The sequence below is a fragment of the Apodemus sylvaticus genome, chromosome 10 (assembly GCF_947179515.1).
Source record: "Apodemus sylvaticus chromosome 10, mApoSyl1.1, whole genome shotgun sequence".
Taxonomy (NCBI): domain Eukaryota; kingdom Metazoa; phylum Chordata; class Mammalia; order Rodentia; family Muridae; genus Apodemus; species Apodemus sylvaticus.
The window spans coordinates 45,165,885-45,301,600 of NC_067481.1; the positions used below are offsets into that span (position 1 = coordinate 45,165,885).

The 135,716-nt window shown below is 48.1% G+C and overlaps 9 protein-coding genes and 2 pseudogenes across 13 annotated transcripts; 6 read left to right on the top strand and 5 right to left on the bottom strand.

Annotated features, from left to right (window-relative positions):
* Nucleotides 1-204: 204 nt before the first annotated feature.
* Nucleotides 205-355, top strand: LOC127695661 (uncharacterized; annotated as a pseudogene).
* A 10,291-nt stretch (nucleotides 356-10,646) lies between these two features.
* Nucleotides 10,647-19,345, top strand: Tmem97 (transmembrane protein 97). Its single transcript, XM_052195391.1, has 3 exons — nucleotides 10,647-10,899; nucleotides 17,059-17,203; nucleotides 18,344-19,345. Exons 1-3 carry the CDS (start codon nucleotides 10,774-10,776, stop codon nucleotides 18,601-18,603), a joined length of 531 nt encoding a protein of 176 aa, XP_052051351.1. The 5' UTR covers nucleotides 10,647-10,773; the 3' UTR covers nucleotides 18,604-19,345.
* Nucleotides 19,346-19,439: 94 nt separating this feature from the next.
* Nucleotides 19,440-25,335, bottom strand: Ift20 (intraflagellar transport 20). Of its 2 annotated transcripts, XM_052195392.1 has the most exons (6): nucleotides 25,191-25,335; nucleotides 22,982-23,212; nucleotides 22,709-22,837; nucleotides 21,120-21,205; nucleotides 20,180-20,283; nucleotides 19,440-19,808 (listed from the first exon to the last, which is right to left on the bottom strand). In XM_052195392.1, the coding sequence occupies exons 2-6, from the start codon at nucleotides 23,115-23,117 to the stop codon at nucleotides 19,727-19,729; spliced, it is 537 nt and encodes a 178-aa protein (XP_052051352.1). In that variant the 5' UTR covers nucleotides 23,118-23,212; nucleotides 25,191-25,335; the 3' UTR covers nucleotides 19,440-19,726. The 2 variants fall into 2 exon arrangements, with proteins under 2 accessions (XP_052051352.1, XP_052051353.1); XM_052195393.1 differs by lacking the exon at nucleotides 22,982-23,212.
* A 174-nt stretch (nucleotides 25,336-25,509) lies between these two features.
* On the top strand, nucleotides 25,510-39,405 carry Tnfaip1 (TNF alpha induced protein 1). 2 transcript variants are annotated; one of them, XM_052194643.1, is made up of 8 exons: nucleotides 25,510-25,661; nucleotides 28,589-28,694; nucleotides 31,671-31,990; nucleotides 32,804-32,973; nucleotides 33,371-33,460; nucleotides 33,538-33,590; nucleotides 34,335-34,530; nucleotides 36,645-39,405. In XM_052194643.1, exons 3-8 carry the CDS (start codon nucleotides 31,786-31,788, stop codon nucleotides 36,879-36,881), a joined length of 951 nt encoding a protein of 316 aa, XP_052050603.1. In that variant the 5' UTR covers nucleotides 25,510-25,661; nucleotides 28,589-28,694; nucleotides 31,671-31,785; the 3' UTR covers nucleotides 36,882-39,405. The 2 variants fall into 2 exon arrangements, with proteins under 2 accessions (XP_052050603.1, XP_052050604.1); XM_052194644.1 differs by having other exon boundaries at nucleotides 28,593-28,694.
* Nucleotides 39,406-39,552: 147 nt separating this feature from the next.
* On the bottom strand, nucleotides 39,553-50,049 carry Poldip2 (DNA polymerase delta interacting protein 2). Its single transcript, XM_052194642.1, has 11 exons — nucleotides 49,813-50,049; nucleotides 48,343-48,424; nucleotides 47,147-47,244; nucleotides 45,244-45,340; nucleotides 45,009-45,084; nucleotides 44,691-44,798; nucleotides 44,414-44,550; nucleotides 43,409-43,435; nucleotides 43,092-43,217; nucleotides 41,020-41,099; nucleotides 39,553-40,487 (listed from the first exon to the last, which is right to left on the bottom strand). The coding sequence occupies exons 1-11, from the start codon at nucleotides 49,971-49,973 to the stop codon at nucleotides 40,373-40,375; spliced, it is 1,107 nt and encodes a 368-aa protein (XP_052050602.1). The 5' UTR covers nucleotides 49,974-50,049; the 3' UTR covers nucleotides 39,553-40,372.
* Nucleotides 50,050-50,123: 74 nt separating this feature from the next.
* On the top strand, nucleotides 50,124-55,368 carry Tmem199 (transmembrane protein 199). Of its 2 annotated transcripts, XM_052196934.1 has the most exons (6): nucleotides 50,129-50,394; nucleotides 51,743-51,816; nucleotides 52,430-52,519; nucleotides 53,584-53,626; nucleotides 53,835-53,947; nucleotides 54,610-55,368. In XM_052196934.1, exons 1-6 carry the CDS (start codon nucleotides 50,184-50,186, stop codon nucleotides 54,703-54,705), a joined length of 627 nt encoding a protein of 208 aa, XP_052052894.1. In that variant the 5' UTR covers nucleotides 50,129-50,183; the 3' UTR covers nucleotides 54,706-55,368. The 2 variants fall into 2 exon arrangements, with proteins under 2 accessions (XP_052052895.1, XP_052052894.1); XM_052196935.1 differs by lacking the exon at nucleotides 53,835-53,947 and having other exon boundaries at nucleotides 50,124-50,394.
* A 2,735-nt stretch (nucleotides 55,369-58,103) lies between these two features.
* Sebox (SEBOX homeobox) lies at nucleotides 58,104-58,975 on the bottom strand. 2 transcript variants are annotated; one of them, XM_052197524.1, is made up of 3 exons: nucleotides 58,948-58,975; nucleotides 58,625-58,785; nucleotides 58,104-58,487 (listed from the first exon to the last, which is right to left on the bottom strand). In XM_052197524.1, exons 1-3 carry the CDS (start codon nucleotides 58,973-58,975, stop codon nucleotides 58,104-58,106), a joined length of 573 nt encoding a protein of 190 aa, XP_052053484.1. The 2 variants fall into 2 exon arrangements, with proteins under 2 accessions (XP_052053484.1, XP_052053483.1); XM_052197523.1 differs by having other exon boundaries at nucleotides 58,625-58,772; nucleotides 58,929-58,975.
* A 949-nt stretch (nucleotides 58,976-59,924) lies between these two features.
* Nucleotides 59,925-62,871, bottom strand: Vtn (vitronectin). The gene is made up of 8 exons (XM_052195198.1): nucleotides 62,735-62,871; nucleotides 62,528-62,647; nucleotides 62,108-62,449; nucleotides 61,891-62,030; nucleotides 61,577-61,733; nucleotides 61,298-61,450; nucleotides 60,313-60,663; nucleotides 59,925-60,107 (listed from the first exon to the last, which is right to left on the bottom strand). Exons 1-8 carry the CDS (start codon nucleotides 62,796-62,798, stop codon nucleotides 59,998-60,000), a joined length of 1,437 nt encoding a protein of 478 aa, XP_052051158.1. The 5' UTR covers nucleotides 62,799-62,871; the 3' UTR covers nucleotides 59,925-59,997.
* Nucleotides 62,872-64,345: 1,474 nt separating this feature from the next.
* Sarm1 (sterile alpha and TIR motif containing 1) lies at nucleotides 64,346-90,300 on the top strand. Its single transcript, XM_052195710.1, has 9 exons — nucleotides 64,346-65,090; nucleotides 72,201-72,819; nucleotides 73,810-74,022; nucleotides 74,293-74,384; nucleotides 74,488-74,723; nucleotides 78,262-78,364; nucleotides 78,432-78,621; nucleotides 87,186-87,307; nucleotides 87,680-90,300. The coding sequence occupies exons 1-9, from the start codon at nucleotides 64,621-64,623 to the stop codon at nucleotides 87,807-87,809; spliced, it is 2,175 nt and encodes a 724-aa protein (XP_052051670.1). The 5' UTR covers nucleotides 64,346-64,620; the 3' UTR covers nucleotides 87,810-90,300.
* Nucleotides 65,690-71,550, top strand: LOC127693411 (60S ribosomal protein L35a-like; annotated as a pseudogene).
* Slc46a1 (solute carrier family 46 member 1) lies at nucleotides 90,292-96,724 on the bottom strand. The gene is made up of 5 exons (XM_052195711.1): nucleotides 96,417-96,724; nucleotides 95,218-96,070; nucleotides 93,269-93,352; nucleotides 91,320-91,476; nucleotides 90,292-90,815 (listed from the first exon to the last, which is right to left on the bottom strand). Exons 1-5 carry the CDS (start codon nucleotides 96,642-96,644, stop codon nucleotides 90,758-90,760), a joined length of 1,380 nt encoding a protein of 459 aa, XP_052051671.1. The 5' UTR covers nucleotides 96,645-96,724; the 3' UTR covers nucleotides 90,292-90,757.
* Between the last annotated feature and the right edge of the window lie 38,992 nt (nucleotides 96,725-135,716).

Genomic DNA, 135,716 nt, shown 5'->3' on the forward strand with positions numbered 1-135,716 from the left:
TCCTCAGTTCAATCCCCAGCACCCACATGGCAGCTACAACCATCTGTAACTAGTCCAATGGGATCCCATGCCATTCTCTGGTGTGCAGACATGCATGCAGACAAAACACTCATATACATGTATAAGTGAATAAGCAAATCTCTAAAAAAAAAAAAATTAAGAAGGAGAGAAGGCAGAGCCAGCTGTCATGGAAAAGTCAGATTTATATAATCAGTTTGTTTCCTCGGGTTTAGATACCTGTTAAACATTTGGAAAACTATCAGCCTTATGTATAGTGGCTACAAATAGCAGCCTCCTTGGCTGTGTACACAGCCTGTTCCCTACATGGGTTACCTAAGAGACCCTGGAGACAATTTGCTGGTGGCTGTTCATGTCTGATCTCAGTGTTGTCCCCAGTCTAGGCTCGACAGGTATGTGGGTGCCTTTGGGAAGCCCCAGGGCAGTGGCCAGCTCATCATGTATATTCACACCAAACTACAGAGTGAGGAACATGTGGTGAAACCCTGTATGTAGCCAAATCCAAGTCCCTTCACCACTAGAAGATCCAGATCATAAAGAAGTGGGCTTGCCCATGTTTAATGCAGATGATTTTAAAGACACAGTAACTAATGGCTATGGAATGAAATATATTCCCAGTTGTGGTTCCCTGGATAAGTGGCAGTTCCTCCACTCCTGAAAGCTTCACCCTGCTGTCCAAAACCCTCTAAGTCATGTTCAGTAATAAATCCCACATGTGAGTGTGTGTTTGTGTGTGCATGTGTGTGTGTGTGTGTGCATATGTGTGTGTGATGGTCTTTTGTAAGGTAATGTGAGTGGTCTGCTCCTATTCCATCCCATCAGGAGGCACAAACAGCTTGTCTTATTTGGAGGGATAAGTTGTTCGTATGATTATGTGTTCAGCATTGCATTGATTGCCAGAGGTCTGCACTCTACTAGGCCCCGCCTCTTCTTCCCTTGTAGTAACTAACCTATGGAGAAGTTTGTTTGGGCTTTTCTGAGACAGTGGCTCCTGTGTCCAGGCTGGACCTGAACTTGCTATGTAATGGAATCTGTCTTTGAAATCGTGATCTTCCTGCCTCCACCTCCCAAGCATTAGGATTACAGAGCTGGGTTGGATGTGGTGATGCATACAGTGTCCCGAGGGTCTCTGGTACCCACTGCACATGCTCTCTGATGGAGTCCGAGAGCCCCACTGATCCATGGATAAAGATACAATAAGAAGGCAGTGTGATGCTGTGTCTACTTAGATTTAGCAGAACATAAAGAAATAAAGAAAAAAATTGAGATCACGTCTTACATGGCATACAGTGGCATATAATAGTCTTTGCCAAATGATTTGCTACTAGTTGGGAAATAATTAATGTCTTTCATTCTGCAGACTTTTTTCTAAGACTGTAGCAAATCCAGACACAGTGAGAGTCACCACGATTTCTGCAGGGGAAACCTCCCATAGCAGGAGTTTATGGGCTGCAACCATGCAGCTAGTCTGGACTGGTACGCCCCCTAGTGGCAAAGTGTGGGCAAGTATCTAAATAAACTGAGAGAATGGGACTAGATGTGGCCAATTCCAGGCCAAGGCCTCAGAACTGGGATATGACACCTCTGTGCTCTCCTTTCTCTTACCTCATGACCACCTGGATTTGGCCAAGAAGAGCGCATGGCTACCATAGGCGAAGTTGACTGCTGTTTTGAGCATGCTTGATATTAGAACTTGGCCATGTTTACTCACTGGCCGGTCTGTGGCTGCATTCACACAGGACAGAAGAGTAGCTTAGATAGAGGCTTCCAGCAAAGCCTGAACTGCTTATATTCTGGATGTTTACAGAAGTTAATGGGGACAGTGGTGTGCCCACCACCAAGCCTGACAATCTGAGTTGGAGTCCCAAGGTCCACTGGGTGGAAGAAAGCATTCACCTCCACACACGCACACACAAAGTGAATATATATAATGTGGGTGTGGTGATGCAGACAGCATCCTGAGGGTCTCCAGTACCCACTCTCTGATGTACATGCTCTCTGATGGGGTCCGAGAGCCCCACTGATCCATCGGTAAAGATATAATAAGAAGGCAGTGTGATGCTGTGTCTGTTTAGATTTAGCAGAACAATAGAACTAGACTCACCCTTAAGGCCCCTGGGCTCCCAACCATATTTCTTGGATAACTCTACAGTAATCAGAATGTGTTTCTTCCTGTGGAGCAGGCCTTAAATCTAATCAGCAAGTAGCTGGTTACCCCAGGGCATAAATGACACTCTTGTATCCGTTGACATATCTTGACACACTGGTCATTATTGTAACTCACAGAGCTCAGGGCTGAGTAAGAGTGTTAATGGCTACCCACCTTCACTGCCGCGAGGCCTGCCTATCACCTAGTAATGTGGCGGCTAGCCAATAAGGAGGACGCATCCTGGTCAGTGCCAGCTTGATTTCCCCACATCTGTGGCCAAGCATGTAGTGTCTTCTGCAGTCGTCTTACCATCACGTTCTGATAGGCTGCCAAGAACAGTGGGAAATGCCTATATTGTTTGGGGGAGGCCTCAGGACACCCCTGAAGGTATACCTCAAGGGAGGGCACCACACACCTGGGTCACATTGGTCTTCCAAGTTTCCCTGTCGTTTCATAAACAACTCTTGACAGTTGTTCATTCAGATCAGGACCGACATGAACTGCATACATTCCACTCTGTGGAAATGACCCCTGGCAGTGGGCTTTTTGTTTGGCAACCTATGGCTTTTTATCCCCTGTGTAAACTCCAATTAAACTCTTTTATGATGATGTGATATTGTTGGTTTGGTTTTTTGTGGGGTTTTTGTTTTGGTTTTTTTTTTTGTTTTGGTTTTTGGGCGTTTTTGTTTGTTTGTTTGTTTGTTTGTTTTGCTTTGCTTTTTGTTTTTGAGATAGAGTCTCACTCTGTAGCTCTGGCTGGCCTGGAACTCACTAAGTAAACCAGGTTGGTCTCACAGATATCTGCCTGCCTTTGCCTCCCAAGTGGTGGGATTAAAAGCATATGGTACCATGCCATGTTTAATATATGTGTTTATATATTTAAGAAGCTTATAAAATAGTAGGCCTCCGTGTGTCTTTTTCAAACATCCTTAGTGCTAGTTATGTCTCTTCCAATCTCCTCCTCTGCACTACCTTCCCAGTTCCCTCCCCAATGAAACTCTCCCTCCATTATTCTCCCCAACCCACATGTCACCTTTAATCTCAGAGACCACTGAGTGATGTGACTGAAATACTGAAGGAGCCAGAGGTAGGTGTGAATGCACACACACAAACACACTCCACACAGCACAAATTAGAACCAGTGAGCTATAAAAAAGGGGGGAAGTAGGGAGAGAGCAGGGCAGACTGATTGTAAAGGCCGGCCCCTAAGCTTACCTCCTCCACCACACTTGAAGATGCCTAGCCAGGAGGGGGTAGCACACCATGGAGGCAGAGGCAAATGGATCTCTGTGAGTTCAAGCCCAAGCTAGTCTACAGAGCAAGTTCCAGGACAGCCAGGACTACACAGAGAAACCCTTTCTCAACCCCACCCCCTACCCCCCAATAAGAAAGAAGATGCCTAATGCTGGAAACACATCTTTAATCCAAGCACTCAGAAGGCAGCAGGTTCCCTGTGAGTTCAAGGCCACCCTGGTCTACACACCGAGTTTCAGGGCAGCCAGAGCTACACAGTGAGACCCAGCTTCAAAAAAGAGGAAAGTAAACTGCGTTAGAGAGTGGAGCTCAGTGGTGAAGTGCTTGTCTGACGGGTCAGAGGCCTCGTCTGCCTCCCCAGTGCTGGGGCTGCTGGGACTTGGATTTAAAGTATACACAACCAGGCCCTGGCTAATGCAACTTTCAAAACCTAATCCAGGAGAGCTAAGAACAAAATGGTGTTGTCGTTCATGATTAGCCACTGCAGAGCCTGGCAAAACCCTGCAGCTCCAAAGAGTTCTAAGTCTCCCTGCTTTCCCGGAGCCAAATCCCCAGCACTGACATGATCCTAGCATCGGTTTGATGGCAGTCCTTTGGTGGTGGTAAATGCCCGCCTCATGGTTTTATTCTGAAGTATGAATCTGTCTGTTGGTGTGAACCACAATAGTGTCCAGATCTCACCATCTCCTAAAGCACCAGAAGCTCTTGAATCAAATCTCATCTTACACCTGCATTCCTTCTCAGTGACACTAGGGGACAGTCTGCATGTGGCAGGAGGAACTTTACTTTTCACTCAGCAAGATGTCCAAGACACAGCCTGGTTTTAAGGAACCTAAGGTAGAGTGAAAATATGCGCAGGGACATGTTCAGTGTGGAAAGGGACAAGCTCTCAGCCAAAGTGTCATAGATGGTCACAGGTGCCACCAAAGAGAGGCAAAGCAAAGGTGGCCGTCAACTACGCAGGCTGGGTGTGGTAAGGAGGGTGGTGTGGGTTGAGTGGTGAGCAAAGGGACGGTCTGTGCAGGTGCTGTCCATGAGCAAAACAGCCAACCCAGCCAGAGCCTCCTCCAACCTCTGACACCTAGGGTACTTGTAATGCCGGAATTCCCTTTCTACCATCAGGGATACTGGTGAGCTAACTGTGTTTGTCTCACAAATAAATTCCACTCCCCTTTTTTTAAAGGGAGAGTTTCATGTAGTTCAGAGCGGTCTTGAACCTGCCAAGTAGCCAAGTGTGTGTATGCCCTTGGATTCCTGGTCTTCCTTCCTCTACCTCTCAAGAGCATGGGCCACCATGCTCAGCCAGCAACTCCTTTTTTTTTTCAGGGATCTTTGTTTCCCGTGCACTTAGTAGAAAGAAGCAGCATTTGCATGTGGTTTCCCCAGGTGTACGGCTCAGAGTCTCGTTTGTTTTTCTACTAGCCTTTGTAAGTCCAGTCACTCGGCCATACACTGACCCGGGTTTTCAGAACGCTAAAGTTGTATTTGTGTTAAGTCCCATGTTAGTGACACAGGGGAGTGATGACATCACTGTGCAGAGTGTGTTTATCACAATCCTTGCTTGGGTCTACTTGAATACACTAACAGATTCCACGCAGCGGGTGAGCTAGGCATTTGGGTCTTTTTGTTTCATTTTTTTAAGGTCCTGATATTCAAATAATTTACAAAAGGCCTTAAGCACAGTCTTTTCCCAGGAAGACTGAAGACACTGAGCTTTGTGTGATGTCTTAGTCAGGGGTTCTGTTTGGAGATGGAAGGGTTTGTTTAGCTTATACTTCCACATTGCTGTTCATCACCAAAGGAAGTCAGGACCAGAACTCAAGCAGGTCAGGAAGCAGGAGCTGCTACAGAGGCCATGGAGGGATGTTCCTTACTGGCTTGCTTCCCCTGGCTTGCTCAGCTTGCTTTCTTTTGGATTTGGTTTTTCGAGACAGGGTTTCTCTATAGCTCTGTATAGTCCGGGAACTCACTCTGTAGACCAGGCTGGCCTCGAACTCAGAAATCTGCCTGCCTCTGCTTCCCAGAGTGCTGGGATTATAGGCATGTGCCACGACCTCCCGGCTCAGCTTGCTTTCTTATAGAACCCAAGACTACCAGCCCAGGGATGGCACCACCCATGAGGGGCCCTCCCCCTTGATCACTAATTGAGAAAATACCTTACAGCTGGATCTCATGGAAGCATTTCCTCAAGGGAGGCTCCTACCTCTGTGATAATTCCAATTTGTTTCAAGTTGACACACAAAACCAGCCAGAACAAGTGATGACTACAAACTAGCTCTCGCCCCTCTCCCCCCCCCCCCCACTTCTCCTTCTCCAGGACCATTTGCACTATAAGATGAAATGACTTCCTTAAATTAATAATTTCAGTTCTGGGGTTGGAGAAGGGGCTTCACCATTGCACAGTGCATACTGCTCTTGAAAGGACCTGAGTTCATTTTCCAGCATCCACACCAGGCAGCTCACAATCACCTGTGCTCCTGTAACCTTAGCTCCTGGACATACATCTAACATTCTCCTTTTACCTTAGTGGGCATTACACACAACACTTGTTTCCTACACACACACACACACAGAGAGAGAGAGAGAAAGAGAGAGAGAGAGAGAGAGAGAGAGAGAGAGAGATTTAATCTAAAAAAAAAGAGTCAAATGTGGTGGCACACGCCTTTAATCCCAGCGCTCTGGAGGCAGAGACAGGTGGCAGTCTAAGGCAGAGGCAGATGTGGTCTACAGAGTGAAGTTCAGACAGCCAGGACTACATAGAAAGACCCTATTTCAAAAAGGAAGTTAAAAATCTAGACAAAAAAAGAACTTCAGATCCACTAAAGGAACTGTAAACTAGACAGCAGCTGTAGAGATTAGATAGAAGGGCCTTAGACTGGAAGCATTTGGCCTTGAAATCTTTATCTACAGATAACAACAGCTAGGTACATTGCTGTTACACCGACAGCTGCACTCTTGCCATGCTCCCTGGGCAGATCCCTGCTAGGGCTCCACACTTCTGAAGTTGAAAGCCAAAGTTAGGGTGGTGATCGAGGTCTGCACCCCATACATTTGCGTGGCACTGCAGCCCCTTAGACCTGAGTGCTGGATGGTACAGTGCGCCAGGTCCTCTTCTGAATATAGCTGGTACAGCTGGCCAGGCTTCCCAGGGCCCTGGTCTGGAGGGGATTACAACCTTTATGAGGAAGGACACTCTTGACCCAGAATGGAGGGAAGGTCTGAACTAAGCACCACTCACACCTTTATTGGGATTCCAAGGCTAGACATTACAATGGCATGGTACTGTACTTTGCCTTGTTACTTTGTGATCTGGACAAATACTGAATCTGTTTTCTAATGAGTTTTGGTCCCTCCTAGGACTTCACATTCTCATGAATGGTTAAAAATGGGAAAGAGGGAAGCCTTTCCCAGAATAGAATTGGAGGCCTGAACTGAGGGTAAGGAGGACAACTTTTCTTTTAAGCCTTACTTCAAACAGACTCCCCTCAGGCAGCTTGTGTTCCTCTGGTACCTGCCTTTTGGTTTTTGTTTGCTTTTAGAGAAATTACTTGCCAGGCAGTGGTGGCGCACACCTTTAATCCCAGCACTTGGGAGACAGAGGCAGATAGATTTCTGAGTTCAAACAAGGCTGGCCTGGTCTACAGGACAGTCAGGACTACACAGAGAAACCTTGTCTTGAAAAACCAAAAGAAAGGGAAAGAAAAGAAAAGAAAAGAAAGAAAGAAAGAAAGAAAGAAAGAAAGAAAGAAAGAAAGAAAGAAAAAACAAAGAAAGAAAGGAAAGTCAATTGTAGAGTACAAGCTGACAGCTTTCTGAAGATCTCCAGTTAGCTCAGCTCTCACAGACCAAAGCTCAGTCTTTTATTTATATATCAATTCAATCATCTGCCCCATGTTCCCTGTTGATTATCCCACCAATCAGCATTTTTTTTACCTTAGTTCCTTAACCCCTCGGAAATGACAGAAAGCACATTTTTCTTAACATTGCAAATTAATTCAGAGATCTGCCTGCCTTTGTGAGCACAGACAATAACCTATCTGGGTTGCATTCAGCTCTGAGATCAGCACAGCTGGGCTTCAATTTGCTTGGTCCCATGCTGACCTTGAACTCAGGAATCTGCCTGCCTTGTATTTTTCTGACAAGCTGGCTCATAGTACAGCTGCCTCTGTTCTTTTAGGTCTCTGAAGCCCCTCATATAATTCATATCACATCCTTATATTTTGCATAGTTGAGAAATTATATATTTTTGAGCTCATGCTTTCAGAGTTCTTTCCCACAGCCTTAGGGCTGTCCTAAAGGTCACAGCATTACCATTTTTGCTAAGGACTTTAGACACACCCTCACTTCCCTCCCCCCCCACTTAGTTGTCTCTAATTATCATGGAATCATTAACCTTGGGAGAGAGCACAGTCCCCAATAATCTTGTCAGGGAGACTATTTCCTCAAAGAGCAACATGAAGTAAAAAGGTTTTTTGTTTGTTTGTTTTGTTTTGTTTTTTGTTTTTGAGACAGGATTTCTCTGAGTAGCCCTGGCTGTCCTGGAACTCACTCAGTAGACCAGGTTGGCCTCGAACTCAGAAATCTGCCTGCCTCTGCCTCCCAAGTGCTGGGATTAAAGGCGTGCACCACCACCGCCTGGCCTAAGTATTTTTTTTTTTTAATACAAACAAGCCTCACACTCAGAAACCATCAATACTTATGGAGGCCACATTCTGCTGTCTCTGCTCCAGGGGCGGGAAACCATGTCACACTGTCCCTTCCTAGGCCATGCAGGACTCAGCAGAGCCAGTCTGATTTACAGAGTTCCAGAACAGCCAGGATTACACAGAGAAACCCTGTCTTGAAAAACTAATGGGGGGAGGGGTGCAGGGCTGGAGAGATGGCTCAGCGGTTAAGAGCACTGGCTGCTCTTCCAGAGGTCCTGAGTTCAATTCCCATCAACCACATGGTGGTTCATAACCATCTGTGATGGATCTGATACCCTCTTCTGATGTGTCTGAAGACAACAATATACTCATATACATAAAATAAATACATCTTTTAAAAAAGGAAAACTGATGAGGGAAAAAATGAAAAAAAAAGGGAGGGGAGGGAAGGGAAGGGGAGGGGAGGGGAGGGGAGGGGAGGGAAGGACTTTGGAATATCTCTTTGGCCACCTAAGAGTGGAACTCTGTTCCCAAATGGCCATCTACTCAGACTTTGCCCCTGTTGCTGTTTCTCTCTCCACCCTGCTCCCTGCCCTTCTCTCCCTCAGAAGTCACCTCAGAAACTGGCACCTGGCTTTGTCTAGGACTTAGCTTCCCCCAGCTGTTTGTTTTCCCACATTCTTTGAAACCAGGTCACCTGCCTCCCCACTCTCCAAGGCCACATCTGAGGTTAAGGCCTGGCTCTGCCCTCACCCACCTTCCTCTGTTGTTTCTTCAGGGCACTGGGTCTCTGTGCCCTGACCACATCTCTAGAAATCCTCCCCCTAGAACACTGCAGCCAGACCTGGAAGGCAGGATATCCCAACACCAGAAATCCTACAGACATCCCACACTCCTGGCCCACTGACATCCTCAGCAGGGCCTAGACCATTTACCTCTCAACTTTCTCTAGTTACCCATGCCTGTAGCCTCATCTGTCCCTGTTGTCCTTGGGTCCCACAGTCTATTACTTCAACCACTTGTCCACTTTCTTCAGCTCACCTTTATCTTCCTGACCACACCCTCCCCAATGCATCCAATATGCTTTCCCTGAGCAGACCCCACACTGGGAGAAACAGCTCAGGAGAGTGGGGCCTCCAGGTCAAGAGCCACCCACCTCAGCAATGCCAACCCCTCTGTCTTAGTGCTGTGGCAGCCACCATTGGGCACACAGACTACCCTGGCTAACCCTAATCTTTGCTTTCCCTTAGCTATACTTCCTTCTCTGTGGGCAGAAACTTCAAACCCATTTAAACATCCTAGTCTCCATTGAAATAGGCACACTGGAGCAAGCAGGATGCCCATGGCTTTAATTTCAGCACTTGGAAGGCAGAGGCAGGGTGGATCTCTGTGAGGTTCTGGCTAGCCTTGTCTGCATTGCCAGTCACAAGGTTACATAGTAAGAGTCTGTCTGAAAAAAACAAATACAAAAGGAAGACATATGGGGTCCATTTCTCCACCTCTTCCTGACTAGTTGTCTACACTCTGGCTCCATTTCCCCACCTCCTGATTCACTGCTCTGCAGCCATAGGACTCCTGACTCATTGGTGCAGGGGGACACCACCCAGTGTTAACTGTGACACAGCTACCCCATTCCTCCCTGTGACCATCATTCTCTTGGTCACCTACTCCCGTGACCCTCATTGATTCTGTAGGACTTCTTAATGCCCTTTGCTCTCTGATCTTCTTCCAATGCCGTCTTACAAATCTAAACCAGGTTCATCCAACTGCCTGCCTGCTCAAGGTCTCTTTTGGTTGGTTGATTCGGTCTGAGACAGGCTCTATGTGTCGCTAGCTTGCCTGTAACTCTATGTAGACCAGGCTGGCTTAGACCTCACAGATTTCTGTCCACACCTGGCCCTTTGGGGCTCTGGTTCAAATGGCACAGGAGATGGAACTCGGGCCTTCTAGAGTGCTAAGCAAGTGCTCAATATTTTGCAGTACCCACGCCCCAATCCTGCTCAGTGTCTACAAGCACAAACTGAATTCCTTTCCCTTGAATATACTTCCTATGTCCCCTATTCTCATAGAATGGCAGCCCTCACTGTCCCAGGCCTAACAGGGTCCATCATATAAAATCGTTATCTAGCCGGGCGGTGGTGGCGCACGCCCGTAATCCCAGCACTCTGGGAGGCAGAGGCAGGCGGATTTCTGAGTTCGAGGCCAGCCTTGTCTACAGAGTGAGTTCCAGGACAGCCAGGGCTACACAGAGAAACCCCGTCTCGAAAAAAACAACAAAAAAATCGTTATTTTTGGGCTGGGCAGTGATTTTGGAGTCAGCAGGAAAGCCCGGCTCGCAGAGCTCCAAAACCGCCACTGCGAGCTCTGGCTTCACTGGCCGCAGACAACGACGCGGAACAGAAACCAGAGAACGAAAGACACAAGGTACAGGAACACCACAGCACGCAGCCCCGCCCACGTGAGCGGCACAGAGCCACGCCCCCTCGCGCGTACTCCCAGCAGCCAATGGAAACAGCTGGCAGGCCATCACTCAAACGGCATATGGGCGGGATCCACTGGCCTCCGCCCACTCGCGAGCCGCTTCTGTTTCCCCCCTCGACCAATGGGCATGGCCTGTATGAGCACAGCGAGGGCGCGGGGCTTCTAACCACGTCGCAGACTTCTAGCGCCGGCGTGTCAGTCGTATCCCAACTGACTGGAGGTAACATGGCGTCCCTGGCAGCCAGGCGCTGCGTCGAGTGGCTATTGGGCCTCTACTTCGTCTCGCACATCCCCATCACGCTGTTCATCGACCTGCAGGCGGTGCTGCCGCCCGAACTCTACCCGCAGGAGGTGAGGCTCAGGGGTCCCCACGTGGCCGTCCTGATTTCTGTTGGCTCCCGGCCTGACTTCGGCCGCAACCGGCTGCCCCAAGCCGTTGACCACCGCTTTGTTCTTTTCAGAGCGGAACTGAGGGTGCAACGCAATGTTAGGACGCATGCTTAGGAGGTCCTGGGTCCAGCCCCGTGTACTCTCCAAACCTTTGCACACCCTTTGCCTGGGTTTGTTTCGCTTCCATGGTTCCACCTACGGCAGGTGGCTGAGGGAAGTTGTCCGGGTGAACCAGTGTCTGTCACTTGTTGGATCTGTTGTGTTTGGATGGACTCTAAAAGTCCAATGTAATCCGAGGGGAGAAAAAAGCCCGCGTAGAATAAAATGACTGAAGGGTTAGCCCCTGATTACTGCTGCGTGGCATTAATACACTCATTCTGGGGCAGGATCTAGCTTGAGCAGTTGAGGAAATGCCGCTTTTTCAAGTCAGTTGTTTGAATTGTTTGAAGATGAGCACTGGAGAGCATTCTTTGACCCGAACTTAAGGGACCGCCCCACTTTATCTGGATCTGTAAACTTCCATAGAATTTCTGCATGCTTCTCCGATCTACTGACTGACTTATCCACCTAAAGATTTGATTTTTACCTCTGAAATGTTCATTAAATTTTTCTTCTTTGCAGGGCAGTTCTTAATCTTACATCCGTAAATTCTCAATGGTGTCTGCAAAATGACATGTGCCTTGTATCCTCTGAGAGGATATGACACTGTCCCAACAAAGTTAGGAGTGGCACCATCAGCAGTGTCACCCCCCTCCCCTTAAGCCTCTATTTGGTTTGTTTGTGGAACCACATAATTGTGAAGACCTTTGATCTACGGGGAAACACTAGGTAGTATGTGGTAAGAGCACTGGTATGTGGAGTTGCTTTCCCAAGAACTGGCTAACTATCTGGGTATGTTGAGGGCCCTACGGATCCTACTTTTTTCTCTTTAAAATAATAATAGTTCATTTGAATACATTGCAAGAGGACCTCAGGCCGGGCTGTAACCTCAGGCCGGGCTGTAAGCGGCATACTACCTGTATGTAGCCACAGCTTTAGATTGTAAACTCAAAGATTGTCGGATTAAGGCTGTGGCTCCTTGGTAAAAACAATTGCCAGCCTGTGTGAGGCCCTGGATTCAAATCCGAGCACCAAAACCAGTATGTATCAAGTCGTGTTGATTTGTTTCACTTCTCTAAAACTGTCACAAATGCAGTGGCTTACTTTACCCCAACTTTATTCTTAGGCTGCTTGGAGGTTAGAAATTTAGAATGGTAGGTCTCAGGCTCAGGGGTAGACTATGAGCCTCGCCTGTTCCAGTTTTGTGGTGGCTGCCAGTGTTCGGTGGCTGGGTTTGCAGAGCAGCGGATCACACTCAGGACCTCAAGCTTGCTATGCACACAGTCTACCCACTGAGCTCGGTCTTCACCTTTCTTTGGTTGTGGCCCTTTCACTGCAATCTCTGCAGGTCACTGTCATATTGCAACTTCATCTGCATTCACATCTCTCTCTCTGCCTTTTATAAGGTCACTTGTAATTCATTAGGCCACCATATAACCCAGGAATCCTCCCCTTGAACATCCTGTGTCCTGTTGAACATGGATTAGGACATGATACCTTTGAATGCTGTCAGTCTGCTGCCACAGAAGGATCTGAAGACTGCAGAGGGGCCATCAAAACTTTGCTCTAGCTCTAGCCATGAAGAAGGGAAGTCACCGTCTCCTTGGGGTTTGGTAGCAGTGGGGATAAAACCCAGGGCTCTGTATACTCAATTGTCTTCAGCCCTTGGTTTTCCTTTGGTATTGTTTTGGGATTTTGGTTTTGTTGTTTGGTTGGGTTTTGTTTTTTGTTTAAAAATTGAATTCACTAGTTGAGCTGTACTGGATTTACAGGCATCATTTGGTTTGAGTGACAGCTTTTTTGACATAGGGCCTAACTACTTTGAAAAGCCTGCCTCTGCTTCCCTGGCAATTCCTGGTTTACTTTTTTTTTTTTAAAGATTTATTTATGTATGTGGTGGAATACACTGTCACTGTCTTCAGACACACCAGAACAGGCATCAGATCCCATTACAGATTGTTGTGAGCCACCATGTGGTTGCTGGGAATTGAACTCAGGACCTTCAGAAGAGCAGTCGGTGCTCTAACCGCTGAGCCATCTCTCCAGCCCCTCTGTTTACCTTCTGATTGCTCGCACCCATCCTTGCGCACCACTTCTGAAACAGCTGACCAGCATCAGACAGACACCACGGACATTTTATTTTTGTTTGTTTTTCAAGATAGTATTTCATTGCATAGCTCTAGCTGTTCTGTAACTCTGTAGACCTGGCTGGTCTCAAACTCACAGAATTCCTGTATCTACCTCCCAAATACTTAAAGCTTATTTCATTATGCCCAATCTCTATTTGATCTGATAGACTTCATTAGCTTCCTGTTAAGTCACTTTTATTCTCCTGTTGTAATTGTCATCTCAGAGTAAACGCTCACTGCCTCCATCTGTTAACCTAGGCCTAGTCCTGGAGGCCTCTAGCCTCTCTGTACACTCTTGTCTAGGACTCGAATGTTTTCAGCCTCTCAAACTTACTGCTGAATAAGCTCACTCCTTCCTGTTTTTTTTTTTTTTTTTTTTTTCTGATCTGTGGCTCAAACTCCTCTCTCAATCAGACTTCTGTCCAGGCCTCTTCTGAATTAATCTGCTTGGCCTCAAGCTAGTACTAGCAATCTGTTGTAATCTAGCTCCTTCTCGTTCTCTGGCTTGGTCTGTCTTCATCTATATCTAGTTCTCTCTGCAACCAGTCTCTCCCGGTAAAACTGCCTTTCTCTTTCCTCTGCTCTATCTCAAATAGCTTCCCTTTCCTCTCCACGAGAGTTGGGCAGATCCTATTCTATCAAATCTTTCTCTGATTTGTCACTTTGCCACTCAGTTAGATACAACTTTCAAACACAGGTGCTTCCTTCAAAAAACTAAATTTACCTTAATTGTTTGGAATGAAATGAAAGGTGAGTTTTAAGAGCATGTCTGTATTCCAGAGGGATTAATTCCAGCCAGAGGGATTCAAGTTGTGTGCTAAGTGCCAAGCTACACCACAAGTAGAAACAGGGTTTTTTTTGTTTGTTTGTTTTTTAATTGTTTTTTGTTTCAGTAAATAACACCACCTCGGGGATCACAGTATGATCAAAAATATCCTACAACAGCTTCCAGGATAGGGATGTAGCATTCATTAGTCATGTGTCTCATGCACATAGCACTAGGCTTCATTACCTCTGTCCCCTTTTGCCTTTTGAAATTTTATTTTGTGTGGGAGTTCATGCCGCAGTGCATGTGTAGAGGTCACAGGACAATTGGTAGATCAGTTCTTCCCTTCTTCCACATTTGTAGGAGTTCTGGCACTGAACTCCAGTTATCGGGTTTGTGATAACCAAGCACTTTACCCACAGAACCATCTTGTTGGCCCTGCCTTTTTAATGCACTGGCCAAAACTATGCGTCTCTGTTGTTGATTATTGAAAGCATAAACCTGCATCCCCTGTTCCCCTCTTGTTTTTGGATGAGGGAGTGATGATTTTGTTGCTTTTCCACAAAGAAAAGAATAGTGTGTGACTTGAGTCCGTCTCAGATTGTCTTGAATGATACCTAAACTTAGAACTGCAAGACCATCTCTGTAAAATAGCAATAGCTGAAGTTTACACCCTCCTCAAAAGATCAATAAATAGCTAAAACTTATTATCTAGGATTTTATTTTCTAAAAATGTAGAAGGTCTCAGCAGTTGGGCTAAGTTTTGCAAGCTAAACCTTTTTGTTGCTGTTGTTTCAACCAAATCACAATTATGAAACAGTTAAAAGACTTGAATTTGAGTTTAAACAGAAAGGAAAGATTTTGTATTATCTCTTGCAGCTGAGTGAACCCATTCTGTTAAAGCAAGAAACAGGTGTGAGCCTGTAGGTCTGCAGTATTCAGTAGCCCATGTCTTCAGAAAGATGATGTGTTCTAGGTCGGAGTGTGTGTAAATGGAAAGTTTTTTCTTTTAAACCTTGGGGTTTGGGACTTAAAAGATAATGAGCAGTTACATGCTTACATTTGGTAGTGTTAAAGTGGAGAATCTTCGGGTCTGGACAAGTAAGCTTCCTTCATCTGTGCTCGCACTGTGCTCTGCAGGCCACGGTTACCTCCCTGCATCTGACCACCATAGGATGGTCGTCAGCACCGCGAGTGGTGCTCTTAGGGGTCTTGCTCAGACCCAGGCCCTTGGCCTCCACCCCGCTGGGGACCTTGTCTTTGTCTTCCACTCTCTCTGTCCAGGCTGTTCTGGCAGCAGATACGCGGAAGACCCCTATGGGCTCTAACTGACTGGGAGTGCGCAGCCAGCTTTGCTGATCTTATTCTGCAGCCTTTCAGCACACGTCTGTGCGGACCTGCAGATAGGACACACACTCAGACGCTGTGTCCAGTGACATTCAGCCACTTCACTCTGCAGTACATCTTCCCAAGCTAGTCACTGTAAAGTGAAACTGTGGTGATACACAGCTCTGTTCCCTGCATCAGGAAGTAGAGGATCAGGAGTTCAAGGCCAGCCTCAGCTAGAGAGACTTGTTCTCAAAATAAAAAATAAAAAAAAATGTATAAATAAAAAACAAAGGAAAAAACAGTCTAACCTGCTAAATTTACGGATGAGGAAGTGGAGTCTCGAGAGGGCTGACAACCTTTACTGTCCCCGCCTTACTGCCCTGAAGAGTGTTGAGGCAGGGGGCTTTGCCAAGAATCAAAGCTGTGTGTGCTGATGCCTGGGACCCCAGCAGCATCTGGATGCTTAAAAGCTCTTAAGAGCTTTGGTTTCACAGCGGCCAGCCTGTCTTTGCTGTTACTTGGTTGGTTTGTTTTGGAGATGGGTCTACAGTATCTCAGACCTGGCCTCCAACTAGGCTTGCCTTGAACTCCCTCCCAGTCCTCCTGCTCCATCTTCCAAGTGCTGGGATTACTATATGCCACCACCCTAACAGCCTTTATCTGTTGATTAAAAATTAACACAAAAAATATCTCTAGATTTTCTATTGTAAGATAAACACAAGGAAGCTGCCTTTACCCACAGTAGCCCAACACTTAGTTGGCTTTGAAGCTGTAAGAGTGCCACCTCCAGGCTATTTTTTGTAATGTTAATTTGTTTTGTTTTTGAAACGTGATTTCATGTAGCCCAGGTTAGCCTTAGACCAAGTATGTAGTTGGGGATGGCCTGGATTCAGGATGCTAAGTTCGACAGGCCCTAGCTTCTGGCTCCTGCAAAGCACAGGGTGGGCACCTGCAGCCTTTGATTGACTGATGGAAGGGTGAGGCTGGAGCTAGGACCAAACTGCTAACTCCAGCCTTGCAATCCTAGATGCAGTGTACTTGTTCCTTTACAAATACCCCAGCCAGTGTTTTAAAAGATAAATGAAAATAAACTTATTTGTAATATTAGGATTAAGATGTCCATCATGTCTCCAGAGGCTGGATTTACTTCCTTCTACTCCCCCCCACCCCCCAAGGAAATACAGCGGGTTTCTGCGTTTGCAGTATCTAGCTTTTGGACCTGGATATGCATTTGTGAAAGGGAAAATGTCAGGATAGGGTTTTAATTTTCTTACCAAAAATCAGTAGAGGACTAGCATCCTGAAAATCTCCTAAGCAGCTGACACTGTAGCTGTACAGTAATATGCCTAGATTTGTGGTATCACAGAGTTAGGAACAGATGTACAGTGGCACTAAGACAGGACTGAAAAGGAAAATGTACTGTGCAGAGAAGGCAACATTTGAATTATGGCTAGTAAGTTTTTTATCAGTGACTATCTAGGCCAATGGTCCTCAGCCTGTGGTGGTAACCCTTTTAGAAGTCTAATGACTTCCACACAGGTTGCCTAAGACGATGGGAAAACAGATATTTACATTATGATTCATAACAGTAGAAAAATTACCATTATGAAGCAGTAACAAAAATACTTTTATGGTTGGAGGTCACCACAGCATGAAGAACTGCAGTAAAGGGAGAGCTAGTGGAGCATGTGGCTCCACTGTACAAGGGACTCTTAGTTGAGGACATTGGTGCGCTGGAGCCACTTGAGCCTGTGCAGGCCGCAAGGCCGTCCTCACTGTGATCCTGTCTCTTTCCAGGTCAGCAAGCTGCTGCGGTGGTACTCTAAGGAGTTCAAAGACCCTCTGATGCAGGAGCCTCCAGTGTGGTTCAAGTCCTTCCTGCTTTGTGAGCTCGTGTTCCAGCTGCCTTTCTTTCCCATTGCAGCGTATGCCTTCTTCAAAGGTTGGTACAGTGTGAATTCCTAGTTTTGCTCAGAAATCTCTTGGAGTGAACCCATGGCTTGAAGGATCTGGTATCCACTAGTATATATGTCACTGGGAAACATTAAACGAGGCTTAGCTGGTCTCCTAAGCTGGACTGTCTCAGTTTTCTAAAAGTCCCTCCTGTGAAACCCGAGGCCAAGGACAAACTTGTTCTCTTTATTGTCCACTACTCACAAATATATTTTCTTCTATCCTTGGCCTTACTTTCCACCTAGGTTGGTATATCGCCTTATAAGCAGGAAGTATCAAGCTAATCCCTGAAGAGCTAAACTTCTCATTTAAAAATTATTCCTGGGGCTGGAGAGATGGCCCAGCAATTAAGAACCCTGGCTGCTCTTCTTGCTTGGTAGTGAGCCTGGCCTCTAATGGCTGGGCCACCTTCCCGGCCCTGCTAACTGCTCTCCTACAGGACCTCAGGTTGGTTCCAGCACCCACGTGGCAACTTGTAACCATTCTAGAACTCCAGTGTAAAGAGATCCAACACCCTCTTCTGGCCTCAGGACATTCCACACTAAATACACGCAGGCAACCCAAACAAAAAAAATGTATGCCTACTTGTCATCATATAATTGGTGACTTTATGAAGTAACCATGCCTGCCCCTGGAAACTGAGCTTACAGAGTGAAAAAGGCTCTCACTTTATCCTGCATGTGAATCACTTTCTTGGGTGCTGGAACAGGGTCCCTTCCACGTGTTTTAGACCAGACTGGCTGAGCTGTTTGCTGCTCTGTTTACTGAGCTAGATGCCAACCCTTACCCTCACTCAACTGGGTCCTGTAAGCTTACCTGTTGATCAGGACAACACCTGCTTTTCTAAACTCTTCCCCCCCCCCCCCCCCCCAGACAGTTTCTCTGTATAGTCCTGAAACTCTGTAGATGAGGCTGGCCTCTAACTCAAATTCTCCTGCCTCTGCCTCCCAAGTGCTGGGATTAAAGGCGTGCACCACCACCGCCCGGCTAACACCTGTTTTTCATGTGTATGTATAGTATGAGTTTCCACTAAGGAGGCAGACAGGCAGGGTGATGAGACAGAGCGTGTCCCAGGCACCCTTGGAGTTGCTTCCTAACCTAATCACCCCTTCCTTTTCCTCTGCTTCAGGAAGCTGCCGATGGATCCGAATCCCTGCAATCATCTATGCAGTTCACACCATAACAACTTTAATTCCAATCCTTTATACATTTCTATTTGAGGATTTCTCTAAAGCTGTCGCTTTCAAGGGACAAAGACCTGAGAGTTTCCGTGAACGAATGACCCTTGTAGGTATCTATGCCCCCTATTTAATAATCCCCCTTATACTCCTCCTGTTCATGCTTCGGAACCCTTACTACAAGTATGAGGAGAAGAGAAAGAAAAAATAAGTGGCAGCCACTAGCCTGTGGGGAGAGCCCACAGCACAGTTGCCTTTTGGACAACACAAGAAAACTGCTCTGAACCTGTTTCAGCAGCATTTCAAACACCATCAGCAGTGCATATGAACAAGATAGTGGCAAGAGACATGCCAGGCCTTTACCTTCCAAGGGCTGAACAGGCCATCAGCAGGTATCTGAGCAGGTTACAGCAAAATGGTGCCAAAACTACCACAGCAGTGCTAAAAAGGACAGATGAGAAGCCGGCTAGCTCCTGACCTAGAATGCATACCCCTAAGTCTTCAACTCGACCATGATAGTCAACAAATGAGCAGTATTTCGCCTCTTTAGCACCTTTTAACATGGGTTCCTGCCCACACCTCCACCTCTGGGAGAAAAATATAGCCTCACATGAGTCCAAGCCAGAAATGGGTTACAGTGGAAGGGAAGGTACCTCCATTTCTATCTTGAACAGATCACTTGGCCTGAGTTATTCTGGTGCTGATTCCAAGAACTGCTCTCATAGGTCCCTACTCTGAAATCTCACACCACTGGGCTCCTTAGTACACAGATTCGTCCTTCTACCTCCAGGGTACCTGGAAGGTCCAGTGTCTGCTGTTGCCCCACTGGCTCTCCTTACAGAAACAAAGACCGGTGGGTGCTAGACAGTGCTGGTTTTGCTCACACGACATCTTGCTGTGTTTATTACTGTCTGACTTCTGTGTGTGGTCCAAATAAAGGTAGCTGCTGACCACTGCCTGGCTCATTGTATAGATGGGGGGGTAGAACAACTCAGTTCTCAGAAGGGCTGGAAATAATGCACACAGCACCACAGAAGAAAGACCAAGTCATCTGCAAATGCTGTTTATTGCTTTTCCTTATGAGCTTTGTGAATTTACTCAAAAAAAAAAAAGTGATTCCAAGTTTACAGAGAGTTTGTTTGTGCTGAGAAGTCAAGAGGTGAGGAGGCCCTGTGCTGCCTGTCACCGGCAGAGCTGTGCACTGCTTACCAGCTGCCCCTTGACACTGCTGTGACATACATCAGTCAGATCACTGGAATGGCACAGAGGTTTGGTTTTTGTTTTTTGGTTGGGGTACTTTTTTGCCTTCCTGCTATAAAACTGAAAATTTCAGTTCATTTCTGAAAAATAAATTGGTCAATAAATTCATTTTGTTCTGCTTCTACTTTACACAAAGCTTCATATTCAACCCGATACCTGAAAAACAAAATTGTTAGAAGCCCTGAAAAGAATGAAATAAAAACACAATTCTTTGAGAGTATAGAGCTTATAGAGTAGACAGCTGAAACCATGAATTGAGAAGGCAGGGCCGGTGTGTCAAATAAGCAAAGCCCTTTAGGGCCACCCGAGGAGAAACCTATCCCTAGGAAGGCATGGGAAGTGGCCTCAGTCCTTGTTAAAAGAATCAGTGCTCACACTACAGGAAGCCATTTGGAATGAACTAAGTTCCCATTTTCTTCTATCAAATTTTAAAGTCTTTAGGACACCCAGTGAGATACCTGGGAAATGGCGAGGAAAGCCGAGGTGGCGGAGAAGGAAAGGAGACTGCAGCGAACACGGCTGCTTACCTTTCTAGCTGCATCTTCTTCTCCGCTATCAGTGCCTGCAGCTGCTGCTGCTGGGCTTCTCTCTGCTTCGCTATGGATTTCAGCAAATTCCGAGCACCAATGGCCTAAGAAACATTACCAAAGAAGGCGTGGTTTTAAACTCACCTAAGTCCTCCAAGAGAGAAAGGACACGGTTTAATGGTTAGTCATGACTAAACCTACTGATCCCAAACAAAGTACCTGGTGGGAAATGGCATGAGCAGTCAGCCTGCGAGTGTATGCAGTGGCCTATTGGGAGGCATCATTTAGTCTTGGGCCTTTTACCAAGTCATCTTTCATGTCTTCATTTTTAAAAGGAGAGTAAAAACCCACCAGCAGTACCATGAAGACCAAAGGGAGCAATGACAAGCGTGTACTGGTGGGGCTGAAAAGATGGCCCAGTGGTTAGAGCACTTGTTGTTCTTGGGGAGGAGCTAGGTTCAGTTCTACAAGCCCTTTAATGGCAGCTTACAGCTCCCTAACTGTTCCAGGGGATCGAATGCCCTCTTCTGCCCTCCAAAGACATGGGCAACGGGCACACAAGGTGGTACACATACATACATGCAGGCTAAAGAGTCACACATATAAATCTAAAAAGCTGGGGACTTTGATAGATGATAGATGGCTCAGTCATTAAAGCACTCTATTTCCAGACGACCTGGGTTCAAGTCCCAACACTCACATGGCAGCTCACAACCTAACATTTCTAGTTCTAGTTCCAGAGGATTTAACCTCTAGATGCTGATGCACACATTATGTGCACAGACAAACCATCATCCACACTGAAATAAAGTCTTTAAAGCATACTGGCATATAAGCTCGCCACATCAACTTGGCAATCGTCTTATGAAATGCCTGTTTGAAAAGCTGAACCCATCCATGTAACAAGCAGGGTTCCGGCCAGGACCAACGCTAGCCTTACCTTCATCTTCTCGTTCTCGGCTTCTTTGGCAAGCTGATCCACAAGCTCAATCAGACCACCCACAATTTTCTGAAACTGGCCGATTTCTTTGAGGAGAGGAACAAACATCCTTGTTAGCATCACTTGGAAGTGGGTTCGGGTTAGGGCCAACTGCCCCCTCTAAACTGTGTTGTGGCAGTTGGATGCAGTCTGATGCTCGCTAACCTAAGCCTCCCGGCACTTGGTCTATGGCAGGTGAGCTACCAGGACTAGACTTTGAACATAGATGAGTGTGGACCCAGCCCTACCTGTCTCAAAAAGGACTCTCAAAACACAAGTAGACTCTAGACTGGCCAGACTCAACTCTGGGTTTCAGTAAACGGTGGTGTGAGAATTCCAGCCTGTAACCACGTCACTTAGGCGCCCATTTCCCATTGGCTTTTCCAATGTTCCTGGTATACTAGAACCCTGTTTTATTTTTTATTTATTTTAATTTTTTTTGGTGTTTTTTTTTGTTTTGGTTTTTGGAATTTTTTGTTTGTTTTGTTCTTTATTTTTCGAGACAGGGTTTCTCTCTATAGCCCTGGCTGTCCTGGAACTCACTCTGTAGACCAGGCTGGCCTCGAACTCAGAAATCCGCCTGCCTCTGCCTCCCAAGTGCTGGGATTACAGGCGTGCGCCACCACCGCTGTGCTTTCGTTTGTTTGTTTTATTTTTTATTTTGGATTTTTTTTTTTCAAGACAGGGTTTCTCTGTATAGCCCTGGCTGTCTGGGAACTCACTCTGTAGACCAGGCTGGCCTCGAACTCAGAAATCCGCCTGCCTCTGCCTCTGCCTCCCAGAGTGCTGGGATTACAGGCGGGCACTACCACCATCCGGCCCTGTTTTATTTTATGAAAATAAGCCCAGAGAAGGCCACAGCATGCAGCAACTGGGAACAGACACTAAGCAACCTGTCATGAAACCATGGCCCAGAAATGTCTTACTTCAGCTGAGTGTATGACACAGCCTGGACCCCAGCATAAGGGTGGCTATGTGAGAAGAGTCACGAGTTTGAGGCCAGCATATACATAATGAGGCATTGTCTTGAAAAAAATGAAAGGAAATTCCCTTGCTCTAGCTAAATCTGAAGATTCCCACTGGTACTGGGTTGCCTTAGCTGCTAGGAAAGGGGGCTTCTTGGAGATCAGTAGCCCAGAGGTCAGCACTGTACTAAGCTGCTCCTAGAGACCTCAGTCACCACCTCTAACTCCAAACAACACATCCTGACACCAAGAAGTAACATCACAGTATATAATTTCATTTCCCATGTCCAAGTTGTAATTCTTTATCATGAATTTTACGATGCTAAAAGAAAAAAACATCACAGCACATCTAAAAACACCTCCACCCTCCCCGAGTCCAAACCATTGCTTGGCACTAAATGTGGGACTCCATGGCAGTCTAAGAGGGCAAGCAGAGAAGGTTGGGTACACGTGGGAGTCCAGAGACCAGGCTCAAACCAGGGAGCAAGCAGCTTCATTCCAGCAGACCCAAGAGCATTAGTCAAGGTCAGATAATGGAACTGCTCAGAGCAGAAGGGCACCGACCGAGTCTCCAACGATACTCACTGTCCACAAAGTCCTTGCACTCCTCCTTGAGCTCTATGGTCTGCTGGGTGACCTCTGGGTCCAACACCCGAAGCTTGTTCAGCTCATCAAAGTGCAGCCCGGCCTCGCCCAAGATGTCCTTGGCCATAGCTGCAGAGAAACCAGCCCCAACCTGAATTTCATCCCAGACACCAAGGTGATCCAGACTCCACCCAGCCCACGCCAATCCCCAGATGCCAACATCAAGCCCTCCTCATACTCCGCATCCCCTCTGCCTCCAGCTCTCAGCCTCACCTGTTTCCCTTCCAGGCTCCCTAGAGAAGGTCTGCTTTGAAGGGGTGATAGTGGCAATCAGGAGGTATGTCATAGGAGCAAGGGTCAGGAAAGAGTACAGTCCAGTTGCTTGGCATAGGCATCGTTCATTCAACATACATTTCTTGAGTGCCTACTACATGCCGACACTGCTAGATGCTGGGCGTAAAGACGAATGCAACATGGTGCCCGCCCTGGAGGAGCACAGTTTAGCTGGAGGAAAACAGACACATGAACCTGCAGGACTATATTGCATTAAGTGATTTTACAGAAATATCACTAAGCAAGAAGAGACAACTGTAGTTCACTTGGGTGCATCTGGCCTAAGCTGCTGGTCATAGCGTCATAAATCCCTGCTTAAGTTCCCAAAAAGGCTTTTCAAACCCATGCCCTGAAATGTCAGAAAAAAGCACAACAACAACAACAACAAAAACTGGATGAGGGGCTGGAGAGATGGCTGAGTGGGTAAGAGCACTGACTGTTCTTCCAAAAGGTCAAGAGTTCAAATCCTAGCACCCACATGGTGGCTCGAAACCATCCGAAAAGAGAAAAGACATCTGATGCTTTCTTCTGGTGTCTGAAGACAGTTACAGTGTACTCACATATAATAAATAAGTAAATCTTAAAAAAAAAAAAACTGGATGAAATTAAAAATTAGAATTAAAAAAGCTAGCGATGGTCAGGCACAACTCTAACCCTAGCAACTCACTGTGTCAGAGGAAGACTGACACGTTTAAGACCAACCTGGGCTGCATACTGAGTTCCAGGCTATCCTGTGCTACACAAGACCTTGTCTCTCTCTCTCTCTCTCTCTCTCTCTCTCTCTCTCTCTCTCTCTCACACACACACACACACACACAGAGGCCTTCTTGTGTTGTTCTAATTGGACAGAGTATTTAAGAGCTCCCAGGGACTAAGTGGACCAGGTACCATGGAAGAGTTCATATGATATGAGTGCAAATGCTTGTTTGACCTTCCACCACCTTCTGAGTTAACATGCATGTATTAGACAGTAAGCAAATAAACACAAACTGTCATCAGAGTATGAGGAACAGCACTCAGTGCTGTCAGGATTCTACAGGAGACCATAACTCAAGTGGGCAGAGAAGTCAACAAAAGCTTTCAGAAAAAACAATCTGAGACCTAAACATGTCCAAACAATCTTCTAAGAGAAGGGAGAGGGACATTCTGGGCACAGGGAAAAGCATATGGGACACAAAGGGTCCTGGAATCAAAACAATAAGAGGGAGCCGTGTAGCTAGGTTGGCAGCTGGCTAGAGCTGGATGGTTAAATGCCCCAGGGATAAACTTGGGTATTTTTTTTTAACGGTAATAGCTAGCAGTGGATTTCGGCAGGGCCTATCGATCAGATTGGGAAAGACCACTGCCTCGGTCAAACGGAGGGACCAGGGAAGAGCAGAACAGAAGCGTACCTTCCAGATTTCTCATTGTGAGCCTAGCATCTCTAAGCAGGCTGCCTGCAGGTTAGTGGCACTCGGGTAATGTTTGCGGAATGAATGAATTCATGTGGAAACAGTAGGCTGTAACAGAAGAAAAGACTTGAAGCTGAACAGGAGGAGTTCAGAAATCAGATGATGGCTAAATTGACAGAATTTAGTAATGCTTAATGCAGCACTTTGGAGAAAAGTGGAGAAAAGAGCCAAACACGATTGCCATCAATCTGGATTGGATCGAGTGTATGGCTGGAAAAGGACAGTTTAAAGAGATGGGTAAGAAAGTAGATGCAGGGAAATGGTATACAGAGAACTATCAGATCCTCCCAGTCCACCCCTAACCCCCCACCACAAATATGTTCCAGAGACCTGGGATTGAGTTTCCTAAGCATGAGGGCTGAGCCTGGCTCTATGCTCCCTGGTTCTCCCAGGCCCGCAGGCACTACAAATAGTTGTAGCTGTGGGGTTTTGGAGAAGGCGTAGACACAGAAAGAACTGGGCAAATGGCGTGGCTGTCTTTACTAACTTATACTCCTGCAATGTCCGAATCTAGATTGCCTGGTGGCATCTAGGGAGCCACGCTCTCGGGCAGAGCCGAGTGTAAACCGGCTCCCTAAAAATTCCGAGGTGGGGAAACCGCCACTTTCGACCCGGGCCTTCCAATCTTCAGCGCCGGGTCGCGTCGGCCTCCTTCCGTCCCAAGTCCTCCAAGTCTCCGACTTTAAATCACGACCTACCTGGCAAGCCGTCTCGGCGGCGCTCTGCGGCCCTGACAACTGTCGGTAGAAGATTCTCTCCAGGAACTGCAACCAGCTGCTGCCACGGATACAAGACCTATAAGCCACACGTCACCCCCGAGACCAGAAGTACTAGCATCCGCCCACTCCGCGGTGCTTGCTGGGAAATAGATGCAACACGAGGTAACGGCCCACTAGGCCCAAAAGCCTTTGCGCGGGGGGCGGGGACTACAACACAGGAAGTAGATAGTTCCTAAACCCGGAAGTAGAAAGAAGTCAAATTTCAGGTTTTCGACCCCACCGCTAGCTCGCGCGCTGTGCATGCTGGGTCTTGTAGTCTGTTTCCCGATCTGCAGGACTAGGCTCTAGAGCTCCTGAGTCGGCCGGCGCAGGATGTGAGCTCACAGCCGAGATTGCAGCTAGCCAGCCGCAGGCCAGAGGCTGCACGGAGTCCGCTTGCCACCGTGGAAGGTGAGAGCCAGACGTGCGGGTGCAGAGGGGAAGGACAGGCTCTGGGCAAAAGGCATGGGACGGAGCGCGGGGATGAAATTAAGGTCTTCTCTTTTGGGGATGGGAGGTACCACGGATCTCAGTTCCTCAGAAAAGGAGGGGTGTGGCGGGAGAGCAGCCTACACTGCCAGAGACATGGGATGTTTCTCCATTTCCACAGGAGATCCTTTGGGTGAAACATAAGCGCTCCTTCCACGATTTCTAACCTTTGTAGCCAAAACCAGCATTCCCACCTTCTCGCCGTACCTCGTGTCCTTCCTTTAGGACCCCAAGTCTTTGAACTACCGCGATCGTTTGCCCTTTGTTCTGCTTGGCTTCTAGGTTCCCCTAGAGACACGTGTATGTTCCCAGCCCCAGAATTACCCCTCTACCACAGGCGAAGTCCAGAGGAAAGAGCACAGAAACTATCAGTGGAAACTTCATCCTCTCAGAAATTTTTTCCTAGGGCGTCACCTGCTATTGGACTCTTGGAACTCATTGGTCTGGGCGGAATGTGGTCTGACGTCATCTAGGACTCAAAGTGGCTGCTTTGTAGGAAAAGAATAGATTAGCTCCGATTTGATTTCCTCAGTTGGCAAGCCTAGTCACTTGAGTTTTTTTGATTTGGTAGAACGTGTTTATGTGCTTCCTTGCTTTTAGGGAAATGGGGATTGGACACAAAGTATGTGAGGAACTTGCTAAAACTTGTTGAGGGGTTGATTTTTCCCCCTTTGCGCTAAGGCAGTCAGCCGCTCACCATTCTAGCATTCTAGTACTAATGTCAGTCTTCCGGAGCTCGTTTCATCCACGATCCAACACTGAAGCAAGTAAAAAGGATATGCTACTTAATATAGCACCAATATAGCATTCCCCTGACAACGCCCCACCCCTGACCATTCCAGGGACATACCGAAATCTCTCAGGGTCAGTTTTAGTTAAACAAGCTGATTTATATTGAATACTTAAAAGAGTGCTACTCTTGTTTGAGCACCAGTGGTCTAGGTTTTACCTGTAAGACATGAGGAATAGCAGGAAACGACTGAGTGTTCCAGTATTTAAAGAGTTGGTTCCATCTTGGTTGTTGTCATTGTTTCTGTCTCCAGCATTGCTTCTGTGGTCTAAGCGTTTGCCATCGTTTGCCTGGGCCACATCTTCCTCCGATCTTCCCATTTCCTCTCATGTACCTTCGAGTCCCACAAAGCATCCAGTTGTCCTTGGAAACTATAAATCAGACCACATCACACTCCCCTGCTAGAAGCCTTCCCAGTTCCCAAAGTCTGTTGCAATTCCCATAAATGCAGCTCTTTCCTGTCGTGTAGTACTCGCTTTCTCTGGCTTTCCATTAGACCATTTTCCCCCTTCCTCTTGTATACCAGCCACCATGTCAGTACTGTCCACAAGACCTGTTCCATTTTAGCAATTTATGTGTGTGGTGATTTTGCCTGTGTGTGTGCCTGGAGCCCACAGTGACCTGAAGAGGGCATCAGAACTCCTACAACTGGAGTTATAGATGGTCGTGAGCCACCATATGAGTGCTAGAAATTGAACCTAGGTCCTGGAAGAACAGCTAGTACTCCTAACTGATGAGCCATCTCTCCAGCCCCATAATACTTGTTTCACTTTTTAACATTTTTGTTTGTACATGTGTGTGCCATGTGCATGCATGCAGTAGCACCCAAAAGAGGGTGTCAGATCCCCTGAAACAGGATACAGGGTATTGTAAGACTATTGATTTGGGTGCTGGGAACCGTATCTGGGTTTACTGCAAGAGGAATACACACATGTGTTTGTTTGTTGTTTTTTTTTAATCAGTTTTGTTTTATTTTTTAAGATTTTATTTATATGAATACACTGTCACTGTCTTCAGATACCAGAAGAGCGCATCAGATCCCATTACATATGGTTGTGAGCCACCATGTGGTTGCTGGGAATTGAACTCAGGACCTCTGAAAGAGCAAGCAGCCAGTGTTCTTAACCACAGAGCCATCTCCAGCCCTACACATGTTTTTTAATCTACCGAGCCATCTCTTCAGCCTCTAAAACTTGTTTAGACAGGAGCTTTGCTTCTTGCTGTCTAGACTATACTTTTCAGACCTTAGCTGAAATGTCATCTTCAATTGGTCTCAAGCCTCAGCTTGATAATTCTCATGCCACTCCTGTATTCTCAGTGACTTCGATCACCTCTATAACTGTCTGCCTCTTAGTTTCCTCATTTATAGTGTGGCTTCTAGTCTGCTTTTGTTTGAGGTAGGGTCTCTCTATGTAGCTTGGAACCTCCACTGCTGGGATTAAAGGCATGGCCACCATGCCCAACTAGTCTGTCTTCTTCCACTGGTACGTGGGGTCCCTGAGGGCAGCACTCTTCTGTACAGTAGGAGCATAATAAATGCTAACTTTATTTATTTTTTAATTATCATTGAGCTGAGGTTATAGTGAGCTCACCTAGCAAGCATGAGATCTTGGATTTGATCCTCAGCACCACATAAAGTAGGCGCATGTGTCAAGTCCCAGCACTCAGGAGATGGAAGCAGGAAGATCGGAAACTCAGTCAGTGTTCTCCTCATATAAGTTGGATATATAAGTTGGATCATATAAGCCTAGGCTACGAGAGACCCTGTCTCCAAACAGAACAAGTCTTAAGAACATTATGGTATTCTTTGAACTCCTTGAAGCAAGAACAGTGTATTGACGTGGTTCCTACTGCTTAATATAACAGGTTCCAAATAGTTTTATTGTTAAGTAAATTAAATGAGGTAAAATATATACCCAGTGCCTATAAAATTCAATGCCACAAAATTAAGCATAAATTGAACTTAGCTATGATACCTTTTCTTTGGGGAATGGATTTTAGTGAGTTTTTTTTTTTTAATTAATTAATTAATTAATCTACTTAATTTTGGTTTTTTAAGACAGGGTGTCTCTGTGGAGCCTGGCTGTCCTGGACTTGCTTTGTAGACCAAGAAGGCTTCAAATTCACAGATACCTGCCTCTGGCTCCCAAGTTCTGGGATTAAAGGTGTGTGTTTTGTTTTTTGTTTTTTGTTTTTTGAATCTTGTGTGTATGGCTGTTTTCCCCACATGTTATCTGTATGCCACATGTGCAGTTCCCATAAAAGACATAATACCTCATCAGATCCCCTGTTTTCCTATGTAACTGGTGTTACAGATGGTTTTGAGCTGCTGTATGGGTCTGGAAATTGAAACCAGGTCCTGTGGAAGAATAGCTGGTGCTCAGAACAGCTGAGGCACCTCTTCAGTATGTGACTTTTTATTACTACTATATTCTTTTTTTGTGTTTTAAAGTCAGAGATCCTGCTATCTGGACCAGGTTGGCTTCTGACTCATTTGGTCTTCTAGGCAGGGCTTAGACCTGAAGTCTCCTGGAGGGCTTGCTGGTATTATAGAGGTACACCACCTAATGATAGTTGGGATTGGTTGATTGGTTGGTTCTTCAGGCAGAGTCACTTGTGTCCCAGGTTGGGCCCAGAGTCTTGGTAGCTGAGGAACTCCTGGTCTTCCTGCCTCCACCAGCCTATGCTTGGGTTATAGGCATGGGCCATCACGTTTAGTTTATATGCTGCTGGGAATCAGATCCGCAACCTCATGCATGCTAGACGAGCATTCTGCCAATTAACATACGACTTTCTTCTTTTTCATTTTAACCTTGTGATGGGGCCTCTGTAGTCCAGACCGCCTCGGCCTTCCAAGTGCTGGATCATACATGTGAGCCGCCATCCTTGGCCTGTTAGTGGTAGTTTGGATTACAGCCAGGAGCAGTGGCATTGCCATTTAACCTCAGCACTCAGGAGGCAGAGGCAGGTGGATTGCTGTGAGTTTGAGATCAGCCTAGTCTATATATGAAGGTCTAGAACAGCCAGTGCAACATCATAGACATACATCTCAAAATCATCATCATCCAATTATCCCTCCATGGCTGTGTGGCATTGACTCTAGGTTTCTTATAAATACCAAAATCTGAGACTGCTCAAGTCCTTTACATTAAGTACTGTCATATTTACATATCATCCATGCATACCGTCCAAATTCCTTCTGTCATCTCTGGCTTAATTTTTTTTTTTTTTTTTATTATCAAGACAGGGTTTCTCTGTGTAGCCCTGGCTGTCCTGGAACTCACTCTGTAGACCCGGCTGGCCTTTAACTCAGAAATCTACCTGCCTCTGCCTCCCGAGTTAAAGGATTAAAGGCATGCACCACCATGCCAGGCTTTCTATTTTTTTTAAAAGACTTTATTTATTATTATAAATAAGTACGCTGTAGCTGTTTTCAGACACACGGGAAGAGGGTGTCAGATCTCATCTGGTTGTGAGCCACCATGTGGTTGCTGGGATTTGAACTCAGGACCTTTGGAAGAGCAGTCAGTGCTCTTAATCGCTGAGCCATCTCTCCAGCTCCTATTACTGAATTTTTTGAGACAGGGTCTCATTATGTAACTGGCTGGCCTGGAGCTCACAGAGGTCTGCCTGCCTCTGCCTCCCTGGTGCTGGGTCTAAAGGTGTGAGCCACCACTCCCTGGTAGGACTCAATGTTTTTTTACATTCAGACTTCTTTCAATCTATAATCTACAGGTTTAAAATTTAGAATATAAATAGCAACAACAAAAACAGAATAAGATCTTGTGTGGGCATTGGTAATTCACACCTTTAATTTCAGTACTCAGGAGGCAGAGGCGGCCAGACCTTTGTGAGTTTGAGGCCAGCCTGGTCCACAGAGTGAGTTCCAGGACAGCCAGGGCTATACAGAGAACCTGTGTCTTGAAAATCCAAAAAAAGAAAAAGAACTGAAAGCAAAGCAAGAGGAAGACCCAACTTTTCCGTTAGCCGTTTCTCAGGTCTCTGAACTTTAGTGTTTCCCTTGATTTTTGAGCTTACTCATTTTTAGCGTCATTGTGTCTGTTCTCCCCATTCTTGGTGGGACAGAAAAAAAAGGGCTCTTGGGGAAAAGCAGCAAAATAGCCATCGCTGTTCTGCCTTGAAAAATGGTGACAATTACAGGAACCTGGGGCAGGGCTGGTACTGAGAAAGGGGAAGGTCAGGAAACCCTGTGGGAGCTCAGGCAGCTCTAGCCAAGCTCCCTGGCTGGCCACCTCTCCAGCCGGCCCTTCCCAGGCTCTCCTAGAACCACAGTCGTTTTCCTTCCTGGATCCTGGCTACCTTTGACTAATGGTAACCTGGATCCTGGAGGGACTACTCCTGAGACAGGAAGTGCATCCTGTCCCCCTAGTTCCTGGGAAACTCCTAGGCTGGCTAGATTCCCAGTTGGTTAGTCTGGAATCCTGGGAATCTTGGGAAAACATTTTCTGTAACCATTCTGGTAGATCCCGGGGAGATCTGTTCAGCTGACCCTTAGCTAGTTCTAAGGGTTTTCCTTGCAGCCGGAAGTGGAGCTGATCCCAGAGGAGCTGGTGAGGTGGCCAGGGAGACTGTTCCCAGAGCTGGCTCCCACTACTGTGAGGACAGCGTGGGGAGCATTCTTGCTGTTGCCCACTGTCCTAGTTTGCATTGGTGTGATAAAACACTGTGACCAAAAGCAGTGTAGGGAGGAAAGAGTTTATTTGCTTAACCTTCCCAGGTCATAGTTCTTTGTTGACGGAAATGGAGTAAAGGATCATAGTGACCGGAGCCTGGGGGTAGGAGCAGAAGCAAGGCTGCTTCCTGGTTTGCCAGAATGCCTGCTTATGCCACCCACGACCACCTTCCCCAGGCGGTGCCCCACCCCCACTCCTCTTTAATTATTTTTAATCAAGGAAATGCTCCCAGAGACTTACTTCCAGACCAGTATGATAGAGTCATTTTGTCAATCAAGGTCTCCTTCCAGGTGACGTTAGCTTGTGTCAAGTTGACCGGAATCTAAACAGTACACGGAGGAAGGGCTTATCTGGGAAGTAAACTGTATCAGAGTTCCTGCTGCTGTCCCTCCTCCCTGTGATCTCTACCCTGCTAACTTCAGTGCTCTCTCTGCCTCTTGCTTACAGGCACTGAGAGTATGAGGCCCTGGCCTCTGCGGGCCACTCACTTCTGACCACTTCCACCACGGCAGAGCCTTCTAAGCCTTCCTCCTGCCGTGTGGTGATCTACCTGCAGCGGGAGATGTCAGGGGACACCTGTCTGTGCCCAGCCTCAGGGGCCAAGCCCAAGATCAGTGGCTTCAAGGGAGGTGGGCTGGGCGACAAGTACGTGCAGCTCAATGTGGGAGGCTCCCTGTACTACACCACAGTGCGGGCCCTCACCCGGCACGACACCATGCTCAAGGCCATGTTCAGTGGGCGGATGGAGGTGCTGACCGACAAAGAAGGTGAGGCATTGCATCCGGGCATGCTGGGTAAGGGAGAGGAAGGGAGCATCTTGAGATGGCTCCAGGCTGGGCTTGAGCCCAATAGATCTAGAATCTTTTCCTCCTTAATTCATACACGTTTAACAGAGCTTCAGATGTCCTTCAGATGCTATATGTTCATTATCATACTCAGGCTGGGTGTGGTTACGTCTGCAGCCCTAGCACTTGGAGGTGGGGACGGGAGGATCAGAAATTTGAGGCCAGCCTCCACTATATAATGAACCTGATGCCAGCTTGGGCTATATGAGACCTTGTCTTAAAAAAAAAAGAAAAAAAAAATCAAATAGAATCTCAAAAAAAAAAAAAAATGGCACGGGCTTGTAATCCCAGCACTGAGGAGGTTGAGACACGACACGTCAATCTCAGATCTGAAGCTAAATTTGGAACAACTGTCTCAGAGCTGACCTATGTATTTATATCCAACTAGGATAAGATTGTCATAAACACAGTAGAACCTGGGCAGAGGGCAAAAGGTAAGGAGAGACTGGTTGTTTCTGTATCACCAGGGTGGCCCTAGTGGTCCCAGCATTAGACATCTAGTCCTCCACAGAGAAGAACTGAAGATAGCAGTTCCCAAACTCAGGATAGGGACAAGCAGCACTGTCCTGAGACCTAGAGTCTCTGAGCCACCCTGGCCTGGCCTCTGGACTCCTCATGTAGCTCCTTCCCTTGCCTCCTGCTGCCTGCCTGCCTGCCTCTCTCAGGTGGCCTTTGCCAGGGCTGGACACAGCTGGAGGCAAACAGTAATCCTGTGGGACCCCTCTAAATCCCTAGGCTGGATCCTCATAGACCGATGTGGAAAGCACTTTGGCACCATCTTGAATTACCTCCGAGATGACACCATCACCCTCCCTCAAAGCCGGCAAGAAATCCAGGAATTGATGGCTGAAGCAAAATATTACCTCATTCAAGGGCTGGTGGCCATGTGCCAGACTGCCCTGCAGGTATGCAAAGTGTCCCCTCGTGGTGTGATGAGGTCGGGATTTGTCCCTCTGGGAACATGAGGCTTGACCCCTGGGAAGCTGTGTTGGAAATGAGGTTGCTGAGTCCAGACCCAGTCAGAACGATGGGGAGCTGCCCAGGCCCAGCAGACTGCCCCTAGGATTCATGCTCGGCCTTATGGGCAGGCTGGGCCTCTAGTTCATGTGCCTGGATAGCAGCTTCGGATTTCTGGCAGCAGGGATCTGCTTCCTGGCTGGCAATATCTAGTACCAAGAACGTCATGAACTGTCTGGCACCTCCTTACCCAGGCAGGGGGTGACTGGCAGAGGCCTGGGGATGTCCCTGGCTAAAGTTGGCTAGCACAGACTCCTCAAGGCAGCTCTCTGCTCTGTCACCCAGGACAAGAAAGACTCCTACCAGCCTGTGTGCAACATCCCTATCATCACGTCCCTGAGGGAGGAGGACAGGCTCATTGAAGCCTCCACTAAGGTACCGGGCACCCTGAGGGTCTGCGCCGGGGACGCCGGGCTCCTGGCGTAAGCCCTCACTCTTTTGTTCCCTCGCAGCCTGTGGTGAAGCTGCTGTACAACAGGAGCAATAACAAGTACTCCTACACCAGGTACGTGGGGCTTTGCGGCCCGGGAAGGGGAAGGGACGGGGGTGGGGGGGTGGGGGGAGGCAGCAGCAGGGGCGGTTAAAGGGCTGAGCACCCGAAGAGGCGCTGTGCAGCCGGCCTGAGGGATCGCACAGGTTCCCAACATACCAACCGTCCTGGGTCTCGGCTTTGAAACCACCTTTGCTAAGAGCAAAGAAGGGAGCTCAGGGTAGACACATTTGGGATTTGTTACGTAGCCTGGTTGGCATATAGATGTTAAAACACAAAACATGCCTGTGTCATATCAAGAGCATGCCAGCAGTTAGATATTGCCAGCCATTATCTGAGTTAAGAAGAATTCTAGGAAGCTATGAGCTGAGTCCTCCTGGCGCCGTGCTTCTCCGTGTGCCTCTATAACAGGCCGTGGTTAGGTAGTCCCAGGTTTCTCCTAGACTCTCCTGGCCCCCCAGTGGACAATGCATCACCCCCTGGCAAAGAAGGAACACTGCCGAAGTAGCAGTGAGGGACCCTTTCTTCCAGGCTGAAGGAGGGTCACTTCTTTCCCTCAGAGCTCTCTGCTGTAGCTGAGGGCCAGCTCCACCGATTTCCCTCACAGGCCCCAGTCTTACAGGTTGCCCTCCACCCCCGTGTCCCTCTGCCTTATCTTCATGCTAACAAGATAGGACCAGGGAACGGAGAGTCTAGCACTTCCCAGCAGGCCCCTCGTGTTGGAACCTCACCCAGGCCTGCTGGGCTTCTGTTTTTCAGCAACTCTGATGATCACCTGCTGAAAAACATTGAACTGTTTGACAAGCTGTCCCTGCGCTTCAATGGTCGCGTGCTCTTCATCAAGGATGTCATTGGTGATGAGATCTGCTGCTGGTCTTTCTATGGCCAGGGTCGTAAGCTGGCAGAGGTGTGCTGCACCTCCATTGTGTATGCCACAGAGAAGAAGCAGACGAAGGTATGTATGGACTTTCCCCTGCCAGGAGACAGATCACACAGACTCCAAGATGGAGCACTGGCACTGCCCCAATATACCGTGCCACAGCAACAGAAGAGTCACATGTACTTTCCAAAATATGGTATGATGGCACCAGGTAGGACAGAATCTGGAAAGAGGTTGGAGGATGGTCAGAAACTGTCAGCAGCTGCTGAGGAAGAGCCCACTGAGCAGCAAGGAACTTTCTGGTGCTGTGGGAGGGCCAGGTCTTTGAACTCAGGTTGCAGTTCTGGTCCCAGTTTTTTCTCTCAGATGTCTGACTTTGGGCGGCCATTTAAACCGCATTGGTCTGTTTCCCTCCTTGCAGACCTGGGAATGAGAGTCTGAGTAGCCAATATGTAGCAAGGCACAACTCAGAAGCAACAGTGTGGTGTACTTCCCACTCAAACATTGCTCTTGCCGCCAGGTGAGCATAGCGGTCCTGGTCAGCTGGCGTCCCGAGCTGATGGAGTGAATCACAGTGCCTGATGAGCCTTTTATGAAATTATTGTAATTTTTTTATATTTTTATTTCATTTAATTCTTTATTTTCGAACTATTTTTGAAACAGGGTCTCTGAAGCTCAGGCTGGAACTTGCTACATAGGCTAGGTTGGCTACAAATACATGGCATTCCTCCTGCCTCAGCCCGCTAGTACTAGGTTTGTAGGCATAGTCCACTATAGTCAATTGTGGGAATTACTTGATGGGGACAGTGTGCATGGACCCAGCTCCTCCCTTTCTGCAGATATCAGCAGGTGTCCTCCCTAGAGTGTGCACTTGGAGACTTGCAGCAGGGGTTTACTGTGGGGAATGCCACGCAGGTTATCTAGAAAGTGATGGGAAATAAAGGGTACAAGTACTGAGACCCGAGAAGCTTAGCCCCAGACTGCTCCACACTCTCCGGAGGGAGCCCCTTATCTCAGGTAGCAAGCTTTGGCAGTGGGTGTAGGGGCAGGAGAGGGGCTGTGGCTGTGGAGTCAGCATCCAGCTCCTGAGCAGCAGCAGAGGTGGCAGGGCCCACTCCCTAAGCCCTCACTCCCCAAACAGGAGGCAGGCCCAGCTGGAGCCATTCTAGGTCAGCAGAGCAGTGCAGCCCTTGGAGCTGCTCCTTTATTCTTTTCTTCATGTAGCAGGGTGCGCTGCCATGGCCTGTGTGTGAGAAGCAGGGCAGCTTCGAGCGTTCTTTCATTTGGGTTCCACCATTTGTGTCCTGGGACCAAACTCAAGCTGTCAGGATTGGTGGCAAGCACCTTTACCCGTTGAGCTAGCCTCTGCTCCTCCACCCCGTGGTTGAGACAGGATTTCACTAGGTGGGCTGGCTTCAAACTCTCCATCCTCCTGACCTCAGCCTCCCAGGTAGCAGGGATTATAGATGGGCATCACCCAGCCTGGCTAAGCAGCTGCTTTCTATTTCTATTTGGTTGTTTACTGTGTTGGGCTAGTCACTGAGCCAAAGAATGTATGTCTTTTTGCTATGTTGATAACTCTTAAGAGGTGTTTGCTCAGGGTGGTGTACCTGGAATCTTTCATTTTTTATTTTTTTTTTTTTTTGTTGTTGTTGTTTTGGATTTTTTTTTTTTCCGAAACAGGGTTTCTCTGTATAGCCCTGGCTGTCCTGGAACTCACTCTGTAGACCAGGCTGGCCTCAAACTCAGAAATCTGCCTGCCTCTGCCTCCCAAGTGCTGGGATTACAGGTGTGCGCTACCACCGCCCAGCGGTGTACCTGTAATCTTAGAAGGCTAAGAAGTGCTTAGAAGGCTAAGGTAGAATTCTGATTCTGGGGCAGCTTGAACTATAAGGAGACCCTGTCTCAAAAGACCAAAACCAAAGAAAGTGTCATATTTTACACATAGAGAAACTGCAGCCCAGAAAGCTCAGACTCCATCTGGCACCCAGCCCATGGAGTTGTTTGTACCTGGACATACCCATGCATTCTAGCCATGAGTTGTGGGATGCTCCAGGGTAGCTGGAGGGGGTGATCTATACTCTCGTGTCCCCTCATGCTTCCCTTGCTAGCCGGACAGCCACCTGACTCCTACATTAGATGTTTCCTCACTAAATGAAACCTCACTCTGTCTTTTCTGTTCATTCCAGGTGGAATTCCCAGAGGCCAGAATCTATGAGGAAACACTCAATGTCCTTCTCTATGAGACCCCTCGAGTCCCAGACAATTCCTTGCTGGAGGCCACAAGCCGGAGCCGCAGCCAGGCTTCCCCCAGTGAAGATGAGGACACCTTTGAACTACGGGACCGAGTCCGTCGCATTCACGTCAAGCGCTATAGCACTTATGACGACCGGCAGCTCGGACATCAGTCTGCTCATCGTGACTAATAAGACCCTTAGGAAATCAGGGCACAAGAAGTCCTGACGGCCACCCTATAGAGCTCCTGCTAGCTGGGAGCCTGCTAAAATTTTAAACAGCCCTGTTTGGGAGGTGAGGGAGCTGGGAGAGGAAAGGCCACTGGCTTGCCTGGCCCCCTCCCCCAGCACCTCCAGATGCCACCCCACTTCCTGCCAACAGGGAGCTACTTCTGCTTAGGGTGAGTGCACTGACTTCCCACCTCCTGCCAGGAAGACTCCCTGGGCTCTTGGCTGAGTGCCATTCTGAAGAGCTTCTTTAGTTCCTCAGCTGAGGCCAACAGGAACAGCTCTGTTCTAGGGGAAAGGAGGCTTCTGGTGCTGTGAGAACCCATTTTGAACAGAAAAGGCAGCCTTTTTTTCCTAAGGTGTTTAAACATTGATATAACTTGGATTTTTGTTTGTTTTTAAATCTAGATGTTAGCATGGTGGCTGTGCCTATAATCCCATCCATGGAGAGGCCGAGGTGGGATAACAAGTTCTAGGCTAGCCTGGACAACATAGCAAGACCCTCAATATAAAATTTTAAAAGGAGGGCTAGTGGCATAGCTCAGTGTTAGAATACTTCTACCTAGCAAGATTAAGGTGCCAGGTTCAATCCACATGCCATGCTCACTAAGTGTCTACGAAGTGACAGGTTTCTAGTCTGAGGGAAAGGCTAGACTAAGCATTCCCCTGCAGAATTCCAGGACCCCACCTAATAGACGCACACACGCACGCGTGCACATGTACACACACAAACACACACACTCATTCCACCCTTTACAAAATCCTAGGACCCATCTTTAAAGCACTTTGTATGTCTATTATTCAGGAGAATCTATTCTGCCTTGACCCAAAGCTTTTTCTGACACTGATCCTCTCTTACAAAATCTGAAGGAAAGGCTGAGACAGGAGGATCACAAGTTTGAGACCAGCCTGTGCTATGTAGTTAAAGTTCCAGGCCAGCTACATAGACTTTGTCTCCAAAAAAAAAAAAAAAAGGTAACTAGACTGACCAGCTTTGGCTTGTCAGCCTGACTAGCCCAAGAATGCCAAGAGGGAAAGGATATTTAAGTTGAAAATGGTTTTAATAGCATCCTGTGGGGAAAGATAGCTCACCCCTACATTGTAGGGTCACATCACAGAATTCTTTGGTTTGAGCCTCATTCTTGGGTATGCTCAGCTCTAAGACATGCTGTCCCCACAAACCATAAAGCTAAAAGCTGTGATGCAGGCCAGAAAGAAGCGGCAGCATAAGGCTATGGAGCTCTCAGCTGAAGCCAGCCAACTCCTGGAGCCCCATGCTGCCAGCAGTGTCCACAGATGGGGTGCAGCCCCTGACACCATGTCTCAGCTTATGTTCTGGCTCTGGGTAGTGGTTCTCCCCAGTGATGAATCTCCACTATGTAGTAACTAGGACAACCTAAGCCTTTGGAAGACTTAAGTCACTGACCATGGAGGTACTAAGATCTAGACCTGGTGTACCCTTCTTTGTTGGGATTGGCTCTCTTAACTGGATTTTTTCCAGAGGAATGTTGTCACTGGAGGGGGCTGTTTGTAAGGAAGTGTGTGGCCATCAGCAGTGCTCAAGAAGGGACACAGAATGTCAGGTGCATCTCTTGACCACTCTTATGATTGCCACATGGGCATACATAACTCACCTCTTAGAAACTACAGGCAGATGCCAAGCCCAGGGTTGGGCTCTCACAAGGATCTGACCTGACACGACAGAGCAGGGGAAATGGGAAATGTGACTTAGTAATCAGGCATGTTGTGTTAATCACAATCTTGAATGTATAAATAGCTCTAAGATGCTTGGGCCAGGCACCTTAGTGATGAGCAGCTACTAGTTCTTCCAGACCTCACTGGAACTGAGATGACAATCCAGCATTTTTGGCCAAATATAGGCTTTGACTCTGAATCTTTCCCACAGACTTTGGAATGTTACAGTGTGAAGCCACCAATCTGTTTTCTCAGCTGTCCCCAAGAAGCCCTTTAATATTCAGATTCCCAGCTCCCTGCTGTGTTTCCAGTTTGCCTCTTTACCTCCACACTCCCTTTAGCCTCTATGTGGTGCTTTGACATCCATATGCTCTGCTGTTCAGTGCTGTCTAGTCGTTGGGCTGAGAAAACACAGCAGCAGGAGTCCCAGGTTGGGCATTCATCTTTGAAAATTCCTCCTCGGTTTAAGGAAAACACTAATACTGAAGCGATGTGGACTTGTGGCTTAGGGGGGGTCTGTGAGATTTCCCAGGCTGTCCTAAAGGCTGTCAGTATGGGTTTTGTGATCACAGGCAGCCCAAGGGATGTAAGAACAGAACATGATGAGGGTCAGACTGGATGCTGCTAACAAACACCAGCCGTGTGCTCTGTTGAGCCTGGGACGTGGGACTGGTTGGCCTTAAGGGTAACACAGGTTCTGGCACGAAAGAATACTACACACCTGCAATCTTGGTTGCTTACCCTAAGTGACAGAAGTAAACACTAACTTCTAATAAAACTGTATTCCACTGCAGTGGTGCTGAGCCATGTTTGCAGTGAGCAGAGCCTGGCGGTTCTGTTCCCTCAGTGGCCTGTGTGCTAGGCAGGTCAAGACTCCTTCCCCTGTGGTCCTACAGACCCACACTCCCCCTGGTGGAAGATTAAGAACAATACTCAGAAGGACTGGAACTGAGATTTAATAATGCAAGAATGAAAGGACCTCTAACAGTGACTACAGTGGTGAAGGAATCCTAAGAACTGGGGCAAAATGCAGCCCAATCCTCTGGCTCCAGCTGACCTGAAAGAAGCTTGGAAGCAGCTTGACTTGGTCACTGACCATAACTTAAGCTGCTTCTTGGCTGAATTCCTGCACTTGTGGTCTGGATGCTTGACAGACTTTGCTCAATGCTCAGAAGCCCACAACTCCAGGAAACCTGACTGGTTTTGCCTCACTCTTCTCCTAGTGAGAGTGAAGCCAGGGGTGCTGGTGGGTTTCCGTATTTTAGTCCAACTCTAACTGCTGGCCTCTTCTACACTGGACAGAGGGTAAAGAGACCAAGAGCCTAGTCCAGTGTTGTCCACTGTTAACCAGTGCCCCAGGAGATGCCCAGCCTCTGAGGAAGACACCCTAGCAGAGCCAGCAGCTCCCTAGAGAAATTTTGCATGAAAAGCAGCTAAGAGTTCCTAAAGGGCCAGCAAGGGGGCCTGAGACCCTGGAGACAAAATGGCCATGGTGGCCAAGTGAGCACTGGTTTATTGACCACACCTCACATTCCAGAAAACATGTGACAACTGAACACAGTTCCCTGACAGCTTTGCTGGAACATGGTGTAGGCAGAGCCTGGGCAGGGGCCAACCTTGGAGGAGTCTTATGTGGGTCTTCCAAGAAAAGTTACAATCTCCTTCCAAAAAAAAGAATTCCACAGTAGGGAGGTTTAAAGTTCTGCAGCAATTATGGTTGAGAGCTGTTGTTCTTAGGGCCAACCTGGACCTCCGCTGGCCTACCAGTGAAGGCCTGAGGGTGGTGTCTTCTCATCTTTATTGCTTTCCAATGAGAAGGGTGGGATCCGGACATCAAAGTGGGAGCCATCAGGTCTCTCAAAACGAAATGTGCCCCTAAAGATTGGAGAAGCTAGTTTAGAGGGAGTAAGGTCTCAACTGAAAGGCCTCTTGAACTGTGTGGCCCCATGTCCTCTGATGGAGCCAGAGCTGGAATTATAATCTAAGCAGAGATCCAAGAACCTCTGACCACACACAAAGAGCACAACCACTTGGATACCTACTACACGAGTTGCCCATGTACTCAAGATTAAGGGCGGACCCTAAGTGCACTAGCAATTCAGCCTCAAGGCTTGGGACCTAAGTCCTTAGGCATGAATTGTAAGGAAGAGACAGCACCACACAGCAATGAATAGCTGCCGTCTGTGCTCATCCCAGGACCCTTGCTGAACTGACCATAAGTTCAGCTTGCTCACACGTTTTTGTTATTTTTGGCAGTAGTTCAGGTTGGCCTAGAACGCCTAACCCTACCTCAGTCTCCCGAGTGCTAGGATTATAGGTGTACAACCACCACAGCCAGCTCCAGCGCTCACCTTTCTAACTGGCAGTTTCTGGGAGTGGAGCAACATATACTCCAGCATACACTCACCACATGTGTCCACTGGAAGCTTGCAGAGAGACATGGCTGCTATACTGAAATGCAGGCTGCTCCTTGGATAACACTGGTTCCTAAAAGAATGCAGGCAAATGGATCAGGCCAAGTCCCAAAAAGATTCTCTGCACCCCGGTGCCACCATATATTGACTACATGCTCCTTTTACACAACCATGATAGCAGACACATCTACAATGACCATCTTTCAGGACTTCCTCCCATATCATGGCCAATGACCTAAGCTTTTATTCTGTCTCTAGGAAAAGGAAATGGGGCACCAAGGGGTAGGTACTAAGCAGACTTTCTTTGAAAACATCTTCCCAACCTTCACTTACACGAACAAGTACCAGACACAACAGCAGGCCCTCTGCCTGCTGATTTTATTCTCTTGGTGACCATGAAGTACTATAGTAACTATTTGTGATCCCTAATTTACCAGTTAGAAACACTGGGTTACATAATTTGCCCAAGCTGGGTGTAAAAGCACACATCTTTGATCCCAGTACTACGAAGGTAAAGGCAGAAGGATGTACAAGCCAGCCTGGTCTACAGAGTACCAGGACAGCCAGGGCTACACAGAGAAACACCGTCTCTAAAAACAAAACAAAATGAAAGTCCAAAATTATAGAATATATAGCTGAAATTTGAAGGCAAGCCCCATTTAGGGTTTTTGTTTTATTCAAAGGATGTGTAGCCCAACCTGGCCTCAGACTTAACAATAGTCATGTCTTAACTTCTAGGGTACTGGATTACAGGTGTGTGCCATACACCCAGCCCAAGCCATGTTTACTTGCCCCTCTACTTTTCCAAGTCTCCGACAATGATGCTGGACGACACTAATATACTTGTGACTTTATCTCTCTAGAGACAGGGTAGTTAGTATAGGCAGGGAACATAAAATCAAGAACCAAGAGATGGCCGGGCGTGGTGGTGCACACCTTTAATTCCAGCACTTAGGAGGCAGAGGCAGGTGGATTTCTGAGTTCTAGGCCAGCCTGATCTACAGAGTGAGTTCCAGAACAGCCAGGGCTACACAGAGAAACCCTGTTTCAAAAAACCAAAAAAAAAAAAAAAAAGAACCAGGAGATGTATGAACGCAAGGAGACATGACATAGTTGGTGCATGATCCAAAGTCAGAGTGCTTTTGTTTGTTATTGGGGAGAGGTGTTTAATAGTGTGTGTGTATGTGTGTGTTCATTCATGCATATACATACAACTTGTCTGATGTATGGAAGTCAGAAGATAATGTCAGGGAGTCAGTGCCTTCTACCATGTGAGTTCCAGGGACCAAATTCAGGTCAACAGGCTTGGCAACGAACAGCACCTTTACCCACGGAGCGATTTTACCAGCCCATAGTTTTGGGGGTTTTTTGTTGTTGTTTTGTTGTTGTTTTAAAAACAACAGGATCTACATGAGATGTAACCAAGGCTGATTTCAAGTATTTTATGTAGCTCAAATATGGCTTTACATTTCTGATCCTTCTGACTCTTATATAAGTTCAAACTTTTAAAAGGCATACCTTCTGGGTATGAAGCAGCTAGAGTACCTAACATGCATAAAGCCCTCAGTTTGACCCCAAATGTTGGAGTAGGGTGGGGAGACATTTTAATAAAGACATGCTACTCAACAGTAAGTACTTGGGCTTTGGAGCTGGAAAGACAGCTAGCAGTTAAGAGTACTTGCTGATTTTGCAGAGGACCAGGTTTCCAGAGGTATGTGTTTCAACACAGAGATTCATGTATCCCAGGCAGTCAAGGATGACCCTAAACTTCCAAAATGCTAAGATTATAGGCACAAAAACCATGCTCAGTTAGTGCAGTGCTGGGGTCAAATTCATGATGCACTCTACCAACTGAGCTGCATCCCCAATTCTTATTCATTAGCTTCATCTGTGAAACAGGTTTCAATCTGCCCCATACAGCTGTTATAAAATTTCAACCACACAGGAACACACACATATACAGGAACACACACTGTCCATACCACAGAGGAAGAAAACATACCCAAAGTTCCCAGGCCTGCTAACAGGACCAGCAACTAGGCCATAGTGACCCAATGATGCTCACCCTGCCCACCACCCCTCGTCCTCGCACTGTTTCCAAGGTCCCTGAGAGACTGAATATCCGCCAGTGCCGCTCCCGGAGCTGTACCACATCACTGTCCAAGTTCTCCAAGCGTATGCAATAGCGCCACTGTGAGGGAGAGAGTTCATGTTTGAGGAAGAATGATCCTTGGGCCAGCCCACCCAGAATTCCAGAGTAAAAACGACAAAGGCTGACATCTACATCTTATCAGTAAGGATGGCTGCATCCACCCTGCCCAAGAGGGAAGCGCTAAGCCTCCGTCCCATCCTCAGACCATTCCTGCCAAGGGAGACACTCACCCAATAGACGTGGGAATTCTGGGCTTCCTGGAGGGAGAAAAGTTTGAGGATGAGACTTAAGTCTGTTCCAATCAACATATTTCAAGTGAAGTATTCCTGGAAGGTGGCAGAGGCTGATTAAGCTGTGAATATCTGGAGCCAATGATGAATGTGATAGAACTATGACCAAGAGCTTCCCCGCATCCTTCCTGCTCTCTTCCCCTCTACAATCCTGTCAAAATCAACAGAGCTGGATGCTAGCAGAAATGCACTACACGGCTCTGTTCTCCACAGAGTCCCTGCCAGCCCTGACCTCCTCACGGTCGCCTGGGCCCCGTCCTCTCAGCCCTCATTGTCGTGCTCTGATGCATGCCGACACCCCGTGTCTGAGTGTTGACAGGCAGGACGTCTACTGTTCATACTTGGATCTGCAGGCCTAGCTTACAGTGAGGCAAGACACAGATCAGTAAACACTCAGCTACTTTGGGTTTTTTGTTTGTTTGTTTTTGTTTGTTTTTAGTTTTTTTGGGTTTAGTTTTTTTGTTCAAGACAGGGTTTCTCTGTCTAGCCTTGGCTGTCCTGGAACTCACTCTGTAGACCAGGCTAGCCTCGAACTCAGAAATCCACCTGCCCCTGCCTCCCAGAGTACTGGGATTACAGGCGTGCGCCACCACCGCCTGGCAACACTCAGCTACTAAATACTAAGTGTGACAATCAATCCACCCTGACTTAGACAAGTATGTATATATTTCTCACAAGAAAGATTCCCTCGATTGGAGGGGAGATGGAGCTGGCCTGAAGGACTACTTCTTGGTCTATGGGTTTCCTGTTCTAAGTCATGGTGCTGGCCATTATCAAGAGCCTACCTTAACCCTACCCTGCACATGCACATGAGCACTTGAAAACAGAAGCACAGAGGAGGGTTTAGGTTTAGATGCACTCCCACCCCCAACCCTTTAGTCCATCGAGGATACTACACTGAATCTGGGGCTATTCTTGCAGGAAGAAGCCCAGGGTAGCACACACCCTCATGCCCATGTAGAAAGGGATGACTGTAACACGGATGTTCTCAGTAGTTTCCCGGTGCACATCAGAGAGCTCTAGCCACGGGTGGTTCTTCTCTTGCCATGCCCGTAGCGTTTCTCGAGCCACAAAAGGAGGTGCTGGAAGAGACAAAGGGTTAGCCCAGATCAGAATCCTAGGTATGCCACTCACTCTCCAGCTGCCCCTCCCAGAAACTCCTTCCTAGTTATTTCTGATACTCTGCTGGAAGAAAGGGTCTTTCCCTTTCCCGAGAGACTACCTTTTGTCTGGTCATAAAGAAGAAATCTTTCAAAGAGCTCATGCTGGATGGGAACCTGATCCGTGGAGGTATAGGGGAGGATGTCTTCATGGCTGACATAGTCCAAGCCTGGCACAGAGAGGCAGAGCTGGTGAGACTCACAGAGCAGAGGAATGAGACTGAGAGGAAATACCTTCTGGCCCTGCCCAAGGTAAGCAACCCTGGCACCACAGTTTTCAGTACCACGATCCCTCCCAGCAAATGACAAGACATCAGATTTCTCTCCCTCAGACACCAGACCCCTGTTCCTCAGGTACCATTTGGATGCCAACTCCTTACCTGGGATAGCATAGAGGGCCCGGCTGTCATCATGGTTAGCCAAGAAGGTCACAGCTTCTGTCTGAGATCTCTGAGACTAAAGCAAAAGGTGATTCAAAGGTTCCTTGACTAACACCCAGTCCTGAGGCCTTAAGGCCCACAGCTGACCCAATCTCTCTGACCCCATTTTGTCCCTAAATGAGTGAAAACCTTACCCATGGGGAGGACCCCAGGTCCAGGCACTTTGCTTACTTACTATATGTGGGCAGTCACGGGCATCAATCAGCACTTGATAATAAGTATGAGTTTTGCCTTTCACCTCCTTAGAGCCATGGCCAGCAGGGTTCTCTGCTCTGTGGGATGAGAAGCAGCCCAAATCACCCCAGAGAAGTACAAGCTGTGCCTGGCTAATTGCCATCTCCTCTCCTAAACGGGCTGGTTCGTGATCTGAAGGAGCTTTGGCTTACGTTGGCCTCTATCAACACACCTCCAGCCAGCCTCTCCCCAGTCAGGACAGACATGGAGCCTCCAGGGCCATGCAGTTACTGCTCTGGCACCTTCTTGAAGAGGGCCAAGACAAAAGAGTCCACTTGTTACCTGAGCCCCAAGGCCACAAGGATCTTACACTTCTTTCACCTCAGGGTTGGCTGTGATTATTTAGGGAACTTCCTTCTTTTAATATACTCCAGTGATGATGTGAGTTTAACAGAAAGATTTCCAACTGGAAATCAAGAAACAAAGAAGCAGGGATGGAAGGAGGGCTTAGTGGTTGAGAACACCAGCTGCTCTCCAGAGGACCTAATCCACAAGAAGTTCACACTGTCTTTAACTCAAGTTCTAAAGAATCTATACCCTCTTCCGACCTCCAGGAGCGCTGCATGAAAGTGGACACGGAGGTGCATGCAGACAGAACACTCATACACATTATATAAAAATAAGATCTTTAGAAAGGGAGAACCAAGAATAGCCTGGTGTGGTCACTCATACCCTCCTCAGCAGTAGGTTGACATAGTCAGAGGCACACAGATCTCATGTGTTTAAGACAACCAAGGCTACATAATAGTATTTAAATAATTCAAAAAGTAAAGGCAGTAAGAATCATAAAGGAGAAGGGGTAGAAAACGGCTGTGTTGAAAGGGCACTGCGGCTCTAACGGAGGACCCTAGCTTGCTTTCGAGCACTCACAAGGCGGCTCACAACCATCTCTAATTAGAGTCTCAGAGGACACAGTGCCCTCTTCTGGATTCCTTGAGCACTGTGCACAGACACATCCAAGCAAAACGTTCCTACACACAAAATAAAAACAAATCTTTTTTTAAAATAAAAGAAGTAAACGAAAGAAAGAAAATAAATCAAGAAAACTGTTCCCTAAGCCGGGCAGTGATGGTGCACACCTTTAATCCCAGCACTTGGGAGGCAGAGGCAGGCAGATTTCTGAGTTCAAGGCCAGGCTGGTCTACAGAGTGAGTTCCAGGACAGCCAGGGCTACACAGAGAAACCCTGTCAGGAAAAAAAACGTTCCCTAAAACATTCTCTGGGGTTTGGATCATAAAAAGGAAGAACAGCAGGGGTCTATAAAAGGAAGGACAGACAGATCCTGCTGAGGCCCAAAGAGATGGACCCCACAGACTTAGAATTAAGCACTTTTGTCTCCATGGGGATGAGTGTCAGAGAAATACTCTGGGATTATTTTATTTTCGTTGGTTGGGTTTTTTTTCCCTATTTGTTTTGTTTTTTGAAACAGGGTCTCTCTACAAAGGCCTGGCTTTTTTGCTGTAGACCAGGCGGTCCTTGAACTCACATAGATCCTCCTGTCTCTGCTTCCCCAGTGCTGGGATTAACAGTGTACAGTACCACACCTGGCTTGGGGTTATTTCTTTCTTTCTTCTTCTTCTTCTTTTTTTTTTTTTTTTGGTTTTTTGAGACAGGGTTTCTCTGTGTAGCCTTGGCTATCCTGGAACTCACTCTGTAGACCAGGCTGGCCTCAAACTCAGATATCCGCTTGTCTCTGCCTCCCAAGTGTTGGGATCAAAGGCGTACGTCACCACTGCCTGGCTGCTTGGGGTTATTTCTAAAGCCCAAATTTGTATCCTAACTGCGTGTGTCTGCCACAAGTCAGGCTACCTAAGGACACCATGAGACAAGACAGGGAAACTTACTTTTCTGGAGCTGCAGAAGCCACATCTCGGTCATATAGTCTGGCCTGCCACGGAAACAGGACGACCCCTCGGTAGCCAAACACACTATGGAGGAATAGCTAGGAGGGAAGAAAGATCTCGGTGAGCCTGCTGTCTAGCAGATCCATCCAGGTGGGCCTGGTAAGGAGCTGCAGCAGTCATCCCAGCTTTGCCCTCAGACTCTACTTAACCCAGACAACTGAAGTATTCTCATGCCTGTTACCAGGCTGACCCCACACACCCTTCAGGTCACCTTTGGCCTCCAGAGAACGTTCCTTGACCTGCCCTCCTTTAGTCCATTGTAAGGCCACTGATTATATTTGTTTTAAGGATTTGTTTTACTTTTAGCTCTGTGGATCTGTAGGATCTTTAGGATCTGTATGTGGGTACAATGCATGTGAGTGCAGAGACCCAAGGAAGTCAGAGGCATTGGATTCCCTGGGTCTGTGTGACTATGGAATCAGTTCTGCCCTCCACCTTTACTTCTAGGCATCCTCAGCAAGTGCCTTTCCCAGGTAAGCCGTATCTCCTTCCTCTTACTGTGTTTTAAGAGTATCACTATACTAGATCTCAAAATTGAAGTGATCCTTCTGTCCCTGCTTCTGGAGTGCTGGGATTCAAGGCTATTATACACGTATCTCCAGAAATCTCATCTTTAACAAGTTTTGTGATTCCAATGCACATGCACTCACACATAAGAATACACACTTTCACAAGCTGTTCTTTGATCTCCATGCCTGGGCATGTGCACATACACACTTGCACACACACCCATTAAAATAAATCAATGTTAAAAAAAATGTTTTTTCCTAATTTGTGATTCTGAGCTGAACATGGTTGCATACACCTGTAGCCTAAGTATTCCATAAGGGAACAAGATTGCAAGTTCAAGGTCAGCATGGGCTAAAGAGTGAGTTCAAGGCTAAACTGAGCGACACAGAAGACCCTTCCTCAAAACAAGCCCAAAATTTATGATCTTGGTCTACCATCAAAATGAAAATGGGTTGAAACTTGGGGCATAGCTCAGCAGACAGCATCTGTCTCTAAGACTGGTGGGTAAGGGGAAGAGGAATGAAAAGCTAGAAATGCCACTGAGGTTCAGTATCCTGACCAATCCAGCTCCATTCAGAAACAGAACAGTCCCTGAAAAATGAGAGCAGACGCAGCGCAATACCTACCTGCCCAGTCTCATATTTCCCATTTTGTTTTGGCACCTCAAACACACCAACTGTCTCCAGCACTTTGCCTTCTGCACGGTTTCTGATCGGGAAGGAAAAGAATAAGCAAGTGAAACCCTAAGAAGACAGCAGTCCTCTGTCAGGAAAAACCAAACAACTGGACAAAGCCCCCTAGCACTGTGCAGGGCCAGGGCAATGGCAGCCAAGGCCCAGGATGCTGCTTTTCCTCCTTCAAGATCCAGCCACAGGCATCTACTTGGTGAAGGTCTCCCAGTCTCCCAGTGTTTTGTGTAACTACTCCAAACTTACTCCTCCTATCTCTACTTAGCAGTTCCAAAGCCGAGCTTGCACATCCTGTTTCAATGCACACTTTCCCTGGCCCTCCGGCTCTCCCACAGCATGTTAACCATCCTTCCAACTCTGCATTTCAGTTACTGGTGTGCATGCCTGAGCCCATGAAGGACTTTGTTCCCTGAGAGAAATGCCTAGTGTGTAAGAGGTGCTCCAAAAGCATTTGTTCTGAGGCAAGCAGTTCTTCCGTCTCCACTCTTACCCACTGCTGCTTGCTGTGTGCTCACTAAGCCTGGCAGTTGCTACTTGGGAAAAATTATTCTGAACCAAACATGGTTCCACACATCGGTAATCCCAGGGCTCTTACAGCTAAGGCAAAAAAAATAACAAGTTCTGGGCAGCCTAGCTACATAGCATGATTCTCCCAATTCTACACATTCACCTGTGCTGAAAACTCTAGCATTTCTAGATTCCCAAAGGTACACTTAGTACTGCAGTGTGTCCACCCTGTGTCTTTTCACATTTACTTGTCTTACATAGGAAATACCTCCCTTAACCACTATCAGGTCATTTCCATCATTTATCCTTTTACATAGGATTAACTTTGCTATCAATCCATCAAAGCACTGTAATGTTATTTTGGAAATGTTAACTTCATAGCCAAATTTTCAATCCTGTCTGGTCCCTACAAGGCTTTGTTTACACCCACCCCCAGCCTTAATCTATTTCCCAAGTCACAAAGGCAAAATCAGTCTCCCCAAGGTCACATGGAAACAGGACCCACAAAGTAGGCACTTAAATCCACTTGTTTCCCACATATAATAGCATATTTCTGAGAACCACTGATCCAAAAGGGCCTGGCAAATCCCTCTAGTTGTATTAAATAGCTGCTCACTACAGGTGTTGGGGACCCCAGCCAGGGAGGCAGGACTCGCATAAGAAGCGTTACTTGTTTTCCCTCGGAGCTGCCCTGCACTGCCAGGGCCCTGGGCAGTACTCCCTTCTTTGCTCTTGGCACAAGTCCCAAGCAGCGCATGTCGGCTCCCTGATCGGGACCCTTTCTCAGGTGGCACTCCGGTTGCCCGAAGAGTCAGGCCTCCTGGCTTCCTTAGTGGCTGGGTAGAAAACGCTCCCTAGATTCTGGGCCCGGCTCCCTGGTCCCCTCTCTCCGTCCCTCACCGGGACGACAGATGCCTTCGTGTCGTCGCTGTGGCCACCGGCGGAAGGGCCCCTGCTCCACCGACCGCACAGAGTGGCCTCGACCCTCGGGTCGTGGCCAGCGACCGAGACCACCAGCGGCTGCCCACTGCTAGGGCCCGTCGGGCCACACAGCCAGCCATGTCCCGCCCGAGCGCCCGCTCGGCTGCTGACACAGGGCCCGACCCGCGGCGGGGCGCCGTCCCGCCCCCGCCCCACACTGCCCCGCGCCTAAGCCCCTCCTCTCGCCCTCGGGCCCGCCCCCCGCGGCCGCGTGGGCTCCTCCAGCTACATCCGGCGCCGGTGGGCGGAAGTCCGAGTTTGGGATCACCTGATCAGATAGTGAGGTAGAAATGGCGTCCTCCTTGCTTGCAGGCGAAAGGCTCGTTCGCGCTTTGGGTCCTGGCGGAGAACTGGAACGAGAGCAGCTCCCCCGGAAGCTGCGTGCCCAGCTCGAGGCTGCTCTGGGAAAGAAACACGCGGGCAGTGCTAACATCACGGACCCCCGGCGCCTGGTTTCCTTCCGTCTGATCCGAGATCTGCATCAGCACCTGAGAGAAAGAAGTGAGAGGTCCCCAATCAAGAGTCTCCGCCTTATTTTCAGATCTAATCCCTTCTGAGTCGTTTTTTTCCCCCTATCACTCTCGAGTGCTTACCGAGTTCTCATTTCTCATTTATCTAGTCCAAAACCGTCTCAAACCCTAGGTTTACCACTTTCATCTTAACTCACGTAAAAATCTTCGTGTGTGACATAACGTATTTGCAGATTTTGTTGAGTCCTCTTTTAGATCCACCTAGGTCCATGTGGCTTTTCAAGAACTCGAGATTCTAGCCCATTACTATCTGCCATATTGATTTTCTCCATTTTGGGGCCATAAATCAGTAGTGAATTTTTCTTGTTTGGGAAAAGTGATTTTTCCTTACATCTCAAATGCAAGGGTAGAAAATATAAGCCCCAATTTAGGGGTGAGGGTAGGGAAACGGTAACCAAAAGAACTATTGAAAGATCTGAACTGAGAGTCGCATCTATCTAGACATTTTAAAGAAGTCATTTCTCCTCTTCAGACCTGTATACTTATCTGTTAAGGTAGGGAAATTGGCACGTAACATGTTTTGCCAGAATTAACATATCCTGGCCAGAAGTACAAAGGTTAGATGATTAACTATTCAGATGTAAGAGAACCTTAGAAAAAGATTCTCTGAGACAGTGTCCTTTTGAGTGTTTAGCATCATAACCCAATCCTGTCTAGGACAAATATGTTATTTTCACAGAAATAACCTACTATTGGTAGGGTAATTAAAAACTGACAGTTAAAGTCACCTGTATGACACTAAAAAATACTTAGGTGGAATTGTTATAGATTTTTCTTAGTTGGAAATTATCTTGAGTAAAATGAAAAATAAATGAATAAACACAAGGAGAGAAAGGAAATAATCACGAGGCTGGGCATGGCACACACCTGAAACCCTAGCATTTGAGGGGCTGAGGCAATGAGATTGTGAGCTTTGGTATAGATGAGGTACATGAGGATTCAAGAGACAACAAGTTGTATCTTTTTGAGCATAAGGTTAGACTGGTTAAATAATGAATTCTGAGCCAGCCTAGTCTACATGATAAACCTGGTCTCAACATATATGTGGCCAGACATTGGTGGCACATACCTTTAATCCCAGCACTTGGCAGGCAGAGGCAGGTGGATTTCTGTGTTTGAGGCCAGCCTGGTCTACAGAGTGAGTTCTAGGACAGCCAGGGCCACACAGAGAGAAACCCTGTCTCGAAAAGCCAGAAAAAAAAAAGTTAGCAGGGGTGGCCATGTTTTATTTGGGTAGAAATTAGGGCTACCCCCTTTTATCATCTTAACTTTCCAGCCTCAGCTACATGGGTAATTATGTGGCATGTTTTTCTTTCCAGATTCCAGGCTATACCTTCATGAACTCCTAGAAGGCAGTGAAGTCTACTACCCGGAGATTGTGAAGCCTCCACGGGTGTGTAAAGGAATAGAGCTGTAAGAGTTGGGTGCAGGTTTTATTCATGAACTTTTAGGTTTAAAAACTTATACTTTAATTATTTGGACTAGCTGAGATGTGGCTCAGTGGAAGAGTACTTGACAAGGCCCTAGCACTGGTAAATACATAAAATTTGGGGGCCAGTGAGATACCTCAATGAGTGGGGACACAAGCATGGGTTCAATGTTCAGGACCCCCACATAGTGGAGGAAAAGGCTAACTTCCAAAGGTTGTCTCTCACCTCCACATATGTACTGCTGCTTGGGTTTATGTGCATGTACAAAGCATTTTAAAAAAAACAAAAACTGTTGGGAATCTAAGATCAGGGAAAGAACCCTTCACTGACAACTTTGGAAAACTGAGCTCCAGTAAACCATTTTCCAAAGCAGTGGAAGCATAATAGGTATGCAGGTGTTCCAGCACCTTTAGGAGTACAGTGTGCTTTGGAACCAATATATATATATCCTGTTGGAATGAATATATATATATATATATGTATGTATGTATATGTATGTGTGTATATATATATATATCCTGTAGCAAGAAATAGGTAAAAGATTATCATTCTTCTTATGTGGCTGTTTTTGTTTAGAATCCAGAGCTAGTTGCCCGGCTAGAGAAGATTAAGATACAGCTAGCCAATGAGGAGTACAAGCGGATCACTCGCAATGTCACTTGTCAGGTAAGGGTCTACTGCTCTGTATATGTTCTAGAATACAGAGTTTTAAAACCCGGCAACACACACCTTTAACCCCAGGACTCCTGATGCAAGGGCAAATGAATCTCTTGAGTTTGGGACCAACCAGAACCTGTCTCAAATAAGAAAAGAAAAATATGGGAATTCGAACCTGGTCTCTACACTGTTCTAGAACTGTAAGACCTGTGCTCTGTGTGAACCAAAAAGAGTCTTCAGTGTATTCATGGAGACTCTGGGCTTAGATGATGACTGATTTTTTTTTTTTTTAAAGGTTGGTTGGTTGGTTGGTTTATTATGTATGCAGTGTTCTGTCTGCATGTATGCCTGCAGGCCAGAAGAGGGCACCAGATCTTATTATAGATGGTTATGAGTCACCATGTGGTTGTTGGGAACTGAACTCAGGACCTCTGGAAGAGCATCCAGTGCTCTTAACCTCTGAGCCATCTCTCCAGACCTGGTAACTAATTAATTCTTTTTGTTGTTGTTGTTGTTTTTGTTTTGCATGAGTTCCAGGACAGCCAGGGTTATACAGAGAAACCCTGTATAGACCAGGCTGGCCTCGAACTCAGAAATTCACCTGCCTCTGCCTTCCAGGGTGCTGGGATTACAGGTGTGCACCACCACCGCCCGGCCTGGTAACTAATTCTTAAATGTCCTAGAAATGGATATGAGCCGTGGAGCTTTTTTCTTTATTCAAGGAAGGGTTTTTGTGGCCCAGGCAGCCTCCCAAATTCTAGGATTGCAGGTGTGCCTATAGCATCTTTTTCCTGACAGGACTTCTTTGGCATGTTTCTGCTGTAACATAGAAAAGTAGGTGGGTCCCAGGAGCCTGGATCCTCCTCTTTATGATCTAAAAGGGATCATACAAGTCCCAGGCTAAGGAACCCTGGAAGGGCAGAGTTAATTTGTTAAAAAATAGAAAGGGCCGAGGCTGGACTGGTAAAAGAGATTTCTAAACTGCTCATTCTGAAATCATCTGTTTTGTTGTTTTGTTTTGTGTTTTGTTTTTGTTGTTGTTGTTCTTATTTATTTACTTACTTTTCCCCCAGGATGCACAGTGTGGAGGAACTCTCAGTGATCTGGGAAAGCAAGGTAGGTACTGAGAGCCCAGGCTACTCAAGCCTCTTCCTGGCTTTGGTCGTGGCTGCCCTTCCTACGGCACTATTATGGGATATCAAGACTAAGCTATTCAGACTTGGTCTCTGAAGAGAACACAGTAGATAGGGGAGGTGACTGTGAGGTAATTAGTCCTCCCTGAGAATGCTGACCTAAATGTTTCTTCTCTGAACTGTTTCCAAAGTGAGGTCAGTGAAGGCTCTGGTCATCACCATCTTCAACTTCATTATCACAGTGGCAGCTGCCTTTGTCTGCACTTACCTAGGAAGCCAGTATATCTTCACAGAAATGGCCTCGGTGAGTAGGCACTAGGCAAGACAAGTGCCCCCTAGTTGGAGCTAATGGGAAAGGGAGGATGTATGTGAAACCACACAGGTTAATCAGTTGGATATATTTATTCAATCAACAAGGGACACATTTAGCTTTCCAGGGGTGGGTAGCAATTCCAAGAGCTACCTTTCCACAACTTTTTTTTTTTTTTCCGTTTTTCGAGACATGGTTTCTCTGTGTAGTCCTGGCTATCCTGGAACTCACTCTGTAGACCAGGCTGGCCTCGAACTCAGAAATCTGCCTGCCTCTACATCCCAGAGTGCTGGGATTAAAGGCAATATTACCTGTACAACTTAAGGCAATAGTTCTCAACCTTCCTAATATTGTGACCCTTTAATAGAGTTCCTCATGTTGTGGTGACCCCCAACCATAAAATTATTTTTGTTGCTACTTAATAGCTGTAATTTTGCTATTACGAATCACAGTGTAAATCTCTATATGCAGGAGATCTGATTTGCAACTGCTGTGAAAGGGTCATTTGACTCTCAAAGGAGTCATGACCCAGAGGTGAGAACTGATGACTTTGGGACTGGTGACTTAAGGAATCTCAGTCCTCATTAGAGGTGCTCACAGTTTGCAAATTTGGGTGCTGACCCACATCCCTTCTCCCTAATTCTTCCCACCTGCAGAGAGTGCTGGCTGCATTGATCGTTGCCTCGGTGGTAGGTCTGGCAGAGCTGTACGTCATGGTAAGGGCAATGGAAGGAGAACTGGGCGAGCTGTAACTGGTGCTTCACCATCAGAGTCTGAAAGAAGTTTGGGGAGCCCCAGGCTGTCCATCGCCCATCACTGACTCCCAGTTAACCCATGATGCCCTTTGTATTCAGCTCCAGTTAGTCAGAGGACCAGGCCAGGTTCTCTGGGGAGCCCTGTCTGCTGTGAATTTCCTTGGGGAGGAATAGAGGAGATACAGACAGTGTTTCTTTAAAACTAAAAGAACTGATCTCAGTAACTTCTGAGTCCAGTGCCCATCTGCCTTTGCTGGTCCATTCTGCAGTCTACTGAGTCTGGTTTTTCTTGTTAGAAGTAAGTAGAATCCAGGCCTGTCCCCCAAATGGACTATACTACCTTGAACTGGCCCAGTAGTCAGAAGACAGGCATCAGTAGAAGAAAATCCAGTTGGTACAGAATGGTGGATGATAGAAACCAGGCAGCTAACTCTTTGTAGAAAAGGAAATTATATCAGGCCATTTACCAGAGGTCAAACATGTCCCGAGAGAAATCAGATGATCAGCTATGGCCCTCATGTTAAATGGAGCCAAAGATGTCTACATTGTCCCATTGTCTTTGTGAGGTTACACTTTTCAGAACTTAGATAAGTTAGAGAATCTGTTTAAGGCACTTGAAAGATGTTATTTATTCAATAAATATTTATCGTGTTCAGTGTATTTATTTTGGGTCCTATAAGAACACAAGCATAATTCTGTGAATTGCTCAATATCTGCCCTTTGTGATGGGTTTTGCTGTATAGCTCTGGCTGACTTCTGTCTCTGCTCCTGGGTCCTAGGATTCAGGAATATGCCGTCATGGCAGGTCTGTTTGTCCTGCTAGCTTGCCTACTGCCTACTGCCTGCCTGCCTCCCTCCCTCCCTGTGTATGTCTGACTATATGTATGTGTACCATATGCATACAGGAACCTGAGGAGATGAGAAGAGAAACTAGAACTTAGCTATTGTGTGGGTGCTAGGAATTGCCCCTCCATCTCTGCAAGAGTTGTAACTGCTCTTAACCACTGAGCCATCACTTCGTCCCCTCAAGCTCTGTTCCTATTGTAGACTTTGTTTCTTAGAAGTGCCCTTATACTCTTTTCTCTCTCCATTTTATAAAATATATTTTACGTCCCGATGTGAATATAAGTACAGGAACACGTGCCAGAGTTTTCACATGGAGATCAGAGGGCATCCTTCAGGAGTCCATTGTTGGAGCAGGTCTCTGGGTTCTGCTGTTGCACTGTATGCTCCAGGGTTCCTTTCCCATTTCTGCTTTGTAGAGGTGCTGACATTGTAGATATGCGCCACCACAGCTAGCTCTGTGTGGATTCTGCTCATCGGGCTGTATGGCCAATGCTTTACCTACTGAGCCCTCTCTCTGTACCGACTGTTTGCCAAGCTTCTCATTAACTAGATCAGTAGACAGTTTGTCAATTGTGTTTTATCAGTTCCTGTTACTCCGGAGACATGTCACATATAGGAAAGTGTAAGTAGCATTTTACAATATTTGTTTGTTTGTTTGTTTGTTTTTGTTTTTTTGGATTTGGTTTTTTTCGAGACAGGGTTTCTCTGTATTGCCCTGGCTGTCCTGAAACTCACTCTGTAGACCAGGCTGGCCTCGAACTCAGAAATCCGCTTGCCTCTGCCTCCCAGAGTGCTGGGATTACAGGCGTGCGCCACCACCGCCCGGCTACAATATTTCTGATAACTAGTACTATTAAAGGTTGGGTCAGAAAGTCTCACTTTAAACATTGTCGGGAGCGGGGTGGGGTGAGGTGGGAGTTGTGGCTCAATGCCCCATGTTCCCTGTATACCAGATTACTTATATATCCTTAAGTATCTGAATTTAAGTTGAAAGCCTTCCAAATGCTAGAGGTTTTGACTCCATCAGAATCTCTTCCAACAGACCTTGAGCAGCCTAGGGTATCGCAGTAAACTTGGGGTCTTTGTTGGGAGGGATTGTCCACTAGATCCCAGGCCCTCCACGCAAGCTAACAAGCTTCTGTGGTATCAAGTTCTTACCAACAGCAGTTTTATGGGCCAGGCCAGGCACTGTGCTAACATCTGGAGAAAGCAAGGGACCTAACTCATGCCTTGTGTGTGTGATTAAACAAAAGCCACACTGCAGGGACCTTTCCATGTACACTGGCAGAGAGAATTAGCTGACCAGTTCACAGCACAGGAACGGGAATTCTCTCAGCCATTTCTCACTCTGCCCTTCTTTATTCAAAGTACTCTACACCCGGGAGGCACATGGCAGGTGGTCAGAGTACAGGAAGTCTGGGCCTTACTAGTTACTCATGAGTTTCTTTATAAAGCAGCAGGAACTAGCATTTAATGGGTTTTAACTGTGTCACCACATAAAGCTCTTACATTTTTTCCCCAAACAGGGAATAAGTCTTCCCATCTTACTTTACAAACAAAATTTCAGGATCCTAGTTACATAGCAGAGCTAGGGTTTGCCTGCAGCAAGGCTGGGCACAGAACCCATGCTTCTCTCTCCAAAGTAAAGCAGCTCCAGAGATGGAGGCAACCAGAATGTCCTGGAGTGCAAGCAAGCTGATGTGTCCCCAGAGCCTGGGAGAGCCCTGAGCTCAACAGAAAGCTGGACATGATTCCAATGCAGCCTGTGACACCTGGCCCTATTTAGGGATTTGGTTGTGGGAGATAAACTTCCCAGGCAAGCAGACAGACCTCAACTCCATTAATTTGTGACCCAGCAATCCAGATTAAAGCAAAGAGTTTTGTTTTATTTGGAGATTTGTTGGTATTACAGATGACAGTGATACCAACCCCTCCCCCTTCCCCAGTTCTGTCAGGTTGTCCCCACAACCCACATCAGAGGGCAGCCAGTCTGATCTTTGGGGAAATTCAATCAACCTAAGACCCAGGCTTCTATTTCTGTGACTTTAATATCACTCTCTCTCTCTTCAAATCCTCAGTTCTGATTAATTTGTCCAGGTGGCAGGAAGTTAGACGGTGGGACCCTGAACGGTGAACATGTGGGTCCCAGCAGTCCAGTACCCTTCCCCTGGCGCATATGTGAGGTCCTGAAGGGCCCTTTTAGACTGGGGCTGCCCCTTTAGAGGAAAGAGACCATTCAACTAGGATAATAGGAGATGGGGGCTCAAACCTGTCAGTATAGGGGGAAAATATGGTCCTTTCCCTGAGAGTACCTCCTGACAAGACAGTGGGCATTGCCCACAAGAGGGTCAGAGTGCCAGGGTGTAGGAGCCGGGCTCCAGTCACTGCACAGGACCTCAGCTAGGCGGGGTGGGGGTGGGGGTCCCTGAGCTAAACGGTTAAGAAGACACTCCCTGGGAAGAAGAGGCAGGGTTCTCTTATGTGTTCTGCCCTAGGAGAGACTGTGGGCTACAAGGCCAAAGCCAAGTCTTACAAGCGCTACACCTAAATCAGGAGTGGCCTACATTGGTGACGATGGCTGAGGAATAGATCAGGTCAGACAGATTGCCCAGGGAAGTCTGAGGAACAGTTTGCTCTAAAGAAGAGTGAACCCCTGAAGCCCCGCTTGTCCCCCGTGGGGCTGCAGCTTTAGCCCCTGGCCAGCTCTGCCCTGGACCCAATGTGGGGACTAGGCAGGAGCTCTGTGCTGGGCATGCTGAAGTCTGCTGAGCTGAATTAGTAAGGTGTAGAGGATGGCTTGGTGTTCCAGGGTCCCAAGGTAGCTGGGGAGTGTCCGGAAGAGAACAGGGGTTCGGGGGAAGGTCCAGCCTGGTGTTAAGGGCCCCTGGCTTTCTGTCCTTGATTCTCTTGGCTCGGCGGTTCTGGAACCACACCTGATAGGGAAGATGAAGGGGATGGATCTTGGCACCACCACAGCTTTGTGGGACAGAAAAAAAAACAAAAAAACCTGAGGGCAGGATTCCCAGAGAGAAAAGGCTGTTGAGCCCAGAAGTTGATTCCTGTGACTCACCTGGATCTTGGCTTCAGGAAGGTGAGTTACCTGAGCCAGATGCTCACGGGTGCGGATGTCAGGATACGGCCTAGCTGCAAATACCCGTTCCAACTCCAGCAACTGCCCAACACTGAAAGTGGTCCTCTTTCTCCGATGGGGACCCAACCTGCTGGCACAGCCTGTGGCCCAGGATGGGAGTCAAACCAAGACTCCTGCAAGAGCTTCCACCCAGCCTCAAAGCCTTGATCCTCCTCTGCAACCCCTACTCCTTCCCCTCCCCCCTTCTCCATCCCATCTTGCTACACTTCCTCAACCTACCCACCCTTTCCCCACCAGGTCACCTGAAGATGCCTCCACAGGACTGGCCATGGAGCTGACACAGGGTGAGGAGCCAGAGGGCCATGCCAGTGCTATTTCCCACACCAGACTCAGGCCTTAGGGTTTTAAGCCTTTCAGAGTGGGTGGCTCCGCCTCTAGAGGGAAGAGGCTTAGCATTCATTCAAGGGAGGTTGACCAGTGGGAAACAGGCGGGATTGGGGTTGATAGAGATCTGGGTTGGACCAGATGGGCACCAAGAGGCAGGCCACGCCTCCTTCAGACCCCAGCCTTTGAGTCTCCGCTTTCAATCCTGTACTTTGTGAAATTCTTCCCTCCAACCACAGAAACTCAGAGCTTTAGCTGTGCCCTAAAATTCTCAGTACCCTGGTCTTGGCTTCCTTCAGGGGAAAGAAGGTGGATTCCTGCCCCACTCTCTGAAGGCCAGGTAGTGAAATTGAATAGTATGAAGATGCTCTTGGAGTGGCCACCTGTCAGCAGGGCTAGGGAACAGATGGCACCACCAGCTTGCCTTCAGGGCTGCTGATCCAGCATCCTAGAGCTAGGGAAGGTTCCACAGGTGAACCAGGGGTTCCCAAAAACATTTACATCTACAGCATCCGCTTCGTGAGGATGCTCTGAGCTGCTTTACTGTGAGGGAGGAGTCGACTGTCATGCTCTTCCTGTTCGTGCCCTCCCCTCTCTACCTGTCCTGTGCTCAGGACAGAAACTTGGAGAAAAGCCCCCATTAGGGTTCATGTTGTGGGAGTCTGCCCATCTGTTGCTCAGGAGTTAACTGCTTCACAGATTCATGACTGACAGCAAAGCTGAGTTGAATTCCACCCTCCTGTTTCTCATGTCCTCCGAGGGCCTGGTTAACTACATGGACCAAGAAACCACCCGGTGGGGGTACGTGGGAAACTAATCAGTCCTGAGATCCCCACTTGCCCTCCTTTATGCAGGGGACAGGGCTGCCCACACTATTCAGAACAGTAGTCTTAAATTCCGGGCCAACAGACTTTATTGGGCTGGGAGAGAAGGGCTGGAGACCGGCTGAAGCCCAGCGCGGCTGATTCCTACTTCTCGGAGGTCGGACAGCCCAGCCAGTACTGAGCAATGGAGCGAGGGTAGGGAGGATTCACGGAGTCCACGCGCCGTGTTCTAAGGTTGACTCGGTAGTACTTGTCTGAAAGAGAGAATGGAAAGAGGCTATGTGAGCTTCTGCCTGGTCCTGTCCACTGGTCCCAAGAAGGAAAACGGCTTTTTCTCAGAAGAGAAATTGAACATCCACCAGGCAGATGGGGTCATGATCCACAGACTGTGTTCAGCACCCAGGGACCTGCAGGAAAGGCCTAGCCAAAACCAGCCTAAGGAGTAGAAGGGGCTCCCACCTCCAGAGAAGAAATAGACGCTCTGAATGGGCTCGCAGGTGGCAGGTACGAGCCTGTTCATATCATAATCATAGTTGTTGTAGGTTCCTAGCCCACTCTCGTCGCTGGAGAACAAAGAGAACCAGACTGAACGTGATGGACGACGGGAGTTCAGGCTGCGGCTGCGGCTGCGACCACGCCCTCGGCGTGAACTGTAGCGTTTCCGGCTTCGGCGCTTAGACTTCTGTTTTTTGGCCTGGACAGAGCGTAATGTGGAGCCAGTGATGTAGATGCGGCCGGCCATAGCAGCATCCACTTTCCCTGGCACACCATGCCAGTCCCGGCTGATGAATTGGGGTTCTCTGGCTCCATCTGTAACAGAGAAGGGGTTAATGTATTTTGAGGATCCAGGCTTCGATTTCTCCAGGAAGGCATTATATCTACCTACCTATCTACCTACCTATCTACCTATTTGTTTTCTTTGAAACAGGATCTCAGCTCCTACCCATGGCTGGCTTGGAACTCACTATGAAGACCAGGCTGGCCTCTTAACTCACAGAGACCCGATTGCCTATGACTCCGAGTGCTGGGATTAAAAGCTTGTGCCACCACACCCAGCTCCAGTAGGACCTTCAGAGCTCATTTGCTATGCCTTGCCTAAGACACACAACTCAGTTCCCAGGCCCCAGCCCTCAGATTCCCTGTCTGGTGCTTTTTCCTGTCCTCTTTCCACTATACTCCCTTATATCTGCCCCCTCCTACACCCCCCCAGCTGCAGCCCCTCCTTCTGCTGTGTTACGCAAAGTCCAAGGTATGGGGTCCAAATAGAGCCAAGCCTCACCCTCCCCAAAGTCAATAGAAGCAAAGTCTAGCCAGAGCAAACAGCTCTTGATCAATGGTGCCACAATTCCAGGCCCTTGCCCCTGGAGCCCCCACTATCACACCCCAGGCCTACTCCAAACCCACTTCCCAGAGAAAGAAGCCAGACTTGCCCTTCCCTCCATACCAGAGGATCTGCCCCAGAAGAGGAGTTCAAAAATGTCCTCCCAGCTGTCCCGCTGAAGCAAGGCAAAGTGTTCGAACACAGCTGACAGGGAGCTTCCTTCACATTCCTCCTGGCTGGGCTGCTGCTGGAATTCATACTCCCAGTACCGCTTTCCTGAGCAGCAAAACAGCTAGCATCAGGAGGGATCTGACTAAGGCTGGCAAGTGCCAAGGCAGAGAGGAATCATGGGATAGTACAGGGACTTCACCACCTGCCCCCTTATCCTCCCACCCCGAGTACCCTTGAAGAAGTAGACCCTTTCCCGGCCACTGTAACGGTGGGCAGGAAGGGCTAAAGCCGCATCAACATTGTCTGGTATGCCACCAAAGCCTTCAGAGATGTTTCGGGGGTAACCAGGGTCCAGGACACCATCCTCAAAGCGCCAGTACTGACTACCCTGAAGGGCAGAGACGAAAATGGTGAGGGCATACTGCTGGGCACAGAAGCAGTCCTATATCCTAAACTGACTGTCATCAGCTCCTGGAGTCCCTGTCTTCACAGCACCCGGCACTTCCATGACACCCTTTACCTTGCCTCAGACTTAGGTCTGGTACCTTGAACAAGTAGGTCTTCCCCTGACAGTTGATGCGAGTGAAGGCGGCATCGATGGGGCCCTCGATGCCCCAGACATCTTGGATGAGTTTGGGGTACCCAGGCCTCACTGCTGTCTCGTCTAACTCATAACAGTACTGCCCTAGAACAGGGGAAACTGTGTTAGAAGCAGATGACCCTAAGGCAGATCCTACCACCATCAGACCTTGTCATAGTCACCTCGGAAGGCAAAGAGGGAACCATTCTTGAGGTCCGTGAAGGCATCAAAAGGCTTGCCACTACACAGCTCTTCCTCTGGAAACTCAGAGGTCCCTTGATCAGTAGTGTCAGGCCTTAAGGTAACTCCCTGTTGCCCCACTTCAGGACCTAGGGTGCTTGACTGTTCCTCAGGATCTAGGAAGGCTGTTGGCTTTGTAGTTCCTTCAGTTCGAGGCTTTAAGTCAACGTGTAGAGAGGTGTTCTCGGATTGCACACCGGTGTCAGTATTGTTCTTGGTCTCCTCCAGGTAGTCATAGCTCCAATAATCATCTTCTGGCATAGTAAACACATCCCCCCGAGTCACTGCAGGCAGAAGGGGAAGTAGTGAGTGTCCAGTTGTGGCGGGAGCCCCAGGCCTGCCCATGCGAGCCCTGAACTCACCTTGGGGTTTGCACTGCTCCATGTAGTCAGCGCAGCAGCTCTGATAGTACGTGCAGAGCTCATCACACTGACACTTCCTGCTGGCCTCGAACCCCTGAGTGCAGCGGCCCTTGCAGGACTCTATGGGAGGGAATCAGATTTACAGCCCAGTCTGGGGCACCTGCCCACCCTACATTACCCTAGATACCCACCAATCCCCTTCCACACCTTGGTCAGCCAGGGAAACCCATGCCAGCAGGGCTAGTATGAAAAAGGGCCTCAGAGGTGCCATGGTAGGCCTCCAGCCCAGGGCCTTGGCAAGCTGGGCTCGGAGCTCCTGGAGTCTCACTGTCCTGCCTGGGAAAAGAATCAGGCTGAAGAAGAGTTCCTATTTTCCTGGGTTTCTGCCTTTATTTGCTCATCCTCTGGCCCCGCCCCATTCCCCTCCTCCAAACACAGCTGCAGCAAAGGGTCACATTCCCAGAACCCCAGCCCCAGGAGAGCTGGGAAACAGAACCCTTGCCAAGACCAGAGTCAGTAGGGTCATGGGCAGGAGGGATAACAGGCTTAGTTGGGAAGGTGGAAAGAAAGCGTGTGTTGTCACCCTCTGAGCCAGTTACATTCGTTTCCCTGAGCCTTACTTTTTATAAAATCGGACCATGGTGCCTTGCCTCATCAGGTGTTGAGAGATTCCACGAGCTAGAACAGACAAAACGTTTGGTGCCTGGAGTAGCTTCCAACTCATTCCCGTAAGCAGTTATCAGTTTACTGTTTGATCAGGCACATCCCTGCCTGATTAGGTGCTTGTCCCATCCTACCCCCCACTCCACAGTTGGATATTTAGGGCAAGATGGAGGGTGGGGGGAGGGGAGCTGGCAAGCACTCTGGGGGAGGTTTTCTTTTCTTCTTAAAAGAACAAAGCTTCATTTCTGGCCTCTCTCCAAGCTGTGTGTTATAGCATAGGAAGTAGTGACTCCTAAAGCTTTGGGCCAGAGTCCATTCCTTTTTTTTGTTTTTAATTCTAGATTTATGTTTTGTGTTCAAGTGTCTGCACACATGTGTATATGTGCACCACATGCATGGCTTGTGTCTGTGGAGGTCAGAAGAGGGCTTTGAATATCCTGGTACTGGAGTTTTGAACAATTATGAAATGCCATGTGGATGCTGAAAATCAAACCCGGGTCCTCTGCAAGAACAAGTGCTCTTAAAGACTGAGCCATCTTTCCAGTCCCAGAGTCCATTCCTGAGACTTCCACTAATCCATTGATCTTCAGTGGACCACTCCTGGCCCCACTTTCAATGATCTCATTTCTAAAAAATGGACTCATTGGGCATGCTCATTGGGGTAGAGTGCCAGGCTTTGAGCCAAATTTCAGTCACCGGCACGCTTCTGAAGCCCCTAAGTTTTCTGTTCCATAATCACAGTTGAGCATGCCTTTGGTGTCTCTTCTCTATGGACCGCAGTGCTCTCAGCGGCAAAATGAAACACTGAATTTTACTCCCTACAGAGATGTGAAACCTAAGTGGAAATCGGTATTAAAGGGCATTAAGAATCTCAACTGCGATTCTTTAACCATCCGGAGGGGACGTGGATTCATTCAGCCAGCTTGTTTCCACATTATGGGGGGCTGGGCGAGCGGTGGGAAACGGAAGACAGCTCTTTATAGCCCTCTCTACTATGTCTTGCATACCACCAAGGGGAGACTAGGGAGAGAAGGCGGAGCCAGGTGTGGGTGTGGCTGGATACCTGGGTGGGGCTTGCGCCTGCGGCGGGGGCGGAGCCTGTGAGACCTAGAGGCGGGGAATCAAAGCCTTGACTCCGCTACTCAGAGGCGTGGTTGCTGTTGAGCATCTCAGCTCCACGGTGCTGAGGCTGGAGCTGCGCTTTGTTCCGGGCACCGGCGTCTCTCTCCCGCGTCCGGTCCTGCGTCTCTCTTCCTGCATCCCCTTCCTAAGCCGCTGAGTCCTCGAGCTGCCCTTCTTCTGCTGCTTCTAAACTTGCGGTCCAGCGCCCTTACCAGGTCCTGGTTTTTTGCTTTCTCCTCCCAAGGCCGGGGTCGCTCCGCCAGGCCCCGCCCCTCCAGGCCTGGCATGTCCCCTGCTGCCCAGCGCCCATGGTCCTGACGCTGCTCTTCTCCGCCTACAAACTGTGCCGCTTCTTCACCATGTCAGGCCCACGGCCAGGCGCCGATCGGCTGACAGTGCCGGGACCGGATCGGAGTGGCGGCGCCAGTCCATGGTGGGCTGCGGGCGGTCGCGGGTCTCGCGAAGTGTCGCCCGGGGTGGGCACCGAGGTTCAAGGCGCCCTGGAGCGTTCGCTGCCGGAGCTGCAGCAGGCGCTGTCCGAACTGAAACAGGCAAGCGCGGCGCGGGCTGTTGGCGCGGGCCTCGCTGAGGTCTTCCAGCTGGTAGAGGAAGCCTGGCTGCTGCCGGCCGTGGGCCGCGAGGTGGCCCAGGGTCTATGCGATGCTATACGTCTGGACGGTGGCCTCGACTTGCTGCTGCGGCTGCTTCAGGCACCGGAGCTAGAGACCCGTGTGCAGGCCGCGCGCTTGCTGGAGCAGATCCTGGTGGCTGAGAACCGGTGAGGGAGAGCGCCATGAGGTGTGGGGCGGCCAGGGCAGTGGAGGTGGTTGGACATGGCATCCCATTGCTGATTTCGCCCTAAGCCCATAGTTATCCCCTGCATCTGGGTGTCTTTCTTTCTGTGTTACATTCTCACCAGGCTAGTCATGACCTCATTCTGCAGCGTCTGATCAGGAACAAAGTTTTTTGTTGTTATTGTTGTTTTTCCTGGGATGAAATAGTGGGGGGCAGAGGACACTGAGGTATCTTCCCTTCCTCTGTATATGGGAACAGACTATGTTTGACTGCTTCTCCTTTGCCTACCCCCTGTGACCTTCCTTGAACTATTATGAAGCCTTTGGAGGGCTCACTTTCCCGGTCTTCTGGTGCTGGAGCAAAACAGGCTGTCACACTCCTATTCTCGCCGAAATCTCAGACTCTCAGCTCAGAATTTTTAGAAGAGTCACTTTCAGCACGCAGTTCTCACACGTATCGCAGGGTGTTTTCTCTGTTATTTTCGATCACCTTTGTGGAAATTACACAACTGTCAAAAATGCACAAACAGCTCGACCCAAGGTAGGGGTCTGCTTTCTTAATCCCTCTCATCCGACATAGGCCATGAGTATGGAGAACTGGAAAAGGGAGTGGGTGCTCGCTGAGTGTGTTGGAGCCCAGTTTGGCTGGTGTGGGCTTGGTATGTGGGTCAGGAAGCTAGAACTGGTGGTACCTGTGGAAAGTGGGTGCAGGAAGCGTGATGCAAACATACCGATATGTTTTCAAGAATGAAAATGACTATCCTCACTTATTGACAGCTCTGAGAGAGTAATCTCTATCTAGTGTACAAGTCCCCAAACAGATGGGGAGGCCTTTTCAGGACCAAGGACAGGGACAAGTCCCGCTCTCCCTCCTGTTCCTCTCCAGAAACCTGGGAGATCTGTCCGGACAAGACAGGAAGGGAGAGAAGCGGGGAACACACGGGGGGGGGGGGGGGAAACGTGTGTTCCTCCTCCAGCAGTCAGCCTCCGCGATGCCTCTTTTTGCCATCCCATTCTGGCAGTTCTGGGCTGCCCCAGGGTGCGGCTGCAGCCACTGCCCAGAATCCTAGCTCACTGTCTCTCACCCCTGAACTGTCAACAGTGTAGGGCTCTTTAACTCTGGTCCCATAATACCCAGTGAGGGCACCGCCTAGCCAGCAGCCCTCTAAAATCGCAGGCCACCCTGCCAGGGGAACAGAATGAATATAGGGAACATATCTTTGAGAAAGATAAATGGTTTCCCCTAGAATATTGAATGAATAATGGAGGAGACTATTTTTAATATAAAGAAAGAAAACTGTTATACATAAATTCAAAACTTGCAAAAGTGTACAAAAAATGGTATAATGATAAAAGTTCTCAACATATCCTCTCCTGTGGAGGAAAACCATTGAACAAGCTTTTTGTATCTCCTTTCAGAGAGAGACGGGGCATATACAAGAATTTGCACACATAAATACACACATAAATATATGTGTATATATTTGAATATATATGAAAAATTATATAGATATTCTTACTTGACAGCTGGGATTTGAAACTAGGCCTGTGAACCTCCAAAGATTATGGCTATTTCATTAGACCCACAATCTCAGAGAACAGAATTGGGAAGAGAATTTACAGTTTTCCACAACTATCCACAGTTTTAACTTCAGGAAAGTGTCTGGACATAGGAAAAGATGAGGCCTGGAGCTAAGACTTAGAGGTCAGAATAAGGTTCCAGCTATGAACTGATGTTCCAGAGTAAGCCCTTCACTTCCCTCAGCTTAGTCCTCTGAAAATGTGTTAGGTGAGATGGCTTTAGTTTTTTTACATGTATGAATATGTTCCCTACGTGTATATCAGTGTACCATGTATGCGCAGTACCCATAGAGGTAAGAAGAGGATGTTAGAACACATGGAACTGAAGTTATAGAGGATCGTGAGCAAACATGTGGGGTCTGAACATTAAAACCAGGTCCTCTGGAAGAGCAGCCAGTGTTCTTAATCCCAGAACCAACTCTCCAGTCCTGAGATGATTTCTTGTCTACATTCTAACCCAGATAGCCTAGGAGTTTAACTAGTCCAAAGTTAAGATGCAGGATTTTGAATTCAGAAAGTCTGTGACCTTGGACATGCCATGACTTCTCTCTGACCTTAGCTCTCCTCCTTGGTAAAAGGAGTGCCTGAGTTCCGGAATCCAGGGTGAATAGATAGTTCAGACCCCTTTATCCATTTGCAGGTTGGCTATAGAGAGGCTGAGTGATGAGGTCAGCAAAATTTTGCTGAACTAGCAGCATGCCCAGGACTTGGCCAGACTATGCATTGTACACAAAGGTACCGGCACTGTGGTTACTGTGGCATCCACAGAGCAAGAATTCTGTTGCTAAAAAAAAAAAAAAAAAGCTGGGTGGTGGTGCATGCCTGTAATCCCAGCACTCTGGGAGGCAGAGGCAGGCAGATTTCTGAGTTCAAGGCCAGCCTGGTCTACAGAGTGAGTTCCAGGACAGCCAGGGCTATACAGAGAAACCCTGTCTCGAAAAAACCAAATCCAAAAAAAAAAAACAAACAAACAAAAAAAAAAAAACAGAAAAAACAGAAAAGGAATTCTGTTGCTCTGTTGCTGGGTAAGTCAGTCATGGAAGTAACCTGACTAGGGAAAGTCATCATTTGTTGAATTAGATAAGACGGGGAATCTGGAATATGACAGCTTCTTGCTACTCTGCTGGCCTTCAGGATCTGCCTCCGGCATATTCTTCCCACAGCAGCCAGTTTCTTTTCTTTTCTTTTTTTAATATTTATTTATTTATTTATTTATTTATTTATTTATTTATTTATTTATTTAGTGTAATTATACTGTAGCTGTCTTCAGACACACCAGAAGGGGGCGTTAGATCTCATTACAGATGGTTGTGAGCCACCATGTGGTTGCTGGGATTTGAACTCAGGACCTTTAGAAGAGCAGTCAGTGCTCTTAACCACTGAGCCATCTCTCCAGCCCCCAGCAGCCAGTTTCTTAAAGCCTAAACCAGAACCAAATACTCCCTTCCCAAATCTCTTTGTGGCTTCCTGTTTGTTCCAAAGATAAAAGTACAGCTACCCCGAGGGAGCTGAGAAGACAGTCGGGGCTTATTTCTCCCCACTCTTTCTTTGGACCCTCTGCTATAGTGTGACTCGCTCCCCAGGGGACCAGCTCCCTGAAAGCTGCAAGCCCGTGCACGCACTTGTGTCTGCAATGGAAGATCCCCTCTCCAGGCTCATGTCCAACCATCCTTCTGACCTAATCCCCAAGCAACCATCAAATGTGTTTCATGTATCTGTGAGAGATCTTTGCTTCTTCTTCTTCTTCTTCTTCTTCTTCTTCTTCTTCTTCTTCTTCTTCTTCTTCTTCTTCTTCTTCTTCTTCTTTTTCTTCTTTTTCTTCTTCCTCTTCCTCCTCCTCCTCTTTTTTTGTGATGCTAGAGATTGGAATTGTCATTGACCTTCATCCCCAGCCTGTCTGTCTGTGTCTGTCTGTCTGTCTGTGTATTTGAAACAAGGACTCTATAAATTGCTTAAACCAGACTACAATTCACTATGTAGCCCATGTCTTGAGCTTTCAATTTTCAACTTTGTTTGTTTGCTTGTTTGCTTATGGGAGTTGTTTTGTTTTGTTTTAGACAGGATTTCTATGTGTAGCTTTGACTGTCCTGGAACTCACTCTGTAGACCTGGCTGGTCTGGAACTCAAGAGATCTACCTACTTTTACCTCTGAGGTGCTGGGATTAAAGGCCTGTGCTACCACTTCCAGAGTAGTTTTCAATTTCTTGAGGAGCTGAGATTATAGCTTTGTGTTACTGTGACCAGCTTGGTAAAACCTTCAGACTTGTTTTGAGTGCAGGTGTTCTTAATTTACATAACTAATGATATATTATACAGTAAATTTTTGTTTATTTTTCCAACTGTATGTTATAGTCATAAGATAATTCATGTTACATACTGATGCAAAGCCAGACCAGTCTACCTAGTGAGTTTTAGGACAGCCAGGGCTACACAGAGAACCCCTGTCTCAAAAAAAACCAAAACCAAGCCAGGCAGTAGTGTCGTACACCTGTAATCCCAGCACTCTGGGAGGCAGAGGCAGGCAGATTTCTGAGTTCAAGGCCAGCCTGGTCTACAGAGTGAGTTCCAGGACAGCCAGGGCTATATCGGCTCCATCATTTGTTATAGTAAATGGCACCTGTCCAATTACCCCTGGAAGTGATATGAATGGCTCCAACTTCCTTCTTCATAAACAGCACTGTGTTAAGCACCTTTGTGTTATGCCCTCAATTGGACTCTTTTTAGAAGGGATCGCCTGCCCTCCAGAGTGACTGACCCAGTGGGCACCCCTCCCACAATGCTTCAGGACTTTCATAACCCTCCACCCCTCTGTTAGCTCACCTGCTAGGCAATGTTTATTCTGACTACCAGCCTCTGTCTATTAGAAGATTAGAGTGTCTCCTTCTGTTTGCTAATAGTTTAGACTTTCTCCTTTATATTGTCTCAGACTCTGTCCATTTTCTATTGAATTTGATACATTTGGTTGGTTTGAATATTTACTTACACATACTCTGGCATTAGTAAACCCCTTCCTGATTTTCTCTTTTTCCTTGTTGATGTTAGACACTGTGTTTATCTCTGTCTGGCCTCTTTCTCTTCCTCAAACAGGGACACACACACACACACACACACACACACACACAGGTCTTCTCTTAACTATTTGCAGGCAGGTTTCTCAATGTTATTTCCCAGATAAAAATCTCCTTAGACACGTCCCTCCTCCATGACCTCATCCAGTGTGCCAGCATGGCACCTTACTGCCCTGAACAGAGCATTCACTGGCTGCTTGCTCATTGCTGGCCTTATTTGCTAGGGCTGAGTAAGATACAGTCAGGCTTAATCACTCTTTATCATCAGCCTCTCTAGTGTCAACTTGGGCACACAGTAGGTCCTCAAAAACCATCGACTGAATGAATGAAAGAGCACACACCAGTCATGGAATGTGAAGGTGGGAATCATTCAAAGGCAAGGTTAAGAGTGACACACTTCTAGTAATACGTCGAATGACAAATTCACATTTGCTGGTTCTATGTGACAACTCTGTCCCAAGCACTTTTTATGGATTATATATTTTTAATTAATTAATTATTTATTTTATGTATATGAGTACACTGTAGCTGTACAGATGGTTGTGAGCCTTCATGTGGGTGCTGGAAACTGAATTTAGGACCTCTGCCCACTCTAGTCAACCCGCTCGCTCCAGTTAACCTTGCTCGCTCAGGCTCAAAGATTTATTTATTACTATAAATAAGTACACTGCAGCTGTCTTCAGACACACCAGAAGAGGGCGTCAGATCTCATTATGGATGTTTGTGAGCCACCATGTGGTTGCTGGGATTTGAACTCAGGACCTTCAGAAGAGCAGCCAGTGCTCTTAACCACTGAGCCATCTCTGCAGCCCCCTAGATTATCTTTTTAAAGGTTTATTTTCATCTGTGGGTGTATGTGCCTCTGTGTTCAGGTGCACTCCAAGACCAGAAGAGAGCAAAGGTTCCTGGGACTGGAGTTACAGGCAGTTGTGAGCCATGTGTCCTGATGTGGATGCTGGGAGCTGAGCTCTGGTCCTCTTTCCAAGAGCAGCACACACTGAACGGCTGAGCATCTCTCCAGCCTCTTCATGGGATATTGTGCTAGCTCTGTAATCTGAACATTGTAATAATTCTGAATATTGTAATACTTTTATAAGATAGGTATTATTTTCCCATTCATGAGATGAGGAGATTGAAGTCAAGAAATGAGGTGACCTATGTTTGCAATTAGAAAGCAGAAGAGGAGCCAGGCGGTGGTGGCGCACACCTGTAATCCCAGCACTTGGGAGGCAGAGGCAGGTGGATTTCTGAGTTTGAGGCCAGCCTGGTCTACAGAGTGAGTTCCAGGACAGCCAAAGCTACACAGAGAAACCCTGTCTCGGAAAAAAAAAACAAAAACAAAAAAAAAACAAAACAAAAACAAAACAAAAACAACAAAAAAAAAAAAGGCGGAAGAGGCTCTTTCCGCCATCTTGGCATCTGTGGAGGCCTGCTGGGAACAGGACTTCTAAAAGCAAGTCTGTCTGGAAGGCTGTGGTGCAAGGCCATTTTTAATGGCTATAAGCAAGGTCTCCGGAACCAAAGAGAGCACACGGCTCTGCTTAAAATTGAAGGTGTTTATGCTTAAGATGAAACTTTTGCTAAACTACTTAGGCAAGAGATGTGCTTATGTATATAAAGAAAAAAAAATACAGTGACTCCAGGAGGCAAACAAAACAAAACCAGAGTGATCTGGGGGAAAGCAACTTGGGCCCACGGAAACAGTGGTATAGTTCGCGCCAAATTCCGAAGCAACATACCTACAAAGGCCATTGGACACAAAATCCATGTAATGCTGTACCCATCCCGGATTTAAACTAATAGAGAGTAAATAAAAGTACATTTGTGCTCTTGGGAAAAAAAAAAGAAAGAAAAGAAAAGGCAGTAGAGGGTTTGGAGAGATGGCTCAGCAGTTAAGAGCACCGTCTGCTCTTCCAGAGGTCCTGAGTTCAAATCCCACCAACTACAGATGGTGGCTCACAACCATCTGTAATGGGATCTGATGCTCTCTTCTGGTGTGTCTGGAGACATTGACAGTGTACTCACAAATATTAAATAAATCTTGAGAGAGAGAGAGAGAGAGGAAGGAAGGAAGGAAGAGAAAGAAAGAAAGAAAGAAAGAAAGAAAGAAAGAAAGAAAGAAAGAAAGAAAGAAAGAAAGAAAGAAAGAAAGAAAGAAAGAAAAAGCAGAAGAGAGGGCCCCAGGAAGGTGCAGGAATCGGCCGTAGAGTTAAACGCATCCAACCATGTTTGGAGAGAGGGTAGAGGGAGTGGTAGCTGTGGCCAGGTTAGTGCTTCCTGATAATCAAGGAGACAGAAGTCAGGATCAGAACAGAAAGGGTAATAATACTGTCCGCCATGTCTTTTATGACACTCGTGAGGCCCAGAGATCCAACCAGGTCTCCTTGAGAAAGCCAACCTCCGGGGACAGCAGCCACACGACGTTCTCCTTCTGTCTCTCGGCAGGGACCGGGTAGCGCGCATCGGCTTAGGTGTGATCTTGAACCTGGCGAAGGAGCGCGAGCCTGTGGAGCTGGCACGGAGCGTGGCGGGCATCTTGGAGCATATGTTCAAGCACTCGGAGGAGACATGCCAGCGGCTGGTGGCGGCGGGAGGCCTGGACGCGGTGCTGTACTGGTGCCGCCGCACAGACCCGGCGCTACTGCGCCACTGCGCGCTGGCGCTGGCGAACTGCGCGCTGCACGGGGGCCAGACCGTGCAGCGGTGCATGGTGGAGAAGCGCGCCGCCGAGTGGCTCTTCCCGCTCGCTTTCTCCAAGGAGGATGAGCTGCTGCGGCTGCACGCCTGCCTGGCGGTGGCGGTGTTGGCTACCAACAAGGAGGTGGAACGCGAGGTCGAGCACTCCGGCACGTTGGCACTCGTCGAGCCACTCGTGGCGTCGCTGGATCCCGGCCGCTTCGCCCGCTGCCTGGTGGATGCCAGTGACACAAGCCAGGGTCGTGGACCAGACGACCTGCAGAGCCTGGTGCTGTTGCTCGATTCGTCGCGTTTGGAGGCTCAGTGCATAGGGGCATTCTATCTGTGCACGGAGGCTGCCATCAAGAGCCTACAGGGAAAGACCAAGGTATTGGTGTTAGAGAAGGGAAACAGGGATTAGAGAGAGTCTCTCAGAGGAAGCGATCTGCAACGGGGATTTGGAGTACTTGTAAGAATAAAGTGAAGCACACCCAGGGGTGGGGCGTATGTCTACAGAGGCAGGCAGACCTCTGCGACTTTGAGGTTACCTGATCTACATACTGAGTTCCAGGCCAGCTGAGGCTTTAAAATAAAAAGTTATAAGAAATTAGGTGGGGCAGGCAGAAGATAGAGCGACCAGTCATTTTGGCCTTGAAGATAAGATTCAAAGTTGTACTTGGCCTTTGGGAACAAGAGGAAGATACTGGGAGGGTTTTTTGTTTTTGTTTTTGATTTATTCATATATTATATGTAAGTACACTGTAGCTATCTTCAGACACTCAGGAAGAGGGAGATCTTGTTACGAATGGTTGTGGTTGCTGGGATTTGAACTCAGGACCTTGAGAAGAGCAGCCAGTGCTCTTAACCACTGAGCCATCTCTCCAGTCCTAGTACTGGAAGGTTTTTAAGTAGGAGATTCCCAATTTCTTGTTGTTGTTGTTGTTGTTGTTTGTTGTTTTGTTTTGTTTTTCAAGACAAGGTTTCTCTGTGTAGCTTTGGCTCTCCTAGAACTCACTCTGTAGATCAGGCTGACCTCAAACTCATCGATCTGTCTGTGTCTGTCCCCCAAGTGCTGGGACTAAAGGCTTGTACCACCACAGGCCTGCAGCTCCTGTGTGTGTGTGTATACACATGTGGGGCCCCGCTGCCACCTTGCCGTCATATTGAGAACTACAGACTTTATCCTAGGGCTTAGAAGTTGGAGGTCCTGAGTTTCAGGAGGGTAAATATATGGCAAAGGTGGGGAAGGGTGTGGGAGGGGTGACTTAATGATGAAGGCTAGGGCAGTTGGTGGGTCTTCAGTGAGAATAGGTAAGATGTTTGGTGGCAGCTGGGGAGCTGGGAACCTCAAGCGCCCTTATCCTTCTTCGTTTCTCAGGTGTTCAGTGACATCGGCGCCATTCAGAGCCTCAAACGCCTGGTTTCTTACTCTACAAATGGCACTACGTCGGCGCTGGCCAAGCGCGCGCTGCGCCTATTGGGCGAGGAGGTGCCAAGGCGCATCCTGCCCTGCGTGGCCAGCTGGAAGGAGGCTGAGGTCCAGACCTGGCTGCAGCAGATCGGCTTCTCCCAGTACTGCGAGAACTTTCGGGTAGAGCTGCGGGCAGCCACCTCTTCCTATACTGAAAGGGCTCATCCCCGAGGGTCGCGGGTCGCGCAGCCTTTGGGGGTGTCCTGAGCACAGGCGTCCGGGTGCCCTATAGGCCTCACGCCAGCTGTGCCAAGGTGGCCATTTTGGGGATGGGAAACCCAAGTTCAGCCACCTTCGGGGTCCCTCAGCCTTCACTACTACCTCCTGTTCCTTCCCCTCAAATCTTGGGGTGGAGGGGAGAGCCTTCCTCACACCTACCCCTCCCCCCAGGATCAGCAGGTAGATGGTGACCTGCTTCTGCGACTCACAGATGAAGAACTCCAGACAGACCTAGGCATGAAATCAAGCATCACCCGCAAGAGGTAAGGAGCCCCCAGCCAGTCTAATCCAGCTGGGTTTTATGTAGCCCGTTCATCCTTAGCACCCTTAGCATCAGAACTGCATAGTCTTTTACTTCCTGGGCAGGTTCTTCAGGGAGCTCACGGAGCTCAAGACCTTCGCCAGCTATGCTACCTGCGACCGCAGCAATCTAGCGGACTGGCTGGGCAGCCTGGATCCTCGCTTCCGTCAGTACACCTATGGCCTGGTCAGCTGCGGCCTGGACCGCTCCCTGCTGCACCGAGTGTCAGAGCAGCAGCTCCTGGAGGACTGTGGCATCCGCCTGGGGGTGCATCGCACACGCATCCTCTCTGCAGCCAGAGGTAAGTGAGCACACCTGGGAAACCCACTCCAGTTCCAATCCTGAAAGGGAGGGGAGGACCAAGCTGGAGACGCAGCTTCCCCTGAAGAGTGAGCATCTGCTGGGTTAGACCGGGCTCTGGGGATGTAAAGATGAGTCTGCTCCCTTTTGTCCATAAGGAGTCCTTCACCGGAGATGGGCTCCAGAATAGGAGTAAGGAGGTATATATACAATCAGCAGGTGGCGCCGTAGGAAGCACTCCCAGGACTCCTGTGGAGCCCAGAGGAATCATTGCCTGTCTTGATCACACAGGTTCAGACTTGGAGAGGGGTTGTCCAGGCTTTGAGGGATCTGTGAGGAGGGAGAACAGGAAGGACAGCCAGGCAGGGGCAGCTCGAGCAAATGTAAGGACGGGTAGGATAGGACATGGGTGCTATTGGTGGGGCATTTGTGGTTTGTGGGAGGGGATGAGGGGGCTGGGATTATCCTAGTATCCAACAGCTCACAAAGTCTGAGTTCTGGTGGGATGTCCCAGCAGAGCCTAGGGCAGCATCTTTTTCTTACCGACTTATTTTCACTGGACAATTTACTCTTTAGCACTTATGGGTCAGTAACTATATATCCCAGGTATCGCAGTCATTTTTTAAAAGATTTATTTATCTATTTATTTATTTATTATATGTAAGTACCCTGTAGCTGTCTTCTGACCCACCAGAAGAGGGCAGCAGATCTCATTACAGATTACTGTGAGCCACCATGTGGTTGCTGGGATTTGAACTCAGGACCTCCAGAAGATCAGTCAATGCTCTTAACCACTGAGCCATCTCTCCAGCCCTCAGTCATGCTTTTTAAAAGATTGATTTTTATTTTATGTGCATGAGCGTGTGTATGCATGTATACCTTATGAGCTTCTGGTGCCTATAGAAACCAGAAGAGGGCATCAGAACCCCTGGAACTGGAATTGCAAATGATTGTGAGTCACCATATGAGTGCTGGGAACTGGATCTGGGTCTTATAGAGAGCAGCCAATGTTCTTAACTTCTGAGTCATTTCTCAAGACTTTGTAGTAAGCTTTTAACATATAATCTCATCACTGAGTGTGAGGTGTGCGTCTGTAACCCAGCACCTGGGAGGTGGAGGCATTGTTGAAACTTCGAGGTGAATTTAGTATTGGTATGGAATCCAAGTCTATCCAGGGCTATGTAAACTGATCCTGTCTCAAAAAACAAAACAAAACAAAACAAATAACCAAAAAGAACTACTTTTTTCCTCCCCCTACCTGTTTGATTTTGTTTGTTTGTTTGTTTGCTTATTTAAGACAGGATTTCTTTGTGTCTTTCCTGGTACTCAATTTGTTGACCAGGCTGGCCGCAAACTCACAGAAATCCTCCTGCCTCTACCCCCTGAATGCTGGGACTTAAACATGGCAGTGTCCAGCTCGAGGTATTTTGAAAAGCTTGTAAGCGAACATTTCCGTAATAGGTTTTAATTTTAGAGCTAATAAAATGAAAAGAAAATAATCTGAATACATCTCCCAAGGTTATAAAAGCCATTAAACACCAACTGGGATTTGAGCCTTTTTTTTTTTTTTGCATCCTAAACAGACAAATATGTGTGGGTGTTAATTATGGATATTATTAGAAGATGAGTCCATTTCATTTTATCTATCCACTAGGCGAGAACATACTAAGCACCTCTGTGGCGCCAGGGACTGTTTCTCTGCTTTAAGGAAAGTCACAGCTTCTGTAATTCCAGGATTCCTCTTGGTGCTATTCTTTCTTTGCTTTGTTTTCATTCATTTTTGAGGCAGAATCTCTCCCCATAGCTTTGGAGTAGGCAGGCCTTGCATTTCCGAGATCCACCTACCTCTGCCTCCTGAGTGCCGGGCTCAAAGGCATGCGCCACCACAGCCTGCTATTTCATTTTGTTATTTTGTATGTGTATAGTTCCTTAGTATGTCTGCATGTGTGTTCATGCATGTGGAGTCCAAAGGTCAATGTTGGGGTGTCTTCTTCCTCTATTGCTGGTCACTGTGTTTGTTTGTTTGTTTGTTTGTTTGTTTTGAGACAGCCCCGCTGACCTGAAATTCACTAAACAGATCAAGGCTGGCCTCAAACTCACAGAGACCTTGCCTGCCGCCCAGTGCTGGGCTGCAGTGTGGGCCACCGCAACTTTGATTTTTTTTTTTTTTTGAGGCAGGGTCTCACTGAATTCAAAGTTCACCTGGCTAAGCTAGGTGACAGTTGGCTCTGGAGATCCCCCTTTCTCCACCCTCTTCCCTTCTTTAGTGCCAGGTCACGGGCGTGAGCACCACGCAGACTGTACGTGCTTCTTGCTTGTCGTCTTTTGTTGTGTATGCGTGTCACTGCCTTGCACGTGAGAAACAAGTGGGTGCGCCTCCGTTGAGCTGAGTTTCCTAGCCCTGCGGGGGGGGGGTGTTGGTTTTTATTGTTTGTTTGTTTGTTTGTTTTTTCGAGACAGGGTTTCTCTGTGTAGCCCTGGCTGTCCTGGAACTCACTCTGTAGACCAGACTGGCCTCAAACTCAGAAATCCACCTGCCTCTGCCTCCCAAATGCTGGGATTAAAGTCATGCACCACCACGCCCGGCCTCGAAAAAGGGTATTCTGTAGTTCAATCTAGTCTTAAACTTGCTGTGCAGCTGAGACTAACCTTGAACTTGTGAACTTCCTGCCGCCACCTCCCAGTGCCGGGATGACATGCTGCTGTGCCTATTCTGTAGCTTTTCCCCTTCATGGTGACGTGAAGCACAGCTACACTTTCACTTTCATCACAGAGTTCAGAAAACTAGATCTTTGTGACTCGGGCTTTTTATGGGACGCTTCTGCTTAGCCGCAGACTAATGTAGCTGCTCTGGCACCCGGTCAAGTAGGCGAGGCCAGGCTAGGATATCTAGGGGGTGTAATCAATGCACGGCCCCTTGCAGCAGTTTAAAGTCACCGTGGGTGTCTCATGACACTCCTATAAACTGCGGAGTACTAACATTTAACCGACTAAAATGCTAGGCAGCCGGGCAGTGGTGGGGTATGCCTTTAATCCCAGCACTTGGGAGGCAAAGGCAGGCAGATTGCCGAGTTCGGGGCCAGCCTGGTCTACAGAGTAAGTTCCAGGACAGCCAGGGCTACACAGAGAAGCCTGTCTCGAAAACCCAAAACCAAAACCAAAGCCAAAAAAAAAAAAAAAAAAAAAAAAAAAAAAAAAAAAAGCAGGAGCTGAGGCAGATGCCTGGGTTTCCAGGAGGAAGGACGGGGGACAGGCTTGAAGAAGACTCAGTTTGGCGTGCTTGAGGGCAACTAGCACTAAGCTAGTCTGCAGTTCAGAAGGAAGGTAAGGCTAGAGATTCATGTAGTGTCCCTAAAGTTCAGATCCTCCCACCCAGGGCGTGCGCTGAGAGGTAGCAACCCTTTCTGAAGCAAGTCACTGTTGCCCAGACTTGCCTGAGAAGTTTTAGGAGCCAGGGACCAAATCTCCAAGATGATGGACCCTGGGATAAGTAGTGGGGCAGGGCCACCTCACCTCAATGTCTCTTTCCTTGGCTCCAGAAATGCTCCATTCTCCGCTGCCCTGTACTGGAGGCAAACCCAGTGGAGACACCCCAGATGTCTTTATCAGCTACCGGAGGAACTCGGGTTCCCAGCTAGCCAGGTGAGAAGGGGCGGGCGGGTGGCTGGGGTTCGGGACCAGGCCAAAGTGTTGACCCTGTCCCCTGCAGCCTCCTGAAGGTGCACCTGCAGCTGCATGGCTTCAGCGTCTTCATCGACGTGGAGAAGCTGGAAGCCGGCAAATTCGAGGACAAACTCATCCAGAGCGTCATGGCGGCTCGAAATTTTGTGCTGGTGCTGTCTGCCGGGGCGCTGGATAAGTGCATGCAGGACCATGACTGTAAGGACTGGGTGCACAAGGTACGTGCTGGCTGGGGCCGCTGTGCTGGAGCACCCCAGGAAGGCGGGGCGCTGTGCTGGAGCACCCCGGGAAGGCGGGGGCGCTGTGCTGGAGCACCCCAGGAAGGCGGGGCGCTGGGCTGCAGCACCCCAGGAAGGCGCGAGGCTTTCCCTCATCCCTTGTAGTCCGCGATCAGTCCCAGACCGTCGCTCCGCCCACCTGGGGCAGGAGCGTGGCTCGCTCTGGGGTAGGCCTTTAGCTACCCAGGCTCTCACACCTCACTTTCTCATCTACAGACTAGGAATGAGTGACCTGTCTCATCCATTTATAGCATTGTACAGTGAGATCAGGGAGGGACAAAAATGCATGGAAAAAATAACACTTGGGCCGGAGGAGGTGGTACACACCTTCGATCCCAGCACTGGAGAGGCAGAAATGGAGCTCTGAGTTTGAAGCCAGCTTGAGCTATACAGTGAGGCCCTGTCTCAATAAAATAAAATTAAAATTAAAAACTGGGGAAAAAAAAACCCTACTGTAAAGTATGCCCATGATGACTCATGAGAGCACCAAGCCAGGCCTGAGATGATCAGGGCAAGCTTCCTGGAGGAGGCAGAACTTGAGAAATGTACTAAGAATGCTAGTCAGGGACTGGAGGGATGACTTGGTGGCTAAAGGCACATGCTGCTCTTACAGAGGACTGGAGTTCCAAACACCTACGTCAGGCTGTGCACAGCCTCCTATAACTTCCTCTCTAGGGGATCCTACTCCATCTTCTGGCCTCTGAAGGTACCTGCAAATATCCATACACAGACATATACATACAGATGTTGTTGTTGTTGTTGTTGTTGTTGTTGTTGTTTTTAAAAAAAGGTGTCAGACTCGATGACCTGAGTTTAGGCTGAAGGTCGGAGGTCAGCACGCTTGCAGTGTGGGAATCAGACAGGCTGCGGTTTGAAATCTGTCTGACGTTAAAGCCCGTGCTCCTCCCCAGGACCTGGATCTTGTTCCCTGACAGAGCTGAGAGTGTTAGGGATGCAGCTGACCTGAGGGATAGTCGAGAGAACTCCGCATCCAGGGGAGTCATGTTGGGGGCTTGAGACTGACCCTGGTGGACGTATCTACACCAAAGACGTGGGCAAGCATTGCGGACGGACGTGGGGCTGGGAGGGCTCTGTTTGTGCTCGGGCTGGTTGGTTTTGCTCCCTGTGGAGAGCTAATTATTACACGCTCACCAGGATCCCACTTGCTAGGTGAGAGCTATGGAGCCAGTGCACAGGGGAGACCTGTGACAAGAGCTGGCTCAGGGGGAAGGCTCTGGTGGTCAAGCCTGCCAGTCCAAGTCTGAGTCCTGGGTCTTCCGTGGTGCAAGGAGAGAACTGGCATTTGTACAATTACCTTCAGACCTCCATACATGTGCTGTTGCAGGTATGCACATGTACTCTCACACACACACAGATATAAATGTAATTCTTGGGGTTTTTTTCCCCTCAAGTAATGACAGGGTTTTTCTTTGTCTGCTCTAGCCCATTTTAGCTCCCAAATAGAGACCTAATAAATTGATTAAGCCACTGCAGGGATTACACTGGACTCTCTATTCTAACCCGCTCTGCCTGGCTACCTCCCAGCCACTTGGTCTTTTACCTGTATCTGAGCCTCACCCTGGCTCGCTCTGGTCCATGCGTGTCCTCATGGCTGCTCCCTCACTGAGACCTCATGGTCCATCCTCCTGCTCCTTCTCCTCGTCAATCTCTTTTCTTCCCCTCTCTCTTTTTGCCTGGGATCCCTACCACCCCTCACTGGGACTGGAAGTCCCGCCCTATTCTCTTCTGCCCAGCCACAGGCTGAATGAGCTCTTTATTAACCAATCAGAGGTGATGTTTCCACATCTTTGTAATGGGAGATGCTCCAAATATCATGACAGTGCCAACATCTGGACTGCAGCCAGATCCCTGGGCACAGCGATCAGCATCAAAAGACACAGTGCACAATACCATCTGCCAACACACACACACACATACACACACACATACCACACACACACCACATACACACACACACACACACACCACACACACATACAGACCATATACACACACACACACACACACCACACACACACACACCACACACACACACACACCACACACACACACACACACACACACCACACATACAGACATACACACACACACACACACACACACACACACACACACACAAATGTTGGAAAGAAGTGCTATGTAGGTGAGGTAAAACCTGCATGCAACACCCTAGGAGGCAGAGAGTCCATGCTAGGTGTGGTAGGTTCTTGGTTTGTTACTGTGATAACATCCTGACAGAAGCAAGTTAAAAACAGGGTGCATTTTAGTCTGCAGGTGAGTATCCTGCTTTGTCGTAGCGGGAAGGCACGGCGGGAGGAGCTTGAGGCAGTGGGTCACATTCTGTATGCAGTCAGGAGGCAGAGCACAGTTGATTCTGCTTCTTGTCAACCTCCTCCTTTTTGTGCAGTCTGGGATTGAAGCTTAGAGAATGGTGCCACCCACTTTTAGGAGGAATCTACCTGCCTCAGTTATCCCACTGTGATGGTTTGTGTATGCTTAGCCCAGGGAGTGGCACTATGAAAAGGTGTGGCCTTGTTGGAGTAGGTGTGTCCGCTGTGGAATTGGGCTTTAATACCCTAGTCCTAGCTGCCTGGAAGCCAGTCTTCTGCTAGCAACCTTCAGATGAAGACATAGCACTCTCAGTTCTGCCTGCACCGTGCCTGCCTGGATGCTGCCATGCTCCCACCTTGATGATAATGGACTGAACCTGTGAAGCTGTCAGCCAGCCCCAGTTAAATGTTATCTTTGTAAGAGTTGCCTTAGTCATGGTGTCTGCTAACAGCAGGAAAACCGTAAGTAAGACACCAACCGAGATAATCCCTCACCATAGGCATGACTAGGGTTAACCTTATCTAGATAGTCCAACACTGATGTGCCCAGAGGCTTGTCTCCTAGATAACGCTAGATCCAGTCAAGTTGAAAACCAATTTTAGCCACTGTACAAGGGGAGGGCTAGGGCAGTAAGGGTGAGGCTAAACATAGAGTGGCATGCAGATTGGCAGTGGGAAAGGGGGCTGTGAAAGAGGTGCTGAATCTGGAGCCTGGCTTCTGAGGGACACATGAACCAGGTAGATGTCTCCCAGGAATGTGACTGAAGATGCTAAGTAGGTGACAGGCAACCTTCTGGGGTGATGGAAATTGTCTATGAGTGTCTGGCCAGTTCAGACCTGCTGTGCTTGTGCCATATCCCTGGAGCCTAACACTGTGCATAGAACTAAGGAGACTTTAGAAGAGTTAATGGGATAAATGAACCAATGAGTAAACAGAGGAGGTGTGATTCTGATATGCCTCTGCTAGACCGGCTTAGTAGCCAAGCTTTCTATCACTGAGCTATGTCGTGACTCTATCTCTTTATCGACCAAGCTGTAAGCCTGGACAGTGACCAATTGTATTGTCTCTGGTTCTGTGTAACTCTGGGTGGAACTAATATCCAAAACTCCCCCCAGTAAGTGGCAGAGGACTCTCTGGGACTCACTAAAGAGCTTCGCAGAGGCGACAGGGCTTGGATGACACGGGCTGGGATGGACTCAGACTCTGAAGGCATTTATCTGGAGCCCTCTGGGGCTGCATATTTGAGAGATGTGGGGAAAAGCACCTCCCACTCTTTGGCATTTCTTCCTGTTACCTGTAAGATGACAAGGCTCCAGGAGACCAGTCTGGGTGAAGAGAACTACATGCATTCTCTTCCCAGGCTCCAGAACTGGGCTTGGTGAGGAAGGAGCATCCAGGCAAGCGGTAGGCATGGCTTGCTCCCTGGATTTTGTCCCGAAAACTCGTCATCCTTTTTGGTTGTTTGCAGTGCCTAATTGTCTCTGGTTTTCATACTCCCTTCCCAGAAGCCACATTTAATGGCTAATCAATATACAAACCCACAAGTGAACTGCACTTTAAAAAGTCCTGTCCCTGAGGTTCCCTCGGAAAACAAAACCCATTCGGTAAGTGCTTACCGTGTCAACATTCACAGTGAGGGGTGTCCCCAGAAGAACAGCCTGTGGGGCAACATCGCCCTTTGCACTTTACAGAGAAGGAGCCCATTATTTCCTTTAAAAATTTTTTTTAATTATTTTTCTTTTTTTGGACAAAGGGTATGCTGTGCATAGCCCAGGCTAGCCCCTAATCACAATCTTCCTCACCTTGGTCTTCTCTTGTTCTAAGTTACAGTCCTGAGCTGCCACACCCCACTGAACTGCTCCTTAAATATACACAGTTTTTAAGTGCTAAATCCCACTCTAATCGCTGGCTGTGGAATGTGGCCATTATTCCACACAGCAATCGGTAAGATCATTAACTGTCATTAACCCTGTTCTACATGCTAGAAAACAGACTTTGAAAGCCCATTATTTTTATCTTAGGTCACAGAGCCTGTGTCAGAGGTTCTGCATTTTCCTTACTCTTCTCTAGGTTGTAACCAAATACTGGACAAAAAGAAACTTGAGGGAGGCAAGGTTTATTGTGGCTCATGATGCCGGGGCTACATCTGTCATGGCTGCGAAAGCACTGGGGTGAGAGATCAGCTCCAGTCAGTAGCAGGAGGAACGGGCTAGCTCCCATCCCTGCATGGGGGGAGGGGAGTAGGGAGGTTGCCATTCAACTGGCTTTCTCCTCCCCTGCCCTTATATTCAGTCTAGGACCCCAGCCTTCCGTTAGTCCTTCAGTTAGTCCCACCGCAAACGTCCTCACACATACCCAAGAGTGTGTGACTCCCCAGTGGCCTAGTTTAGTCTGTTTATCTCTGTGTTGTCTCTGTGTGTCTCTGTGTGTGTGTCTCTGTGTGTGTGTCTCGGTGTGTGTGTCTGTGTGTGTGTCTCTGTATCTCCGTAGGCATATCTCTGTGTCTGTGTATGTGTCTCTGTGTGTGTGTGTGTCTCTGTGTGCATCTCTGTGTGGCTGAGCACAGGCACCATAGCATGATGAGGAAGCTGGGAACAACCCACCAAGAATCACTTCTTCCACTGTGAAAGGACTGAGCTCCTCAGGCTGGCAAGCTCTGTGGCAAAGGGACTGAACTCAGGGTGACAAGCTCTGTGGCAAACATACTTTTACCAGCTGAGGCATCTCGCTGCTGGCCCTCTGAGTATTTTTTAACCCAATAAAGCCAACGATCAAAATTAAGTATCCATAATCAATGTGAACTTGGATCTTTTTTTCAGAATGCAGCCCCCAACTGCTGTGTTCATTTGCCTGTCCAGCCAGTGTTTAAGAAGGTCTGGCTATAGCCGGGTGGTGGTGGCGCACGCCTTTAATCCCAACACTTGGGAGGCAGAGGCAGGCAGATTTCTGAGTTCGAGGCCAGCCTGGTCTACAGAGTGAGTGCCAGGACAGCCAGGGCTATACAGAGAAACCCTGTCTTGAAAAAAAAACAAAAAACAAAACAAAAAGGTCTGGCTATGAGCAGGGCTTTGTGAGAGATGATAGGAAATATGAAAAGCAGGCATAACCCCTGCCCTGAATCATGATCACCCCTGCATTAGTTGAAGTTTGTAACAGTTCCATGAGCAGCAGAGCCTGTGGGAATTTGCATAGGAGATCTGACAGATCTGACAGAGATGTGAAGGTGGGTCTCTTTGGGAAGGACTGATGAGCTCAGACCAAAACCATGGTTGGATATAGGCGAGGGAGCAAGGAACCATGTTCTAAGCAGAGTACACAGTATGTGCAAAGGTCCTGTGCAGGGAGAGAGACAGAAAATGGAAGGAGCTGCAAGCTTTGACTTGGAGAACAGTGCAGGGGTAGAGTTTGAGAGGGGGCTGTGGCTGACTGTACAGGGCCTTGTGGGCCACACCATGTCAAATCCAGAAATGATCAAATCCAGAAATGAGATGTCAGATTTTTCACACAATGGTCCCTGAGGCACACTGACAAGTCTAGTGTACTGGTGACTCAGGCCAGGGAGAGACTGTGATGGATTGCCTGGCCCATAGGGAGTGGCACTAATAGATGTTGTGGCCTTGTTGGAGTAGGTGTGGCATTGTTGGAGAAAATGTGTCACTGTGGGGGGCAACTTTCAGGTCTCATATGCTAAAGGTGTGCCCAATGTGGCACAGTCTCCTGCTGCTGGTTGATCTGGTTGTAGAGTTCTCAGCTCCTTCTCTGGTCTGCATGCACACCTCCATGTTTCCCACCAAAAGGATAATGGACTAAAAGCAAACCCCAATCAAATGTTCTTTTTATTTGTTTGTTTTGTTTTGGTTTTTTTGGATTTGGTTTTTTTCGAGACAGGGTTTCTCTGTGTAGCCCTGGCTGTCCTGGAACTCACTCTGTAGACCAGGCTGGCCTCGAACTCAGAAATCTGCCTGCCTCTGCCTCCCAGAGTGCTAGGATTACAGGCAGGCGCCACCCCCGCCCGGCTCGAATGTTCTTTTTAAAATAAGAGTTGCTGTGGTCATGGTGTCTCTTCACAGCAACAGAAATCCTAACTAAAACAGAGACCTTGTATTAACAGGGGTGGTGGTTGCATCTGTTATTGTTTCCTATCTGTTGCTGGTACATATGTCCTATGCCGAAATGCAATTAGGAAAGGGGAAGGCTGTACTTGTGTACTGGTCCACATCAGGGGAAACCGAGGTGGGAACGGAAACACAGACCGTGGAGGAATGCTGCTTATGGCCTGCAGTCCTATACCACCCAGGACCACCTGCCCAGGAGCAGCACTGCCTCCAGTGGCCTGAGCCTTTCCAGATCAATCATTAGTCAAGAAAATGCCCTGCAGACTTGCCTATAGCCAATCTGACAGACACATTTTCTTAGTTAGGTTTCCTTTTCCTGGATGACTCTAACTTGTGTCAAGTTAACAAAAAAAACAACAACAACAACAACAACAAAAAAACCTAATTGGCTCTTGGCAACTTGATATAGTAGCATATCACTATTAAATCATAGCTTTTCTTGTTTATCTCCAAGATCTTTTTTTTTTTAAATCAATGTCACAATATAAAATACATTCCAAGCTGGGCGGTGGTGGCGCACGCCTGTAATCCCAGCACTCTGGGAGGCAGAGGCAGGTGGATTTCTGAGTTCGAGGCCAGCCTGGTCTACAGAGTGAGTTCCAGGACAGCCAGGGCTATACAGAGAAACCCTGTCTCGAAAAACAAATCCAACCCCCCCCCCCCAAAAAAAAACAAAAACAAAAAAAACCCCAAACAACAACAAAACCCCAATACATTCTAACCTTCAAAATCCCACTGCCAAAAAAAAAAAAAAAATCAAAACTTAAAGACCAATCTCTTTGGAAACATCCAATGTCTCTTTAGAGCCCTCAACCTAGGACTCCTGTAAAATAAGATACAAGTTTTATGTTCTTTTTCTAAGAGGGAAGAATCTTCACAACCAAATCCAAAGCAAAATCAAAAAACCCTACAGTGTAAATAGCTCAGTGTTCATGATTTTCTGGCTCCAGATGGTTTGAGCAGCTTCCCTTCTCTGGCTGTCTCCCTTCCCCACCCCCACACTAAACAGACAGATAGACAGACAAACAAACAAACAAACCCGTCCCCGCTATGGTCTAAGGAAGGGAGGCACAGTGGTAGAACTCTGATGCTCTCTGGCTCCATCCACCTCCTGCCTCACTGGAAGCTCTAAAGACCTCACTGCTGAGGGAAGGGATCTTGTGGAGGCTTTAGATGGTGTGACTGATGAGATTGTGGCCACTGGGACTGAACTAATTCTGCAGCCCCTCCTAACAAGTAGATGGGCCTCCAAAGTCCTCAGCTCCGGGCTGTGGTTGGCCTCTCTGGTGCCCAACACCCATGAGAAATTCTCTAGGCCACTTCTCCCTGTCCAACCTTTGGCTAGGCTCATTGCAACAGTAAGAGTACACTCAGGGGACTCCAGTAGTTTTAGGCGCTCTGGCCTGCCTGTCCTAGGACAAAGACTAAAGGTTTATATTGTGTGAAAGCTGAGAGAACTCAGGGTAAATCCTCAAACCAGCACCTTGCCCCCACTCAGCCCCAGGCTAAGGGTCCTCTCATATCTGCCTGGCCCCAGGGCCGCTGTGTGTGGGTGAGGGTCTTGAGTTAATCAGATCTCCACCGTGTGACAAAACACCCAAGAACATCAGAGGAAGGTTTGCTTTGGCCCACGGTCTCTGAGCTTTTTGTCATGGTCATGGTCACTGGCCCTGTTGCCTTGAGTCCTGATGTGAAGCAGGGCATTCATGGTGGCATGGCCGAGAGGTAGAGCAGGAAGGGCAGGGTTCTGCCGTACCTTTCCAGGGATGACCCTCTTCACACACACACACACACACACACACACACACACACACACACAGACACACACACACACAAACACGCACACACGCATGCACGCACGCACGCACGCACGCACGCACGCACGCCCGCCCATTTATCCAATTAGTTCCCTCTTCCTGAAGTCTCCTCTATTTCCCAATAACACTGAGGACAGAGCATCCAAGGCGTGGGCTTTTGCAGGGCTTATTCAAGATAAAACACAAACAGACAAACAGTTTCTCTTTCTTCTTTCTCCAGGAGATTGTGACTGCTTTAAGCTGTGGCAAGAACATTGTGCCCATCATCGATGGCTTTGAGTGGCCTGAGCCTCAGGCGCTGCCTGAAGATATGCAGGCCGTGCTCACCTTCAACGGCATCCAGTAAGCCTCCTGCTCTAGGGAGCTAAGGAGGAAGTGGTGTGTGTATGTGTGTGTGTGTGTGTGTGTGTATCTGTGGTGTATGTGTATGTGGTGTGTGTGTGGTGAATGTGTGTGTGGTGGGGGAATACATGTGTGTGTGGTATGTATGTGGAGGGTGTATGTGTGGTGTTAGTGTGTGTGGTATATGTGTGTAGTATATGTGTGGCATATGTATATGTCATGGGGGGGGTGCATGTATGTGTTGTGGGGGCTGTATGGTGTGTGTGTGTGTGTGTGTGTGTATGTGTGACTCAGAGCACCACCAGCACCTGGGTGAAGCAAATGGTCCTGACCCACAAGGCCTCTGACCCATTTTGTCCTCTGTGTGCCCAGATGGTCCCATGAGTACCAGGAGGCCACCATTGAGAAGATCATCCGCTTCCTACAGGGTCGCTCCTCTCAGGACTCCTCTGTCGGCTCTGATACCAGTTTGGAGGGAGCTACGCCAATGGGTCTGCCTTAGCCTGTCCCCAGTCCCCATGCCCTACTGTGACTCCCGATTCACGTCCCTACCCTGAAAGGATTAGCTCCTCCAGATGCCACCCTGACTGAGGCAAACCAGACTGTTCTCAGGCAATGGCTTTCCCTGCTGCCACCCTGTGGCCCACTCTTAACCCAGAGATGCCAGGCACAGGTTAGATGAGAGGACATCCTGTGTCGGGTCCTACCACCAGGTCCCAACTCCCATACAGAACCATGTCCCTGCCTAGTTCAGGACACCCAAGACAGGGGAAGGACATTTTCCCATCTTCTGAGAGGAGCCAGCTTGAGTAGGGTAAGGTTGGCAGCCCCCCCAAAAGGGTCCATACAATGCCAGGACCCTAAACCTGTGCTCAGGAGGAAGAAGCTGGGGCTGAGACTCCCCCAAAGGCGATCTACTCACATTGTGCCTGCACCCTGGCTCACCCGGTGTCCCCCTGCCTCATCGCCTTGCCTGTAACTACCTGGTACCCCTTCTAGACTTCCTTTAGGCAGCCTCCTTGGGCATATTGGGAGTCGGGGTGTGGCTGAATCGGCCCTCTGCCTGGCCTTGTTGCCCCTCCTGGTGCAAGGAGACCCTAAGAGCCCACCCTTGCCCAAACCTCTGTGCGTGCCTAAGGCTCTTGCCTAGCCTGCTCCATCTGGTTTCCCCAGCTCCTTACCCACACAGGGTTTGTCACCTACCTGCTCAGGGAAGTCCCAACCACACCAGTAGCCTGAGCAGAACCGGCACCATGGGCAGAAGGCAAACCATCTACAGGCAAGGGCTACTTCCCGGGCAGTGTCAAATCCATTGGGAATCTTGTCAAAATTCAGAGCAGGCCATCTGGGAAGTGCCTGGGCTTCTGCATTTTTCAGATTCCCAGGGAAGCTGGTACAAGAGAGTCCAGCAATCCAGCCATGCGCCACACACCCCAGCCCGGTCCCTAGTCACCGCAGCGGCCGGTTCCAGTCCTGTCTCCAGTTTCACAGAGCCGAGTGGCTGGGAGATGGGACCAGGTCTCCAAGTCACTGGTGGCAGCCCCAGGATCCTGCCTTAGTCCTGGAACCCAGCACTGCAGTGTCCAGATCTGTTTTTCTAAGAGGCTGTGGCCCAAGCTGGGGAGCTGCCTCTCCCTGGCCACAGAGAACTGAGCAGTGTGAGCCCTGACTAAAAGGCGGGCCAAAGGCATACAGAAATAACAGAGCAGGACTGTCCCGTGTCCCTCCCTCCACTGGACAAGGAAGCCAAGGAAGCTGGCTCTTGTCATCACCCAGGCTCAAGCTTCGAGTGAGATGGCACCGCCCTGCTGCTGTCCCCTGGAGGCCGTGGGGTCCCACCTCTCCTGGTGCTGGCCAGGTTACTTGCCCTCAGTCCACATTATCAGAGAAATGTCTCCAGGCCCGGGGACACCTTCCTCCCGCTGCTCATCTTCCATGGGTCATGGCTGGCCTCTGGCTATGACTACCTGCAGTCTTGTCACCAGTGACAACCCCATATCCTATTCTGAGGTGAGGCAGATGGAATGGTGCCCTCGATGACAAATTCAATGACAATACAGTGTAAGAGTTCTCCCTGGGGGTTCTGTCTGTCTTCAGTCCCACTCTCCTAAGGTCCCCACGGGCATGGGTAGTACTCAAGAAACTTCTGGCTTTTCTTGGTTGGCGCCCAGGTCACTACTACCTCCACTGTCTGGTCTTCTGTTGACCTGGGGAACCAGAGCACAGCCATGTGTCCCAGCCAGGGTGGCCAAAGTGTCAAGCCTCCTCTAACTAGACAGTACGATCTGTGGTGACAGAGGGGCTGAACTTCTGCTAAGCATGGCTGTCCACACTGATGCTGAGGCAGGCTCTTCAGTAGCCCTTGAAGCAGCCCACACTCGCCTGGTCTGAGTCCGGGGTTTCTGCCTAGCTGAGCTATAGCTGCCGCCCCCACATCAGGACTTAGTCGGGGAGATCCCTCCTCTTTAGCACCCAGCCATCTCTAGGGAGCTACGAACTGCTGAGGGACATTAAGAGGCTAAAGATCCATCCACAATTCATGCATCCCTTCACCGGGGCTCTCATCCTGGGATGTATGGAGCTGGAGGGATCTCAGGGCACCCGGCAGCTGTGCTTCCTAACGCATCCCTTGCGGACAGTTTTGGGGGAGTGCTGATCCGGTTTCCTGTAGGTCACACGCTGCCCAAGTGGAGCCCTTCCTTCCTCACAGCCTTGGGCCAGTGGGGCAGTGGAAAGCCTCTTCTTGCTTAGACTTTGGGACAGTGAGGCGGGACAGTGAGGCGGGAGTGTGGAAGCCAAATGAGCCCTGGTGCAGTCCAGTGGGCCTTAGTTTTCCCTGGGTTACAGCTTTCACCTGCATGGTTTCCAGCCGGGAAACTAGCTTGCAGTTTGGGTGGGAAGAGATAGCTTCATCAAAGACAGTGGCTTCCAGCAGGGTGGTGGTGGGAGACAGAAAGCCCCAAAGCCCAGTAAACTTTTCAGACTGATTCAAACAATTTTACTGTGACAATTGGCAAGGCTGAGGTCAAAGGTGGGTAGGCCGAGGTCAAGGGTGGGTTCCCAACAATAGACAGCTCTTCAATGCCAGGAGGCCACTGAACACAGCAGGGACCTCCTAGTACCTTAGGCTAGGCTAGAAGGAGAGTTGGTCTCATGCTTGGTCCCTGAAATGCCATCTCCTTCACTCTGGAAGATTCTGAGTGATGAACAGCATAAAAGGTAAAGAAACCCTTGCCACAAATGGCTCCCTGCAGCCTGCCCTAAGGTGGACCTCTCCTGACTAGATTCTGTATCTAGCAGAGACTGGCTCAGTCAAAGAGCAGGTGTTGCTCATAACTGGCTTGAACACCTTGCCAAAGTGCTTACAGCCCTTAGAGAGGTGGCTGGTGCACTGGGCTTCAGGCACATACAGTCCGTGTGCGTCCACTGCTCCTCATGGCCTCTGGAAAATCAGGAGTTCTGAGGAAACTGCTGGAACTCGGGGTGTGGATTAACCTTCTCCAATACCCTGCGAGAAGACCAGAGAGATGGCTCAGAGTTGGCACGAGGAGCCCCAACCCAGTCTGGAGAGGTGACATGGGACTGACTTGGGTGAGCAGCTCCAGGTGTCTCCCTCCCCATTGTCCACAGACAGACAGATGGCTTAAGAGAAGAACTCTAAAGACTTCAGCTGTCAGCTAGCCTGGGGCTCAGCCACAAGTTCTCTGGGCACTCTGTGAACACAGTTCTGTCACTGTAGTCCTGTTTTCCACATGGAGACAGGGCAGGCCGGGGGGGCCTGAGAGAAGGGACATAGTCTTGTCAAGCTGGCTTGACTCCTCCTGTGTCCCTCTACCCCACTCTGGAGATGGCTCCTGAGAGACCAGGCAACCACCAGCCCTGGGGTAGGGTCAGCCCTGGGGCAGGACACTAAAGGACAGGGCTCCTTTTCCAGTTAGGAGCAGGGAAGACAGAAAGCTTCCAGGAAAGTTAGACTCCATGGTGAACAGGCAAGGTCAGGGCCCTCCATTACCCAATCAGAATGGCCGGGATGAGGAGGAGGCCAGCTCCCAGGAGGAAGGGGAAGCCCTTCATGAAGTTCAGAGTGGCCGGGTAGAGGGAGTTGAAGATGCCGGAGGCCATCAACATGGCCAAGCTATTCACACAGGCCACAGCAGAAAAGAGAGCACCTGCAGTGAAGAAACACACTTGAGAGTTAGAAAGACCCAGGGTCGAGTGAGGGCAGCTCCACCTCACAGCCGTGTGGCCTGCAGTGGCTCCGAGTCTCCCCCCTCTCACCTGTGCCTCCTACTCTCAGCGCAGAACTATTAAATACTGGCTGTTAACTGTTAAAATTACTTGCATGTGTATGCGTGTTTTGCCTGCGTGTATGTCTCTGCACCATTGGCATGCCTGGTGCCTTTGGAAGCTCGAAGGTGTCAGATCCACACACACACACACACACACACACACCCCAGAAATGGAATTACAGATGGTCATGCGTCACCACGTGGGCACTGGAAATCGAGCCCAGGTCCTCCTGAAGAGTTGCTTGTGCTATTAAAGGCTGAGCCATCTCGCTACAGCCTGGTTGGTTTTGTTTTGAGAAACGGCCTCCCTATGTGGCTCCAATTGCCCTTTAACTTGTAATTCTCCTGCCTCAGCCTCCTGAGTGCTAAGATTACAAGGATGTACCACCATGATGAGTTCTTTTAAAAAGGTTTTATTACACTCATTCACTGGTGTGTCACTTGTGTGAGGCCTGTGTGAGGAGGTCCGAGGACAATTTTCAGGAGCTGAATCTCTCCTTCCATGTGGTCCCCAAATATTGAACTCAGGTCACCAGGCTTGGAGGCAAGATTTTGAGTTCAAGGCCAGCCTATTCATCCCTCTAAACTTCTATTTCTGTTTCAAAATAAACCAAAACAAAGAAAAGTGTGTCAAATGAATAAGGCATTTTAGGAGACACCCAAGTCTGTGCCAGGACCCAGCCTTGTAACCCAGTTGTTGCAAAATGAGCAATAACCCAATAGAAACGGAGACTCAACTGTCAGACTATAAGGGCCTGCCAATGTCCTGGGGAACAAAGATCTCCTGTCACAGATGAAGAAACAGGTCCAGAACAGAGCCAGAGGCTGACACCCATATACAAGGCCAAATGCTCTTAAAATCACAGTGGAGCCGGGTGGTGGTGGCGCACGCTTGTAATCCCAGCACTTGGGAGGCAGAGGCAGGTGGATTTCTGAGTTTGAGGCCAGCCTGGTCTACAGAGTGAGTTCCAGGACAGCCAGGGCTACACAGAGAAACCCTGTCTCGAAAAAAACCAAATCAAAAAAAAAAAAAAAAAAAGGATTGGGCGGATGGGCACAGGGGTGTGGTACGGGGAAGGGGGCACTATGGAGCTGGGTCAGTGGATGAGACACCTGCCACGCTACCCCGAGGACCAGAGTTATCATGCCCTGAGTTCACATAAAAGCTTGAGAGGCGGAGACAGGAGACTCACTAAGCATTACTACCCAAACCAATGACTCCATGTTCCTCAGGACCCTGACATCACACTCTACCTACATATATGTGAACACATGTGCACACTCATGCATCATCCATACAGCGCCATTATTTACTGAGCAAGCTTGAAGAACTCCGTTTAACCCTCTAAGCTTCTATTTCATCACCTGTCAGCTGGGGACAACAAAACCTAAGCCACCTTGTCTCATTCCCTCTGGGCCCATGTACTAAGACCCCAGAGAAGCAGGAAACCCTGCTGTCATCACACCCATTTTACAGATGGGAAAGAAGAGGTTTTGAGACAAAAAATCCACAGCGTCAGTCTCCAGCCAGCTCTAAGCAGCAGACGTGCATCTGTTTCGGTTACTTACTCCTCCGGGTGAGGGAAGGAGGCAGGCCATCCTTGACCACAGCTGTGCATTTGCCTGTTCAGACAACACTGGGCATGAGGGACAGACTGATCCTGACACTCACCCTGCTCCGACTCGCTCACCAGCTTGGAGAGCTTGGCCCGGATGACAGGCGTCGTGACCAGCGACAGGAAGAGCAATCCGTACCCTGCAGAAACATCGGTCAGAAAACAGCCATCAGCAGAACTCCTGCACACAGCCCAGAAGGGACAGATGGTGGACGCAGGAGGAAAGGGCAGAAGCTTTCTGCCCACTCTTTTGAATGAGAGCTGCGCCCTGCTTCACTTTGTCTAAGCCCCACCAACAGCTTTGTCAGAATACCTCTAGTGCCCACTTGCTTCTAGAAGGGAGATGGCAGGTCCCAGAAAATGAGCCTGTGCTTTGGAGTTGGGTTACCACTGCTTGCTCTGCGTGTGTGATCTTATCTAAGGTCAGACACCATCTCCCGGTTTGTAAATGGAAGACCACAGGCCTCTACTGGAGGACGGTTCTACAGGGTGAGAGGCTGCAAAACAGCCTGGAACTGTCTTCCATGGAAAATGAGTCTTTCCAGGTTTAACCAGGAGGGACCTTGACCTAAGCTCTCCTTTTTAACAGGCTGATAAAGAATGACCAGGGCGGGAGGAAGCCTGGCACAGCAGAAGCTCATGGAGATGAAAAACAGCTTCTCGGCCGGGCAGTGGTGGTGCACACCTATAATCCCAGCAATCTGGGAGGCAGGCAGATTTCTGAGTTCGAGGCCAGCCTGGTCTACAGAGTGAGCCTCAGGACAGCCAGGGCTACACAGAGAAACCCTGTCTTGAAAAAAAAAAAAATCCAAAAAACCAAAAAAAAAAAAAAAAAACCAAGAAAAGAAAAAAAGAAAAACAGCTTCTCTTTTAGTGCCCCTGTAGGGAGCATTGCCCTGTGACATTCTGATTTTGGTGACACAGATACTGACCTCTCTGCTGTTTAAGCTATCCAGTGTGTGGCAATTTGCTTCAGCCACTTTGGGGAACTAATACGTGTGCCAAGGAGATGTCGAATCTCCCTGAGGGGCACATGTCAAGGGCATAGCATTTGAGTTCCTCTGCCCTGGCATCTAGACACCTATGGGCTCGCAATGTTTGCCATGTTTGCTGAGACTCTGTGCTGCAGCATCTTCCATCTTAGCTCTTCTGAGGGCTGTGACCTTGGGTGAACCATACCCGGCCCCTTTGGTTTCACCATCAGTCCAGCAGCCGGGAGTTAGCACAGATGCTACCATCACACAGCTGACTCTGCACACCGTGGACTTCAGAGACTCTAACAGAAAACACGGATCTTTCTTAGGGAGTTAACTTCCCCTTTCTCTAGTCAGCTGCCCCTCTTCTCAGGAGAGTCCGGAGCAGGGCAGCAACAAGGGGAAGGGGAGGCAGGGGAGGCAAGGGGAACTGAGTCAGCAGCACTTTTAGACACTGTAGCTTTTTTTTTTCTTGTTTTGTTTTGTTTTGTTTCCCGGGAGACAGGGTTTCTCTGTGTAGCCCTGGCTGTCCTGGAACTCACTCTGTAGACCAGGCTGGCCTCAAACTCAGAAATCCTCCTGCCTCTGCCTCCCAGGTGCTGGGGTTAAAGGCGTGCACCATCACCCACCGCCCGGCTGACTCTGGAGCTTTTAACAAGCCCAAGAGAAGGCAGAGCATTCTCGTTAACTCGTGATTCTTATCCGAGAGCCAAAGATCAAGACATTAATGGCATGGACTTTGGGAGGCCAAGGGGTGACACAATTAGCTTAGGAGCTAGGCTTCCGTCTTTCGCTCTACATTCCTAACCAGACTGATGGCTGATAACGTGCATGAATTACTTTGGCCACTAAAGCTCTGTATTTTCTGTATATGAAAAATATACACTCCTGTATATAGAGAGATGGCATTTTTCTGTGGTTTCTCAGGTGTCTGTCCTCTACACAGGCTGAGAATATAACTCTGGATCCTAAGATACAGGCCTGAACTGCATTTGGGGGGCAGTGAGTGAATGGCCCCGTTTTCATTTTACCTGTGAACATGAGGGGTGTAATGGTAGCGAACGCAAAGACCACCATTCCCAGGATGTTGAAGGTCAGGCCGATCTCAGCCACCCAGGTGTCAGCCAAGCAGATCTGCAGAAGTCTCAGGCCCAGCAGGCTGGTGAGGTAGGGTAGGTGCTGGGCTGCAGAGCCATAGCCAATCAGCTTGGAGTCCCAGCAGAGGGGTGAGCTCAGCTCATAGAGTGTCAGGATATCTTGAGCCCCAAAGTGCACAGTGACCACCACGAATATGGCCAATGAGTACAGGGCTAGATGCATCCTGGACTTTTCTGGGGCTGGAACCACATACAGCTGGACAATGGATCGGTGATGGCGGAGCGTGAAAAGTCTGGTGGACTTTGGCTCCTTCACTGTCTCACCAAAACAGAATGCTGCATAGAGAGTCATAACGATCAGCAGGGCCAAAGCCAGCCAGAAGGGGTTGGCATAACCCTGGGCCCGGAGCCAGTGACCCCCAAGAAGGCTTGCCAGGGTCCCGGCCACACCAATGCATGCTTCCAGCAGAGCCATACGGAAGGTGCGACTGCGATTAGAGCTAACATCCGCCACAGAGGCAAAGCTAGCAGCAAGGAGGCCATTGAAGTCTCCCAGAAGAGCACAAAGAGCTCGGCCAAGTACGAAGAACCCGACGTGCAGTTCTAGCTGCACCACAAAGATGGACACCACAGCCTGGAGCAGCAGACCAAGAGAGGCCAGCACCAGCAGTGGGCGGCGACCCACTCGGTCACTCCAGGCTCCCAGCAGGGTGGACCAGAAGAGTCCCACCAGGAAGCCTCCCACGTTCATGTAGAGAGTCCAGTGGGATGTCAGGGTCTCCACCTCCTGTAAAGACACAATCGCCAGCGCGCAGGCCCTAACTTTGGTTACCTACCATCACCATCCTGGGAGCTACAGCCTTGTGTTAGAGACCTAAGCCTCTTGGAATGTTCCTTCAACTTGTAAAAACAAGCCCTGGAGAAGCATTCCCTCCGTCTCTGCACTTCTGTTAACCCTCCTCGCCAGGCTTTCTCTAGGTCTGCTCCCTACACCGCGAGGCAGTCAGCCAGGGCAGGCCCCCTTTGGTCTGGCCCGCCCACCACGCCACGTGCGTCCCCCTCGGGGACCCCAGCTTCCACAGGCCCCGCCCCGGGCGGCGCTCCGTATTCTCTGCTGCTCTGGTCCCTGCTACCTTCATGACGGGATCCGTGCTTTGGTTCCCACAGTTCTCCTGGTGGCGGGTGCCATTGTAGCCGAGCTCGGTGCTGAACCGGTGCCAAAGATACTGTGTGGTGAGCGGTCCCTGCAGAACGAGGGCAAAGTTGGCCAGGAAGACGAGGGGCTCCACGGGACCGCGGAACAGCACGGCCGCGGTGAGGAAACGGTGGGACGAGCCCACGGGGCTCACGCGCCCCTCCATGCACAAACACGGAGGGGCTGGCACCTCGGAACCAGCTGCCGGCGGCCCGGACCAGTCTGCGCTATCTGCGCCTGCGCAGGCTTCGGGTCCCTCTGTTAAAGTCTGGAGGGGCGGAGCGTGAGACAGTCCAAAGCTTTGGTCGCTGCTCTCTGTGTTGGGTGTAGTCCTGTTAGAATCCCTGTGGTCACCAGGCAGTGGTGGCGCACGCCTTTAATCCCAGCACTTGGGAGGCAGAGGCAGTCGGATTCTTCGAGGCCAGCCTGGTCTACAGAGTAAGTTCCAGGACAGCCAGGGCTACACAGAGAAAACCTGACGCCCCCCCAAAAAACAAACAAACAAACAAACAAACAAAACAAAAAAAAAGAAGAAGAAGAAGAATCCCTGTGGTGTGACCTCATTTAGGGCAACTCAAAGATACCACCACCTTGCTGTAGCCCTCCCTCCTGGGCCTTGGAACACTCAAAAGAATAATCAGAATATCAGTAACTAAACATTTATTGAGAACTCACTTTGTTCTGGGGCCAGAAATTCTGAATGTATTATCTCGTGGCAAGAAATTTTGAAATGCCCGGGCGGTGGTGGCGCACACCTTTAATCCCAGCACTCTGGGAGGCAGAGGCAGGTGGATTTCTGAGTTCGAGGCCAGCCTGGTCTACAGAGTGAGTTCCAGGACAGCCAGGGCTACACAGAGATACCTTGTCTCAAAAAAAAAAAAAAAAAAAAAAAAAAAAAAGGAAAGAAAAAGAAATTCTGAAATTCTGAAATGTATATCTCGTGGCAAGCTTATAGATTAGCCACTTAAATGATCGAATCCAGAGATGTGGAAGTAAGGTCAACGGTCACGCCGGATTAACCCACAAGACTGGATATGCCAGCTGTGTGGGGTCTGCAGCTCGGCACACGGCCTTCTGTGTGAGAACAGCCAGAGCCCAATGGGCTGCGCTGGAGCACCCGTGTCCTGCCACTGATCCCTTGACCTCACCTTCACTTGGCAGAAAAGCTGTGTGAAGGCAGGACCTAGTGGCCCGTGCTTTTAAGCCCAGCACATCAGAGGCAGAGGTAGGTGGACCTCTGAGAGTCCAAGGCCAGTTTGGTCTACATAGGCAATTCTAGGCCACCCAAGGTTTGATGTCCCGTCCAAAAGAAACAAAACAAGAAAGAAAGGACAAGCTGTCTGGAAGAAGTGTTGGAAAATGACAATGAGATTTGGTACACTGAAAGTGTTATTGTATGTACACACTTTCAGACCAGGCTAACTTCAAACTGGAGATTCTCCTGCCTCAGGTTTCTGGGGCTGTTGCTCTTAGACTTAATTGCTGTTGGCTATTATTAATGACTAATAGGTTGTCCTAGCCCCTGTTCCTGTCCTGGGAGTCTTTCCTGGAGCTAGTGTCACATCAAGGGCTGGGATCTGATTCTGCGGTTCTCTTAGAGGAGTGGAGTAGAGCCAAGAGGAACCTGAGCCTGAGGCCCCTGGGTGTGGGCGAGTGCTCCTGAGTGCTCCTGAGTGCTCCCGAGTGCTCCGGTCAGGAACTCAGCTGGAAAGCAGATGTCTGCACTGTTGCTGAGCAGGTCCACCTTCCTGTCTGTCTGTCTGGGCTTCTGTTTTACGGCCTGTGGAAAAGGAATTCACTGTAACAAACAGCTTGCACCATTTCTGCCTGGTGCCCTTACTTGGTGCAGTGGAGATCTGACAGCACAACATCGAAGCAAACAGATGAAGCCCCACTAGGCTCCGAGGCTTCTAGATTGGTGGCTCCGGAGAGATAAAGAGCAGACCATGCAAATAGTATAGAATCCAAGGCTTAGAATAGGTGGGTGCCAAATAGGCACCGGCGCCCCCCCCCCTTCTCATGGGCTTCTAGAGATAGATGGTTCTGTGTTGCACACGTAGACCTCTGCACGTCCCCATCCACCCCTCCCCTCTAACCCCGCCCATGCAGACCTTTTACAAGTGGGATCAGCACAGGGAGGAAGACAGCTGAAACCTTGTAAATGTTTCCTAGATAGGCGCTGTGGTCAGGAGAGGCCAAGGTCTGCCAGCAGAGAGTGGGTCAGGGTGTGTCTCGGTCCGTGTGTCCGATAACTAGAGGCCTCTTTGGACTCCTTGATAACCTCACTTTTCCTGGAGGACATGAACAAATGTTTATGCTCACCAACAACAGACCAAAATAATGATTCGGGCTTGGTGGGCCTGTGAGTTTACTGGAGCATGTGGACAAACAGCCGTACCACCGGAAAGGCTCCCCCCTCGAAAGGATGATAACCTTCCTATAGCAGCATAGCTCGATACCCCTTAGGTTAGCCTTCAACCTTCTGTGTCCCCTTGCACCCCAGAGGCTTCATTCAGCAGGAACAGGGAGGGAGCTCCTGGAATCTCAGCCATGCCTAGAAGTCCTCCCCACTCCCTCCTTCTGTGAGGGAGGGTCACTGTTCCTTGAGCTTCCTTGAACTCGGCTCTGCCCATCCAGTGGTTTCCATTTTACTAGTGAAAGCCAAGTCACCCTACAAGCCACGGGTACCTGGGCCTCCTCCTCCGCCCTCCCCCTGGTCCACCCACCTCACACTGGCCTCCCTCTCTGGCCTCCTCAGTCCCCTTCCAACAGCCCATTAATCTTATTCCTCTTTGCACATGCCATTTCTCCCTGGAATGCTGTTCTCCCAGATGTTCATGCCACTGGATGCCCCACCCCTGGGAAAAATGTCACCTGACCCAATGATTTATGACAGCCACTCCCTCCCCCTTCTCCTGCTACACCCTCATCACAGGATTGTTAGGACTTTCTTGTTTCTGTTTATTGTCGACTGAAGGATCCTTTAGTACGGTATCACAGCTACCAGAATGGTACCTCACACACACACACACACCACACACACCACACACACACACCACACACACACACCACACACACACACCACACACACACACACACACACACACACACACACACACACGAAAGATGCTCTAAAGGCTTATAATCAGATCATCAAAAAAAGGCTCCCCCAGCTGGAGTCCCAGGCCATGTGGAGACCTGTCTGTGGAGCTGCGGAGGGCAGAGTCCTAGAATCCATACTTGGAATCTAATACACGAAGTCACCTGTCATCCAGTCACCCACTTGGAAGTCAGGGGGAATAAAATGATCCTGCCTTTCAGATCTGCAGCACAAGGAGGGCATGATTACAGGGGGGCAGGCGGGAGGAACGTGATCACAGGGCAGTGGTGGGGGGAGTGATCACAGGGCAGTGGTGGGGGGGAGTGATCACAGGGCAGTGGGGGGGGGTGATCGCAGGGCAGTGGGGGGGGAAGTGATCACAGGGCAGGGGAGATGTGATGGTGGGCAGGAGGACGTGATGGGGGAAGGGGGTGCATATTGACTCCATTAGAATTTGAAGCCGTAGTTAAAAGGCACACAACATAACATTGTAAAAATGTCCCTCCCTGTCTGTCACCCCTCACCCACCACATTGTACTGGGAACCTTGCACTCATCAGGGAAGCACTTTATCACTGAGCTAAGTCCCCAGGCCCATAAACTGTTCTAATAAAGGGTGATGATGGAGTCTCAGCAACTAAGAGTATTTTTTGCTCTTGCAAAAGACCCAGGTTTGGTTCCCATCACCCATGTGGCAGCTCGCAGCTGTCTGTAACTGCAGTTCCAGGGATCTGACCCTGTTTTGACCTCTGCAGGCACCAGACATGCACATAGTACCTAAGCATAAATACAGACAAATACTCTAACACACAACACACACACACACACACACACACACAAAATCTTTTTGTTTGTTTGTTTGTTGTTTTCAAGACAGGGTTTCTCTGTATAGCCCTGGCTGTCCTGGAACTCATTCTGTAGACCAGGCTGGCCTCAAACTCAGAAATCCACCTGCCTCGGCCTTCCAGAGTGCTGGGATTAAAGGCGTGTGCTGCCACCGACGCTGCCCGGCTAACACACCCAATCTTTTAAGCAATGTTTTTAAAGTGTGATGAAGGATAAGTGTTTAACTGTATATAAATGCAGTCTTAAGGTTCCTCCCTATGAGGGCTGGAGAGATGGCTCTGCAGGTAAGAGCACTGGCTGCTCTTCTAGAGGACCCAAGTTCAATTCCCAATGTCTACATGATGACTCAATCATCACTAACATTAGTTCCAGAGGAACTGATACTCATGAAATAAAAATATATCATTAAGGGCTGGAGAGATGGCTCAGCAGGTAAGAGCACTAACTGCTCTTCCAGAAGTCCTGAGTTCAATTCCCAGCAACCACATGGTGGCTCACAACCATCTATAATGGGATCAGAAGCCCTCTTCTGGGGTGTCTGAAGAGAGCAGCAATGTATTCATACAATAAATAAATAAATCTTTAAAAAATTAATAAAGGGCCGGGCATGATGGCACATGCCTGTAATCCCAGCACTCTGGGAGGCAGAGGCAGGTGGATTTCTGAGTTCGAGGCCAGCCTGGTCTACAGAGTGAGTTCCAGGACAGCCGGGACTACACAGAGAAACCCTGTCTTGAAAAACCAAAAAATAAAAAAAAATTATAAAAATAAATCATAAAAAAAAATTCATCCAGGCGATGGTGACACGTGCCTTTAGTCCCAGCACTTGGGAGGCAGAGGCAGGTGGCTGAGTTGGAGGCCAGCCTGGTCTACAGAGACAAATCTGTCTCCAGGACTGCCACGGTTATACAGAGAAACCATGTCTAGAAAAAGCAAAACAAAAGTATTTCTTCCAATCCAGTAGTTGGATAAAGACTAAACCATCCTGAGAGGTTGTTGCCCAGCACCCTGTGTCACATACACACAAGTTCTACCTCAGCATGTGAACACAGTGCACATTATACACACACACACACACACACTGAATGTCTATCAGGGTAAGACTTTATAGAATGCTACAAGTGGTGTGGGTGGGTGGGGGTATGTTTTTAAGCATCTGATTGGAGAGCTTCCATGGCCTTTAACATAATTGGCTGGTGCTGGGAGTCATATCATAAACTTAATTTCTATTTCCCTCTGCGTTGGTGATCATTAGGCAGGGGGTGGACTTGTAACCTGGGGGTGCAGATCGGTTGGGATAATAACCTGGGGACACTGGTCTTGTTGGGGGTGTAACCTGGAGACATAGGTCTTGTTAGGGTGAGCCTAGAGACTGGATCTAGGCTCAGGTTTTGTTGGGGGGCAACTTGGAGACTAATGCTAGGTACTGGCCTGTTCATCTACCTGAGTTCAAACTTAGGTCAGGTTCTCTAAAATGGAGACTGAATTTAAAAGATTTGGCCACTCCCTCCACCCACCCACCCACCCACCCACCCTGACTAGAAGTCCCAATCATGGGACTTCCTGAAGCTTCATGAAAACAGTAACAGGGCTGTGTCTTTGTGGTGTCCTTGGGGCATGGGTAGGGGCCCATCAGTGGGAGACAGAAGGGAGTCTTTTTTTTTTAAGACTTATTTATTTATTATATATAAGTAAGCTGTCATCACACACCCCAGAAGAGGAGAGGGCATCAGATCTCATTACAGATGGTTGTGAGCCACCATGTGGTTGCTGGGACTTGATCTCATGACTTTCGAAAGAGCAGTCAGCACTCTTAACTGCTGAGACATCTCTCCAGCCCCAGAAGGGAGTCTTGAGGCTGAATTCTCCTCCTGCTGGCCAGGGTCTTTTTCAACTACAAACAGATGCCACTGTAACTCTGTAGCACAGGGACCCTTTCAGAGAGGCTTTAGTGACCCCTGGCAGTGTCTCTTGACTAGGACCCAATCTCTGGGCTAAAGCTGGTGGAGCTCCAGAGGTGGACCTGCTTTGTGGAAAACATGAAGTTTAACTCAAACATGTTTGTGTATCCATTGGACACCCTCAGAATCGTGTAATGGCTAGCAGTCCTCTGCTTCTGTAATAACTTCTGTCGGTAGGTGAACCAAACATAACTTTAAAATGGGTGCGAGTCCCATCTGGTATGGGGAGTTTGGTACTCTATATAAGGTGAAGAGGAGAAGAGTCACCTGGTCACCATCAGTCTCTAGGGTCAATTTAATTAAGATCTCATTTAGGGTTCTATTTATCTTTTTTACCTGTCTTGAACTCTGGGGTCTGTACGCACAATGAAGTTTCTAATCAATCTCTAGAATATTAGCTGTCTTAGGGTTTCTATTCCTGCACAAACATCATGACCAAGAAGCAAGTTGGGGAGGAAAGGGTTTATTCAGCTTACAGTTCTGCATTGCTATTCATCACAAAAGGAAGTCAGGACTGGAACTCAAGAAGGTGAGGAAGCAGGAGCTGATGCAGAGGCCATGGAGGGATGTTTCTTACTGGCTTGCTTCCCCTGGCTTGCTCAGCCTGATCTCTTATAGAACACAAGACTACCAGCCCAGGGATGGTACCACCCACAAGAGGCCCTCCCCCTTGATCACTAATTGAGAAAATGCCTCACAGCTAGATCTCATGGAGGCACTTCCCCAACTGAAGCTCCTTTCTCTGTGATAACTCCAGCCTGTGTCAAGTTGACACACAAAACCAGTCAGATTACATTAGCTAATCTCTAACTTACCTGGGACACAAATGTAGGTTCATTGTCTGACCCCATAAGCTTAGAAAAATCATAACCTGAAAGAATTCCTTTCAGTACTTTCTTTGTTACCATCTGTATAACCTCTTGCTTGGTTGGGAAAGGTTTAGTCCATCCTGAAGAGTATCTATAAATAATAGCAAATATTTGTATTCCTGGTTTTACCTCTGCGACGTCTGTTTCATGATAGACTCCTGACTTGGTGCTCTGGTATCAAGAATGGAGTTCTTTTTGCTGGCAACCACATTGGTCAATTAACAGGCCTTACAGTTTTTAACAATTTCAGCTATTTTCAAATTGGCATCTTTAATTCTGATGTGGGACTGGCGGACTAAGTCCTGCATTCTCCGGGCTCCCCTATGTAAAGAGTGGTGGATCGTTTTTTTAGTATGTGGAGACCCATTTTCTCTGGTAGAATTAGTTTGTAGTCAGTGGTCCTCCATCATCTCTTATGACACTGAGACATGGGCAGGTTTTTGACCCAGATCTTCTGTCTGGTCAGAAAGTGTGGGGTCTTCTGGGTCAAGGGCAATCAAGGACATGAGGAGCCCAATTTCTAGGGCCACTCACTGGGCTGTCTTGTTGCCCTCTGGGATGGAGTTTCTTTTCCTTTCGATGTCCTGGACAGTGAATGATGACCAGCCTTTTAGGCCCCCATAGAGCCCTTAGTAGAGAGAGGATTTCCTCTTTACTTTTGATAGTCCTTCCTTCTGCCGTCAGAAGGCCTCTCTCCCTATAATTAGCCCCTCGGGTATGAGCAGTAGCGAAGGCACACCAGCTATGTCTCTTGTTTCTGTTTTTGTTTTTTTCTCACCTCCACCAGTTCAGCTTTCTGGGCTGAAATTCCTACCAGGAGTGGCTCTGCCCATATGGTCTTGGTGTTTGAGACCACCACTAGCCCAGTATACCTCTGTCCATTTTGAATGAGTCTGCTGCCTTTGGTGAACCAAGTAACCTCTGCATCCATCAAGGGGGTATTCTGGTTCCATGGATAAAAGGAGACCAGCGTCTCCAGGTTATTTCCCCCAAATCTGCACCCCACAGGTTCTAAGCCCACCCCCTGCCTAATGACTACCAATGTAGAGGGAAATAGAGATTAAGTTTATGATTTGACTCCCAGCACCAGCCAATTATATTAAAGGCCACAGCAGTTTTCCAATCAGATGCTTGCACACTCACCCCATCCGCCTGCTTGCTGCTTGCTATAAAGTCTTGCCCCAGTAGATATTCGGGGCTCCTCATTACCAAAACCATCCTGTGTAACAGCAATGTGCTGAGGGCCCAAGCTAGCTTGGAAAAATAAGGCCCTCCTGTGCTTGCATTGGATTGGTTCCTGTCTGGTTTAGGGGGTTCAACCCTTCCCGGGCGCTACAGTAACACTTGGTATTTGGAAATGAGAGAAATTTGTTCATGAGAAAAGTCAGGCCCAGGACAGAAATTCAAAAAATACAAAGTAAAGATCAGAGTCATGGCAACAGCATGTTAGTAGAGGAGTGAGGTAAGATTCTCCCCAACCCTACCCTCCTAAAAGGGTCTCTCTGTGTAGCCCTGGCTGTCCTAAACTCACTCTATAGACCAGGCTGGCCTTGAACTCAGAAATCTGCCTGCCTCTGCCTTCTGAATGCTGGGATTAAAGGCATGGGCCACCACTGCCCCGCTAGATTGTTTTCTGTGTTTTAAAAGAGTTTCCTTTATTTTTCTGATATAAATATGTTTTTATCTTATAAAATACCAAACTTTTGAAAGTCTGATGTTCCTCTCAAGCCTGTTCTGACCCAGCTAGTGAACGTGGATTCTTGGAAAATCACTGTGCCCCTACGGTGGCGCCTAGCAGTGCCGAGGGACTTGTGAGGTAGGTGTAGCTTGATGAACGAAAGGAACCAGCCCCTGCTGCACCTGCTTGGGGCCAGGAGCTCACCCAGCGGTGGTTACCTTTCTGCTACTGTGATGGTGTACTCGACCAAAAGCAACATATGGAAGAGAAGTTTATTTTGCCTTAAGGTTCCATTGGATTAGGAGTCCATCATGGCAGGCAGGCAAAGCGGCAGCATCGGGAAGCTGAGGAACCACATCATCAACTGCAAACATGGAGAGAGAGAGAGAGAGAGAGAGAGAGAGAGAGAGAGAGAGAGAGAGAGAGAGAGAGAACTATACACATGCAAAGCCGTGACCCCTTAGGGTTGAGGGTCACCTAAGACCATCACAAAACAATTTCGTGGGCCTGGAGAGATGGCTCAGCAGTTAAGAATACTGACTGTTCTTCTAGAGGTCCTGAGTTCAATTCCCAGCAACCACATGGTGGCTTACAACCATATGTAATGGGATCTGATGCCCTCTTCTGGGTGTCTGTATATACAACAAATAAAAATCTTTTAAAGAAAAGAAAAACGAAAGGAAAAAAAAACAGTTTTGTAACAGTAGTAAGTTCACAGTTATGAAGTGGAAATGAAAATAATTTTATGGTTGGGGGCTACCACAACATGAGGAATTAGGAAGGTTGAGAACCACTAAGTTAAGACCTGGTGACCCTGTCTACAAATATCTCTATGAAGGCTGTTTCTCATCCAAACCACTACAGATTCCCTACCAAGAACACACATCCTGGGCTGGAGAGATGGCTCAGTGGTGAAGAGCACTGACTGCTCTTCCAGAGGTCCTGAGTTCAGTTCCCAGTAACCACATGGTGGCTCACAACCTTCTGTAATGGGATCTGATGCCCTCTTCCGGTGTGTCTCAAGACAGCTACAATATACTCACATATATTAAATAAATAAATACATTAAAAAAAAAGAATGCACATCCCACCTTACTTGGCCTATTTAGATCCCATTCGGGTTCTGGGCGCGACCTACTTCTGGGACATACCTCAGACAAAATTAGTCCTTGCCCTGTGTGCACTTCTGCAATACTATGATGTAACAAAAGTTCTGGGGTAGGACCTCCAGCAAGGCTGATTAACTGCTTAGAACTTCAAAGACAGTGAGAAGTCGGAATGCGGTAGGGCCACAGCCTAACTATAATTTACCTTGAGCTATCCCCCGGCCCCTATTATTAACCACTCCTTTCCCACCTCTGTGTCTGCTCTAACAGTGACTATCAAATCCAGCCTTTAAAATATTTTAATATATTAGTTAATTAATCAGATTAATTCATTAAATATACTTAGTTAAATATAATATTTTAAAATATATTAACTCAGCAGACCACTGGCTTCTGCCAACCCCAAGTCTAAGATTGCCCTCAGACTGCATGTGACCTATAACAGAAGACTCCCCGTCTTTGCCCCATCCCACCTCTCTGATATTTCCATCAGTGGGTTTAAAAGTGTCTTGATTTGTGACGGTGTTTGCTCTATTACTAAAAAGGTGTGAAACGGCTTCCAAGTTGGAACATGAATTAGGGATGACCTAAATCTGTGTTCTTGGGCCATGACCAGTATGGCTCCAGAATAAACGATCGCGTATCACTGATAGGATACGAGATCAGGCTTGAGGCTTGAGGCTTGGCAAGAGATTCTCAACTTACCTGTTTGTGCTTCCTCTCTTCTTTAAAACTGCATTTTATTCTTTTAGTGCAGTCTCTGTTAGCTTCTTCGTGACATTTTGAAAATTCTTCGGGCTTGCTCCAAACTTGACAATTGATAGCCAATCACAGGTTCGTTAGGAGCAGCCGGCCCTCCTCTCTGCGAGTGCGCACTGGGCTTGGCGCCCGCCCCTCCTGGCGGCGGGAATACCCACATGCTCTCCCTTGAGTTTAAAGAAAGAATTCCTTTCCATTTGTCCTGTAGAGTGATTCTTCTGGCATGACACCTTTTGGCTTCTGTTTGTCTGAAATAGTTTTCTTTTTACCTTGCTTCAAAGGGTGGTTTTGCTGGGTACCAAGTTCTAGGTTGGCAGCTGTTCTATTTTTCTCACCCTTCTGAAGATGTGCTTTAGACGCCCCCCCCCCACCATTACGTATATAAAGAAATAAATGAAATGGATGTGTGTTGTTGTTGTTATTGATTTTGTTTTGTTTATTGACTTTGTAGAGTGTCTCTACATAGCCATGGCTGTCCTGGACCTCACAAAGATCTACTATCAATCTCTGCTTCCCAAGTGCTGGGATTAAAGGGGTGCACTACCTGGCCCTGTTTGTTTGTTGTTTTTAAGTTCGTTAAAACACACAGCCCCTGAAGTTCTCTTGAAAAACTCAGAAATTGTGGTATCATCAACCCAGGCAAAGTGGCAGATGATGGGAGGGGCTGTGCCCTCTCTCACCACTGGCTTTCAATCATGTAAGGAATACGCACTGCCAAGCTGACCTCCCCTTCCCTGAGCTGAGTCAAGTCTGGAAATAGATTCCTCGGAATCTCATGGGCCTCGCAGGGCTTCGTAGATATGCCAAACTGCTCTTCCAAGGGTCTAAGAATCACCTTGCCCCCTCCCCCAATATAAGTCACTTGTATTAGCACCAAAGAACATGATGGTGTTCAGTCTAGGAAGAACATGACGGCGTCCAGTCTAGGAATCTGATGCTGCTGTGCTTTAGAGCACAAGGAGACAAGACGTCTTTGAAAACTACTTTTGTTTGTGATAGTCGGAGAGGCTGTGTTCTGATGGAGGGGCTCCTGTCAGCTGTGCCCAGAGCTTTTAGGGCAGGGCAGGCATTGTCCACAAACATGAGTCAGCCCTGTGGCAGGGGGCAGGGAACTTTATAAGAATATGACAAGTGCCAGGCAGTGGTGGCACATGCCTTTAATCCCAGCACTCTGGGAGGCAGAGGCAGGCGGATTTCTGAATTTGAGGCCAGCCTGGTCTACAGAGTGAGTTCCAGGATAGCCAGGGCTATACAGAGAAACCCTGTCTTAAGAAAAAAGGAAAAAAAAAAAAGAATATGACAAGTGACAAGGAGCCTGGTCAGGATGGACAGAGCAGAGGAACAGGGAAAGAGAGGAAGAAAGAGATTCTTGAAGAAGCCACAGGAAAGGATTTACTTCTGAGAGGAATAACAGACTGAGGCCCAAAAAGGCCCAGGGAAATCTTGGCAATTAGGTCAGCAGTGAACAGGAGGAAGCTTTGGCAGACATGCTAAGGGAAGGGAGGGACAGAAATTAGATGATAGAGTTAAAGATCCCCACCCTTACCTTCACATAGACTCACCCTTACAGAGTCCAGCAGGCAAGGGACAACCCAGCCTAGGCTGAGATCACCCCTCCGTCAGAGGCAGGAGTGAGGGGTGTGGGGGATGGGCAAGGCTGACCTGCCAAAGCCACCTCAGGATGCACAGCTGGGGCTGAGAGCCACCCAGAGGTGTAAGAAGGCAAAGGACACACACCAGCTGTTGAGTGCACACCTGCAGGGGTGTTCTCCCTACCACAGCCTGTCTAGGTCTCAGCTATGACACTTTGTAAGCACACGGCTCTCCAGCTAATCTGGGACAGCACACCCTGGACCAACACCCAGGTGCTGCCAGGGCCTTTCCTTCTGGGTTTGCTTGCATTTGTTTTAGATTTTAAAAATTATATGTGTGTGTTTCTTTGCATGTGGCTTTGTGCTCATGAGGCGGCTAGAGGTTCCAGGTTCCCTTAGAGCTGGAGTGACGGGGGGCTGTAAGCTGTCAATGTGGGTGCTGGGAACCGAGCTCAAGTCCTCTGGGAAAGCAGGAGGCACTGATACTGCTAAGCCACCTCTCCACCCCGACCCGTTTCTAAAGCTTTTCTATGTGTTTAGCTTTACTTGACATTTGGCTGATAAATGCTGTCCTTATATACTCCTGAATTAGAATGGGGGTGGGGAAGGTGGGGGAGGACTTGGGGGGAGCACTGGAGTTGACTCTGGTGCTGATATGCTCCCAATAAAGATGGAAGATCACACTTATCTGAAAATAGCCTTCTAGGCTGGAGAGATGGCAAAGTGGTACGGAGCACTGGCTGCTCTTCCAGAGGACTTGGATTCAAGATTCAGCTCCCACATGTTAGTTCACAGCCGGTTATAATTCCCGCCCAAGGGTATCTGATGCCCTCTCGAGGCCTTTGAGGGCATTGCACGTACATGATGCAAACACAAGCAGGCAAAATACACATAAAATAATGAAATGAAAAACATTATTGCTGGGCGGTGGTGACACATGCCTTTAATCCCAGCACTTGGGAGGCAGAGGTAGGAGGATTTCTGAGTTCGAGGCCAGCCTGGTCTACACAGTGAGTTCCAGGACAGCCAGGGCTATACAGAGAAACCCTGTCTCGAAAAAACAAACAAACAAACAAACAAACAAAAAACATTATTATTAACAGCTGGGTGGTGGTGGCAGCACATGCTCAGCACTCGGGAGGCAGAGGCAGGCAGATCTCTGAGTTTGAGGCCAGCTTGGTCTACATAGTGAGTTCTGGAACAGCCAGAGTTACACAGGGGAAATACTGTCTTGAAAAACGAAACAACAAACAATTAACAAAACAACAACAAAAAAGAAAGAAAAAAGAAAATATCTTTGAGATGGGCTGTAAGTGTGGCTGGTCGCATACTTGTTTAGCATAGTCCAAAGTCCTGGATGCAATTTTCTGCATCAAATAAAACCAGACAGGATGGCTTGGGCTTGCAGTCCCAGCACTCAGAAGGTGGAGGCAAGATCAGAGGATCAAGGTGATCCTTGGCTACATAGTGAGTTGATAGTCTGTGCTACAAGAGACCCTGTCTCAAAATAAAGAAAGAAGGAAGGAAGGAGAGAAAGGGCAGAAGAGGGGAAGGAAGGGAATGAGGGAGAAAGGGTGAGAGGGAAGGGGGAGAGAAAGAAAATGTCCTTATGAGATCCAATATTGTGTATGACGGCCCCCAACACACATACACACACGTACAATGAAAGCTGGCACCTGAAAGCTCTGGGTTAGGTCCCAGGTGAGTTCTCAGGGCTCAGGCCAGGGTGACAGGTGTAGCAGTGAAAGAGGATACGTCAAGGAACACTTAGGAACAATCAGCCTGCACATCGATGATGGGTCTAAGACAGGGAGAGCTGGAAGGCTATATAGTGATGGGTGAGTTGTAGTGTCCATCTGGAGACAGGACAGTCGTCATTCAGGCCTGCGGAGACACACCGGAACACGGAGGACAGGGTAGGACAGGATTCCCACACTGGGGCTGGTGGCTGCCAGCTCCCCTTCCCACCTCTGGCTGCATCCCTGCCCATGTCTCTTACAAAACCTTTACAACACAATGAACTATCAGCTACAACTGCGCATGCTCAGAGAGAGGGGTCTGAGTCCAACAATCAGAGGTAATGTGTCACATCTTGTTCGCGAATTAACAGCAGAGAGCAAGCTCTGACTCTTCTTTCCTTCTGAATGTGCCTTAGAGTTTTTCAGGTGTCTGTGAGCATGCGTGTGCGTGTGTAATTTCCCTTGGTTTCAAAACATATAGTTGCTGGGCACAGTGGATCGGGCATTTAATCTTAGTACTCAGGAGGAAGGTAAGGGCTGGCAGAGCTCTGTTGGTTCCAGGCCAGCCTGGTCTTCATAGTGAGACCAAGTCTCAAAAATACAATATAATACAAAACCAACAAACAAAAAACCCACATGAAAAAATACAGTTGCTAAGTGTAGTGGTCCATTCTATAGTCGTAGCATTGGAGAGGCTGAGGACAAGAGACTGGTGTGAATTGGAGTCTAACTTGCACTACAGAATGAGACTATCTCTAAATAAGAGAAACAAGTTATAAAATTAATTCTTCCAGCCGGGTGTGGTGGCACACGCCTGTAATCCCAGCACTTGGGAGGCAGAGGCAGGTGGATTTCTGAGTTTGAGGCCAGCCTGGTCTACGGAGTGAGTTCCAGGACAGCCAGGGCTATACAGAGAAACCCTGTCTCGGAAAAAAAAAAAAAAACAAAAACAAAAAAAAAAACCCCAAAAAACAAAAAAAAAAAAAAAAAAACAAATTAATTCTTCCTTTTAATTTTTTAAAATTGGGCTGGAGAGATGGCTCAGAGGTTAAGAGCACTGACTTCCAGAGATCTTGAATTCAATTCCTAGCAACCAACCACATGGTGACTCACATAACCATCTATAACGAGATCTGGTGCCCTCTTCTGGCAGGCAGGCATACATGCAGGCAGAACATGGTACATAATAAACAAACAAAGCTTTACAATTAAAAAAAAGAAAGAAGGAAAGGAAGGAAGAAGGAAAGGAAGGAAGGAAGGAAGGAAGGAAGGAAGAAAGGAAGGAAAGAAGGAAGGAAGGAAGGAAAGAAGGAAGGAAAGAAGGAAAAATCAAGAAAATAAACAACTATTCTTGGGACTGGAGAGATGGCTCAGTGGTTAAGAGCACTGACTACTCTTTTAGAGGTCCTGAGTTCAATTCCCAGCAACCACATGGTGGCTCACAGCCATCTGTAAAGGGATCCAATGCCCTCTTCTGGTGTGTCTGAAGAGAGCTACAATGTACTCATATACATAAAATAAATAAATCTTTAAAAAGAAAAAAAAAAACTTTTCTTGAGACAGGACCTCCCCAGACAGCCCTAGCTGGCCTGGAACTCAGTGACTTCTGAGACGGAAGGTGTTCATACAGCTTTCATCTTTGTAAATGTATATTTGGAGGCTGGCAGATGGCTCACTGGATAAAGATCCTTGCTGCCAGGCCTGAGGCCCAGATTCGACCTCCAGGAGCCACTGGTGGAGAAGGAAAGCTGACTCCCAAGGAAGGTCCTCTGCCCCTCTACACCTGCAGCAAGTTAGCATAAAGCTAGTCAGTAAACACACACACACACACACACACACACAGAGAGAGAGAGAGAAAGAGAGAGAGAGAGAGAGATGTAATTTTTAAATCTTTAAAAATGTCTACTTTTGGGCTGGAGAGATGGCTCAGCAGTTAAGAGCACCAACCTCTCTTCCAGAGGTCCTGAGTTCAATTCCCAGCAGTCACATGGTGGCTCACAACCATCTGTAATGAGATCTGACGTCCTCTTCTGGTGCATCTGATTGCTGCAGTGTACTTATTTATAATAATAAATAAATCTTTGGTCTTGAGCGAACAAGGACTGAGCAAGCAAGGTTAACTGGAGGAGCGGGGCTGACCGGAGCGAGCGGGGCTGGCCGGAGCGAGCAGAGGTCCTAAATTCAATTCCCAGCACCCACATGAAGGCTCACAACCATCTGTACAGCTACAGTGTACTCATATACATAAAATAAATCTTTTTAAAAATGTCTACTTTCTTTGCTATTTTCTAAGTGTAGGGTTAACAAGCTTCCCAATATATACTTCAAGTGTGGTTTACAAGATTCTCTCTCCACTGTGGACCCAAACAGGCCTGGGACAATGGCTGTGGTGTTGTAAGAGTCTCCCTGACAGCCCCAAATGACAGAGAACCTGGACAGCAGGTTTACCACTGTTGTTTCTCGTGTGTGTGTGTGTGTGTGTGTGTGTGTGTGTGTGTGTAAGAAAACTACAAAAGTTAATGAGAAAGATGCTGGTGGCCCAAATGCAGTAAGTACGATAGCTAGTAGCTAATAAGCCTTTGCCTGCAATCCCAGCACTAGGGAGAGAGACGGGAGGATCCCAGTTGCGTGCTAGCTTGACAGTCTAGCTGAACTAGCGATTTCCAGGTTCAGTGTGAGAAAAAACACTATGGAGACCAATCAAAGGCCTCCATATGCAGGTGTACACATGTATATTCAAATGAACACATACACACACAAAAGCAGTGTATACATACATATATATATATATATTGGCCAATACTCATAAACATTTATACCACAGTATGAATTTTTTTCTTTACAAGTACAGGGGTTTGGTTTTGGTTTTGGTGTGTGTGTGTGTGTGTGTGTGTGTGTGTGTATGTATTTGATAGTATTTCTGAGCTCTGGGGATGCATTCTAACATAGGACCTGTAACTTTGTCCAACTTTTGTGTCCTAGACTTCTACTGTATGCAACAGTAGAAGCACACAGCCTACAGTTCAAACTGACAGATGAACAGAGCAACTCAAAACGGGAGGCAGGCAGGAAGTGAAGAAGAAAGGGAGGAGGAACTCTAAGTTATCCACAGCATAGTCAATGGTGTGGCATCAGGCAGGCAGCTCCACTTCACACATGTCAGCGAGTAAGAGGGTCCTTACCAGGGGACTGCTCACTCTCTTCATAAAGGTCCTTGGGGCCTCACCTGGGCCATCACCAGAGCCTCTGCTTCTGGTCTCTGGGCAGCTTGAACATTGTGGCATTCAAGACCACCAAAGGAAGGACACAGACTCAACGGACTGTAACTAAAGGATTTGTTGATTACTGCTAGCAGCAGGGCAACGATCTCTGAGCCAGACTTGAGATTGCTGCTTGAAGTGAGCTGAGGGATGGATTTTGAAAGGCAAGGGTCGGCCGGGCGGTGGTGGCACACGCCTGTAATCCCAGCACTTGGGAGGCAGAGGCAGGCGGATTTCTGAGTTCGAGGCCAGCCTGGTCTACAGAGTGAGTTCCAGGACAGCCAGGGCTATACAGAGAGACCCTGTCTCGAAAAAAACCAAATCCAAAAAATAAAATAAATAAATAAAATAAATAAATAAAATTAAAAAAAAAAAGAAAGAAAGAAAGAAAGAAAGGCAAGGGCCACAAGAAAAGCCCATGAATCTGCAAAAGCAAGCTGAGGCTGTTCTCTGCTCTGCCAAGATCAGGTCAAGGCAACCTCAAAACAGCCCTTGAATGTCTACACAAGCAGGTTACAGAAGCCAAAAAGTAGTTACTTGTACCACAACAAGTAGAAGGTCATGGCTGTACATTTCTGGGTGAAGATCACTGAACTTCTCTTCCAAGGACTGGAGTCAGAGACAAATGTCTAATGGGTCCCAAGATCGATGCCTAGCACAAAATGGAGTTTCATCACAGATGAGTGGAAAATGAGGCCTGTTGACTGACATACACCAACCTCAATTCCCTAATTGGAGTTAGCATTTTGGTACCGGGGCCCATCAACCCCTTATGAGTTTGGCTGTTGTGTGTCAGCCTCTGAAAAACAGACAGTGTGGGTGTGGTAACAAAGTGGTGTTTGGGATTTGAGGACCAGGAAGCTTGCCCAATGTGAGGTTATGGTGGCTGAGATAGCCTTTTTTTTTTAAAGGAAGACTCTTTAAGTGGCCCATCTCTATCAAATGTCTGAGTTTGGTGGTCGAGAATGCTTCTCCCATTCCTCTCCTTACATCTTTGTAATAGCTCTTCCTGGTTGACAATATCTGGAATGAACTACAATCCAGAATTGGAGGGCTCACCTGTGATCCAGATCTTGAGGCTGAAGACACAGGTTTTTGACATGGATCTTGGCATGGAGATCTTGAGGCATAGTGGCTGTGAAAAGCTTAGGCCCAGCCCGGTGGTGGGGCTCACACCTTTAATCCCAGCACTTGGGAGGCAGAGGCAGGAGGATTTCTGAGTTCGAAGCTAGCCTAGTCTACAGAGTGAGTTCCAGGACAGCCAGGGCTACACAGAGAAACCCTGTCTCAAAAAACAAAAATAAAAACAAAAACAAAAACAAAAAACAAAAAACAAAAAAAGAAGAAAAGTTTAAGCCCGGGCAAGGTAATTTTAATTCTAGAAGACTGAGGCAAGGAGATCTCTGAGTTCAAGGCCAGCCTGGGGCAAGTCCCAGATCCAGGCATGGTGGTACACACCTTTAATCTGAGCCACATCTTCCCCTGGAGGCCTACATAAGGACATTGGAAGAAGAAAGAGTCACTTTTCTTTGACTGTTTGCACTGACTTGCCAGCACATCCGTTGGAACCTACTTCTATAGAAGACCAACTGAAACAACCAGCCATTGTTGGGAAGTTAGACTACAGACTGTAAGTCATCATAATAAATTCCCTCAATGAAGAAAGACATTCCATATGTTCTGTGACTCTAGAGAACCCTGATACACCCTTCCTTCTAGTTAATGTACTTCTCATCCATCCCTTCTGGACCCCATTGTTACTCAGCCAGCACAGACCCCCACTTTCCTTGAGTCCTCCAAGTGACTGGAAGGTCTCCTAAAGTCTCATCTTGCTCTACTTCCAAACCTTTCTCTGCCACAATGTAGAGAATGCCCCTTCACGTGTGTTTGTGTGTCTCTGTGTGTGTCTGTGTGTGCGCACTCCCCTGGAGCTGTTGGTGTTCAAACTGTAACAAGGAGCCAGGCAGTGGTGGCACAGCACTCTGGGAGGCAGAGGCAGGCGGATTTCTGAGTTCGAGGCCAGCCTGGTCTACAGAGTGAGTGCCAGGACAGCCAGGGCTATACAGAGAAACCCTGTCTTGAAAAAACCAAATCCAAAAAACCAAACTGTAATAAGGGTGTTGAGAACTTAACTCTGGTCCTCTGGAAGAATACTGAGCCATATCTCTAGTCCCAGGTTTTATTTTGTGAGGCAGGGTTTTGTTGTACAGCCCAGGCTGGCTTCAAACTCTAAATCCTCCTATCTTGGCTCCCAAATGCTGTGTGTGTGTCACCATACTCTGGATGAATCTCATTTCAACACTCCCCTTTAAAAGACTTTCAGTAGGGGCTAGAGAGATGGCTCTGTACTTTAGAGCACTGACTGCTCTTCCAGAGGTCCTGAGTTCAATTCCCAGCAACCACATGGTAGCTCACAACCATTTGTATTGAGATCTGATACCAGTTCTGGTGTGACTGAAGACAGCTACAGTGTACTCACTCACATACATAAAATAAATAAATCTTAAAAATAGACTTTGAGCAGACACTGGCTCCATTACACTTTGGGGAGCATGCCCACACTGCATGGAGTCCCGACACCTGTCACAGCTCCCTGCTTGAAAGCTGACGCTCCCCACCAGTCACTGCAACACCTTCCTACACCACGCACCAGCTCCCCTCCATGGCCCCCTTCCCCAAGAAACCCATTCTAGGTCACTGTTAACTTTTCCTGGGGAGACAAATGTCTACCCACCCCAGATAGGGCACCAAAGACAGACCTATGAGGCCTCTGCAACCTTCTTGGCCTGCAGAGTCACAACAGCAGAGATAGGCAAAAGGCAGTTCTGCTCAGCACAACTCAGTAGCCAGTGTCAGTTCAAACCTTGGGTGTCTGACTCCGTTTATTTCAGGCATATTTAAGGAAAGCGCAGCTTAGTGAAAATTATTCTGGTGATAATTAACTCAATCCCAACCCCATAACAAAGCACACATAAACCTCTTTGAGGAAAAAAAGTAAGCCACATACAGATCAGACATGATGACATTGAAATTATATTTCAAGTCTTTAAAAATAGATTTTATAGATTGACCGGGCGGGGGGGGGGGGGCGGGGGGAAGAAAATTTATTAGTGTTAGAAAATCTGCAGCACACAAATAATGCAAAGTTCACCGGGCTAGAAAAGACAACCTCTAGGTGGCCGATGGTGGCAATACCTAGTGCTTCTAATTCCAGCACTAGGGAGGCAGAGGCAGGTGGATCTTGTGAGTTCCAGGACAACCAGGCTACACAGGGAATCAGCAGTTAAGAGGTCCAACCACATGGTGGCTCACAACCATCTGTAATGGGATCTGATGCCCTCTTCTGGTGTGTCTGAAGACAGCTACAGCGTACTCATAAACATAAATAAATCTTTAAAACAGGCTGGGCGGTGGTGGCGCACGCCTTTAATCCCAGCACTAAGAAGGCAGAGGCAGGCAAATTTCTGAGTTCGAGGCCAGCCTGGTCTACAGAGTGAGTTCCAGGGCAGCCAGGGCTACACAGAGAAACCCTGTCTTGGGAAAAAAACAAAACAAAATAAAACAAAATAAAATCTTTAAAACAACAATGAAAAAGTAAGCACACACAGTTTGCACTCCAGCCTCTAGAAGGAGAACAGGCGTTGCATTCCTTCTCTTGAAGAACAACCCTGTATGCCTAACATTCTGGGTTCCCCTGGTCTGTGAGTACAGAGACCTCCATGCCCCCTACACAGTTCAAAGCAGAGAGTTCGCCCATTTCTAGCTTGGTGAACCCATGAGCTTGCTGTGTTTTCTAATAGAACTATGTTGAATGTTTGCTCATGTGACCTGCTCCAAACAGCCGCATCACCAGAAAGTCTCACCCATTGTGATGAGGCCCTATTACTGCATAGGCGGAGGCTCACAATCACTTAATCTACTCCATATTACCAATGTCTTTGTCTGTACCAGGTGCTTCTAGGTTCTTGATGTATCCTGTGGAGAACTTACACATCTTACACACACACACACAGAGAGAGAGAGAGAGGGAGGAGAGAGAGGGAGAAGAAGGGGGAGGGAAAAGAGAGGGGACAGGGAGGGAGGGAGAGAGAGAGAGAGAGAGAGAGAGAGAGAGAGAGAGAGAGAGAGGAGAGAAGAGATCTGGAGCTTCCTTAGTGGGCCCAGGAGGAGAAGTTGGCTGTTAAGGGGCGACTGTAGGTGGTTTTCGGTTCCAGTTGACAGGCATGGGTCGCATAGCTTTTGTTGACTGTACGTGTCCTGTCCTGTGATGTTTCTGATGGCAATCACAGGTATGTTCAATTATGCAGTGGCATAAGATAGTAGAGTTTTCTTTTAAAAGTTGATTTTGACTCAGTCCACCTTCCTACATATGTACCCCCAAACCAGTCTGAGCTGGATTGACCCTCAAACCCCTACTCTCAGGATACATTCCAGGATGCTCGACCACAAATGAGGCGTGACTAAGGGTTGGTAAGCAGCTGCAGGTCTGAGTGACCACACTGCTATTGGAGAGGGATTTGTGTGCAGCTCAGTGCGGTTGGGGCCCTGGGTTGCTAAGTGGGTGGGAAAGGGTGTGTGTATAGACCAAGCTATGTAGAGTCCCTGGTTGCTAAGCAATCCCTGTGATTGCTGGTGTCATATATACACTAGCAACATCCAAGACCAGACACCGCCGGAGCATGCAGGAGTCTCCTGAGCCCTTCCTTCTGTGAAACGATGCCAACAATTCCAATCTGTCTGAGCGGTGATTGTGGGGACACATAGCTGTTCTCACAGAGATGGCAATGGCTGCTGCAACCTGAGGACAGTATTCCACGACACCCATTCCAAGTGGGCGTGGCCAGAACCCTCTTTTTTCCCTCAGTGAGGACTGGACAATTGGGCCTCTCGGGGAGAAGAGTCTTCTCTTGTGACTCTGTTATGCCATGGGTAACTACTTTGCCTGTGAAAAACTTCAGAAGGATGTGTTAAGTCAGTATGAACGCTGGGTTCAATCCCTGGCATTATACAAACTGTGCAACTGCACACAGGAGGATCAGAGGTTATCCTCTGCTATATTGTGAGTTTGAAGCTAGCTTGGGCTATAGGAAACCCTTTCTTGAATTAAAAAAGCAAACAATTTTTTTTAAACAAAAAACATGTTGTCAGGCATGGTGGTTCACACTTGGAATCTCAGCATTTGGGAAACTGAGACAGGAGAACTACTGTGAGTTTGAAGAAGCCAAATCAATCAAGAAAGAGCACAGTGTGGCTTCTGTGTTCCAGGTTAGAGAGTTGAGGCTTTGGTTAACTGGTTCCTTCCTGGGGTTCCCAGACTCCTCCTGTGCTGCCCCTTTGCAGAACACAGCACCAGCACTGCCTGGCTCATCCGGATCCTGGACAAGTCATAGAGGAAGGCAGGAACCAAGGGAGGGAGCCGCTTCCCTCCTACACTGCCTCTTGCAGCAGGGTCTGGGAATCCCCGGCCCAGGCCTCTGCTCTGTTCCTGGGCGCACTTGACCATCTGGCCAGAAGCAGGCAAGTTTAGACCCATTCTCAGGCCCAGACAGGAAGATTCCTTGTGCATGATGTCACCTGCTCAGCTCATCTTCAGAGCATTCCCTAGCTACAAGGAACTGAAGTTTGACTATAGGTTTTTTTTCCCTCTTTGAGGGAACACTGCTTTGAAGAATATATAGTATGTTTTATTTTTTAAATATTGAAAATGCTCCATATCCTGAAATATTTAAAATATTTAGCCAATATTTAATTTTTAAAACTTTAAATTAAGATATATTTTACCAAGAATATTTGTGTGTGTGTGTACCACACATGTGGAGGTCAGAAGAGGGTAGAAGACCCCTTGGAACTGCAGTTTTAGATGGTTATATTCTGGAAATCAAACCTGGTTCTCCTGCAAGAGCAACAACACTTTTTTTTTTTAAAAGATTTATTTATTTATCATATGTAAGTACACTGTAGCCATCTTCAGACTCACCAGAAGAGGGCATCAGATCTCATTACAGATGGTTGTGAGCCACCATGTGGTTGTTGGGATTTGAACTCGGGACCTTCAGAAGAGCAGTCAGTGCTCTTAACTGCTGAGCCATCTCTCCAGCCCAGCAACAACACTCTTTCCTGATGAATCATTTCCCCAGCCCCATATTTTTAAAATTAAGGTATTTTTAGGTGATACATTAAAACATAAAAATTGGGCTGAAGAGATGGCTCAGCAGCTGAGAACAAGTGCTACCCTTACAGAGGACCCAAGTTCAGTGTCTGGTACCTGCATCAGGCAGCTCACAGACACAACTCCAGCTCCAGGGGACCCAGTAGCCTCTTATAGCGTCTATAGGCACTCAAATCACATCCACACACAAATAACATCATACATATGTAAGATAGATAGATAGATTGATAGATAGATAGATAGATAGATAGAGATATCAACCTGAAGTCTGATATACATATATGTTATATAGTGTGTATATACATATCACATATACACACACACACACATATATATATATATATATGATACATGTATTTATTATGTAGTATATTATGCAGTGGTTGTATTTGTTTCAAGAAATTTTCCTGAAGGCTAACCCTTAGAGTACAAAGAGTACAGGAAACAAGACAGTTCTGGGAATTTAGGGGACAGGAACTGGAGCCAGCTGACACACTCTATCTGAGGGACATCGCTAGCTGAGGACATTAGCAGTAATCCTGTCACTCAGAAACATCCAGTTACACTCTGTCTCAGAGTATAACTACTGGTCTCCTGGCCTTTGTCTCATGGTTTCTACAAATTATAAGGCTGCCACAGATACATGGAAAACACAATAGTTTCTTTTTTTTCTGTGATTGTCTAAGCCATAAAAAAAAAAATCCAGCAACCTTTTCCAATGTCTGTCTCCTGATTTCTTTTGGAATACAGGACAACTGAGGTGGCAGTTACAGAGAAGACAAGAGGAATTCTAGATTCTAGTCCTTGGGGAACAGAGGCCGGCCTTTCAGAGTGACCCTGGGCAAGGTGTCCTACCAGAAAGTCTTCTCACAGCCTCTCTAGAGCAGCGGGTCCAGCCAGGCATATTTTTTGGAAGACAAGAGGGGCGCTCGCTGGTGAAAATACTGATCTTCATCTTACTCTTAGTTATGACTTGGGAAAATTCTAGAAATGAAAGAACTCAGGATGGGGAGGATTTGGGCACCTTGGGTCAGTCTCCCACACCCTAAACCCTTCGCCCTCCAGCAGGTGACGGTCTGTTGAGGACAGATGCCGTCCCAGCACAGGGTGAGACTTGTGCAGTGTACAGGGCTCACATTGAGCAGCAGGCCCGTTTCCACCTGTGCCCTGGGATCTTCCCCGAGCTCCCCTTTTCTTCTCTCAGGTCCTCTCCCTCTCCAGACCTGCCCAAGCTGTTCGCTGGTGGCCATGCCTGCAACGTCCATCTGAGAAAAAGCCCCAGGCCGGGCGGTGGTGGTGCACGCCTGTAATCCCAGCACTTGGGAGGCAGAGGCAGGTGGATTTCTGAGTTTGAGGCCAGCCTGGTCTACAGAGTGAGTTCCAGGACAGCCAGGGCTATACAGAGAAACTCTGTCTCAAAAAAACCAAAACCAAAACCAAAACAAAAACAAACAAACAAAAGTCCCTGACCTGTCAGCCAGTGTATCTTCCACAGAGATGCCAAGAAAGTGTGAGCTAGTGAGACAACTCAGGGGGTAAAGGCACTTGCCACCAAGCCAGACAGCCTGAGGTGAATCCCTGGGAGCCACACAGTAGAAGTCAAGAACTGGGACTGGAGAGATGGCTCAGCGATTAAGGGCATTGACTGCTCTTCCAGAGGTCCTGAGTTTAATTCCCAGCAACAGCATGGTGGCTCACAACCATCTGTAATAGGATCTGATGTCCTCTTCTGGTGCATATGAAGACAGTTACAGTGTACTCATATATATATATATATATATATATTTTTTTTTTTTTTTTAAAGTCAAGAGCTAAGCCGGGCGGTGGTGGCGCACGCCTTTAATCCCAGCACTTGGGAGGCAGAGGCAGGTGGATTTCTGAGTTCGAGGCCAGCCTGGTCTACAGAGTGAGTTCCAGGGCAGCCAGGGCTACACAGAGAAACCCTGTCTCGGAAAAACAAAAAACAAACAAAAAACAAACAAAAAAAAAAGTCAAGAGCTGACTCCTGACTCCTGTTAAGATGTAAATGAGATATGACAAGTCTCTGGGGTCAGGCTCCAAGGTGTCAGAGTTTAATGACTGAAGTTTGGGAATGCCCGCCCACCCTTGCTTTTGGCCTTTTTTTTGTTTTCTCTATATCCATCCACTCTGAGCATGGACGGACCCTGCTTTGCATGGCTGACCCAGCTGTCAGTCATAAAAGGCTTGTGTGGGGGAGGGGGCGTATCTTAAGAGGCTGAAGACAAGACTGACATCAATGGAAGGTCAAGAGCTCCTAGATGGCAGGAGGCAGGCGCCAGAGCTGATGGGAGTTGTTGATATCCCTGGGCAGTACAAATTGGAGATCTGCAGCTTAATGGCCTGTAACCTGGAAGATACCACGCTCACGGAAGGGATGAAAGGAGGGAGAGTTATCCCCGTGAGCGGATCCAGGGGCGAGGGTACGGGCAGCCGGTCTTGCCTGTCCTTCTGCAGGCATGCGTCCTCTTAGGCTTTCTGTATTTTCAGTCTTTTGACTGCAGTTCGCACTGTCTTAGTTACTTTTCTATCGCTGGGATGAAGTGGCCAAGGTCAAGGCAACTTAAACAAGAAAGAATTTGTTGGGGCTCACTGTCGGCTTGCACTTTCTCTCAGCTCTAACTTTAATAATGGTTCTTTTTGTTTTGTTTTTTGGATTTGGTTTTTTTGAGACAGGGTTCTCTGTATAGCCCTGGCTGTCCTGGAACTCACTCTGTAGACCAGGTTGGCCTCAAACTCAGAAATCTGCCTGCCTCTGCCTCCCAGAGTGCTGGGATTAAAGGCGTGTGCCACCACCGCCCAGCTTTAATAGTGGTTCTTAAGGGCTGGAGAGATGGCTCAGCGATTAAGAGCACTGGCTGCTCTTCCGAAGGTCCTAAGTTCAAATCCCAGCAACCACATAGTGGCTCACAACCATCCATAATGAGATCTGATGTCCTCCTCTGGTACGTCAGAAGACAGCTACAGTGTATTTACATATAATAAATAAATAAATCTTTAAAAAAATAATGGTTCATAAATGATTTAACTTCCCTTCTAGCCCACCACCCAGGAGAAGAAAGGTTATTAGGATACAGGGAAAGTGGACCTGTTTAGAAATGGTTCTTTGGAGCAAATCCCATCTGTGTTGTCAGGAAATCAGCAGTTCAGTTCACAGGTCAGCAATGGCAGCTCGATCCACTCGAAAATACTTCACAGATATATTAGCAGTCCAGTTCAGTAGTGTTGGCGGTGGCACAACCTAGCAGGAACGAATGGCCAGGCTTCAGCCAGATGGGCATGAGCCAGCCTGAGGGATTAGGACCATCAGGGATGCCAGACGAGTTCTTGGCTGTACCTCTCTCAACAATGTAATGATCAGAGAAGACCAAGAAGCATTGCCCAACTAGCTCTACAAGCAAACCTCTCCCACAGTCCTATTTATACGCCCTCCAAACATCACGTGTCCTCCACGGGGCTTTATCACCAGGTGTCTTGCCTTAGCACGAGAGTCTTAGTAAAAAACTCCAGGTGAGTCTGTATCAGCTGACATCACTCCGCCAACAGGGCCCAAGTCCTCAGAAGCAGCAAGAAGCTACCAGCACACCACAAGAAGCTTTCTGGTGTTTCTCTATGGAGTCATGACAAATCGAGTTCAACAATGCATGTAAGGCAAACCAATACATGTGTGTTGTTATAGAAGAATCCTTCATCATGTGTTCTTTTACATGCTTGCTTTAGCAAAACACCCTTTCACCTGCATCTCCACTTCAGCAAGACATTCCTTCATGTGTTTGCCCCAGCAAAACACCATCCAACACAACTGACTTTCCAAAGAACCCTTAAGTTTCCACTTCAGCTTGCAGTTTCAGAGGGTGAGTCCATGACCACTGGAAAGCATGGTGCAAGCAGGCAGGCACTGCGTAGGAACAGCAGTTGAGACCTTATGTCTTGAGATACAACCACAATGCAGACTGGGCATAGCATGCATAGGCTTTTGAAACCTGAAAGCCCAGCCCCAGTGACACTTGTCCTCTGTTTAAAAAACAAACCGGCACATTCCTGAACTTGTGCCAGCAACTCTCGGCCCCTCCACCCCCCTTCACCCCCACCCCCACCCCCACCCCGAGTCTGGTTGGCCAAGCACTAGTGGGTAATGGCCGATCTATTGTTATCTTGTGGAGACTCTCTGGCCTGGAGCTCCCGAAACATCTCCACCCAGCTCAGATTCCCGCTACCACGCCAGCCCTGTGCTTCAAACGCCCCACAACCTTTGTGGTGCACCTCAAACAAACCCATGCTTTGCTAAGTTTGTCTCGCGGTTCCCTCTCTTCCTCCATCCAACCCAGAAGTCCTGCCTACTCGCCCAGTGATTGGCTTCTTTATTCATTAGGGGATTGGCTCACAAGAAGTCACCTGAGTAAATGACTCACTCCTTGTCTGCAGCCCCTCCCAGGAGAGGAGAATTGGCATCAAAATACAAACAGCACCTGGCCCATCCACAACAGTCCTCCAACAAGGCTGCATCTCCTAATTCTTCCCAAACACAAACACTTCCACCAACTGGGGACCAAACATTTAAACATGTGAGCTTCTGGGGCTCATTCTCATTTAAACCACCACAGGTATTGTGTCTACAGTTGACTGGCATAGACACAGCATCCTTCTCCTAGGGCCAGGTAGGTACCATGTTGTGCCACCATAAGCATAGCAAAAGCATACAGTTTGTTTTTTGTTTAAATTTATTTATTTTTTTACTTATTCACTTCACATCCCACTCACAGTTTTGGAGTACTTCTGAGACAAGAAACTCAGCTTGGTCTTGTAAGGTCTTGAAGACTATTGAGATCTGGTCTAGTTTCATAGCTAATTGGGCCAATATAAGTTTTGCTAATCATAAGAAGCCAATCTGGGCCGGGCAGTGGTGGCACCCGCCTGTAATCCCAGCACTCTGGGAGGCAGAGGCAGGCAAATTTCTGAGTTCGAGGACAGCCTGGTCTACAGAGTGAGTTCCAGGACAGCCAGGGCTGCACAGAGAAACCCTGTCTCGAAAGAAAAAACAAAAAACAAAAAAAACCAAAAAAACAAAGAAGCCAATCTGAAGCCAGGAATATTCTATAATCTAGCACTTGGAAGGTAAGAGACAGTGAGTCAGAAGTTCAAGGTCATCTTCAACCCTATAGTGATCATCCAAGGACTGCCTGGGCTACATGAAACCATTTTTTTTTTTTTTTTTGGTTTTTTGGATTTGTTTTTTTTTTCGAGATAGGGTTTCTCTGTGTAGCCTGTCCTGGAGCTCACTCTGTAGACCTGCTGGCCTCAAACTCAGAAATCTGCCTGCCTCTGTCTCCCAGAGTGCTGGGATTACAGGTATGTGCCATCACCACCTGGCTACCACCAAATATTTTAAAAACAAACTATAAAAATCTGAATTCACTTACTCTTTGTCAACTGGATACGTCTGAGAAAAGGGAACCTCAAGTGGAAATGTTTCTGCATCAGCTTGGCCTGTAGGCCATGACTGTGGGGCATTATCTCGATTGCTAATTGATAGGAAAGTCCAGTTTACTATGGGTGATACATCCTATACACATGGGCCTGTACAAAAAGCCAGCTGAGCAAGCCAGAGGGAGCACACCAGTAAGGACACTCCTCCTAGCTTTCTGCTTCAAGCCTCTGCCTTGAGTTCCTCCTGCCTTGGCTTTCCTGGAAAAGGGACTATAACCTGTGACCTGAAATAAACCCTTTCCTTCCCAAGTCGCTTTTGGTTATGTGTTTATCATAGCATCAGAAAGCAAACTAGAACAGAAGGATATTACTGGACAGCCTTCCCAGGCAGAAAGCTCCCTAAAGGGCACAGGGAGTGGCTGACTGTAGTTACCACTCGGATTTAGGCTGGCTTGAAAGCAAGGATGTGGTTGCTCTCCATCCAATTAGTTGGAAGACCAGGGATCAAAACGAAGCTGTCAGCGCTCTTCAGCACCGTGCCTGCCTGCTGCTGCCACCCTCCCCGCCATGATGATGATGGACTCTACCCTTCTGAACTGTGAGTCCCAAACGAGCTCTTCCTTTTGTAAGTCTTATTGCAGCAATAGAAAAACAACAAAGACAGATGGGATCAGAGTTCTAGGTGGAGATGAGGCTGATGACAGAGAAGCTAGTGGTTGGGTAGGTTCTTATATAAAGGAGGAATCATGGAGACCGTCATCTGGGACTGAGTCTTGTGGGGGTGGGTTAGTGTAAGAGGGTCTAGCAAACTACCGTGATGGTTGGCATTGACTGTCAACACGACAGGTTGTAGCAACATCCACGAAACAAACCTCTGAGTGTCTCTGTGGGTTTCTAGACTGGATTAACTGAGGTGGGAAGACCCAGCCTAAATGTAGGCAGCACCTTTGTGCAATCTGGGTACAAAGGTGAAGGTGACCCAAGCACAGCATGGCAGCCCTCCCCCTCCCCCCATGCTTCCTGACAGTGGATGCTCCTGCATCAAGATTCCCCACCAGCCCCCCAGCCCCCTGTGAGTGTGTCTATACCTTCAAACCTCAAGCAGAAGTAAACTCCCCTTCTCAAAGATGCTTTGCCAAGCGTTTGGCCACAGTAGTGAGAAAAGTAATTTACACAGACCTTCATGACATCCTTCTCATATCTGAGGCTCCCACTGTGAGACTGTAGAGGTTTGGCTCCCAGGGATTTCAGACTTTTCCCTAAATTATTGGGAAAGAGATCAGCTGAAGGATGTAGCTATAGCTTAATATGCCACGAGGTGGGCAGCACTCCTGATCTGGAAGTGGGTACCAGGGCCAAATTTTGTTACAAAGGAAAGTAATCTGTTGGGATTTATCTTTTTCTTTTTAAGGATTTGAAAATAAGATGCAGAGAATACATACCAGAGGTGTGTCAGAGGGGATGGAGAGCACATAAGGCCCGTTGCACGAGTCCAACCAGAGGTGCAGTGGATCTTCTATCGTCAGGGACAAGACCTAATCTTAGCCCTTTGACTTGGCAGGGATGGGCATGTTCTACACTGAGAACACAGACCCCCCCTGACTGATGAGGTAAAATCTGGTCTCACTCTGGAGCCAAACTCATCCAGCTAGTCAGACTGGACTGACCTTGAAGGAAAACTTTACAAACTGTACCCATCCAAGAGCCAGTTGTGACGAAAAGAAGACTCAGTATCCTGGAAGAAGTGAACACCTGGTTACCTGTATTTCTCTTGGATTGAGAGGTCAACCTGGGAGGGGGAAATCTCAGGTACAGACACTATCAACTTGGTCCCCTCCCCCTCTGAAGAGCAGAGGCAAATGCAGGGACCCAAAAGATGTGAGAGGAGCAAGAAGAGGGGTCCTTGCAACATGCAGACTCACCCTGGACCAGCCCCTGCCTGTTTTGTCCTGCTGAGCATGAGAGAGGCTCCAGGAGGAGGAACAGCCTCTTAACCTCTGGCACCTTCCACTTCCCAGTTGCTTTTAGGTCTCATTTAGCTGTAGCCAAAGCCAGCAGAGCCCTTCAGTGATATAGAAATAAGGCCCTTTGCAAGGGGCTGGAAAGAACTTCTTAGCTTGTGACTTGACGTGCAATGGCAGTCTTCAGTCCTGGATTTCATGTCCACCAGAGAGCCACCCCAGCCAGAGACCTTCAGTTGCCCACAGGCCCCTCGGATAGCTACCACAAGCACCAGAGTGAAGAGGGGCCCAGAGAGACAAGGAGACAGTTCTCTACATGGCTACAGAGGCTTCACTAAGAATGATGCTGATTAGCAAAGGGAATAGAGTAAATGTATTTAGTGGACCACAAGAGACATCAAAGGCTTTAATAAGGAAAATATATTGCAGAGATTGGAGAGGTGGCTCAGTGGTTAAGAACACTAGTTGCTCTTTCTAATGACCGGGGTTCAGGGGGTTCAGTTCACAGGAGCCCACATGGCAGCTCACAACCGTCTGTAACTCTAGTATCAAGGGATACAGCACCATCTTCTGGCCTCTGAGGCACTGCAAGCATGTGGTGCACATACACACAGGCAAAACACCCACACACATAAAATAAAAATGAAATATTCTGTGTGACAGACACAGAGGGCAAATTAATGGTTGTTCTTTTATTACAGTTAATGGAAGTGCCCCAGTCTTATCTGTAGGATCGTATTTGGGTAGATATGCATCTTATCACCTTATCAAGTAGTAAAATTTACAGCAACAGTTATATTTCCTGAAGTTGTTCATTCAGGCTAAGTGGGGCATTAGGTCACCAGGACTTAGGCTCTAAAGGTTTTTGGTTTTTGGGGTTATTTTTTTTCTTTGTTTTTTTAGACTGTTGTATTTGAGACAGGGTTTCTCTGTGTAGCCCAGGCTGTCCTGGAACTTACTATGTAGACCAGGCTGACCTTGAATTTAGAGATTTGCCTGCTTCTGCTTTCCGAGTGCTGGGATTAAAGACAGTTTACAAATCATTAGGGTCAGGCTCCAATGGAGTTCAGGTCTGATTGTCACAATATGAGAATTAATCTTACCATTGTCCTTTTCATCCTTTTGAGTATAGCAAACTGTGGGACATCTTGATAAGACCCAGCTAGGATAGGGTCACTACTGGGCGTGTGTGGCTGATCTTTGCAACTTTGTGGGTTCTTCATTTTCCCATCCTTCCCCCCAGCCCCAGCCAGGTTTCACTTCCTATCATTACACAGGAGAGAAAAAGGTTAGAGGGCAGAAGAGAAATAGAGATCGTTGAATATCATTTCTTTCTTCTTGAGCACAACTACTAACAAACTGCATCAGCTCCCCTGAATGACCAACAACCACCTACACCACCTCTCAGAAAAGTACCCTTTGAAAAGTTCCCAGAACTGGGCGGTGGTAGCCGCACACCTGTAATCCCAGCACTTGGGAGGCAGAGGCAGGCGAATTTCTGAGTTCGAGGCCAGCCTGGACTACAGAGAGAGTTCCAGGACAGCCAGGGCTATACAGAGAAACCATGTCTGGGGGGGGGGTGGAGTTCCCAGAATTCCAAATGTCATACAATTGCAGGAACTATCTGCAGCTGGCAAAAACACACCTCTGCTAGGGCACGAGGCAAATCATGGTCAGATGCTGCTTCAGATGGTCTGAAGCAGCCCCATATCCCTACAACTAGGATCAAAACAAAAACACATTTTTATAACGTTTCTGTGGGTTTGTTGTTGTTTTGTTTTGTTTTGGAAACAGGTTTCTTTGTTTAGCCCTGACTGTCCTGGAACGCACTCTGTAGAACAGGCTGGCCTCGAACTCATAGAGATCCACCTGCCTCTGCCTCACAAGGCTAACATTAAAGGCATGTGCAACCATGCTTGGATTATTTCCTCTTTTTTCCCCAGGTTTTTTTGGCTTTTATGGATTTGGTTTTTTCGAGACAAGGTTTCTCTGTATAGCCCTGACTGTCCTGGAGCTCATTCTGTAGACCAGGCTGGCCTTGGACTCAGAAATCCGCCTGTCTCTGCCTCCCAGAGTGCTGGGATTACAGGCGTGTGCCACCACTGCCCGCTTATTTCTATATTTTAAAATGAAACCAAAATTCTAGAAATTTCAGTAAAGGCATGAGATTGTGCTAGGTGGTTTTGGGGAGTACTCAGGGAATCAGGTCCGCTCTGGGTTGAGCATCACGAAGAAGCAAGAACAATCTGACGACTGATCATCCTGACTCTTCTTATATAGAGAGCTGAAGGAGCAAAGCCGACTGGAGCTGGGCTGGGTCAAAGGGCGTTAGTCATTTGTGCTGGCTCAGGGGTAAGGCGCCTAATGACTTTCAGTTGCATGGTGTCCTTGTGTTTGTTTTGATATATTGTGGTCACAGAGTCACTTCAACTCTGTCACAGTCATCAAAAGAATATGACATTAAAGATACTGGTAGCCAGGCCCATACAACGATCAGCTATCCAGGTTAGCCCAGCATGCAGTCCTTTCAATGCTAAAACTAGGAAAGCTGGGGCAGCTGGTAACCTTCCTTATCAGCCACTGACAAGCTATCAGAATCTTTTTATCTTCTGTCTTTCTCCCTTAATACAGTGATTCTTCACAGAGTACTTGTCAAGCCCTTCCTGGCCACTAGAATATATCTGACATGCACGTGTATCCATCCAGCACAAATACCAATACTCATAAATGAATTCAGTACACAGTGAATTCAAGGTCAGCCAGAGCTACAAGAGATTCTATGTTTAAAAAAAAAAAAAAACATTCTCTCCCCCTGCCCAGCTGGAGAGCTGGCCCTGCCCCTCACTGGCTACAGCACTCAGAGGGCAGGTCCTGTGTCTTGCCTGGGCAGCACAGTAGAGCTGGTCCTGGTAGCAAAGGAGTCAGTGAGCCAGCCCGGAGGGCATAGAGTGGGAGAGCTGGCCCCACCCTGTGCCAGCTGTGGCATTGGGTGAGCTCTCTGGGGCAGTGGTGGAAAGCTCACCCTGGTGGTGTGGGTGTGGGAGAGCTGACAGGCTGACCAAGTTACCCACACCCACATCCAAGGCTTTGAGTTGGCCCACCGCAGCATTTACCTCAGCTGTGAACTGCTAGAGCAGGCGAGGGGGCTGCAGGTCCAAAGCTGCAGGATCTCCATGACACAGGGCAACAACAGGATATCCCGGAGGAGTCCCAGTGAGGATCCAATACTGATGGTGTAGCAGAAGTCAGAGCCCTCAGACAAGACCAATGACTCATTGCAATGAACATTTGCAAGTAAAGATGTGTGGACAAAAAGGTACACTGTGACACACACTGTGACACACTACAGCTTCCACAATGAGGTGGGTTGGTTCTGTTTTTGTTTGGGGAGGGTTTTTTGTTTTTTTATTTTTTATTTTTTTATGGGGATGTTGCAAGGATGGAGGGTGAATATGAAGGGAAGGGGAGATGAGTGGGATTGGGGTGTGCATGATATAAAATTTACAGAGTCAATAAAAAGTTTATATAAAAGATTCTCATATGCACACATATATTAAAAACACATAAGTCGCCTCTTCCTATTCACATCTCTCTCTCTCTCTCTCTCTCCCTCACACACACACACATACACACACACAGAGAGAGAGAGAGAGAGAGAGAGAGAGAGAGAGAGAGAGAGAACGCACCAAGCATCCATTCTGTGTATATGCATAATGAGGTTTTGGTCAATGATAGATCATGTATACAGTGGTAATCCTAGAATGTTTTTGTTTTGCTTGGAATACCTCACTATGTAGCTCAGGCTGGGCTTGAACTCCTAACCTGCCTGCCTTAAACTCCCAAACACTGGCACCACTATCCATAGTTAGTAGTCCTGTAAAATGATACCACCTGCTGACATTAGCCGGTCCAGTTTGTGCAAGTGCACTCTGTATTTGCACAGTGGTGGAATTGCTCAACAAGACATTTCTCAGAACATACCTCCATTATGAAGTGACACATGACTCTATGCCGTAAGTCCCACATGCATGTGAATCTAAGCGTACAGACGACACACCAGAGGTAAGCATGTAACTAAGGCCATCAGAGAGATGGTAATGTGCGCCGGCCAGACAGCAGCGAGAGCCCGGTGAGTGGGCCCGTGTGAGTGGCATGGGGACAAAATGCCTCCTTTGAAACACATTCACTTCCAGGGACGCTGGAACAGCTCAGTGGTAGAGTTCTTGCCTAATGCATATGAGGCTCCAGGTTCAAGTCCTAGCACTTCACCAAAAAGAACAGAAAGCAACTAGGGAAGAGCAGGACATGGGGAAGGGAAGGAGGAAGAAAAGGATAGAGAAAAGAAACGAACAAAAGAAATCTCAGCTAGGTGTGGTGGTGCACACTTTTAGTCCCTGCACTGGGGAGGCAGAGACAGGAGGCTCTCCTGAGTTTGATACCAGCTTGGTCTACAGAGCAAGTTCCCAGCCAGCCAGCCAGCCAGCCATAGTGAGACCGTCTCTAAAACAAAAAAGTAGCAATAATTATTATTGTGAAGGATTATGTAGTTTATTTTTGTTATTTTAAATTACGAGAATGCGTGTGTGTCTTTGGGGATGGGGGAGGATGTATGTGTGTGAAGGTTTCCATGGAGGTCGAAGGCGATCTCTCCCCTTAGTGATGGAGTTAGCAAGCAGTTGTGAGCTAGCAGATTCTGGTTTCTGGGAACCAAACTTGGGTCCTCTGGCAGAGAAAAAAAAAATTGCTGATAATCACTGAGCTATCTCTCCAGCTCCCTAAAGGCATTTTTAAATAGTGCCTTTGGAGTCCATAAAGTGGTGTTTCTGGGGGAGAAAAATCTTTATATGTACCATCTTCACCGTCATCGTCGTCATCATCAATCATCTGGAACAGGAAGTCAAGGCGCTGAGATGGTAAACACGCTCTTAAAGCTGTTGATAGCTTGTATTACCCGAGGCGTCCAGCAGGGGGAGGGATCCTGAGCCGCGCTGGGCCGTGGAAGCCGCTGAAGCCTTCAGGCTGGGTCCCTCTTGCCCTGAGCAGGGAGCTGTCCTGCTGCATTCCTAAGAAAATGAGATCTTACACGCTGTGTAAAGCAAGGCCATATTCTGCCAGAAGGCCACTGTTCTGGCCTTTTGCCATCACTGGTGCCACCTACCGTCCCCAATAGGCCTTGGCCTTTCCCCTTTCCTCCCAGCTAGGAGTGGGAACTGACTCTCCCATTGGCATTGCAGAGGAGAGGCTCCAAGCACGGCTGGGAATACAGCTGAAGGATCTGGTCTCCATTAGGCCACTTGCTAAGCCTGAGCCCCTACCCCTACCCCGCCCACTCCACCCCACCCCACCCCACCCCCATTCCAGACCATTCCCTTTTCTAGGGCCCCAGTTTGCCCCTCTGTTCTGTGCCCACAATAAACCTGGACTGGTGTGGAGAGAAGTTAATGAAAGATGGGGGAGGGGAGAGGGCAGGGAGGAGGAAGTGGAGGAAGTGGCAGGGACACTGTCTACAGGAGTTGTGAAATAAAGAAAGAGCCTCAGGTCCTAGTGCAGAATGTGCAGACCTGAGAAACTCTCTTCCTTCTTTGAGACCTGGCAGGAAATGAGAAAAGTGCCCTGGCCGTTCAGTAGCCTCCTCCATAGACAAGATTCTAGAATTCTCCTCCTCCCTTAAGGGCGTGGCATAGAGTGTTAAGGGTATCAAGAGCAGGGACAGACCCATGGAGGGAAGACGCACTGACTCTGCCCTGGACACATCTGTGTTTTACACATTAGCTAAGATGTACATCCTGACCTTCATTCCTTCTTCCCTTTCTTTACTTTCAGTATTTTGTTTTTATGTAGACTAGGCTGTCCTTGAACTCACAGCGATCTACTTGCCTCAGTCTCTCAAGCATTGGAACTACCTGTGTGAACTACCACACCCAGTTTGGGCATCCTTTTTCTTTAACCACACTGTCTGAAGTTTCTGTGATGATGGGGAGTGAACCGAGTACGGATGTATCAGGGGTGAGCACTCTACCATGGTCTTACATCTCTTGTCCCCTTTGACATCTCCTTGAAGGAAGTAGGTCATTATGTGTGTGGGGTGGGTGTTGTGTATAGGATGGTGAATGAGGAGGTCCTGTCTGTTTGTCTGCCAGCTACGCACAGTGTGTCTGTCTGTGGGCACCCGGGTTGTTCAGACTGTTTCTGAGAGCACTGAACTAGAGCACACAATGAACCTCTAACAGAGACGTGAGTCAGATCCCTGCTCTGTCCCTCAGGCTCTCCCCGTCCCATTGGGGACATGCCAGGGACAGATGTAACCACCGAAAGTACAGTTTGTGTCAGAGACCAGAGCAGCCTGTATGTCCTAAAAAGTCCAGTCAAGATGGGCCAGGATTTCAGACAAGGCTTGCAGCCAAGGGGAGAGAAGAGTTTTCACGGTGGAAAAGCAGGTGGGTGATGGATTCCAGAAGCCCTGGCCTCAATCACCCCCATGGTAATTAGCATGGGAGTCTGAGGAGACTGGACCTGGAGGGGATAGGCCTATGCAAAGGGAAGCTTGAGAAAAAGGGGAGCTGGAGGGAGGAGGAGCCACTGTTGCCTCAGACCCTACTGTGTGCTGGATGCTCTTCCTGCGTCTTCCGCCCAGTCAGCATACCTTCCCTAGTGTTTTTCTCATGTTCATATTACAAACGCGGCTTCTGAGGCCCAGGCCAGGATCAGAAGTGGGGCCTTCGGTCCCGGTTTCCTGGTTCAGCTTTAAATGCCTGGAATCTGCTTTAGGCTGAGAAGGGCCAGAGGCTTCTCACAGAAGGACTCAGTGGGGGACACCTCTCCAGCTTTCTGGTCCCTGTCCTCACAGAGTGTAGCACTTGCCTTATCTTTGCCTCCACCCAGGGCAATCTGATCAAGGTCTGCAGTCGTTAGGGGAAAGTCCCGGTGCACTCTGTATATAAGCCTTCAAGGTCAGAACCTCTTAGGAGGGAAAGTCTCCTCACTGTCACCACAGGGAAAACAGACAGGATTCTGCTTACATTGCTAACAACTTGATGATCTCATAGGGAAATAATTTAATTCTCAGAAAGCTTCAAGACTTTCCTCTCCCCACCCCCACTCCTTTGAAGTAGGGTCTCAGTGTACAGCTCAAGCTGGCCTCAAACTCGCAATCCTCCTCCCTCAGCTTCCTGAGCTCTGGGATCACAGGTGTGCACCCACTTGCCAGACTAGTGTTTGTTTCTTGGCTGTGAAATTCAAGAGGCCCTGAGAAGTTATCCACTCAAGGCTGGCCTGAGAAACAGTGTCTGGGCCCAACAGACCCTTTCCACTGCATGGTCAGCTCTCCAAACAGCCCAGTAGGGCAATTGCAAACTTTTTTTCTCTTTTATCCCTTTCTGCTGTGTAGAAGATACCTGGGGTGTGGCAGGTCTGAGCACCACCCCTAGGCCTCAGATCCAGCCTTGTCACTGCTTTACAGTCAGAACTGAAATCTGGGAAGGTTGTCTTGTCCGGAGTCACACGCACTAAGCTGCTCGGTGCTGGAACTCTGCTTTCCTCTGGGTGAGTGGGAGCTGGATGGACAAATGGATGAGTAAGGCAGTGTTAATTCTATGGCTCCTTCTGGCTCCACAGGCTCTCGCTGAAGAAAGCTAGGTGAGAGGGCTGGAGAGATGGCTCAGCCGTCAAGAGCACTGACTGCTCTTCCAAAGGTCCTGAGTTCAAATCCCAGCAAGCACATGGTGGCTCACAACCATCTGTAATGAGATTTGGCAACAGTGTACTTACATACACTTTAAAAAAGAAAAGAAAAGAAAAAAGGAAAGCTAGGTGAGGTAAGGTTAAGGTAAGGATCAGAGGTAGGTTTAAATGAGAAAAGAGGCCCCAGACGAGCAGAGCAAGTGTGTCTAAGGAGACAATCAGCAGAGAGAGAGAGAGAGGTCACCCTGAAGAAGGGGAGGGAACGCTAGGGGTGTTCACACACACACCTATAATCCCAGCACTCAGAAGGCTGAGGCAGGAGGACAGACGGCTGAGGTAAACCGGGCTATACAGTAAGAGGCTGGCAAAGAAAGGAAGAGGACATCTTTGTCTGAGGAGAGGTTAATACCTAAGCTATATGAAAAACCCCTACAGTCCAACATCAGCAACAGAATCTATGTGTGCTTAAGTAAATTTCTCGAAGGAAGAATACAAATGCCCAGCAGGTTTGAATGTTGTTCAACACTACTGATGAGGGAAACTGAAAGAAATTATTTCTCCACATCCATTAGACTGGCGGCTTAAAAAAAAAAAAGAAAAGAAAAGTCAAATGACTCGCTGGACTGGAGGCTCGGCAGTTAGAGGGCTTGCTGCTTTTCCAGAGGACCCAACTCATTTCTTAGGACCCAAGTCGGGTAGTTCCTGCCTGCTGGTCACTCTAGCTCCAGGGGGTCTGAAACCCTCTTCTGAGCTCCTGGAACACACACTCACACATATACATAAATAAAAATGCTTAGATCTAAACCTGACCAAAAAATGTTGTGTGTGTGTTTGTTGTTGTTGCTATTGTTTTTAAATCAAATGGCATGGGTGCTGTAGTGGTGGGAATGTGGAGATTCTGGAACCCTTGTGTCCTGCTGAAGGGTGTAAAGTGTCCCACCACTGAGAAACACAGGAATGTACACACACACACACACACACCCCAGAGTAAAGAAATAGCCAGGTGTGCTGGCTCGCACCTTTAATCCCAGTTTCAGGAAGGCAGAGGCAGGAGGATCTTTGTGAGTTTGAGAT

Excerpts from the sequence above, each read along its gene's own strand:
- Slc46a1 (XM_052195711.1), bottom strand. The coding sequence starts at position 96,644 with ATGGAGGGGCGCGTGAGCCCCGTGGGCTCGTCCCACCGTTTCCTCACC. Across the intron at positions 93,353-95,217 it reads TACACCCCTCATGTTCACAG|GGTACGGATTGCTCTTCCTG; the intron begins GTAAAATGAAAA and ends ATGTTTCTGCAG. Across the intron at positions 90,816-91,319 it reads ATCCCGGCCATTCTGATTGG|GGTATTGGAGAAGGTTAATC; the intron begins GTAATGGAGGGC and ends GTCTTCTCGCAG.
- Poldip2 (XM_052194642.1), bottom strand. The coding sequence starts at position 49,973 with ATGGCTGGCTGTGTGGCCCGACGGGCCCTAGCAGTGGGCAGCCGCTGG. Across the intron at positions 45,341-47,146 it reads GCTTCTGCAGCTCCAGAAAA|AGCAGAGAACCCTGCTGGCC; the intron begins GTAAGTTTCCCT and ends CTCATCCCACAG. Across the intron at positions 43,436-44,413 it reads CTTTCTACATGGGCATGAGG|GAAGCCCAGAATTCCCACGT; the intron begins GTGTGTGCTACC and ends TTCTCCCTCCAG.
- Tmem97 (XM_052195391.1), top strand. The coding sequence starts at position 10,774 with ATGGCGTCCCTGGCAGCCAGGCGCTGCGTCGAGTGGCTATTGGGCCTC. Across the intron at positions 10,900-17,058 it reads CCGAACTCTACCCGCAGGAG|GTCAGCAAGCTGCTGCGGTG; the intron begins GTGAGGCTCAGG and ends GTCTCTTTCCAG. Across the intron at positions 17,204-18,343 it reads AGCGTATGCCTTCTTCAAAG|GAAGCTGCCGATGGATCCGA; the intron begins GTTGGTACAGTG and ends CCTCTGCTTCAG.
- Vtn (XM_052195198.1), bottom strand. The coding sequence starts at position 62,798 with ATGGCACCTCTGAGGCCCTTTTTCATACTAGCCCTGCTGGCATGGGTT. Across the intron at positions 60,664-61,297 it reads CTTCTGGGGCAGATCCTCTG|ATGGAGCCAGAGAACCCCAA; the intron begins GTATGGAGGGAA and ends TCTCTGTTACAG. Across the intron at positions 60,108-60,312 it reads CGTCTATTTCTTCTCTGGAG|ACAAGTACTACCGAGTCAAC; the intron begins GTGGGAGCCCCT and ends TCTCTCTTTCAG.
- Sebox (XM_052197523.1), bottom strand. The coding sequence starts at position 58,975 with ATGGCCAGTCCTGTGGAGGCATCTTCAGGTGACCTGGTGGGGAAAGG. Across the intron at positions 58,773-58,928 it reads GGTGACCTGGTGGGGAAAGG|GTTGGGTCCCCATCGGAGAA; the intron begins GTGGGTAGGTTG and ends CTGTGCCAGCAG. Across the intron at positions 58,488-58,624 it reads TTCCTGAAGCCAAGATCCAG|GTGTGGTTCCAGAACCGCCG; the intron begins GTGAGTCACAGG and ends CTTCCCTATCAG.
- Ift20 (XM_052195392.1), bottom strand. The coding sequence starts at position 23,117 with ATGTTGAATGAACGATGCCTATGCCAAGCAACTGGACTGTACTCTTTC. Across the intron at positions 22,838-22,981 it reads GGAGCCTGGAAGGGAAACAG|CTATGGCCAAGGACATCTTG; the intron begins GTGAGGCTGAGA and ends GTTTCTCTGCAG. Across the intron at positions 20,284-21,119 it reads CCGAGAACGAGAAGATGAAG|GCCATTGGTGCTCGGAATTT; the intron begins GTAAGGCTAGCG and ends AATGTTTCTTAG.
- Tnfaip1 (XM_052194643.1), top strand. The coding sequence starts at position 31,786 with ATGTCAGGGGACACCTGTCTGTGCCCAGCCTCAGGGGCCAAGCCCAAG. Across the intron at positions 32,974-33,370 it reads TGTGCCAGACTGCCCTGCAG|GACAAGAAAGACTCCTACCA; the intron begins GTATGCAAAGTG and ends TCTGTCACCCAG. Across the intron at positions 33,461-33,537 it reads TCATTGAAGCCTCCACTAAG|CCTGTGGTGAAGCTGCTGTA; the intron begins GTACCGGGCACC and ends GTTCCCTCGCAG.
- Tmem199 (XM_052196934.1), top strand. The coding sequence starts at position 50,184 with ATGGCGTCCTCCTTGCTTGCAGGCGAAAGGCTCGTTCGCGCTTTGGGT. Across the intron at positions 50,395-51,742 it reads TCAGCACCTGAGAGAAAGAA|ATTCCAGGCTATACCTTCAT; the intron begins GTGAGAGGTCCC and ends TTTTCTTTCCAG. Across the intron at positions 52,520-53,583 it reads CTCGCAATGTCACTTGTCAG|GATGCACAGTGTGGAGGAAC; the intron begins GTAAGGGTCTAC and ends CTTTTCCCCCAG.
- Sarm1 (XM_052195710.1), top strand. The coding sequence starts at position 64,621 with ATGGTCCTGACGCTGCTCTTCTCCGCCTACAAACTGTGCCGCTTCTTC. Across the intron at positions 65,091-72,200 it reads ATCCTGGTGGCTGAGAACCG|GGACCGGGTAGCGCGCATCG; the intron begins GTGAGGGAGAGC and ends GTCTCTCGGCAG. Across the intron at positions 78,622-87,185 it reads GTAAGGACTGGGTGCACAAG|GAGATTGTGACTGCTTTAAG; the intron begins GTACGTGCTGGC and ends TTCTTTCTCCAG.